The sequence below is a fragment of the Panicum virgatum genome, chromosome 1K, assembly GCF_016808335.1.
Source record: "Panicum virgatum strain AP13 chromosome 1K, P.virgatum_v5, whole genome shotgun sequence".
Taxonomy (NCBI): Eukaryota; Viridiplantae; Streptophyta; class Magnoliopsida; order Poales; family Poaceae; genus Panicum; species Panicum virgatum.
The window spans coordinates 49,474,580-49,611,171 of NC_053136.1; the positions used below are offsets into that span (position 1 = coordinate 49,474,580).

General features: G+C 48.2%; 17 protein-coding genes, 2 long non-coding RNA genes, 1 other non-coding gene and 1 pseudogene across 22 annotated transcripts in view; 11 read left to right on the plus strand and 10 right to left on the minus strand.

The window, feature by feature from the left end:
• The first annotated feature begins 10,398 nt into the window (after positions 1-10,398).
• Positions 10,399-13,608, plus strand: LOC120640337 (protein kinase G11A-like). The gene is made up of 3 exons (XM_039916179.1): positions 10,399-10,667; positions 11,486-12,423; positions 12,547-13,608. The coding sequence occupies exons 2-3, from the start codon at positions 11,615-11,617 to the stop codon at positions 13,421-13,423; spliced, it is 1,686 nt and encodes a 561-aa protein (XP_039772113.1). The 5' UTR covers positions 10,399-10,667; positions 11,486-11,614; the 3' UTR covers positions 13,424-13,608.
• Positions 13,609-14,354: 746 nt separating this feature from the next.
• On the minus strand, positions 14,355-19,521 carry LOC120640348. Its single transcript, XM_039916186.1, has 5 exons — positions 19,096-19,521; positions 16,800-16,885; positions 16,405-16,710; positions 16,196-16,279; positions 14,355-15,122 (listed from the first exon to the last, which is right to left on the minus strand). Exons 1-5 carry the CDS (start codon positions 19,504-19,506, stop codon positions 14,714-14,716), a joined length of 1,296 nt encoding a protein of 431 aa, XP_039772120.1. The 5' UTR covers positions 19,507-19,521; the 3' UTR covers positions 14,355-14,713.
• Positions 19,522-19,928: 407 nt separating this feature from the next.
• On the plus strand, positions 19,929-37,233 carry LOC120640367 (ribulose-1,5 bisphosphate carboxylase/oxygenase large subunit N-methyltransferase, chloroplastic-like). Its single transcript, XM_039916201.1, has 14 exons — positions 19,929-20,347; positions 20,441-20,499; positions 21,125-21,229; positions 33,743-33,826; positions 33,929-33,986; positions 34,429-34,482; positions 34,627-34,698; positions 34,874-34,954; positions 35,238-35,410; positions 35,925-36,027; positions 36,154-36,285; positions 36,458-36,580; positions 36,674-36,826; positions 36,901-37,233. The coding sequence occupies exons 1-13, from the start codon at positions 19,967-19,969 to the stop codon at positions 36,758-36,760; spliced, it is 1,512 nt and encodes a 503-aa protein (XP_039772135.1). The 5' UTR covers positions 19,929-19,966; the 3' UTR covers positions 36,761-36,826; positions 36,901-37,233.
• Positions 37,234-37,398: 165 nt separating this feature from the next.
• On the plus strand, positions 37,399-41,169 carry LOC120640358 (cellulose synthase-like protein E2). Its single transcript, XM_039916192.1, has 8 exons — positions 37,399-37,808; positions 38,136-38,457; positions 38,641-38,781; positions 39,099-39,230; positions 39,338-39,550; positions 39,673-39,891; positions 39,989-40,336; positions 40,425-41,169. The coding sequence occupies exons 1-8, from the start codon at positions 37,516-37,518 to the stop codon at positions 40,977-40,979; spliced, it is 2,223 nt and encodes a 740-aa protein (XP_039772126.1). The 5' UTR covers positions 37,399-37,515; the 3' UTR covers positions 40,980-41,169.
• A 1,489-nt stretch (positions 41,170-42,658) lies between these two features.
• On the minus strand, positions 42,659-43,717 carry LOC120656100 (protein STRICTOSIDINE SYNTHASE-LIKE 10-like). Its single transcript, XM_039934117.1, has one exon. It carries the CDS (start codon positions 43,715-43,717, stop codon positions 42,659-42,661), a length of 1,059 nt encoding a protein of 352 aa, XP_039790051.1.
• Positions 43,718-50,935: 7,218 nt separating this feature from the next.
• LOC120657603 (protein NOI4-like) lies at positions 50,936-52,259 on the minus strand. The gene is made up of 3 exons (XM_039935964.1): positions 52,000-52,259; positions 51,397-51,612; positions 50,936-51,306 (listed from the first exon to the last, which is right to left on the minus strand). Exons 1-3 carry the CDS (start codon positions 52,003-52,005, stop codon positions 51,262-51,264), a joined length of 267 nt encoding a protein of 88 aa, XP_039791898.1. The 5' UTR covers positions 52,006-52,259; the 3' UTR covers positions 50,936-51,261.
• Positions 52,260-54,041: 1,782 nt separating this feature from the next.
• Positions 54,042-56,258, plus strand: LOC120657608. Of its 2 annotated transcripts, none has more exons than XR_005668244.1 (3): positions 54,042-54,498; positions 55,090-55,580; positions 55,921-56,258. It is a non-coding gene; the product is annotated as an uncharacterized LOC120657608 (long non-coding RNA). The 2 variants fall into 2 exon arrangements; XR_005668246.1 differs by having other exon boundaries at positions 55,508-55,580.
• Positions 56,259-56,539: 281 nt separating this feature from the next.
• Positions 56,540-60,838, minus strand: LOC120640377. Its single transcript, XM_039916209.1, has 7 exons — positions 60,633-60,838; positions 60,413-60,535; positions 60,045-60,320; positions 59,800-59,964; positions 57,811-59,585; positions 57,602-57,701; positions 56,540-57,080 (listed from the first exon to the last, which is right to left on the minus strand). Exons 1-5 carry the CDS (start codon positions 60,765-60,767, stop codon positions 59,331-59,333), a joined length of 954 nt encoding a protein of 317 aa, XP_039772143.1. The 5' UTR covers positions 60,768-60,838; the 3' UTR covers positions 56,540-57,080; positions 57,602-57,701; positions 57,811-59,330.
• A 5,852-nt stretch (positions 60,839-66,690) lies between these two features.
• LOC120657617 lies at positions 66,691-68,166 on the plus strand (annotated as a pseudogene).
• Positions 68,167-70,703: 2,537 nt separating this feature from the next.
• LOC120657623 (stellacyanin-like) lies at positions 70,704-71,732 on the minus strand. The gene is made up of 2 exons (XM_039936002.1): positions 71,433-71,732; positions 70,704-71,320 (listed from the first exon to the last, which is right to left on the minus strand). The coding sequence occupies exons 1-2, from the start codon at positions 71,620-71,622 to the stop codon at positions 70,890-70,892; spliced, it is 621 nt and encodes a 206-aa protein (XP_039791936.1). The 5' UTR covers positions 71,623-71,732; the 3' UTR covers positions 70,704-70,889.
• A 403-nt stretch (positions 71,733-72,135) lies between these two features.
• On the plus strand, positions 72,136-75,184 carry LOC120640386 (tRNA (guanine(9)-N1)-methyltransferase-like). The gene is made up of 3 exons (XM_039916217.1): positions 72,136-72,621; positions 73,857-74,216; positions 74,593-75,184. Exons 1-3 carry the CDS (start codon positions 72,220-72,222, stop codon positions 75,010-75,012), a joined length of 1,182 nt encoding a protein of 393 aa, XP_039772151.1. The 5' UTR covers positions 72,136-72,219; the 3' UTR covers positions 75,013-75,184.
• A 2,400-nt stretch (positions 75,185-77,584) lies between these two features.
• On the minus strand, positions 77,585-78,466 carry LOC120657631 (nuclear transcription factor Y subunit B-10-like). The gene has a single exon (XM_039936012.1). The coding sequence runs from the start codon at positions 78,380-78,382 to the stop codon at positions 77,585-77,587; it is 798 nt and encodes a 265-aa protein (XP_039791946.1). The 5' UTR covers positions 78,383-78,466.
• Positions 78,467-83,101: 4,635 nt separating this feature from the next.
• LOC120656106 (nuclear transcription factor Y subunit B-1-like) lies at positions 83,102-83,976 on the minus strand. Its single transcript, XM_039934128.1, has 2 exons — positions 83,895-83,976; positions 83,102-83,790 (listed from the first exon to the last, which is right to left on the minus strand). Exons 1-2 carry the CDS (start codon positions 83,974-83,976, stop codon positions 83,186-83,188), a joined length of 687 nt encoding a protein of 228 aa, XP_039790062.1. The 3' UTR covers positions 83,102-83,185.
• Positions 83,977-92,926: 8,950 nt separating this feature from the next.
• LOC120640395 (fasciclin-like arabinogalactan protein 1) lies at positions 92,927-94,484 on the minus strand. Its single transcript, XM_039916227.1, has one exon. The coding sequence runs from the start codon at positions 94,365-94,367 to the stop codon at positions 93,159-93,161; it is 1,209 nt and encodes a 402-aa protein (XP_039772161.1). The 5' UTR covers positions 94,368-94,484; the 3' UTR covers positions 92,927-93,158.
• Positions 94,485-99,844: 5,360 nt separating this feature from the next.
• Positions 99,845-101,174, minus strand: LOC120640406 (dof zinc finger protein 4-like). Its single transcript, XM_039916237.1, has one exon. The coding sequence runs from the start codon at positions 101,031-101,033 to the stop codon at positions 100,155-100,157; it is 879 nt and encodes a 292-aa protein (XP_039772171.1). The 5' UTR covers positions 101,034-101,174; the 3' UTR covers positions 99,845-100,154.
• A 9,080-nt stretch (positions 101,175-110,254) lies between these two features.
• On the plus strand, positions 110,255-113,572 carry LOC120640416. Its single transcript, XM_039916242.1, has 6 exons — positions 110,255-110,785; positions 110,864-110,964; positions 111,921-112,018; positions 112,511-112,725; positions 112,826-112,878; positions 113,175-113,572. The coding sequence occupies exons 1-6, from the start codon at positions 110,395-110,397 to the stop codon at positions 113,235-113,237; spliced, it is 921 nt and encodes a 306-aa protein (XP_039772176.1). The 5' UTR covers positions 110,255-110,394; the 3' UTR covers positions 113,238-113,572.
• Positions 113,573-113,630: 58 nt separating this feature from the next.
• LOC120658331 lies at positions 113,631-113,758 on the minus strand. The gene has a single exon (XR_005668593.1). It is a non-coding gene; the product is annotated as a U11 spliceosomal RNA (small nuclear RNA).
• Positions 113,759-119,553: 5,795 nt separating this feature from the next.
• Positions 119,554-123,426, plus strand: LOC120640426 (rhamnogalacturonan I rhamnosyltransferase 1-like). 2 transcript variants are annotated; one of them, XM_039916252.1, is made up of 8 exons: positions 120,127-120,430; positions 121,110-121,177; positions 121,281-121,369; positions 121,490-121,655; positions 121,742-122,031; positions 122,159-122,363; positions 122,477-122,634; positions 122,824-123,067. In XM_039916252.1, exons 1-8 carry the CDS (start codon positions 120,127-120,129, stop codon positions 123,065-123,067), a joined length of 1,524 nt encoding a protein of 507 aa, XP_039772186.1. The 2 variants fall into 2 exon arrangements, with proteins under 2 accessions (XP_039772180.1, XP_039772186.1); XM_039916246.1 differs by having other exon boundaries at positions 119,554-120,430; positions 121,281-121,655; positions 122,824-123,426.
• Positions 123,427-130,799: 7,373 nt separating this feature from the next.
• LOC120640440 lies at positions 130,800-133,209 on the plus strand. Its single transcript, XM_039916260.1, has 9 exons — positions 130,800-130,874; positions 131,103-131,376; positions 131,471-131,570; positions 131,660-131,878; positions 131,967-132,087; positions 132,173-132,330; positions 132,437-132,812; positions 132,898-132,959; positions 133,048-133,209. The coding sequence occupies exons 3-9, from the start codon at positions 131,512-131,514 to the stop codon at positions 133,163-133,165; spliced, it is 1,113 nt and encodes a 370-aa protein (XP_039772194.1). The 5' UTR covers positions 130,800-130,874; positions 131,103-131,376; positions 131,471-131,511; the 3' UTR covers positions 133,166-133,209.
• A 28-nt stretch (positions 133,210-133,237) lies between these two features.
• Positions 133,238-133,711, plus strand: LOC120640443. The gene is made up of 2 exons (XR_005661792.1): positions 133,238-133,298; positions 133,388-133,711. It is a non-coding gene; the product is annotated as an uncharacterized LOC120640443 (long non-coding RNA).
• Positions 133,712-135,552: 1,841 nt separating this feature from the next.
• The window catches only part of LOC120640447 (protein TIC 20-v, chloroplastic-like), a 1,334-nt gene continuing 294 nt past the window's right edge, over positions 135,553-136,592 (plus strand). Inside the window, exon 1 of the mRNA XM_039916290.1 lies at positions 135,553-136,592. This exon is cut by the window's right edge and continues 294 nt beyond it. Within this exon, the coding sequence (XP_039772224.1) occupies positions 135,857-136,483 (627 nt within the window). The 5' untranslated portion in view covers positions 135,553-135,856 and the 3' untranslated portion in view covers positions 136,484-136,592.

Consider the following 136,592-nt stretch of genomic DNA (forward strand, 5'->3'; position numbering starts at 1 on the left):
AGCGCTCTCTTTTGCGATAAACAATTTTATACACTAATGATATTTTGATTTCTACATAACAAGACAATGTATATATTGTGAGCATGGTTATATGGGAGCACTAGTAATTTTTGGTACTTTTGTTAGGATAACTACAATCAAAGTTTCCCCTAACTAAAGTTTACCCGAAGAGTGCCCTTTTAGTGATGGATGTACATGGTAACCACCTAATCTTGCGATTCGATCGACTTTTAAAAGTTGATCGCACGGCTTACCATCTCAAAATCAGAAAACCCGGGGAGCAGAGCCTTGGCATCATGATCGACAAAGAAACGCCTCAGTTTGTCTACCTCCTCCTGCTTCAGTCCCGGCGCGGGGCCGGTTGACCACCAGCTCCCAATTTGACTTCCTATCTCCTCTCTGGCGCCTGCAGCACTATTGACGGTCACTAGCCCAGCCACTGTGCCAACCACGGCCGACGCGAACTGGTCACCGCCGCAAAATGCAGCCACAACCCCCGCAACCAGCGCCATGGGTGGGAGCTTGTTGACATGCTTGCAGCAGGTCTTGATGGCCTTGGCGCCCATGTGCCTTGTCTTGCCGGCCAGCTTCCGAATCCACCACCACTTTGCTGCCTTGCTTGCTCCTGGCGCAGTTGACTCTGCAACGGCGGCACGATCGGTTGGGTTGAATCTCCAAACAAGTGACTCAAGCCACGATCCTGCAACTCTGTCGGCCTGCTCACCAAACCGCACACGGCGTGGAAACGTCTGAAGTGGATCCACTACCATCGTGAATCCGACCTCAGCGTCAGGGACGAAGAAGCTCAGCTTGTGCCGGTCGGTCGGATCGAGAGATCTCCGGTCTCAATGAACTTAGGCCTGCGGTTGAGCACGCAGCAGGCCTGGCAAGGCTGCGATCCGCCATGGGGGGTTGGTGTGGCGGTGGTCGGCGATGGACGGGGGGGGGGGGTGGAGAGGGATGAAGAAGGGTGGCGGTGGTGAAGGGTGATTTCAATTTCAGCAAGGGAAGGCTCGGAGGGGAGGGGAAATGAGATCCGGACAGAATCTGTTGTGGATTTGGTGGTTGTCAACCTTGGATTCAACCTGCCATCGGAGCGTGCAGTTGGAGAGCTACACTGTCTGCCAAGGCCGCTGGCGTTCCTGTCGCCCACTTTGACACCGGTCGTGGGCAAGGCACTGAATCTGCGACAGACTCTACAAACCTGCAAAACCACCACGCAAGCCTGGAGCTGCAGGATGCCACGAGAAGATTGAGGCAGTACAAGCTGAGGCCGAAAGATGTCCCATAAAAGATGATGTCAATTAGCTTAAAAATGACATCATGTTGTACTGTGTATAAAACAATTTTCTCATTGAAGTATTGATTGAAGTCAGCTTTATGTCTTTAAGATACCTTGTGTAGCTGTCCAACAGCTCAAGATAGTTGTTGCAATTAACATATTTCTTGGTATAATTGTGCAAATGTTTCCTGCTGTTTGAGCTTGATGAGTTACCGGAAGCATTTGAGAAAAGACCACATGAGTGCTTGCGAACAAATTCATTATAGGTATACTGCTTGTGGTCATTCTGAATGTGCATGAATGGTACCAGCAGTACCACATAGTTATTGGCTTACTGTTTTTATCGATTTGCTTATTATCTGCCTAGACTCTGCACTTCTTAAAATTTACCATGTACCTTATTCATTCAAGTTATTGGTGGCCTAACTCACTTGCTTAGGACTGGAACGTTTTTGTTTTTAAGTTCAATGGCAGTTGTAGCACTTTGCAGATCAGGAGTTGAGAACTTGCTGCTGCTCTTTAGCTCTTATACCAAGAGGATTTAATCGGGACCCGATAGGCAAATGGTCAAAGGTATACTTCAATTAATGTTCCCCTACATCATAATAATGGCAAACCACAGAAAACTTACAACTTCCCTGCTGTTCGAAGTGCCAGTTAGGTTTAGTAGTCTATGACTCTATTTTTGCCGGCGCTGACATTACATGGTAGGCCCTTTTGATTACTCCATGTTGGAATATTTTGTTTGTACATTACATGGTATACTAAGAGTAAGTTTAGTAATAGGCGTGGAGCGGAGGAAATCTGACGTATTGAAGAGAGAATAGAGGAGAGAGACAAGAGCGAGCGGCTCCCGACACGCCCGCTCTCCGCCGGCGCAACACTCTCTGGCAATAGCTATTGGCTGAGCAATCCTCTTGCGCAGCAACCATTGGCTAAGAAGACATCACATCATTCAATGCAGATGGGGTCCACCACGCTCTCATTGCCGCTGCTGCGGGCGAAATTACTAGACTTAGTCTAATAATAACTATAATAACTAGGGGAGATGTACGTGCCACAGACACGTATTTAATTTTTCTTCCATCAAGCAATGATGTTATTTATTTTTCTTCCAAAAATAATACACATCTTTTTTTTTTCTTCAAAAAACAATGATGTCAATTATTATTCTTCTAAATAAATAATGACACAAATTATGGGTGAATGCTTGTGGAAAGGAAAGTAAAAGTATGTGCTAAAGAAAAGTAATACACGGGTATAGGAAATTGCTGGTGTAAAAAGTATTAAGATTTTGGTCGGAAACATTGACGAAATCAATCTCCCCCTCTCTTTCGTCAAACTTTTTGGACTAACAAGTGGGGCCTCCGTGAATGGTACGGTGGGCCCAATCTTGATGAGAAAGAGTTTCAATTGTTTCAACTTTTTATAGATTGATATGCTCATATCTATCTTCTGAAAGATAGATAAGCTATCCATCTCTAAAGCCCACTTTGGTTCAATTATGTGCTACAAATATGTCCAATATTTTGATAGTATTAACTCAATATTTTGTTAAACATGTTCAACATTTGACTTTTAAAATATTGAAATTATAAAAATAAAATGTTGAAATTGAAAAAATAAAATGTTAAAAATACTAAAATGAAAATGTTTGAATAGAGTTTCTTCTCCGGCAGCGGCGTGCGCGGCGGCGGCGCGCAGCAGCGGCGGCAGCGCAGCAGCAGCACGGGGCGGGCAGCAGCGGCGGCACACAGGAGCGCGGGGCGGGCAGCAGCACCAGCGCGTGGCGTGCGGCAGCTGCGCAGCGCGCGGCGTAGCGGCAGGGGCGGTGCATGGGAGGAAGGAGGAAAGAAGAGGAAAAAAATTTGGGTTGAGTAGATCTAACGCACGAAATGATTTGCAAGAATCTCAAACACTGGCAGGTGACTAGGTGAGGAAGAAAAAATGCATATGATTTCCGGTCTCACTGAGGGGCATCCTATATGTCTAACGGAAGATGGTTAAGCAAAACATCGCACGGCCCATAATGGCCCACCTGCTCTATGCTATGTTGCTAGCCCACGTGAAACTGACACCTCAGCGAGCGAGACGGCGCCGCAGCCCATGCATGAGCAGTGCAGACACAGCATAACGTAACAAAGGTGGTAAGTATGCTATCTTTTTTTTGTTTATTTTTTCTAAATATCATGTGACCTAGTATATGTGGAATATTATATTAATAGATTCAATATTTTAATATACAAGATTCAACAATCATTCGGACTTAGTTCAACAATTCCAATAAACAAATTCAACATTTTATACTGAGATGTTGAATCTGTATATAAAAAATGTTGAATGTATATATTCCAAGTGTTGAGTTTTTAAAAATTAAAAAATATATTCATATGGGGTTTCATTTTGTTGCATTAATTCTAAACAACACGATGGTTCAAACGGAATCGAAAACGGACTCACGGTTTAAGAGAAAAATGTGTTTTAAGCTAGCAAATCAATTGAACCTCCACCCGCTCAACCAACCCTGTCCTGTCACCCTAATTTTGAAGCAGTCCGCTGATCCGCTCAGCCCACAGGAATCTCAGCCACTTGTTTGTGTTCTGCACGCATCTTAAAATGGAAATTTCATAGCAAACTATCTTCCGAAAGATGTATAGGTTTCCCGTCTCAGTGGGGGTGTGCGGCACGGGCCTCCACTGAAAGCCCACATTCCTATAGAGTTGGGCCTTATTTTCCTTTAGCAGTAGAGGTCCACAAGTAACGGGCTGCCACTCAATTTCTGGCCCAGGTCCGGCCCTAGTCACACAGAAACAAGGTGCATGTTCTTTCTGACCAATTATGGCACTTGCTCCCCAGACCCCAGGAGAAGGAGCGCATTGTAGATTTGGGAAAATGATTGCCGCGCTAATTGTCCTCCAGCGCAGGCGGCGTCCATCGATTGGCAAGACTCGATTACTGGCACGCACCGCATCAAGACGGTTACAGCTTACTGTAGCCGCGATCATTGCTGATGGGTAAGACGACGACCATTTCAATGTCAGCTCGGACGAGAGGGACGTCCCCCTGCCTGCGTCTCGACGGCGACGGGCCGACGGCAACAGTGCGGGCTGGATGGGCACGCCCGCGGGCCCTGTTACGCGACGGCGCCGCCGCGAGCTTCGTCGGAACGTGCATCGCAGCAGACCACGCACACTGGAGGCCTGGACGGCTGGACCTGGAACTTGGGCTGCAGAGCCGCCCTGCTTGAGATTCTGGCCGGGACAGGAGAACAGTGGTTGGCGTGTGGCAGAGATCTTTGTTTCTCCGCGGATGCTTCCTGCAAGCGGCGCGCCATGTGCTCCGCACATGCTTCCTCTCGGCTCGGCAAAGCCGAGCAGCTTGTTCGATGGAGAATGGACAAGCCCCTGCCTGCTCTCTTCTGGACGAAATTGCAGTTTCAGGCTTGCAGCGCTGAGATCTTGAACATGGGAGGCAGGCCCTGCACGCGTGGATTATGAGATGGCATTGGCAGAACAGAAGAGCATGTGTGCGCATCTGGTCTAAGGGCCTGCTGGCCGCCGGGCTGCATCGGCATCTAGTAAGCTAGCGCAATTGTCTATGCTAATCGCCAGCCGTTTGCCTTGGATTCCAAATACCGGAGATGATTAGCATCCATGATGCGTGGCCGGTAATCTCGCCTTGACATCGAGGACGCATTCCTATTTCCTAAATACCGGTGTTCGTGGACACACGCCTTGACTTCGTGGCATGCACATAGTTTCCTTTTTTTTATAAGAAAATAAAGCGATTTGGAACGAGATGGCAGCAGCGCATACCCAAGGGCACGGTGATTTCAAGCCTGCTTGGTTTGTTACCAATTTTTACCATGCCAAAATCTAGACTTGCCAATAAAATTTGGCTATCAATTGGTCCATGTCTAGAAATTGATCATTTTGACCAAAATCATGACAAGTCAATAGAAACTTCTTAAATCTTTAAGAGAGAAGAGACTATTGGTTGGCACTAAACCAAATAAGTATCTAAATTTCTTACCAACACTTTGGCATGTTCTGATTTTGGGAAGCTAAGGCCAATCCCAGTGGAGGGTTTCATATTGATGTTTCCAAGATAGCCACATAAGCAAAAAGACGATGAAACAATGGTTGAAACTATCTCTCCCAATGCATAATTTCATGTTGTGGTTTTCTAGGGTCTATGTTGCATTTAATTTCAAGATTCATAGAGTGTTGGTATTTGTGTAGAGAGAGTTTCATCTAGATAAAACTGGTTTCTTCACTTTCTTCTTAAATTCTATGACATATCATCATATAATCCTACATGGCATGTTAATTAATGCGCATGAAACCTCTATAAAACTCCCATTGGGAGTGGCCTAATACTCTTACTCTTATCAACTGTGGAGAGGCAAGGCTAGGAGAGCTTGGTTCACCTGGAGCTGACACGTGTCCAGCCCACCGCAGGCCCTGCATTTCAGCCCACCGCAGCCAACCACCTTCGCCGCACCAACTGGGCCTGCTGCCCCGGCCCACTTTGCGCGCCTCCTGTGCTCGCTACGGTCCCTGCACTTCCCGTCCATGAAACATCGGCCATCGCCGGATCCGGCCCTGCCGTTCCCGCCTCGGCCTCGCCATTCCCGTCACCTCGGCCTCGCCCGCGCCGCTGACCGCAGGATTCGGCTTCGCCGCGAGGACGTCCCATCTTCGGCCACGCCCGCGCTGGCGTCCACGCCTGAGCCGCTGTCCGCGTGCAGCCACCTCGGCTACGCCCGCGGCCTCGGCGGCGCCCGCGCTGCCATCCCCGCTTCGACCGGTCCCGCACCACCGTCTGCATGCCGCCGCGCCGCCATCCGCGCACGGGAGAGTAGAGAGAGACGAGAGGGGGATGGAGGGGAGGGCCGCCGCACCGCCATCCGCGCGTGGGGAGTGGAGTGGAGGGAGAGACGAGAGAGGAGGGAGGGGAGGGCAGCCGCGCCGCCATCAGCGTGCGGGGAGGTGAGTGGAGGGAGAGACGGGGCGCGCGGGGAGGGGAGTGGAAGGAGAGGCAGGAGGGAAGGGAGGAGAGGGCAGCCGCGCCGCCATCCGCGCGCGGCGAGGTGAGTGGAGGAAGAGATGGGGCGCGGCGAAGCGCGCTATTGACCTAGTATATTGGTTTGGCAAAAATTAGCATCTGACCAATCAGGCTCGTCGTGAGCCCGGGACGCCACGGCGCGGCTGGCACTAGTTGGGGGTTAACCGGCGACTAGCGCTGCGATCGATGCCGGTGCACTTCACCTCGGGCTTGGGCAGAGAGAGGGGACGCGCTCGGCGCTCAGGACAGCGAGGCAGACGGGCACCCTTCATGGCGTCCCATAACTGGCGACCCCGGCCCGGCGGCCGCCGTAGCTGCCGCAATTTTTGTAATTTAGCCTTTTTCGTGAAACAATTTCACATATAGGCCCTTTTGTAACTTTTTAACAAATGAACCATGGGGATCGGCGCCGTAAACTGTGGCGTCGAGCTAACACGTCTCGGCGCCACAGATCACGGCGCCGAGGTGCCGCGCACGCACAATCACCTGGCCAACTTGACATTCGACATGGGCCTAGTCTTGGTGCCGCAGATCTTGGCGCCGAGATCCATGGCGCCGAGCTCGGCGCCTTAATTTGTGGCGCCGAGCTAGGCGCCATATATACCCCTTTCTTCCCTTCTTCCCGAGCGTCTATCATTTGTTCCCCCTTCTCGGTTTTTATCAGAACCTCCACTCGCCCAAACGAGAAATTTAACCTTGGGAAGTCCGATTAAAACCACAGATCTACAACAGCAAAGTATCTGAAGGTATCCTCTATGCCCTCTTAATTTTTGACGCATGAATTTTATTTCGAATAGGTGCATTGTTGAAATAAATGTTCGTCATTAGGGCCACTACACCAAAACGACAATGTCTTCCTCGGGATCAACCTACATTCCATGGAGCAAGCATGAAACAACCATACCTGAAGGAACTGATGTGCCAATGTGTTACTGCGGTTCGTTGTGCAAGTTAATGAAATCAGATGTTTTAGGCGATGATTACGGGATGAGGTTCTTTATGTGTGAGAACTACGAATATGATCCACCTAAGTGATACGGCAAAAACCGGGCTAAGGTAGCACGACAACATACGCTTTTTTCCTTTGTGACCTAACATTGTGTTATGATTCTAACTTTTGTTGGACATAGTCTCCTCCGCCTCTTTGTGATTTTGTGCAGTGGTTCGACACCGAGCAGTCGTAGCAGGCAAAGGACTTTGTGGAACAACAAGTAAGGTGGGCTGCGGAACGTTGGCGCCGAATGAAGCATGAGGAACAGCAAGAGGAGAAGCACAAGAAAGAGCAAGAAGATATCCGTAAGAGGATGGAGGAGGTGGATCGTAAGGCGGCGGCTGAACGTGAAGCTGACAGGGAGAGGGCCGCGGCCCCGACGCCTGGTTTCGGGGGAGGGCCGAGGCAAGGGACGGCGGGCGAGGGCCGAGGCAGGGAGGACGACTGCGGACGGCGGCGGCGTGTGCGGGGCCGAGGGCGGGGCCGGGGAGGAAGGCGCCTCGCCCCGGTGCCTGGTTCTGGGGGAGGGGCGACGACGACGGCGCCCGGCCCCGGCGCCTTGCTTCGGGGACGACGGCGCGCGACCCCGGCGGGGAGGGACGACGGCGGCGGCGACGGGGTGAGGGCTGGGGCAGGGTAAACGGCGGGCGGGCGGGCGGCGCGGTCAAATGGATTGACCGCCCCCTTTGCCCGATCGTAAAAAGGGCTCGGCGCCAAGAACGGTGGCGCCGATCTCGGCGCCAAGATCCAGGGCGCCGAGCCTAGGTGGTTGTGCGAGCGTGGCACCTTGGCGCCGCCGGCGCCGACCCCAGAGTCTATTTGTAAAAAAAATTACAAAAAAAATTTATATGTGAAATTCTTTCGCGAAAAGGAATAAATTGCAAAAATTGGGGTCGTAGCTGTAGGATGGCGACTGTTCCGCACGGCAGACGCCGGCGCCTAACCTACGAAAGTCTAGAACCCGTCAGTTTCGTGTACGCCTGCTGCACAGTATCGCAGCTATCTCGAGCCTCGTTTCGGGACGAGATGGATGGGAGATCCACCGGAGTTCACCAGCAACTCCGGGTAGAAGAGCGGTGGGTTCGCCGGCACCCCGTGGCCATGAACTCGTCGTGACGCACGTGAACAGTGAACCTGTCATCTTTGCAACCTGAGGTGATCGGTGAAAATTGGCACCTAATGACGATGCACGTACTGTATTCTTCTTCTTTTTTTTTGAATTTTGAAACGGAATGTACGTACTGTATTTGGCATCACTTTATGAGCGCAACAGATAGTAGTTTCGAATTTAAACCGCTAGTTGTACCGCTACGTCTCAGAACGGTTGGGATGGGTATAAAGGCTTGCTCGTATTTGAGCTGCCTCACTGTCCTAGACGATCTCAAAAGCATCGTACGCGTAGGATTAATTGATGAATTATACATTCGGGGGGGGGGGGGGGGGGGGGGGGGGGGGGGGGGGGGGGGGGGGGGGGGGGGGGGGGGGGGGGGGGGGGGGGGGGGGGGGGGGGGGGGGTTGGGGGGGGGGGGGGGGTAGTTCGGGACAGAATGCCATGAATTTACTTTGGTGTACAAAGTCAATGTTGTCTACTAGCTCATTGTCATTTGTGGTATACTCAAATTGTGGCCTTCTATTCTATCTTTTTTTTTTATGCCACTTTCTATTCTATCTAGAGCCAAACGAAGATTCTAATGCGTATTAGGCCTTCTGATTAGTCTAATCACAATGTAGCCGTGGGAAAACCCAATGCCTCTAGCCTCCTACAGACAAAATCGCATCATCAGTTTGGCAGCCCGAAGATTAAAAAAAAACATGCTCACTACACTGTTATTTTCTTTTCAATTTACCTAGACCCCGAAGGAGATTTACGCAGCGGCAGTGCCTAATGGCCCAGGTAGCAGCAGTAAATTTTTCCTTTTTTTTTTCTGGCACCCGATTTGGCGATTCCTTCTCGAAAAGCAAGGAAAAGTTGATGACCGCTCGCTCTAATGAAGTGACTCGAGAGAGGAGTGTTTTGTCGCATCGACTTGATTGCCGATGTGATTTCTTTACTGTAATAGGTCTTGATACAAAATTTCTCAACCATCGAATATTTTAACACATACATGGTACAAAATTTCTCATCACATAAAATATTTTAACACATGCATGAAATATTAAATGTAGATAAATAAAATAAATAATTACATAATTTATCTATAATTTGCGAGATGAATTTTTTAAGTCTAGTTAATCCATAGCGAGACAATAATTATTAAATATAAATAAAATTACTATAATATTTTACACCTAAATCTTTATGCATCTAAACAAGGCCTAAGACTGCTATTGTAAGGCCGTGTTTAGTTTCACGTGTAAAAATTTTTATGTTGGAATCTTATTAATTTGAAGTACTAAATGAAGTCTATTTACAAAACTTTTTGCACATATGAGTTGTAAATTGCGAGACGAATCAAACGACACTAATTAATCTATGATTAATCAATAATTAGCGGATGGTTACTGTAGCATTACTGTTGCAAATCATGGATTAAGTAGGCTCATTAGATTCGTCTCGCGATTTACAGCCCATCAATACAAAAAGTTTTGTAAATAGAATTCATTTAGTACTCCATGCATATATCGAAATATTATGTTTACGATGTTTATGGGGTGCGATGCGTGATGGTAAAGTTGCAACGTTCGCTGCAGGATGATTTGTAAAGGGTTAAAACGATCTTGTACAGGGTTAAAATGATTTATGAAGGTGTAGCTATTTGCTACGAGTATTCGATTGGGAGCCATTTGATTTCTGAAATCTGTTCAGGATCTCAACGCGTGTATGCTGAATTTTGACAAAAAAAGATTCTGTTGATATAGGGATGTTCATTTAATACTGTAAAATCATAGAAAAACTATAAACTAATTCCATATACTTTCTTTGCTCGGGAAGGATCAACGGAGGATTGAGGCGGCCATGTCATTTTCGAGAAATACACCTCCAGGGACCCTGAAACTGAAACCACGAGACAGGATCATTGCGCCTGCGAAATGGATTACCAAAAACGATAGAAAAAGAAGGCCAATTGACGGGCCGGGGAGCACGGAGCAGAAAGGCAGGCCATTAATACTTGACACTTCCCGTTTCCTGCCCTCTTCTCCTCCTTCCCCTCCTCCGCCATTGCTCCACAAGTACACGTTGTGCAGCCCCCCCACGCGCCAGAGCTCGGGAGGACTTGACTGAAGCGCTGGCTCGGAATCCCGTCTCCTCGGCGCCTTCTTGCTTGTTTGGTTCTTGAGAGCAGAAAGATTCAGCTTTTCAGGTGCTTCCAGGCTCTGCGCAATCTGGTGAGATTTCTGTCGCAGCACATTTTTTCGCTGTTTTTGGTTTCCCCGGCTCCTGATTTGGCTGTCTTTCGTGATGCTTTGGTCATATAGATCTGTCTTGTCTGGATTCCAGAATTATTTTGCTCGTCTTCTGCTGTCCTGCATTTCGCAGAAAGATAAGAAGGTTCTTGCTTTTGGCGGGTTATTGATTCCTTCTCCGCTCGGCTTTCTGCAGCCAGCGCAAAAATAATTAACAAATATAAATTGACATTTTTTTTGCATCATCCTTCAAATGATAAAACTGCTCGAAATGTGCCCCGATTTCAACTGGCGAGCTTTGCGAGAAACCAAAGGCATTCATTTTGGGGGCGACTTTCTCTTTTTTGAGCAGCAATGATGGCGCCTTTCGCGAGCTCTCTCTGCTGATCAAACACTTGTTTATTGCCAAAGAGGATGCTAGATCTGTAGCGTTGCATGATTGGGCTTAGTGGGGGGTTGGACTTGGACACAGTTGATGGTCATCGGAATGAGACCTCCACAGCTTTAGCTTCCCTAGCTGAACAGATGAATCCCCAAGTGCGCCGCACATTGAGCACCCAATGATGAGCGTCCATGGTGAAAGGTCGATGACGCTGAATTTGGCGGCCGTTTTCTTGATTTATTAATTACTTTAATATGTCACAATCAGGTTATTAGTTCTATGTTGTTTGGCCACTTCAGTTCTCCTGTTTCTTCGTTATTGGGGTGGGTAAATATTTGTTGTAATTTGTAAATTCAATCACTTGGCGAGACCTTGTTCATGATTGCGTCTGATCGAAGGTTTTCTTCCCCTTTTGCAGATCGTGAATGTCTGAATGAAGCCTAGTCCACCACGATGCCAAGGTTGCTTCCTGACTGACCAGATTCAAGCATTCAGCTAGTTGCAGTCTCTGGTCGTCTTGTCTGATAAACAGACGGTTGTTGCAGCAATGGCTTCCAAAGCGATGCCTCAAATTCTCCCAGAAATCTCAGGCATTCCAGAACTGAAGCACTGTTCAAAGAGCCCATCTCCTATGGAGATCCCCCAGGCAAACAATTCTTGTGCTTCAGCACCAACTGTGTCACCAGAAACAGCTAACCTGAGCAAATTGAGTGATAAACTGGAGCCGAAGGAGCAGAAACAAGACCACCACCTCAAAGAATCTGTTGTGGAGCACGGGAATATGAATGGAAGCTCCACTTCATTTCAAACATATGAAGGTAGTAATCAACCGAAGGTTAGTGCAAGTGCTAGGTTGACCGATCCATCAGAGGTTGGTGACAGAGGCAATAGTGGAAGATGCAGGCCTAGCACTAGCAGTGATGTCAGCGATGAAAGTTTATGTAGCAGCATGACTAGGAGCACGAATTCTCACAAAGCGAATGATTCACGGTGGGAGGCGATTCAGATGGTCAGAACCAGAGATGGGATCCTTGGGCTGAGTCATTTCAGGCTGCTGAAGAGGCTAGGCTGTGGTGATATTGGCAGTGTGCATCTCTCTGAATTGAATGGGACAAAGAGCTATTTCGCAATGAAGGTTATGGATAAGGCATCGCTAGCAAGCCGTAAAAAGTTGCTTCGAGCTCAAACGGAGAAGGAGATTTTGCAATGCCTGGATCACCCCTTCCTTCCTACACTTTACACTCACTTTGAGACCGACAAGTTCTCCTGCCTTGTAATGGAGTTCTGCCCTGGGGGAGACCTGCACACCCTTCGACAGAGGCAGCCTGGCAAACATTTTCCAGAGCAAGCAGTCAAGTATGTGTTACCTGTATTTTACCTTAATTGTGAAATCATCATGACCGAATAAAATTTGTAGCTTGCTGCCTTGTTCCACTATCTAAATAGGTGGTTTACTAATGAAATGTTCTGACACTGCAGATTCTACGTAGCAGAAGTTCTCCTGGCACTAGAATACTTGCACATGCTCGGGATCATATACCGTGACCTTAAGCCTGAAAATGTCCTTGTTCGGGAAGATGGGCACATCATGCTTTCGGATTTCGACCTTTCCCTTCGGTGTGCAGTCAGTCCCACACTAATTAAGTCTTCGAACCCTGACGCAGAAGCACTCAGGAAGAACAGCCAAGGCTACTGTGTTCAACCAGCTTGTGTGGAGCCCTCCTGCATAATTCAACCATCTTGTGCAGCCCCAACCACCTGCTTTGGTCCACGCTTCTTCTCCAAGTCCAAGAAATATCGTAAACCGAAAACTGAAGTTGCCACCCAGATCAACCCCTGGCCTGAGCTCATAGCAGAGCCCAGTGATGCGCGATCCATGTCATTTGTCGGAACACACGAGTACCTGGCCCCTGAGATTATCAAAGGCGAGGGCCATGGCAGCGCTGTTGACTGGTGGACCTTTGGGATATTCTTGTACGAGTTGCTGTTTGGGAAGACACCTTTCAAGGGATCCGGCAACAGGGCTACACTGTTCAATGTCATCGGCCAGCCATTGCGCTTTCCTGAATACCCAGTTGTGAGCTTCTCAGCAAGAGATTTGATTAGGGGTCTACTTGTGAAGGAGCCCCAGCAACGTTTAGCTTATAAGCGCGGTGCCACAGAGATCAAGCAGCATCCTTTCTTCGAGGGTGTGAATTGGGCACTGATTCGGTGTGCAAGCCCACCAGAGGTACCAAAGCCTGTCGAGATTGAGAGGCCATCAAAGCTGCCTTCATCACCATCCGGAGCTGCAGATGGTTCCAGTGGGGCACCCCAGAAAGGTTCTGATGGCTACTTGGAGTTTGATTTCTTCTAGCAAACATGTGGGTTTTATATATGGTTTGTGCCATTTGATGTAGGGTTTTCAGATGTTATGTTTTCAGGAAATGGTTGGTGCTGTAGATTTGCCTCAACATGCTTCTCTTCTCTGCTACCTTTTAAAGTTTACATTTGTAATTCAACAAGTTCTTATTATGCTGATCTCTGCATTGCTTTGCATAATATCATCATTTTTCATTTCTATGACCTGTTGATTCTTGAACTCAAAGTATGCTGTTCTTGCTCATGATGCCATGTCATCAGTAGCATGGACAGTAACCCTAAAGGTCATTTGGTCTGGTGATCACATTGCAACTGAACCATAGTTGTGCTTATAGCCTATAGGTGACTGACTATAGTAATCAAAAGCTTCGCAGATTATTGCCAACAGTGAAAGGCTACCGATAAGCATGTCAATCTTGATTCTTTTAGAGCAAAGAGGCAAAATCGCCCTGCCCCATTCATTAATAAGGCGGATAGGTCACAACATTTCGAACGTATAGCAGATTCCGACAGGACACAGCCGAGGGGGAAACATCCCACAGAAAACAACGCACTCTGCTGAGCCTACTTGCACTTAAAGGAAGTCAATCTTCAATCTGCACACCATATCTCTGACTGATTCAAGATTCAGCACTTGGGGGCAATCTCCTCACTCAGTAGCGTTACTATCTAGCTTATCTGAGTCTGTGTGACACTGGTTGTTCATTCTAAGAATTCAAGCCATGCACAACAAAATCACCGCACTATTAAGCACAAAGTGAATACTGAGCCGGAAAAGCTCACCCCAGAAAGGCAACAGAGCAGCAACACCACCGGGTTCACCATTGAAACATATCTCATGCACAAAAAAGTCGCAAATAGAGGAAGCTCCTGACGCCTATGCACAGTAAGAAAAGCGTTAACTCCTGCTTAAGATGAAAAAAATATGCCAATCAACCTGACAAATAGTTTTAGCAACCCATATGCTCCAGAACATCCAAAATCCAAACAAAATATAATATCAGCAGAGTGAATGTTGATACTAGGCCATCGCCTTGCTTAAGATAGACAGCAGCTAAGGCAATCGAAACTTTGGTCGCAGTGGAGTTTCACATGGAGTTTAGCAAAAGAAACAGTAGGCGCAACACCTTTTCATCACCATCTCCAAATAAGCTACTTTAAGGTTCTACCCTCGCACTACTATGCACAAGTATATTATTCTCATCGCTGACTTTTTTTGTTGATGAAACATCACTGACTGTTTTACCGCAGTAGACTTGTTTCGGGTACTTCAAGGATCTCATGTTTAGTTGAGGTTCTTGTAGATTCTGAAAGCGACAAACACCGAGGCAGCGGCTGCAACAACAGCAAGAGCAGCATAGGTGTCAGCCCTCTCCCAGGTCTCGAACCAGGTGGGCATCGGGCATGTCTTCGTGTGCCCCTTCTTGCTGCCGGTGCCGCTCTCCTTGTCATTCTCCTGCTGAGAGCCCTTCTGGTTCTGCTCAGCTGCAACGCTCTTGTCCTGTTTTTCCTTTGGTAGGTCAGTTTGGCAGCAAGTGAAGCCACCATTGCCCTGGCAGCATCCACCAGCTGCTGCAGGGTTGCAATAAGCACCATCTATTCCAGTTTCTTCAAGGGATTCTTTGGCACCATTTGTCATGTTCCTAAGCTCGAGAGCTTGCTTCTGCTGCTCCTCAGATAAACCCATCTGCCCCCTGCAAGGCACCATAGCACACACACGAACCCCAGGTCAAAGAGGGCCATTCAGCTAATTCAGCCATATAAATTGTAGGATCACTTGAAAATAGCAACTGAGGTGCAAAGCATTAATTTGGTCACCCCTATGCCTTGTGCACAAGTACAAATCTAAACCAAGAACAGAACATCTTAGGACAAATGTTTCAAGAATACTGAATACTCATCTAACACATGCGCGAATTTAGTTTCAGTGGGTTATCACACACTATAGGATTTCATACATTCATCGAAGTTGATATATCAGGAATTAGGAAATTGCTAAATTGAAATTAGAAAGCGCCATCGCTCGAAGAAGCAACTGCGAACAGATGCTGTGCAAGTGTCGTTCTTTCAGTTCTTAGACTGTTGAAATTACACGTAACATGATATTTACAGATGTAAGAAATTCAACGCGAAACTAAACTTACTACACTATTCCACACAATTGGAAATTCCAATGAAGAACAAACGAAATATCATTCTTGACCAGCTACCCTTATGAGCAGATTAACTCAGACAAAGCGTGAGCTTAGACATAGTGCAGACAAGTTCAACATTGAAATTCTTGATACGCCAAGAAGAATAATTTAGTAAGGACTTGAAATACAAATGAGATAATATAGGAAATCATCTTCCTGTCCATGAGCATGCCTGAACTTAAAATTCATTATACACGAACACAACTTCATGCATGCTAATAGTTCATTGTCTTGAACAACATTAGTTTAGTGCAAGACAAATGAATCAAATGAAGACTCCAACAATAAACATTATTATGATATATGTTCAAACTAATTTAATCATTGTTAAAAGGATCTATTAGATTATTAACAGCAATACTTTAAGACTGCAATCAAACTAGGATGCTAATCTGTAATAGTGTAGTTCCCTGGATAAAAAAAAGAATTATATAGGCTGGCAACTGACATGTTTCTAGTCATTCATGACTCTACGTCATAAGATATACAAGATGTGTAAAAACATCCCAACCATTCAAGTTCTCAACCCATGGTGTAAAGAAATGAGTACAGCAAGAGTTCAAGGTGCATACCTCCACAGGTGGTCAACAATTTCTCCTTGTCCAATATGTTTATGCAACAAGACAGGCACATCATCAGGAACAATGTAGCCGTACCTAGCATAGTAAATGTAGTAAGTATGAATTGGATTATAAGAAAGCAAGAGTATGGATCTGCAAAAGAAAAATCGCACAATGCAGAGGGAATGAGGAGTTAATGTTACGTCGGTTACAGTCCTTACCAATGGCCAGTCACTTCTCCCTTGCCATCAGACCTGAAAATGATCACATTCCCTGCATACTTGTGACCTCCCACGTGTGAGCATGCTCTGACAGCCACCTGACCATCAAGTCCCAACCCACTTATGTCTTCCTTGAACCGTTTAATCAAAGCAGGTCCACAAACACCACACCTTTTGTCCCTGCTTCCATGGCAGCAAACAAAGACATAGGACCCGTTGATAGCCTCAGGAGATCCAGGAAGCCACTCAGTATCCTTCACAAGTACTTCTTCAACAAAGTTGTCGACGTCAAAATGAGTCAGAGCTCTGCAAGCATTATGTTACAGATTGAAAAATAAGAAGCAGTTGTCTTTGAAGCCTAAGCAAGCTTATTAGTTAGAAGGCTTGCAGCTTACTTGTATCTGATCATATCTGGAAAGATCAACACATCTCCATTAGATGACTCAGTGCCATCTTCTCCTTCACAGATGGTCAATTTGGTCTGTGTCATGGTAGAATATACCAGTCATTAGCAAAAAAAAAGGGATCAATTAGCAAAAACCTATCGAATTCAATTACAACCTTTTTCTGGGATCGAACTTTTTTTAAACAAAGAACATAAGCAAGCCACGCACAGTAAGCAAAGCAATCTTCTTAGTACTGAATAATATCTCCCGAAAGTTGCAACTATTCAAGAATAACATGCTCCCAAAGGGCAATGCTAGCTCATAACAATAAGTAATACCCACTCAAGGAGCTCATATATAAGAAAAGGAATATTTGCTTATCTGGGATACAACAACAGTCAAAATCAGTTTGGTGCACTTCTCAATAACTTGGCAACTACATGAAATGTGCCTAAATCATTATATGGGGCGATACAAACTTCTACAAGTTTCTTTCATGGTTAAAACAGTTCAAATCCTACCGTTCACTTTGTATAGCGGAGCTGAAAAACACTTTCACAGTGGCAATTGATTCTGCAACATCTTAGAGAAATGAAACTTGTTTGTTACCTTCCTTCCAAACATCAGCTACGTACATCATATCATATGACAGACAGCAACACTCATAAAATAATAGCAGTAAAGTTTATAGTTAGGGCTAAAATGCTAGTCACACAAGGAGTAACATCCTAAGACATATGAGAGAGGCCCTGATGCATATAAATCGTGAAGCTTCATTTGCACGTTACAAATTCTACCAAGTACACAAAGGCAGAGAGCATAACAAATTAAATATGAATGTGAAAACAGCATTCAATCAGGAATGATAACAAATACTATATGCTACACCATTCAAATCATGGATAAAAACACATACAGTTTAGGATAGAAGAACATTTGGAATATAAACAATGCCAACGAAGGAACATGAGCATGGCTTTGAAACCAACTAATGTAAGTAATCACATAGATAGATGGCATGCGCACATGTATCATCAGACATAGAATAGAATATCGCATATGGATAGTTATCACAAGTAAATGCGGGTGTAGTGTGGTGTGGGGTTGTGTCTGTGTGTGAACCCTACAAAGAGGACAAAAAGCATATAGCATTATATAACTACCCCTAAACTTATGCATGGAAATGTATCATGGGTGCGCAACTTGCAAGCAAAATGCAAGTTACATAGAAGAGATGAACCATACGAAAAACTAAATTACAGTACCAAATTCATGGGCACTTGGGCTCTATCCGGGTAAACTTAATCAGAACATATAGAGTTAAAGAATAAAAACTAAACCAGAACAAAAATCTAGACTCAAAGAGCTCACTAGTGTTCAAGTAAATTTCTGGGCCATGTCCAAAAATGCTCAAAGCACGTTTCAGGTATCCTACAGAAACTACTGAAACACGACTCATGACAAGGATCCAGAAGGAACCATAGAATCAGCAAATAACCATACAGAGGAGTCATATAAGTTTCATGTGCAAATACATTTTAAATGTTAGGATCTGAATACCAAAACAGATACAAAACATGTAAGCACAATCCAAATTGGCAGATAGGTGTGTTAAATCAATTAATTCATGGGCAACTGTGTCAAGTGAACCAAAACCAGAACAATAAATTGAAAGCAAAATCGTCAAACTGCAACTAAATCTAGACTCGCAAAGCCCAATAGCACAAAGTGAATCCTGTGCCAAGCTCAAACCCCAAGCCACGATTCAGATACCGAACAGAATATGCATATCAATAAGAGCCAATCTTCACTAATTCCCTAGCTACAGTCTACAGACGAGGCGAAAAGAACTAAGGCCTTCTAGATGCAGACAATAAGTTGCACTTAGAACTGGCATAAAGCATCAAAATATCAACATCGCTAAGCTACATGAAGATAGATCCATCCAAATTCTATGGCTAATTCACAAACGAAAATCATAATAACAAGCAAACAACACATCCGCCAAAGCACTCATCAAATCGACCCATCAGTGAGCAAGGACTGTAAAACCCACATGAACTAGCCTTGCCGTACGCAGACAAAGTCATAAACGAAACTAATACATCACCTGATAGCTCGAGCTAGTTGAATACTTGAAAACTACGCTCAAAAATCAAAATCACCAGGTTCCAGTTCGCACTTCCAGCAAAAATCAACTACCAAAAATCCAACCAAAGACGTACCAACATCAAATCACAGTACCTAACCAGCTAAATTCAGAGCAGAACAAAAAAAATCACGCGGAGAAGAGACGGGTGCTCACGGTCTTCTTCAGGTTGGGTTTGCGGGCCTTGATTGCGGCGGCGAGGAGGCGGGGGAGGCGTTCGGACTCGGCGGCCTCGAGGTGGGACGGCCACTCCTCCGGGCCCTTGTAACAGAGGAACACGTGGCGCTCGTGGAACCCCACCGTCCCGGCCAGCTTCTCCTTCCCGACCTCCGGGCGCTGGAACCCGAACTCCGCGTCCTGATCCGGCACCGCGGCCGCGGCGGCGAGGGCCGCGTCCGTCGCGTCGGCCGCCGGCGCGGGCGCCGCGAGGGGGGCGTCGCCGGCCGTGGGGGAGGCCATGAGGAGGCGGAGCGGTAGTAGGCGGCGGCGGGTTGGTGCGCGCTGCGAGGAGAAGAGTGGTGGCAGAAATGGAAATTGCTTGGGGAGTTTGGGGAAAATGGCCAGCATCTCCTCGGGGTTTTATGGAAGCAGGAGGGGGAGGTTGTTCTTGCTCAAGGGGAAAAGTCACGGCCACGGTAGAGTCGGGACCACGACGTAGTTGTGAGCCCACTTGTCGGTGAGAGTTTCTATTTTTTGTCAAACAATTTATTAATTGCTGCCTGGGGACCCATCCACGACTCCGCGAGGGTGACGTCAACTAGAGAAGGCTTTGCTCTAGCTGGGTACACCTGTCAGTGAGTCCTAGTCTTTCTCTATTCATGTAGTAGAAGAATCTTGGCCCACAGCCCCAGTGAAGCCCACTAAGCAAAACTCTTCGAAGCCCAATACGAAAGAACCAGGAATAAAAAAAATAAAGCCCACCACGGCCCATGGGGATCAGGGCCGGCCACGCAAGCGGATAAGCCCCCGTCCGACGCCCGCACACTGACGAAGCGACCAGCGTCCACGCCCGTTCCGCGGTTTCGCCATGGCCACCTCCACCACCGCGCTCCACCCGCAATTCCGGCCACCGCTGCGCGCTCCCGCCCGTCACCGCCCGCTCCCACACTCCTCGTATTCCTCGTTCGCCCGCGCCCGCCCTCGTACTACCATCCGAGCCTCAGCAGCGTCCGCGTCCGCGCCGGCGCAGCAGGAGGCCGTCGCGGGCGTCCCGTGGGGCTGCGAGATTGAGTCCCTGGAGAGCGCGGCGTCGCTGGAGCGGTGGCTCATAGAATCGGGCCTCCCAGAGCAACGCTTGGCCATCCAGCGCGTGGATGTCGGCGAGCGCGGCCTGGTCGCGCTCAAGAACATCCGCAAGGGGGAGAAGCTGCTCTTCGTGCCGCCTTCCCTCGTCATCACTGCCGATTCGGTAGCAAAACCCTTATCCTCTCACTGCCAGTGGTTTATTTTCGTTCAAATAGTGCTGTTACAATTGGTACTCTATTGTGTTCGTGTATACTAGGAGTGGAGCCGCCCAGAGGTGGGGGAGGTGATGAAGAGGAACGCCGTGCCGGACTGGCCGCTTATTGTCAGGGCCGTACCGGCAAATTCGAGGGCCCTGTGCGAAACAATGGACTGGCCCCTAGTGGCCTAGTGCAGGATCGTGAATACCAAGTGATAGCAGCCGGCAAGCGCTATAAGCGCGATGTGCTGTGTGATAGCACAAATGTTAGAAGTCACATGTGTGACTGACAGTTAAATCATCACAAAAGGTCTAATAACTATTTTTGTGTTCCGGAATAATTTCTTTTATTGCTGGAACAATTGTTATTGCTTGAGCAACAAAATTTTTTTCCAAAAAAAGTTTGTTTTAGCAACAAAGCATTGAGGGGCCTAGTTTATTAGGCCGATTTTAGGTTCAAAATATAGAATCCTGGAGAGGTTGTGGTGCTGTGATAGGTCCACTCGAGATCACACACCTGACCCCGAGTAGCACCCATGTAAAAGGAAGTGATAAGTGATACGCCTACAATGATTTATCTTTTAGGAGCAATTTGGGCCATATTTTGCTACAAATTGAATCAATAATTAACTAAATTAAAGTATTTACATGACTATATCTAATGTATATATAATATTTTGGGGGCCCTTCAAATTCGGGGGCCCTGTGCGGTCGCACGGCTCGCACGTGCTTAGATACGGGCCTGCTTATTGCCACTTACCTCATAAGCGAAGCCAGTTTAGAGGGATCGTCGAGGTGGAGCAGCTACATAGCAGCGTTGCCAAGGCAGCCTTACTCGCTTTTGTACTGGTATGTGTTAGATATCTAGGCAATTTTCGGTATATTTTAATTCCAAAATTAAATGTATAAACTAGCAATATTTCTATGACTTTAAGGAGTAAAATAAAACATGTGAACATGTTTATACTTATTACACATATAAGCATAAACAATATAAATAACCAAAGTTTCAGGGAGTACCCTAAAGCGGGGCCGTTGCCGGAGGCATTGGCTGCGCTGTTACCAACTGGAGTAGACATCTACTCGGTTGGCCTCAGTCGAAGTAGTCGAACTAAATCGGTGCAGGAAGAAGTTCGCAGTGCAGTCCCGCGAACGGTCACCAAGATGTAGTCGACGTAGTCGTTCGGCCACCAGAATGTAGTCGACGTAGTCGTTCGGCTCGTCCACCAGGAAGTAGTCGTACAATCGGGCAAAGCCTTAGTATTTTTGAGCAGTCACGCTAAAGCGTTACCCAAAAACCTGATTGCCCGCCTATCCCGTGCAGGATCTCAAGGCGAGCAAGGTTTCGGAGGCCTGCTCACGCTAATTCTGTGCGCGCAGAAATTAGCGTTGGGGAACTCAGTTGTTGCAACTGGAGAGGGAGAAGAGAGGAGCCGAGTTGCCTCAGTGCTCTGGTGCAGGATGGATGAGGGGAATGACACTCCTTATATAGTGACTCAGGTGCTCAGGATCGTTGAACCTGGACACCATCAGAGTCATTTAGGTGATGCGGTTATGGCCATTAATTACAGATTTAATTGCACGTTTAATCGCACGATTAATTGCTGTCAACGGCAAAATAGCCATCACATCGCACCGCGCCGCACCGCACCGCACCGCACCGCACCGCACCGCACGTCACGTCCGGCCGCGCACCGCCCGTCCGGCCGGCCGGCCGCGCCGCGCCGCGCCGCGCCGCGCCTCGCCTCGGCCTCGGCCACGGCCACGGCCACGGCCCCGGCCCGGCCCGGCTCGGCGAGGCGAGCGAGCGCGCGCGTGTGTGGTTCACCGTCCTCCTCTTACCGGCTTCACAAGTGGTGTACAAGAAGTCCACCTTTTAAGTCGGTTGAGATCCTCCTCAATTCCCGGTACGGAATTAAACATTGATTCCCTAGCATTAATAGTGGGCTTTAAATTCTTTTAATGCTTTAGAATAAATGGGCCAAGCCCATTACTCCAACAATCCCCACCAAGAAATTCAAGCCACACTAGAAATACCCTCATTCTCTCATTGATATACCAGTATTCGACAGAGACTGTTAAGTTGAACTTCCATCTAGGACAAAGGCTACACTTATTCACAACTGTGCAATGGACTATGCCTTGAATTGCCAGTTTTGTGCAAACAAGTTTGACCAGAGCCCTACACTGGTACTAGGCTGCAAAAGCATCCCCGCGGTTTGGAGCTTATAAGTCATACTCCAGGCCCTTCATGAGTTTCTAGAGAATACCCAATTCTCATAGACCATGACCAGTGGTCAAACTCATATAGGTGTGTTCCTTTCAGATGTTCTGTAGGACAACATCTTTGTTTCAAGAAAACAACTCATTTGTTTAAAAGAAACCACCTGGCACACATTAAGGTATAGACCAACCTGCCATACAGATTAGAAGAGAAATGCACCTTATACACGGAATGAGCCCTTTTCACAAAGGTTCTCTTCTCACAGTCAGACTTTAGTTTGTTTCACCATCCTAATTCACGGGATCTCCGATCACATAGGACAGGTTTCCACTATAGAATGACTCACGTGGGTCTCAAGCCCAATTCCATAGATGCATTGTCTATCACATTTCGTGAAAGACCCTTTGTAAACTGATCTGCCAGATTTTTAGCCGTCTGAACATAGTCCAGGGCTATAACTCCGGAGTTTCTCAATTTTCTGACAGATTTCAACCGCCTTTTCACATGTCTAGATGACTTCATGTTATCCTTTGAACTATTCACCTTGACAATTACCGTTTGATTGTCACAGTTCATTAGGATTGCCGGTAACGGTTTTTCAACTATCGGCAAGTCCATAAGGAGCTCACGAAGCCACTCAGCCTCAACAGTGGCGGTATCTAATGCTGTGAGTTCTGCTTCCATAGTTGACCTCGTTAAGATGGTCTGCTTGCAAGACTTCCAGGAAACAGCTCCACCACCAAGTGTAAACACATATCCACTTGTGGCCTTTATCTCATCAGCATCAGAAATCCAATTTGAATCACTATACCCTTCTAGTACCCTTGGGTACCCGGTGTAGTGAATTCCATAGTTCATTGTCCCCTTCAGATAGCGCATTACTCTTTCAAGACCCTTCCAATGATCATCTCCCGGGTTTGAAACAAACCGGCTCAGTTTGCTTACAGCAAACGAGATGTCAGGTCTTGTAGCGCTCGCTAAATACATTAATGAACCAATGATCTGAGAATATCTCAGCTGATCTCGCATTATCCTTTTGTTCTTTCTAAGAATTAAACTGGCATCATATGGTGTTGAGACAGGTTTATAGTCGCTATAACCAAAGCGACTTAACACCTTCTCCACATAGTGAGACTGTGTAAGAATCACCCCACCATTGATCTCTTTTACCAGTTTTATATTAAGGATAACATCAGCTTCTCCCAGATCCTTCATCTCAAAATTTTGAGATAAAAACTCTTTGACTTCCTTAATCACATTAAGGTTAGTGCCAAAGATCAGTATGTCATCCACATACAAGCACAAAATCACTCCTTCAGCCCCCACCATAGCGATAGTACACACATCTGTCAGCTTCGTTCACAACAAAGCCGGCAGAGGTCAAAGTTCTATCAAACTTTTCATGCCACTGCTTAGGCGCTTACTTGAGACCATATAAAGATTTTAACAACTTACAAACCATTCCTTCTTGACCCTTTGATACAAACCCATCCGGCTGATCCATATAGATCTCCTCTTCTAACTCTCCATTGAGGAAAGCCGTCTTAACGTCCATCTGATGAACGAGAAGACCATAAGAGGCTGCCAAGGAAAGTAACACTCGAATTGTGGTCAATCGGGCAACTGGTGAATAAGTGCCAAAGAAATCTTCTCCTTCTTTTTGTATATAACCCTTGGCCACAAGCCTAGCCTTGTACTTTTCAATAGTACCATCTGGCCTAAGCTTTTTCTTGAACACCCACTTGCATCCAACCGGTTTACATCCATAAGGACGTTCAACGACCTCCCAGGTTCCATTAGACATAATAGAATCCATCTCACTCCTTACTGCTTCCTTCCAATAGTCAGCATCAGGAGATGAATATGCCTCTTCAATGGTTCTGGGTGTATCATCTATGAGGTATACAATGAAATCATCACCAAAAGACTTTACAGTCCTTTGTCTCTTGCTCTTTCTTGGAGCATCATTGTTATCCTCCTCAGGATTTTCTACAAGTGTATGTTCATTGTGTTCTATCGGCTCGGCAGAGCCATCATCCTTGATGAACTCTTGCCTAGATGAACTTGTTTCATCTCTCATGGGAAAAATGTTTTCAAAAAATGTAGCATCTCTGGACTCCATTATAGTACCAACATGCATGTCAGGTACTCCAGATTTCATTATTAAAAATCTATATCCAACGCTGTGAATAGCATAACCTAGAAAGATACAATCCACAGTTTTAGGTCCAAGCTTACGTTTCTTGGTTATTGGCACACTCACTTTTGCCAAACAACCCCATGTACGTAAGTATGACAGTGTTGGCCTTTTCTTCTCCCATTCCTCGAATGGAGTTATCTCTTTATTCTTTGTAGGAACACGGTTTAGGACATGACATACAGTCAATATAGCCTCACCCCACCATTCCTTGGAAAGTCCCGCTGTATCTAACATGGCGTTAACCAAATCCGTTAGAGTGCGGTTCTTTCTTTCGGCAACCCCATTTGACTGAGGTGAATAGGGAGGCGTCCTCTCATGAATAATACCATGTTCCTCGCAGAATAAAGTAAATAAATTTGAGAAATACTCGCCACCACGATCTGACCTAACTCTTTTGATCTTTCTCTCAAGTTGGTTTTCTACTTCAGCTTTATAGATTTTAAAGTAGTGTAAAGCTTCATCTTTTGACTTCAACAAATAGATGTAACAAAATCTAGTACTATCATCAATCAAAGTCATGAAATATTTTTTACCACCTTTTGTCAACACTCCATTCATTTCGCACAAATCGGAATGAATTAATTCTAAGGGTGCCAAGCTCCTTGCCTCCGCGGTCTTATGAGGCTTACGAGTTTGTTTTGATTCAACACATACATGACACTTAGAATTTTTGACAAAAGTGAACTTTGGAATTAAGCTCAAATTAGCTAAGCGCATCATACAACCAAAATTAACGTGACAAAGCCTCGAATGCCAAACATTTGTTTCATCAACGTTAATAACATTGTATGCAATTTTATTACAAACATCTGACAAAGAAAGACGGAACAAACCTCCGCTTTCATAACCTTTTCCAACAAAAGTACCAAACTTAGACAAGATACATTTATTGGACTCAAAGACTAATTTGAAACCATCTCTACACAGTAAAGAGCCGCTGACTAAATTCTTCTTGATGGTGGGGACATGCTGCACGTTCTTCAGCTGCACGGTCTTCCCCGAAGTAAACTTCAGATTTACCGTACCAACACCAAGAACACGCGCATGTGATCCGTTCCCCATCAGCAAGGAGGAAGTCCCGCCGGTCTGGTAAGAAGAGAACAAAGAAGCATCAGCACAAACATGAATATTAGCACCAGTGTCAACCCACCACTCGGGTGAACCAAAGACTGAAAGAACAGTAGGTAATAAATTACCGTACCCCGAAGTTCCTCCAGGCTCGCTAATAACCATGTTGGCGGAGTCGTTGCCCTTGCGGTTCGGACACTTTGCAGCAAAGTGATCCGTACTAGCGCACACATAGCAAGCTCCCGTCTTCTTCTTCTTCTTAAAAGTGGTTGTCTTCTTAGTCTTTGGTTGGTTCTGCGGTGGCTTTTTCTTGTTCTTATGGGAGTTGTTCTTCTGAACAAGATTGGCACTTGAAGCACCAACAACTCCTTTCCCACGTATGTCCTTTGCTCTCGCCTTCTCCTCAACATCAAGAGTCCCTATGAGTCCATCTATTGTGAACTCCTGTCTCTTATGTTTTAGAGAAGTAGCAAAGTCCCTCCAAGAAGGTGGCAGCTTAGAGATTATACCTCCAGCCACAAACTTATTGGGTAACACACATGGGGACTCTTTGCTGCAATTTTTGAGATCTTTTGCCAGAGTATGTATTTCATGAGCCTGTTCCACTACAGAACGGTCTTCGACCATCCTGTACTCAAGGAACTGCTCCATGATATACAACTCACTCCCGGCGTCAGATACTCCATATTGAGCCTCAAGAGCATCCCACAATGCTTTGCCAGTTGGCAGCCGGATATAAGAATCCACCAGGTTATCACCGAGAACACTAATGATCAAGCCTCGAAAGAGGATATCAGCCTCATCGAACGCACTCCCTTCCTCTGGAGAGAATTGTTCAGGCTTACCCTCTTTCACATGGATCACTCTCGATAGTGTTAACCACAGTATAAGCCGCTCTTGCCAACGTTTGTAATTTGAACCATCAAAAGGTGATGGTTTGATTGATGCAGCAAAGCTAGATACCGAAAGCCTATTAACACATTCAGGTTTTTGGATTGTTAGATATCTAGGCAATTTTCGGTATATTTTAATTCCAAAATTAAATGTATAAACTAGCAATATTTCTATGACTTTAAGGAGTAAAATAAAACATGTGAACATGTTTATACTTATCACACATATAAGCATAAACAATATAAATAACCAAAGTTTCAGGGAGTACCCTAAAGCGGGGCCGTTGCCGGAGGCATTGGCTGCGCTGTTACCAACTGGAGTAGACATCTACTCGGTTGGCCTCAGTCGAAGTAGTCGAACTAAATCGGTGCAGGAAGAAGTTCGCAGTGCAGTCCCGCGAACGGTCACCAAGATGTAGTCGACGTAGTCGTTCGGCCACCAGAATGTAGTCGACGTAGTCGTTCGGCTCGTCCACCAGGAAGTAGTCGTACAATCGGGCAAAGCCTTAGTATTTTTGAGCAGTCACGCTAAAGCGTTACCCAAAAACCTGATTGCCCGCCTATCCCGTGCAGGATCTCAAGGCGAGCAAGGTTTCGGAGGCCTGCTCACGCTAATTCTGTGCGCGCAGAAATTAGCGTTGGGGAACTCAGTTGTTGCAACTGGAGAGGGAGAAGAGAGGAGCCGAGTTGCCTCAGTGCTCTGGTGCAGGATGGATGAGGGGAATGGCACTCCTTATATAGTGACTCAGGTGCTCAGGATCGTTGAACCTGGACACCATCAGAGTCATTTAGGTGATGCGGTTATGGCCATTAATTACAGATTTAATTGCACGTTTAATCGCACGATTAATTGCTGTCAACGGTAAAATAGCCATCACATCGCACCGCGCCGCACCGCACCGCACCGCACCGCACCGCACCGCACCGCACCGCACCGCACCGCACGTCACGTCCGGCCGCGCACGCGCACCGCCCGTCCGGCCGGCCGGCCGCGCCGCGCCGCGCCGCGCCTCGCCTCGGCCTCGGCCACGGCCACGGCCACGGCCACGGCCCGGCCCGGCCCGGCCCGGCGCGGCGAGGCGAGCGAGCGCGCGCGTGTGTGGTTCACCGTCCTCCTCTTACCGGCTTCACAAGTGGTGTACAAGAAGTCCACCTTTTAAGTCGGTTGAGATCCTCCTCAATTCCCGGTACGGAATTAAACATTGATTCCCTAGCATTAATAGTGGGCTTTAAATTCTTTTAATGCTTTAGAATAAATGGGCCAAGCCCATTACTCCAACAATCCCCACCAAGAAATTCAAGCCACACTAGAAATACCCTCATTCTCTCATTGATATACCAGTATTCGACAGAGACTGTTAAGTTGAACTTCCATCTAGGACAAAGGCTACACTTATTCACAACTGTGCAATGGACTATGCCTTGAATTGCCAGTTTTGTGCAAACAAGTTTGACCAGAGCCCTACACTGGTACTAGGCTGCAAAAGCATCCCCGCGGTTTGGAGCTTATAAGTCATACTCCAGGCCCTTCATGAGTTTCTAGAGAATACCCAATTCTCATAGACCATGACCAGTGGTCAAACTCATATAGGTGTGTTCCTTTCAGATGTTCTGTAGGACAACATCTTTGTTTCAAGAAAACAACTCATTTGTTTAAAAGAAACCACCTGGCACACATTAAGGTATAGACCAACCTGCCATACAGATTAGAAGAGAAATGCACCTTATACACGGAATGAGCCCTTTTCACAAAGGTTCTCTTCTCACAGTCAGATTTTAGTTTGTTTCACCATCCTAATTCACGGGATCTCCGATCACATAGGACAGGTTTCCACTATAGAATGACTCACGTGGGTCTCAAGCCCAATTCCATAGATGCATTGTCTATCACATTTCGTGAAAGACCCTTTGTAAACTGATCTGCCAGATTTTTAGCCGTCTGAACATAGTCCAGGGCTATAACTCCGGAGTTTCTCAATTTTCTGACAGATTTCAACCGCCTTTTCACATGTCTAGATGACTTCATGTTATCCTTTGAACTATTCACCTTGACAATTACCGTTTGATTGTCACAGTTCATTAGGATTGCCGGTAACGGTTTTTCAACTATCGGCAAGTCCATAAGGAGCTCACGAAGCCACTCAGCCTCAACAGTGGTGGTATCTAATGCTGTGAGTTCTGCTTCCATAGTTGACCTCGTTAAGATGGTCTGCTTGCAAGACTTCCAGGAAACAGCTCCACCACCAAGTGTAAACACATATCCACTTGTGGTCTTTATCTCATCAGCATCAGAAATCCAATTTGAATCACTATACCCTTCTAGTACCCTTGGGTACCCGGTGTAGTGAATTCCATAGTTCATTGTCCCCTTCAGATAGCGCATTACTCTTTCAAGACCCTTCCAATGATCATCTCCCGGGTTTGAAACAAACCGGCTCAGTTTGCTTACAGCAAACGAGATGTCAGGTCTTGTAGCGCTCGCTAAATACATTAATGAACCAATGATCTGAGAATATCTCAGCTGATCTCGCATTATCCTTTTGTTCTTTCTAAGAATTAAACTAGCATCATATGGTGTTGAGACAGGTTTATAGTCGCTATAACCAAAGCGACTTAACACCTTCTTCACATAGTGAGACTGTGTAAGAATCACCCCACCATTGATCTCTTTTACCAGTTTTATATTAAGGATAACATCAGCTTCTCCCAGATCCTTCATCTCAAAATTTTGAGATAAAAACTCTTTGACTTCCTTAATCACATTAAGGTTAGTGCCAAAGATCAGTATGTCATCCACATACAAGCACAAAATCACTCCTTCAGCCCCCACCATAGCGATAGTACACACATCTGTCAGCTTCGTTCACAACAAAGCCGGCAGAGGTCAAAGTTCTATCAAACTTTTCATGCCACTGCTTAGGCGCTTACTTGAGACCATATAAAGATTTTAACAACTTACAAACCATTCCTTCTTGACCCTTTGATACAAACCCATCCGGCTGATCCATATAGATCTCCTCTTCTAACTCTCCATTGAGGAAAGCCGTCTTAACGTCCATCTGATGAACGAGAAGACCATAAGAGGCTGCCAAGGAAAGTAACACTCGAATTGTGGTCAATCGGGCAACTGGTGAATAAGTGCCAAAGAAATCTTCTCCTTCTTTTTGTATATAACCCTTGGCCACAAGCCTAGTCTTGTACTTTTCAATAGTACCATCTGGCCTAAGCTTTTTCTTGAACACCCACTTGCATCCAACCGGTTTACATCCATAAGGACGTTCAACGACCTCCCAGGTTCCATTAGACATAATAGAATCCATCTCACTCCTTACTGCTTCCTTCCAATAGTCAGCATCAGGAGATGAATATGCCTCTTCAATGGTTCTGGGTGTATCATCTATGAGGTATACAATGAAATCATCACCAAAAGACTTTACAGTCCTTTGTCTCTTGCTCTTTCTTGGAGCATCATTGTTATCCTCCTCAGGATTTTCTACAAGTGTATGTTCATTGTGTTCTATCGGCTCGGCAGAGCCATCATCCTTGATGAACTCTTGCCTAGATGAACTTGTTTCATCTCTCATGGGAAAAATATTTTCAAAAAATGTAGCATCTCTGGACTCCATTATAGTACCAACATGCATGTCAGGTACTCCAGATTTCATTATTAAAAATCTATATCCAACGCTGTGAATAGCATAACCTAGAAAGATACAATCCACAGTTTTAGGTCCAAGCTTACGTTTCTTGGTTATTGGCACACTCACTTTTGCCAAACAACCCCATGTACGTAAGTATGACAGTGTTGGCCTTTTCTTCTCCCATTCCTCGAATGGAGTTATCTCTTTATTCTTTGTAGGAACACGGTTTAGGACATGACATACAGTCAATATAGCCTCACCCCACCATTCCTTGGAAAGTCCCGCTGTATCTAACATGGCGTTAACCAAATCCGTTAGAGTGCGGTTCTTTCTTTCGGCAACCCCATTTGACTGAGGTGAATAGGGAGGCGTCCTCTCATGAATAATACCATGTTCCTCGCAGAATAAAGTAAATAAATTTGAGAAATACTCGCCACCACGATCTGACCTAACTCTTTTGATCTTTCTCTCAAGTTGGTTTTCTACTTCAGCTTTATAGATTTTAAAGTAGTGTAAAGCTTCATCTTTTGACTTCAACAAATAGATGTAACAAAATCTAGTACTATCATCAATCAAAGTCATGAAATATTTTTTACCACCTTTTGTCAACACTCCATTCATTTCGCACAAATCGGAATGAATTAATTCTAAGGGTGCCAAGCTCCTTGCCTCCGCGGTCTTATGAGGCTTACGAGTTTGTTTTGATTCAACACATACATGACACTTAGAATTTTTGACAAAAGTGAACTTTGGAATTAAGCTCAAATTAGCTAAGCGCATCATACAACCAAAATTAACGTGACAAAGCCTCGAATGCCAAACATTTGTTTCATCAACGTTAATAACATTGTATGCAATTTTATTACAAACATCTGACAAAGAAAGACGGAACAAACCTCCGCTTTCATAACCTTTTCCAACAAAAGTACCAAACTTAGACAAGATACATTTATTGGACTCAAAGACTAATTTGAAACCATCTCTACACAGTAAAGAGCCGCTGACTAAATTCTTCTTGATGGTGGGGACATGCTGCACGTTCTTCAGCTGCACGGTCTTCCCCGAAGTAAACTTCAGATTTACCGTACCAACACCAAGAACACGCGCATGTGATCCGTTCCCCATCAGCAAGGAGGAAGTCCCGCCGGTCTGGTAAGAAGAGAACAAAGAAACATCAGCACAAACATGAATATTAGCACCAGTGTCAACCCACCACTCGGGTGAACCAAAGACTGAAAGAACAGTAGGTAATAAATTACCGTACCCCGAAGTTCCTCCAGGCTCGCTAATAACCATGTTGGCGGAGTCGTTGCCCTTGCGGTTCGGACACTTTGCAGCAAAGTGATCCGTACTAGCGCACACATAGCAAGCTCCCGTCTTCTTCTTCTTCTTAAAAGTGGTTGTCTTCTTAGTCTTTGGTTGGTTCTGCGGTGGCTTTTTCTTGTTCTTATGGGAGTTGTTCTTCTGAACAAGATTGGCACTTGAAGCACCAACAACTCCTTTCCCACGTATGTCCTTTGCTCTCGCCTTCTCCTCAACATCAAGAGTCCCTATGAGTCCATCTATTGTGAACTCCTGTCTCTTATGTTTTAGAGAAGTAGCAAAGTCCCTCCAAGAAGGTGGCAGCTTAGAGATTATACCTCCAGCCACAAATTTATTGGGTAACACACATGGGGACTCTTTGCTGCAATTTTTGAGATCTTTTGCCAGAGTATGTATTTCATGAGCCTGTTCCACTACAGAACGGTCTTCGACCATCCTGTACTCAAGGAACTGCTCCATGATATACAACTCACTCCCGGCGTCAGATACTCCATATTGAGCCTCAAGAGCATCCCACAATGCTTTGCCAGTTGGCAGCCGGATATAAGAATCCACCAGGTTATCACCGAGAACACTAATGATCAAGCCTCGAAAGAGGATATCAGCCTCATCGAACGCACTCCCTTCCTCTGGAGAGAATTGTTCAGGCTTACCCTCTTTCACATGGATCACTCTCGATAGTGTTAACCACAGTATAAGCCGCTCTTGCCAACGTTTGTAATTTGAACCATCAAAAGGTGATGGTTTGATTGATGCAGCAAAGCTAGATACCGAAAGCCTATTAACACATTCAGGTTTTTGGATTGTTAGATATCTAGGCAATTTTCGGTATATTTTAATTCCAAAATTAAATGTATAAACTAGCAATATTTCTATGACTTTAAGGAGTAAAATAAAACATGTGAACATGTTTATACTTATCACACATATAAGCATAAACAATATAAATAACCAAAGTTTCAGGGAGTACCCTAAAGCGGGGCCGTTGCCGGAGGCATTGGCTGCGCTGTTACCAACTGGAGTAGACATCTACTCGGTTGGCCTCAGTCGAAGTAGTCGAACTAAATCGGTGCAGGAAGAAGTTCGCAGTGCAGTCCCGCGAACGGTCACCAAGATGTAGTCGACGTAGTCGTTCGGCCACCAGAATGTAGTCGACGTAGTCGTTCGGCTCGTCCACCAGGAAGTAGTCGTACAATCGGGCAAAGCCTTAGTATTTTTGAGCAGTCACGCTAAAGCGTTACCCAAAAACCTGATTGCCCGCCTATCCCGTGCAGGATCTCAAGGCGAGCAAGGTTTCGGAGGCCTGCTCACGCTAATTCTGTGCGCGCAGAAATTAGCGTTGGGGAACTCAGTTGTTGCAACTGGAGAGGGAGAAGAGAGGAGCCGAGTTGCCTCAGTGCTCTGGTGCAGGATGGATGAGGGGAATGGCACTCCTTATATAGTGACTCAGGTGCTCAGGATCGTTGAACCTGGACACCATCAGAGTCATTTAGGTGATGCGGTTATGGCCATTAATTACAAATTTAATTGCACGTTTAATCGCACGATTAATTGCTGTCAACGGCAAAATAGCCATCGCACCGCACCGCACCGCACGTCACGTCCGGCCGCGCACGCGCACCGCCCGTCCGGCCGCGCCGCGCCGCGCCGCGCCTCGCCTCGGCCTCGGCCACGGCCACGGCCCGGCCCGGCCCGGCGAGGCGAGCGAGCGCGCGCGCGTGTGTGGTTCACCGTCCTCCTCTTACCGGCTTCACAAGTGGTGTACAAGAAGTCCACCTTTTAAGTCGGTTGAGATCCTCCTCAATTCCCGGTACGGAATTAAACATTGATTCCCTAGCATTAATAGTGGGCTTTAAATTCTTTTAATGCTTTAGAATAAATGGGCCAAGCCCATTACTCCAACAGTATGTCCCAGGATTATAGTAGGCTTATTGCTGTATTGAGTGGATTGGGGAGAGTGACTATGACATAGCATTCTCAATCTTGTACAGCCTTTATGTGTTATTATTGCAGGACTCGTGCAGAGCTAGATGCATACCTGGTGGCTTCGCCAATCAGGGAATGTGCAATTCAGAGGATAACTGATGTGATTGGGACGTAAGATTGTCTACCTATACTTCTACTAATGGTACTTTAACAAATTAAGTTCCTTGGCTGTTAGAGCTCACACTGGTATTTTGCTTTGTTGGGTTTTGGCAGATACAACGACCTTCGAGACCGTATATTTTCTAAACATTCAGATTTATTCCCTGAAGAGGTCTGTTGTGCAAACATCGATATATTATTTGTTTACTCTTACGACTTTACGGGTACAAGACTGCTTAGCCAACTTCAATCCTGTGCACAGATAGATACAATTCTTCAAATCTTGAGGCTATAGTATACCGGAAGGAGGATGAAGAGCATATTAGTGTTTGGCTTTGAGTTTGAAACAAAGTCGTGTGAATGGGTCACATATTAGCAACTATATACAGTGACATAAACCAGGTTCAGAAGATTAGGTTGGGTGGTAATGTGACCTAGGATATCCCTGATTCTCAAAGGTCTCTTGGAAAATTTTGGAATATGAGCACCCCCTAGTAGCTCTGTCACTGACTATATATATTAATCTGATTACACCTTGAATGTCGATGCTAGTCTTTTTATTAATTCGTCATTTATACTTTAACCTGATCAGTATATCTCAATCTCTATTTTAGGTATATAACATAGAGACATTTCTATGGTCCTTCGGCATTCTCTTCTCGCGCCTGGTAAGGCTGGATTTATCTAATATGATTCAAACCTTGATTCACTTGTAGATTTCTAGTAGCCCTTTTCATGATGAGTACAAATTCCTTTGCTTGCAATTGCTGTCATTTCAGCTAGCCAATAATGTGCATTGGTCTATTGTGCAGGTTCGTTTGCCATCTATGGATGGAAGGGTTGCACTAGTTCCTTGGGCAGATATGCTTAACCATAGTCCTGAGGTACAATATTTTATATTTTTACAAAGAACCATCCTTAATAGTTAATAGTGCTCAGAATTAAGCAAAGAACCATCCTTAATAGTCCTCAAAATTAATAACACTTTTCTACGCGCTTGTATGTCTTCCTAACATTCAGTATTCATGACATTTACTTTTTGGTTATTAAATTTTCCAGGTGGAAACATTCTTGGACTTCGATAAGTCATCGCAAGGAATAGTTTTCACCACTGACCGTGCATATCAACCAGGTGAGCAGGTAACATTTTTTATTTATGCTTCTTAGCTCTTTTCTCAGTTATCTATCAATCAAATTAATCATCAAAAGTCTACCAGTATGGTATTGCTGTTTTCAATACTAAAGTCTGCATATTAATTTGTGGTTTGCTGAAATATAGTTACTATTAATCATGTTGGACACACATTGCTATCTAGCAATATACTGCCAACTTCTTTTTGTATATCTCAAGTCTAGCGGTAACTGGTGTTGTCCATCACATATTATCTAATAAACTGCTTGTTTTGACTCGGAACATCTTCAGGTTTTTATATCTTACGGGAAGAAATCCAGTGGTGAACTATTGCTTTCATATGGTTTTGTTCCAAAAGAGGGGACAAACCCAAATGATTCAGTTGAGTTGCTGGTGTCTCTTGATAAATCTGACAAGTGCTACAAAGAGAAACTAAAAGCACTAAAGCGAAATGGTTTGTCAGTGTAAGTTCTCATTACACTTATGGGCAAAAGTGTACCTTACCTGTTACTTCTATGTGGATCTTCACATGCTATTATCTTTTTGTCAAGACAAGAAATGCTTTGTTTTTGAACTTTAAATCCCTTGTTGTAATCTTGGTAAACGACTACTGATTGGATTAGAACATTCTTTGGCATCATTGGTTTCTTATTGTTACTTCCATATACTGAGAACAAATTATGGTAACAAAGCATGATTTCATATTGGGTGTAAAATGCATTAAATTTAAATGGAAACGAGATATTTTACCAGAATAAATAAGTTCATAATTAAGCACAGCTTTCCATAGATCTGTACATGATTCGCCATTCATGCCACATTGTTCTCTTTGGGAAAACCGAACCTACCACCAGTTCAGTATCATGCATATCGCTCTTTTCTATTTATTTGTCTGATCATCTTACTGTGTACATTTCTGATACTATCAGATTTATATACTCGGTATTGACAAAAGTGGATTTTGATCACCATTTACAGATCTGAAAGTTTCCCTTTGCGGGTTACTGGATGGCCAGTTGAGCTGATGGCTTATGCCTTCCTTGTGGTCAGTCCTCCTGACATGAGTCAACGCTTTGAGGAGGTTCGTTGCTGTTATTCTGCACTCAATGTTGAAAAAATTATCAGTAGAGCTAGAGCTAGGAGGATAGTGAAGACAGCTTGATGTTATGATTGTTGTTAAAAATGATCTCTGCCTTGTTTCTTGCAGATGGCTGTTGCTGCAGCGAATAAAAATTCAACCAAACCTGGTTTTAATTATCCTGAATTGGAAGAACAGGCTCTTCAGTTTATCCTGGACTCCTGTGAATCTAATATATCAAAGTATTCTAAGTACCTAGAGGTGACGTCCTCTTTTCATGTCATTTCTTGCAGAACACACTAGTTAACCTCATGAGATAGGAAGACCGTGTCATCCTTCTAATTTTATGATATTATTGTCCTGTGATTAAATAATTTCAGTCCATCCTGAGTATTTGTTGACAATGTCAGTAAGTGGATCCATATTATTTCAGGGTGGAAATGGCTCTCCACAAGGTTCAATAAATGCAAAGCAAGCCAACAGAACCTTACTGCTAAAACAGCTAGCAAAAGATCTGTGCATCAGTGAACGGAGAATCTTGTATCGGACACAATATGTAAGTCAGAAAAGCTTGTACTGCTGTTGCCTTTGCATGTGCTCCATGTTTCAACTCTTAACGATTTACATGCCCTCCAATTGTTTTGCATAGATATTGCGTAGAAGATTGAGGGACATGAGAGGTGGCGAACTTAGAGCTTTATCATTGTTCAATGGGCTCAGAAAGCTCTTCAAATAAATGGATCAGCTACATTTCTAGGTGGCATGGATCGTATTGGATAGTTTTGGTTTCCCTGGTAACACGGTAATTTACATATCCCTTTAACCACTTTTGGATTACTGAATACTGCGTTTTTCACTGGGCACTGCTTGGTTCAGTTTCAGGTGCTTTGATCTTGCAGCTTGAGCATCCAATGTTTGGTTACCAAATCAGATCGCAGTCTCAGCCGCAAATTTCTTATCTGGAGAAGCATCTAAATGCTATAAAGGAGCTACGGTTCAGCAAAGGATAGTTGTGAATTGTAATTGAACAGCCCATAGCTTGGCATATATGTAAGAGTAAATTCTACATGTAAGCCTGTAAGATAGATTCTACGAAAGGAGCTGGCCGGTCGTTCTGTTCTGAATTCTGATCCGTGCTATGTAGTCCCCATATCTGATGTTTATGTCAGTACAGACTGTAAATCCATGGTGATCTGCAGCTGCTGAAAATAGTTGTGCCTTCAGAAGATGGTCTGCTGTCCTTCGCGTCAGTTGACTGAGCCACAAGATGTCAAAATTTTCAGCTTAGCAGCCGCAGAGGCGGCTGAACTCCGGACTCCAGCTCCATCGTTGACCATCACCTACTCACCCACTCCAGAACTGAACTCCATCTCCGTTGACCATCCACTCCCCGTCCGTATTCCGTGATAAAAACAAGGGTGGCGCAAGCGGTGGCCATGGCCGGGAGCTGCGCAGGCTATTAGGCTATCAAAGGGAGAGCAAGCGGTGGCCATGGCCGGGAGCAGCGTGTCCAGCGGCCGGCCGCCGCTGTTCGCGTCGGAGAAACCAGCGCGGGTGGCGGCGTACGCGTACCGGCTGTTCGCGAGCACGCTCCTCGCGGGGCTTCTTCTGATATGGCTGTACAGGGCTACGCACCTGCCGCCGAGGAGCAGCAGCGCGCGGTGGTGGGCGTGGCTGGGGCTCTCCGCCGCCGAGCTCTGGTTCGGCTTCTACTGGGTGCTGACGCTGTCCGTGCGGTGGAGCCCCGTCTACCGCCGCACCTTCCCCGACCGGCTCGCCCGAAGGTACCAATCCTGGAGTACAAACTGAATCAGTGCATTTTCGGTCGCTCTAAAGTAGCCCCATGTTCTCCATTTTATCTGTTTGGAGTTGTGGAGATTGGAGACGAAGTAATAACTACATACATCCCTACTAGTATGATGCTTACCTGCTAGAATAATTGATCGCGATATTCATAGAGGCAATCAAGCTAACTGTGGTGTATGCATCCTCCTGCACTTCTGTAGAAATGCTGCATATTCGAATCTGGAAGCATTGTAGTGTTTTCCATGAGGTTGTAATTGCGTCTATGCCTATGGTGAAGTTTTCGCTAAAGCTTTGACTACAAACAGGTATAATGAGGAGGAGCTTCCTGGGGTGGACATATTTGTGTGCACAGCAGACCCAACTCTTGAGCCACCAATGCTTGTCATCTCCACTGTCCTATCTGTTATGGCTTATGACTACCCGCCAGAGAAGCTGAACATCTATTTGTCTGATGATGCCGGTTCCGCTATAACATTATATGCTCTGTACGAAGCATCTGAGTTTGCAAAGCACTGGGTTCCATTTTGCAAGAAGTACATGGTTGAGCCCAGGTCTCCAGCTGCCTACTTTGCCAAAGCAGATGGACCTCCTGATGCATGCAACCCTAAAGAGTGGTTCGCATTGAAGGTAGGAGTGAAAATTTCTTATGCACTCTGTTGTAATCTTGCTCATCTCAATCTAATTGTTATTTTGCTACCGGGCACATTAACTTTCTGCCATGGTGGCCCTCCATATATGTTCTTTGAGAATGTCAAACCAGCAAACTCGTGCTTATTATCTTTCTTTTTTTCTCATTTATATGTTTTGCAGGAGAGCCACAAAGATTTAACTAATCGAGTTAGTTCAGTTGTAAATTCAGGCAAGATCCCCGAGGCTGCAGAATGCAAAGTTGGGGGCTTCACCCAATGGAATGAGGGTACGACTTATACAGATCACCCTTCTATAGTCCAGGTAATGTTTTAGTATAAGTGATCTGAGCATACTCATACTTCTAGGAGGATATGGCATTTGACTACAAAATTTTTCTAATATGGTATCTTTAGGAAGTTCGCAATACTCATCTTGCAAAACTATATTTAACCTGTTGATTGATTTTTCAACAAGTTCTGCTGGCCACACTTCTGAAATGTTTTATTCCACTACCTAAATATTTGGGTCTAGCAAGACAAGCCTGGCATGGTTGATACAAAACACCCATTACTGAAATATTCCTTCCTGTTTTTATGTTTTTTATGGTTTATTCTGATCAAAGTGTTCTCGGTTGCTAGATTTTGATTGACAGAAACAAACGAAAGATAACTGATATCAGTGGAAATGCGTTACCAACACTTGTGTATATGGCACGTGAGAAGAGGCTTCAGGAACATCATCACTTCAAAGCTGGATCACTGAATGCTTTGGTGGGTATTTTGCCTTCTCTTTAGTATGGTCCAGGATTTTCACTTATGTCCTTTGAATCAATATTTTCTGTGTTTATATGATTCCTTAACTAAGGTTGATAGCGCAGATAAGGGTATCGTCAGTGATAAGCAACAGCCCAATCATAATGAATGTGGACTGCGATATGTACTCCAACAATTCAGGGTCTATCAGAGATGCATTATGCTTCTTCCTAAATGAAGAGCAAGGCCATGATATTGCTTTTGTTCAGTATCCTCAGAACTTCGAAAATGTGGTGCACAATGACATCTATGGCAATCCCATAAACACTGTGAATGAGGTCATTTAAAAATTCAGCATTGCATCTCTTGAAATTTCAATGGAGGATGTACCTATGTCATGAGCTGAAACATGCACCAGTAAGCCTAACCCTGCTTTTCTTTCGATTGAATTGGTCTCCAGTTGGATCATCCTTGCTTGGATGCATGGGGTGGAATGTGTTACTATGGCACAGGATGCTTCCATCGGAGAGAAGCTCTATGTGGGCGGATATGTAGTCAAGGCTACCAGAAAGACTGGACTAGGGTGATGAGGAAAACTGAAGAAATCGACGAGTTGGAAAGAATGGCCAAGTCACTTGCGACTTGCACATATGAGCATAACACCCTTTGGGGAATCGAGGTCTCTATCCCTGAACAAATACCTGGAAATTGTAGAATTGCAGAATTTTCTTCGTTTCATGTGCGTATCTTACTGAATTTGAGTTGCTGAATTGCAGAAGGGAGTCAGATACGGTTGCCCACTGGAGGATGTCATTACAGGGTTGCAAATCCAATGTCGTGGGTGGAGATCGGTGTACTACAACCCGGAAAGAAAGGGCTTCTTAGGCATGGCCCCCATCTCACTGGGACAGATTCTGGTTCAGCACAAGAGATGGACAGAAGGGTTCCTCCAGATCTCCCTCTCAAAATACAGCCCCTTTCTATTGGGTCACAGGAAGATCAGGCTGGGCCTTCAAATGGGTTACTCTGTCTGTGGGTTCTGGGCTCTGAACAGCTTCCCCACCTTATACTACGTCACCATCCCTTCACTTTGCTTCCTCAATGGCATCTCCCTTTTCCCTGAGGTACGTTAAAGTATATTTCAATGCTTATTTATATGCACTTTGCTCTAACTCTGATACAAAATTTGCATCTACAATCAACTCAACTCAGATGACCAGCCCCTGGTTTGTACCATTTGCATACATCATTATGGCTGCATACTCATGCAGCTTGGTGGAGTCATGGCAATGTGGTGACACTGCTGTAGAGTGGTGGAACGCACAAAGGATGTGGCTTTTCAGAAGAATCTCCTCATACCTCCTGGCAACCATCGACACAATCCGCAGAATGCTGGGCATCTCCGAGTCAGGGTTCGCCCTGACGGCGAAGGTGACTGATATGCAGGCCTCGGAGAGGTACAAGAAGGGGATGATGGAGTTCGGATCCTTCTCCTTGATGTTTGTGATCATTGCAACTGTCGCATTGCTCAACCTGGCATGCATGGTGTTCGGAGTGGCAAGAGTTTTGTTACATGAAGGCGCAACAGGCTTGGGGGCTTTGTTCCTGCAGGCTGTTCTTTGTGTGCTAATAGTGGCAATCAATTTCCCGGTCTATGAAGCGCTCTTCCTCCGCAAGGACAGTGGCAGATTGCCATCTTCTGTCAGTCTAGTTTCATTCTGCATTGTATTACCACTCTGTATACTGCCAACCAATATGCAGATGTGAAGTTGGTGAAATGTAACAAATATATATATGATGTTATTCCCAAGGGAAGAATTGATAAAGGCAGCTCGGTGGAGCGCCTGCCACCCGCGTTTGAGCGCTGCTCGACGCAGGGTACCCTCCCTTTTTTTTCCTTGAAAATGCTGAAACTATCTGTAAAAGCTTTTGGCTAGCAAAAAGCCATTGAAATTTATGAAAATCAGGTGGGGATGCTCTCCTCCCGTTGACCAACAAAAAAAAAACCTTCGCCTTGGACTACTGCCCCCGTCCCACTTCCACCCTAAACCTCTGATGCTCCAAGAGCAACTCAAGTAGTAGCCCCTAAACAAGGTCCTTTAAATGCTCAAAGTTTGCTCCAACTCCAGCAATAGTCCTAAATTCTAAATTGAACAGAATTGGAGAAAAAAATTGTCACCAAAGTGATAGTTTGCGAGGTGAAAAGTGTGGAGCTTGCCCTACCGAGAAGTTTAGTCTGGATTGTTATGTTGAGGATATGTTACAGCATGAGAGCGCCAGGGCGGTGCGGATGAACCGCGCGAGCGCCGCGACCTGCTTGCGCACGGCGTCGCGCCCGGCGGGGCCGGCGTGGCGGCGGCGGCGAGGCTGTCGTTTGCACGTGCCCTGGTTCGTCAGCGCGGCGCTGAGCCACGTCGTGGCCTGGCCCCGGCCGCGTCGGCCGCGCGCCCCGCGAGCGCGTCGCGGAGCTGGGCGAGGCTGATGTCGAGCAGCTCGGCGCAGTCGTGCATGCCCGACGGCGGCGAAGCCGGCGCGGACGCGGAGAGGTTGCGCGCCAGCGAGCGCGCCGCTGTGGCCATGGCCATCGCGAACTGGACGGACGCCGCGAACGGGTCCCGGGCCGACCGCGCCTCCGCCGACGTGAGCGCGGTCTCGCACGCGCTCGGGTCCGGCGTCGACCGGAAGATCAACGTTACGTTCACGCTGGACGGCGGCGCCTACGCCGACGTGGCGGCGATCCTCGAGACGGCGGCCGCTTTGCCGACCATCTATGCCGCCTCGTCTCCCTTTCCGGCAGCGACAGGCGCCACCGTCGCGAGAGCCAGCACCGTGGCCATGGCGCAGGACCATGCAACGATGGGTAGCCTTCTCTTCACCGGTCTGTCTGGCGAGCTTGCCCCACCAAACGTTTCCATGGTTCTAGCTGATCGAGGCTGAGCTACCTGTGCAGGTCTTGGCTGTTGTGTACTTCTTGAGTCGATAGCTGCAGATTACAGTGTGCAAGGAAAAGGGGTTTTATAGAGCTGGCACAGTTCCTTTTGCCGCATAATCAATGCTCGGCCAATGGGTGATTTTAGGGGGGAAACTGAAATCTGTTGAGAGACTAGCTCATCTTCATTCACGGTCCACTAAATTAAAAATCGGCATAAGCATGAACTTTTTGGATGGAAAGACATTTACGGAATTACGGTACCTCGTGGTAGTTTTAGATGAACCCTCGATCACTTTATTATACCAAATCCAAATTTTGGCATAGTATACCCAAACGTTTTCACTGAAATACAGAAGTAATCATTCAACGAGCCCAGAATAGGCTAGTACAATCTTGATGTAATGTAAAAAAAGTCAAGCTCTAGCTACAATAAAAAATCAAGCTCCTAAGACCATAGCAATATCGAAAAATAAGAAACCTAAACTAAAAACACTAGATATAAAGATTGAGATTCCTATTCGCTAACCACGCCGACATAAGGTAATTCCACCGAGCCCATATATAACTTGCCGCCTAACCTCTCCACCACCTCGGTCGGCCTTACGCTCTTGGATCCCCTCATCACCTGGATCACCTGTCCGTCAGCATTGATCCTCACAGCAAGAAGGTGGTTGTCTGGGCCAAATGACAGTTCCATCTTCTCCCGGTGAAGTGCTACCCAAAATCCACCATTGAGGTCAGCCCTCACGTTGTCAGGATAGCCCGGTAGATCGGCAAGCGGCTCCGAAGTGCCCGCCTTGGGACCCTTGATCCAATACCTCATCAACTTGCATGCTCCAGTGAGTGCTACGACAAGGTGTGTCCGATCGGCACTAATAGCGAGACCATTAGGATATGTGATACCGGATTGCAGCACAGTGACACTCTTCGTCTTCGGATCATACTTCATGAGGCGGCCCGTCGAGTCTCCAGTAGTGGTGACTCTCTCGTGCTGCGACCGCTGATAGTTCATGCTACTGTCTGTAAAGAACACCTCTCCGGTGACCTGGTCGACATCGACGCCGTTGGTGAAGCGGAGCGGCACGCCGTCGACCTCATTGGCCAGCACCGTCGCCTTGCCGCCACCCGGGCCGACACGCATCAGCCCCTTGTACGCATCGGCGATGTAGAGGTTGCCGGACTCGTAGTGGAAGCGCAGGCCCAACGGGCGGCCGCACGTGCTCTCTGTGACTTCGGCTGGCCGAGTCCTGGACGCGGTGCAGGCCTTGGCGCTGTAGCCCGGGCTATACGCGTAGGTGGACCAGCGGCGCGCCAGTCCGTTCCACTTCAAGACGCGGCCATCGGAGACGCCGCTGTAGGGGCCCACGCCGTCGCCGTCGAATGCGACGCTCTCCGGGCCGCGCAGCAGTGACCCTCGGAGCGGCAGGTGCAGGCTCCGACTGCCGTCGATAATGGAGGTTGTTCCGGGGACGGGGCGTGCGGCGGCGCACGGCTGGAGAAGCAGCGCCAGGACGGCGAGCAACGAGATCGCCACCGTCAGAATCTTCTTCCCCGTGACGTTCGCGTTCCCCATGATTGCGTCGCTTGCGTGAGCGCTGTCTCGCAGACAGGGTTCGTGCACTAACTAAGACCTTGGGTTGGTTGATGCTGAACGTTTGGCGAACGCTGGCTTTAGCTTGGCTTTGCCTTCGATGGAGAGAAGAGCAGGGTGCCTCGGCCTTTTATGGCGGCCTCGCAACTATACGTGCTTTCCGAGTCGGGTAGAGGGGTCGGTCTACCATTGGACTGGCTCGGACTTGGCGTTCCCAGGCTTTCCGATTAGGATGTGCCGACTACTGCTGGTGTTTCCGATTCAGATACGGATTAGCCGCCGCAGTGCTTTTGCATATGTACATTGGACGTCGGCCAAACGGGATCGGTGATCACCACCAACTAGCATTCAAAAAGAACTTCATAGTCTGTAGCTGGACCATTCATTACAAAGAAGTTGAATCATCCGTACTGTACCATAGGACGGATTGGCCGGCCGGCTAGGACGACACACCAGAAGGGTGAGCAACTTGTTAGAACTATGGTGATCTGTAAAGCTTAAACAGTAAAATTATTAAATAATCCACAGTAAAATAATCAATTAAGAAATAAAAAAATAATAAGAAGAACGGGATGTTTCCATCCTGTTCCACCCTGATCGGGGGTGGAACCGACCTAAGGGGACGTCGGTTCCCCGGTGGGCAACGGGCCTATAAATACAGGGGTTGAAACCCCGTTCAAGCTATCCGATCAGCTGCCCATTGCCACCACTAGGAGAGCAACCGACATACACAGAGAGAAATAAAAAACAAAGATGGGAGGTCCTAGTGACCAAGGTATGGATTCCATGGCTCCTTTTGTGGTTCCATTTGTACTAGAGATCCTAGAACTCCTAACACAACTGTGCACCAAATTACACAATTTCAGTAGATCATCATTGTTATACATCTGCAATATAACTGTGCTTCTGACTTGAAATTAAAGATTGGACGAACCCGAGTGCATTACTGAATTCAAATCAAAGGAATGAATGGAAAATGCATGTTTTCCGGATGGACTCTTTTCTCCCCTCCTGACATCCGAAAATGTTGGCCACGACGCTGACCCCTCGCAGTCGCGGCGAGCAGCAGCCTTGCGGCTGGTTTTTCCTTTGGAGACACTCAGCTCAGGTGCAGGCAGGGAACCTCTAGTTTGCTTGTCCAGTTTCAGAGCAGGTCTGGGTCTGCATAGTGATCTCTGGCTCCGTTCCCCTTTGGAGCAGTTTAGCGTGATCTTTTCCTCCCGATTCTTGTGAGTGAGGATCTAAGGATTTCTGAACTACTAGCCAAGTTGTCAGCACAGAGGTGCCAATTTGAAGCCCCCTCAAATATACTTATGGCACCATCAATGATGTCCAAAACCATGCAAGTTTCTTCCTTCTTTCTCATGGCACCATCAATTTGCTACGGTCACATTATGAATCTATGATATGACAAGCATAATTCACATAATCACAGTTGAGATTACACATTAAATTAAAACATAGAGCTAGCCGGAGCCCTCCCAAAGAGGGCCCAAGTGTACCTGCAAGAATACAAGCATCCAGTGTAAGATGAGATGAGACTTTAACTGTCACGTTTTGATTCTCACTGTTCATAAGAATAGCCAGCACTAGTTTGTCAACCATAGACAAGTCCATCAAAAGCTCACGCAGCCACTCTTCCTCAACGGTGGCTGTTTGCGTGGTTAACCTCATCAAAATGGTTTGTTTGCAAGACCTCCATGATATTGCACCACCTCTAAGGGTGAACACATACTCATGGCTTAAAGCTCATCAACACTCAAAATTCAGTTTGAATCACTACATCTCTTAAGCACAGCAAAGTGCTTGGAATAGTGAATCATATAACTCATAGTACCCACCAAATAGTGCATAACCCTTTCAAGTGCATGCCAATGATCAGAGGGTTTAGGGTTTTTTTAAAGAAAAACTAACCCACTACTCTCTTTGGCATGAATGTGCTTGATTTCATCACAGCAAAATATATGTCGAATCTTGTTGTACTAGCCAAGTACACAAGTGAACCGATAATATGAGAGTATCTGAGTTAGTTATTAGCTATCTTCTTATATTATCCTTTCTAAGTATCATGCTGGGATCATAGGGTGTTGTAGAATATGCTTGCTGTCCATATAGCCAAAGAAGCTCAAGACCTTCTCCCAATATTCTCAGAAGTTAAAGTTATGTCAAACTTCTCATGTCATTGCTTAGGTGCTTGTTTCAGGCCATACAAAAACTTCAACAACTTACACACATTGCTTTCTTGACCCTTTACCATAAATCCATCAGACTGATCCATGTAGATCTCCTATTCAACTCTCCATTTAGAAAAGTTGTCTTTACATCCATTTGATGGACGATAAGACCATATGAGTGTGACAGAACCACCTAAATTAAACCGGCTTAAGTGCGCTAACTATCATCTTAAGTATTAATCACGTCACCGCACACTTAAAACGGTGTAATCCGACAGCCTGTTGGGTTAAGGATCGAAAACACTGGAAGTCTCGCACGAAGACGAGCACAGATGATTACAAGCAGACAAAAGTTCTCAAAGTTAATTTACACTGTAGAGTTTTACAAACAATTTTACGTAAAATATCAGAGTTCAAAATGCAGCGGAAATCAAATAGAAGTTTAGTTTAGAAAAATAACGATAACTACGATGACATGAGGACGTCACATCGAGCTCACCGATGTGAATCCTGATTAACTCCAACCAGCTGCAGCTACACCTGAAACAGGGTAACAACAAACTCTGAGTATACTAATACTAAGCAAGACTTACCCGACATGGGTATACTTAGCCCATTATCCAGACATGCAAAGCTTTTTGGCTTTGGAGTTTATTCTGCTGAAAGACGATTAATAGTGAATCCTTACTTTCAATATTTTAGCTCAAGTTTAATGTACAAATATCAACTAGGTTTGCATAAACATCTAGAGCAAACATGGTATATCACATTATATTTTCTAAGAGTACACTAAACATATCTCATCACATTGCCATTCTCGTTCCACCTGTTTACTACGATGTGATAGAGGGATCAAGGCTCTCATAACCACGAGTCACGGCGAATCGATCCGATTTAACCTTGCAAGGTGGACCTAACTCACACGACACATGCAAACCACGCCGGGCCACACGCGTCAACTGTTCTCGTCATTACCACGACACCTGAACTACGCCTGCTAAAACCCAGGTGAAGGGCCCCTCACAGTGAACTCCCGGAGAACCCGGAGGCGACATCTAATCCAACACCCGCCATCATTCCACGCCCAGCATAGCAGGTCGGAATTCAAGCTATCGTTGTAAATCAGGTCTACAGCTTACCGGTTTCGACTACCTCCTACTTCCGGCATGTGGTTAGTACTGTTCAATCATTGATCAATAGTGCCAACAACGGTACGGTCCTCAATCGACACAGGCGGAGGCTTATTTTCCATCCATTTCATATCCAAAACCAAAATCATCTCCGCCCGGTCTCCATTTCTCTTTCCTCATTGATTCATTCTCAAGCCACGTTGCCATAAGTAACAAAAATCTATATCTCGCGAGTGACAGGAATCACTCGACTTCTACCGAATCTTAGTTAAGCATGGCAATACTAACGACACATGTATACTAGTATAGACTCATAGATACCTAGGGAAAAACATGCATACTAGGGTTCCATACAACTCTTACAAACGTAAATGCACAAATACTTAAATAAACATTAAATACTGAAATTAGGGGTTATGCTCCGGGGCTTGCCTGGGAGTAACACTAGCTAGTGTTAGCACTAACAAGGCCTTGGACCCTTCCAAGTTTGAGCCGGGTCTTCGGTTGCTCCAGCGGGTCCTTTTCTCTTTAGGATGCGTCCACCCAACTCCGTCTTGTGGTTCGGTTCCGTCAGCATGTGCTCCACGTCCACACGTTGTACGTCTAGCGTACCTAAATGATATGCAATGAGGCGAGTGCATGAACATAAAGAAAATAACACATTTAAATTGGCATTAAGCACATTAACACTAATTATGAAAACCAAAGTAAACATCTAATTAACTTTTAATTAGAAAAAAAACTAGATGAGAGAATATTAATCAAATTAAATCTACATTTAATTTTAAAAATAGGAACTATGACACAACGGCACTACTAAAAGATGGCTTACGCTAAAACAAGACTAACACAACAAGAACTAGCTTAAACGGAGCTAAAACGAGAAAGATATAGCTAAAACAAGGTTCCGGGGACTTGATTGTGAGAAAACAGAGCTTCCAGGGGTAGGATCTAAAGAAACTAGGGGCTAGAACATAATTAGGGTTAGATCTAGGGGCTAGACGGCGAAAGGGAGGGTCCTGGATAGTGGGTTCTATTTTCAAAAAGCTCAGGGGCTAAAACAGAAAGAAAAGGACCTTCCTGGAATTACTTTTGAGCTAGTGTGGACTGCGGGTTGATTCTAAAGAAACACAGGGTCTCTTTTGCAAAAGTGCCAGGGACGGCTCTGGTTGACTCAGTCTAGATCTGATCTAGACCGTCGGATCAAGATCCGAGGGCTGAGGCGGCTCGGCTCGGCTCGGCTCGGCTCGGGCGCGGCTGCGGCTCAGCGGGCGGTCGGCTCGACGGCTTTAGACCCGAGCGGGCGGCTCGGCGCGCGGCTCAGGGGCGGCTCCGGGCGAGCAAGCGGCGCGGGTGCGGGCGGTCAGCGGCGTGCGGCGGTGGGGTCGCCGGAGTTGCCGTGGACGGCGCTCCGAGGGCCGGTTCGGGTGGGGAAAACGCCGAGGAGGGAGAGGATAACGTGGGGAAGGCGACGGCAGGGTCGAGACGGTGAGGAGGCGGCCGGAGCATGCCCGTCGGCGGCGGGGTGCGGGCATGATGCTCCGGTGAGCAATTGCCGAGGCACGGGTGCAGGAGAGAGAGGGGAAACGAGACCGGGGGCATCCTCACCACGTTGCGGAGCTCCGGTGGTAGTTTGTCGTCGGGGAGAAGCGTCGATGAAGGAGATTGACGGTGGCAGAGCTCGGGGCGGAGCTCGGCAGAGGTTTGGTCGCGGCGGTGGCGCTCCGGCGGCTCTGAGCAGCGAGGAGGAAGTCAGCAAGCCTCACGACACCATGGGGAAGTTATTTTTGGGGTCGATTGGGGCCAAGGAGGACCGGAGGTGGGCTATCCACTGCGAGCTGGGTGGAGGAGGCGGCAATGGCAGGTGGCGGCGCCTCTAGGCGCGCAAGCAGGGGCTCGGCCCGACTCTAGGAGGAGTGGAGCAGGTGCGGGGCGAAGCGAGGTGGCCTGGGGCGCGAGGATTCGCAGCGGGGCGGCGAGGAACAGGCGGAGGGGCGCTGGCGACGAGCTCTGCTCGCGTCGGGCTCGGCGTGCGCGCGAGGAAGGAGAAAGGGGACGAGATCGAGAAGCCTCCAGAGCACGTGAACGGATAAGGCACGCGCGGAGGGCGAGGTTCGCCGGCGGTCGCGATGCGTGGTGGTCGCCGGCGCTGTGCCAGTCGCCGGTATGGGCGTCGGGGGGCGCACAGTGCAGCACAGGAGAAGAACAGTGATTGTTTTGACTGAATTTTGACTCGCGTTTGACCATCCGAATCTCAAAATTTGATATAAATACTTGAAATTTGGCCAAAATAAAAGTTTTAGAGGAAGAGAAGATCTACAACTTTGCTTTTGGGTGCAAGTTGATTTGAGGCTCGGATCAAGGAGAAAAATATGGTCGAACACGGCTAAATCGATGTTTACTATGCGAACTTGATTAACGCTAACGACGAGCTTAAGTCCATGATTAGTGGGTTAAGCACAGGGTTAGTATCGTGATTAACCCAAGGGTGTTACAATGAGGCAGCCAAAGAAAGTAGTGCTCGAATAGTAGTCAATCTAGCGATGGGTGAATAAGTATCAAAGAAATCTTCGCCTTCTTTTTGTATGTAATATATGGTCACAAGCCGGACTTTATACTTCTCAATAGTACCATCAGACCTAAGCTTCTTCTTGAACACCTATTTACAACCTACTGGTTTACAATCATAGGATCGTTCAGTAAACTCCCATGTGCCATTAGAAAAAATTGAGTCTGTCTCATTGTAGACAGTTTCTTTCTAATCATCTGCATCAAGAGCTGCATATGCCTTGGTACAAGATAGACAGTGAAATCATCATCAAAGAATTTTGCATCCCTCTGTTTCTTGCTCCTTCTAAGAGCTTCACTGTCATCCTTCTCTAGCACGTCCTCTGCTCATGCTGGTCGGGTTGTTCAGAAAACTCAACAGATGCAACAGGTTCAGAAATTGTCTCGGTAAAAAATATAGAATTGCTATGCATATCTTTCATAGGAAATATGTTCTCAAAAGAATATTGCATCATGAGATTCCGTAATAGTATGAACATGCATATTAGGTACCTCAGATTTTACCACTAAAAATGTATAAGCAATATGCTCCTCTGAGCATATCCTAGAAAGACACAATCCACTATCTTATGGCCCCAGTTTGCGTTTCTTTGGAATATATTGACTTTCGCGCTCCAAGGTCCCCATGTGCACAAATAAGAAAGTGATGGTTTTCTCCCGATCAAAATTGCATATAGAGTTTGATTTTTTATTCTTGTTTGGAGGATATGATATGAAGTCAATAAAGCCTCCCCCACCATATCTTAGACAAAATGGCTGTGTCTTACATGGAGTTAACCAAATTACTCAGCTTGTACTTTTCCCTATCCGCAATTCCATTTGATTCAGGCAAATAGGGAGGCATCTTCTAATGAATAATACTATGTTTCTCACAGAATCAATCAAATATTTTTGAAAAATACTCGCCACCACGATCAAACCTTAGACGCTTGATCTTTCTCTCAAGTTGATTTTCAACTTCGACCTTATAGATTTTAAAGTAGTTTAATTTATCGCTTCATCCTTAGTTTGAAAAGTACTCGCCATCACGATCAAACCTTAGACGCTTGATCTTTCTCTCAAGTTGATTTTTCAACTTCGACCTTATAGATTTTAAAGTAGTCTAGCGCTTCATCCTTAGTTCGCAACAGATAAACATAGCAAAATCTAGTCGCGTCATCAATCAATGTCATAAAGTATCTCTTTCCACCTTTGTCAACATACCATTCATCTCGCATATCTTCCTCTTAATGAAAAATGTGCCCTGGCACGGTCGAAAAAAAAATCATTCATCTCGCATAGATCCGAATGTATGAGTTCTAGAGGTGCAAAGTGTCTCCTCAGCCGTCTTTTGAGGCTTCCGAGGTTGCTTCGATTGCACAGCTATGGCACTTACAACCTTTGGCAATCGTGAAGTTCGTAGTTAAACACAAGCTAGAAAGCCGAGACATCAAACCAAAATTAATAGAACGCCATAAGCATTACTCATCAGAGTAATTTCTTATATGATGAAACGGCTACACATAGAGCACGTGTCACTGGCTGGCAGGACCCGAATCTGAAGAGCTCATGGGCAGCCTGCCAGCAACAGAGCTACACATAGCCATCACAGAATGACACCAAGCTGCAGCATTGCATTCCTCTTCGTTCTGCATTGCACGGCTCATTAGCTTCCTCAGGATTGTGTGGGACTGGGCGAGACGCAGCAGAACCATTTCTTCTGCCGATTGGAGAGAACACACCGCCAGGGTTATCGATCGGTGACTACCACAGGATTGCCCAAAAGAAATTACGAGATGGGCAAGCGTACCGATGCGTTGTTCCTGGAGTTGTAGGAGGTCACCTTGTCGGCCCTGGAGTCCTTCATGTCCGCCGACCTGTTGCTGATGTGGCCTCCTTGGCCTTTGGCCGGGGGGGCTTTCTTCTCATCCCTGGCTTTGCTGAAGATAACCGTGAACCCGTCGGCGGAGGCCGGGTTGTTGACGTCCCATTCGCCGAACTTGGGTAGAGTGCGGCCGGTGTCGTCCTTCACAGACATCATGCAAGCTGATCAGCACAGCTATGGATGCTCATGCGAATGTCTAATGCAATCGTCTCCTGATTAGAGCATCGAGCTCATCATTGCTTTGCTCTGAGGAGTCATTGTTCTTGTCGATCTATCGCGGTGGGGGAAATGAAAGACTAATTGTGCGTCTAAAGTTTGCAGAAATTCAGAGAGCTGATGATCATGTTCACCCCCAACGTGAACATCTGTTCCTGAGTTTCTCCGCCGTATGCATCGTTCGCCAATGGGATCGCTCATATCAAAATCCGAGAGATCAGGCATTACTGTTCCTTTTGTTTAACAGTTTGAATTCAAAGAACTAGACAGATGCCGCATTGAAAAAAAGACAGCAAGGAGACTGGCACTCACCGACATGATACCGCAGTTCCCTTCAGCCGGAGTCGCCTAGAAAATTTTGCCCTCGCTTGTGATCCGTCGCGCTAGAGTTTGTGGGGCCAAATTTTCCCCGGGATGAGAGGTGAAGGGTTGGCCACGGACAACAGGACGCGACGGATCGAGCGGAGCGCAACGGCGGAGCCTCCGGCGCGTAGTCTCATCTTATATATACCTATTCATGGCATGTTTTGCATGCAGCGGCTGCCTAAAATTAACCAGCTTTTTCAACGATTTTCCGCTCTCCTTTTTTGGTTCGTCTTCGTTTCGGCAAAAGCCAGCGGCGCTGGCGAGCTGTTCGTCCAGCCGCGCTCCGCCCTGCTGGCCAGGAGAGACGGAGAGGGCCGGGATGATGGATGGGCCGCTGGATTGGGTTGGGCTTGGGCGCCGCGCCGTTCCGCTCAGCCTTTTTTCATTTTTATATTTTAAAAAATAAAATTTCAAAAATATATTGCAAATAAGGAATTTTTCAAAAATGGCCCTGTCGCCCGTCCAGTTAGCGACAGGACCTAAATGTAAAAAAATTTATATTTAGGTCCTGACGCCTAGAGTGCATTAAACAGTAAATTTGTAAAATCGATATAAAATCGGAAAAATACAAACTCAACTGTTCTGGATTCTATGAAATAATATCTACAACTTTTGTTACATAAAGTTTTTCATTTGATCAATGTATCTAAATCAAGAAAAATAGTTCTTGTACCTAGAAAAATCTGAAATAATTCATTTGGTCTAGTTGTGCTTATCTAAAATTTACCAAACTTTTTTATAGCTCTTAGGAAATAAAATTATGGTACTGTAAAAGTTATGGCTTCTAATACTCAGTATAGCTGCATGGATAAATAACCCATTTAAACTAGATATATTGCAAGATCTAATTTAAAAACTTATTCTAGAAATGTTTTCTGGGCCTACCAATTTTGTACAAGCCTATGATCACCATATGAAACACTCTGGCCAAAGATGAAATGCATCCAAAGGATGGATCTTGAGATTTAAATAAAAATATATTAAACTGGTATTTAAAATAAAGCAAGATACATTGATCAAATGAAAAACTTTATGTAACAAAAGTTGTAGATCTTGTTTTATAGAATCCAGAACAGTTGAGTTTGTATTTTTTTTATTTTTCTACAATTTTATATCAATTTTTACAAGTTCACTGTTTAATGCGCCCTGGGCGCCAAGACCTAAATGTAATTTTTTTTATATTTATGTCCTGTCGCCAAATGGATGGGCGATAGGCACCCATTTTTGAAAATTTCCCTATTCGGCATATATTTTTAAATTTTATTTTTTAAAAATATAAAAATAAAAAAAGCGCCTCCGCTCGCGTGGGAAATGGCCCGGTGGCGAAACGGCCGGTGAGTTTGGAATTTGAAATAGCGTTCATCACCTGCTAGGCTGCTACTACATGTTCTAACAAAAAAAATGAGGTGAGGCTTGATTAGGTGGTCGCAGGAACAGTAAAGCCCTCGTCGTGGACCCTGAAAGCAAATTATTACGAAAAATAGACGTGCAGGATGTACGGCGGATTGTATATATGTGTCGCGGCATGCGCCAGATCGAGCGAGCACGCCACCCGTCGCACGCGCCGCGTGCACGGAGGCAGCGTGGGCAAGAAACGGACGCGCGCGCGCGCTCCCGGCCGTGGAAACGGACGACCCCACCTCGTTCTCGTTGCCGCTACCCGCCGTGTCCCTCTCGACGGCGGCGGCACAGCCCTCCGGCCTCGGCACGCTCGAGTTCGCCCGGACAGCGGGACAGGAGCAGACGAGGCCGAGCACTAACGCGTTGGCCACGAGCACTAGGCACTAGCGCGTGCTCCGGCAAGTGACCAAGTGGCTGACTGCGCGGCTGCTACTGAGCAATGAACAGGACCGGGAGCAAACCGTAGAGAAGATACCCGTCCATCAATCGCAAACCGCATCCCCAGTGAACCTCATGTACCCTTATATGCTTTCTATAAAAGCTGGGGAGTTTCCCTGTTCTCTAAAAAAAAATCGCAAACCGCCGCGGAGACAAAGCAAGACGGCAGCGCACAATCGTGCAAGGAATCTGCCTCCTGACAACGCCCGTCGCCGTTGCATATACTGACGCGCCACTGTCCACGAATCCCCGGTGCAGAACAAAGCCAGATAGCGAAAGCTCGGTACATGCGCGCGGAATTTCCACGGAACGCACACGGCAACCCGTTTTCCCACGACACAGACAGCCATCACGCAGCAGGAGGAGGGCTGTGGCTGCCTGGCAGGTATTGTGAACTGCATAGCATGTTTATGCATTCACATCAATTTCGGTGTCATGCCATTTACAGGGAAAATCTATCTCCAGAAAAAATGGGCCAAATCCGAATTCTGAGAGAGCTGAAGAAACGCATAGAGCAAGAGACAGGAACTATACTTCCTTTCGGGCCTTCAGAGAAGCTACCACCAACAGCTCAGAGAAGGAGGCGGCAACGACGACGATGATTGTGTATGCTTACCTTGACTGCTTTTATTTAATACAAATTACACATACCTTTTTTTTCTTGTGGGAAAAACAATATATTCTGCATGGTTCAAATTTCAATCATCAGATTGTAAGAGCATTTTGATATCACATAAATGCCAAAAATATGCTGCCTGATGAGGCAAAGAGAATTTGTGGCTGTTTCCATGCCTGTTTAATTTCTTTGCTAGTATAAGGCTCCATTGGCATTGCAATGGCTTTTGAAAAGCACCCATTTGTTTCTCGGAGTCGCATTAGTTGAAAACATATTTTATTGTGTTGCAAAAATATAATACTACTAGTATTAGTAATGATTTAGGGAACTTCTGGATTCAATTCAACAGCATAGCAATATATTCATGTACCAATTTTCAGGAGTAATGCAAACGAATGAACCATCACTTGTCTTGACCTTCCACATTTTTGTATCAACGGTAGCTGCCAATGACTTGGCTGCGCAGAAGGTGCTGAACGTCAGGTGGTAGGAGCAGGGATCACCTAAAAGTTGACATGAGGGAGCACAAAACTTCCAAACTAATCCAATTCTGATGCTTTGTCCCAATTCACGTTCTTAAGCATGAGGACAACATCCTTTGGAGGTTCAAATTGTGGTTCACCCAGCCCGCATTTGGAAGCTGTCAGAAAATCAGTGCTGCTCGTGTGGAAAAAAGGACAGGCAGGCCGCAGGGGTGCCGCCGTGCTGCGCAGGCTGCAGGCGCACGGAAGTGAGCTTGTTCTTTTACTGATAGGTAATTTGGTACCAGATGTGCTACTGATGGCACATGAATAAGTGGTAAGGATCTGATAATTCAAAGCTACTACCCCTTATTCAGAACCTCAATGCAAGTCTGGGGTTCAACATTTGTAAATATTTATTGCTGGGGTTAACATGCTTAATATTGTAACTCTGATGATGCAATGTGTAAGCATACCCAGAAATATTGATCAAGCTGATATGAATTTAATTCCTTCTCTTTTGTCTGCTTTGGGTTAGCCCTGGAAGTCGAGCCGCTGATGAGAAGAACTATTTTGACAGCCATCTCACACTATTTTATAGGATTGAGCAGGTATTTTCAACTCTTGTAACCTCATTTGTGTCCAATAAAGCGAACGTTTATTATAAATTGTATTTGCCCAAATCCTGCCATATAGAACAGTTCTTTCTAGATTACTAGTTTACTACTTTGTTCATAGATAGTTCATAGATGGGCTAAAGCAGCAGAGAAGTTACTAGTTGCATGAAAAAAAGCGCATTGAACTGTGGCTATTGATGTTAGTCTAGCATAAGTATCTTATGACAAGTTTATTATTGAATCTGAATATTTTATGTTAATGAAGGTTTTTGTTTCACTATTGTGGCAAAAATGAACTTTATCTGAGCAGTCCACACTCATTTATCTTCCACAGTTATCGCCGAGCCGATTCGTTCAACTGAAGATCAAGGACTCAAAAAGCAAGTTAGATGCCATAAAAAGGGAGATCAAGAACCTCCAAAAGACAGTGGTCACCATGTCTAAGGCGATCCAAGATCTCAAAAACCATGTCGATGCCAACATTGCCAAGATTTAGAAGCCTTACAAGTCATGCCTAGTTTAATTTAATTTCCTTATGGCTACGTTCTTGCAGTTTCCGTATACAGTTAGTTCAAAGAACATTGCTAGTAATGGTATTCAGGCAGCTAGCAGTAGAGCTTCAGGGAATGCTGGAAGATTGATTAGTTATATCATATTCGTAGTCAAAGATCATATTCATCTCATCATTTCCAGCTAAACTATGCAATTAGTTATTTTTAAAACTACATTTAATATTTCATGTGTATGTCCAAAAATTCGATGTGACAGGGAATCTTGAAATTTTTTGGGAACTAAACAGGGCCTGAACATTAGCTGCTAGCTATTTAGCTCAAGAAGCTCAGTTAGCCGCAAATGAATAAAGACGCCAGAACTTAGTGTTCTCAACCATCATCTTTCCTGTCCAACAAATCTTACAAAACGAAGCACATTTACTACAAGAAGACCAAGCATAATTCAATGAAAAATTCTGAGTTGGATATAAAATACAAAAGGTGCAACTGTAATTACCTAGTTTGCTATAAAATACAAAAGGTACAAAATTCTGAGTTTCCACGGACTGGGATGATGAAACACCCACCAGCTCCTCTGACAGTGCATTTACAGGACATCATATACACATGAAAAGACACTAAAATCTACAGTAATTGCTGAGCCGCACAGGGATGAATAGTTCAGTCTCATAGAGCCTCAAGCCCTCAACGTCTAATGGAAAATGTAGTAGTAACAGAACAAGGGGTAAGCACTAAGCAGCGACATGGTTAAAGCTTAGAGGGGGGGACAGGGGAGGTTCTGTAATCTGCACCGTTGGACTCATGGTCATTCTCGTTCAGTTTCTGCATCCTGCTGTTAGTCGGCGCGGGACCACAGTCACCGCTCCAGGCACGTCGAGTGGAAGATGTGCCTGCAGCGCAGCTAGGTGAGCTCGTCGTCCGCTACATGCTCTGTTAAGTTTCCAGCTGGTCCAAGAGACTTGCCTGGAACGGGTTCCTGGCCCTGGTTTCATATGACAAGAGGTTAGAAGCCATGCATAATCACTGACAGTTATTTTATTCTATCAAGACATGGCAAAATGTGACTGCGCTAATCTTTTCACAAAAAAATAAGGCAGGTCATCATAGAGTCCACATGTCATTATTTGGTGACCGAATATCAGCGAAAAACTTGCTTGTTGCAAAGAAAATCTGAATTATACATAGGAATACAGACGAACTGATGACAGTAAAGATATTATTTTTCACAAAAATAATCTGACTTATTTACCATCATCTGACATATGGAGTGGCATTTAATTTGCTAATCTAGAGGTAGATTCATCAAGACCACTGCTTGGTCTTTGAAAACATAGTACAAAACATAGTAGTACGAGTATCTTGGAAAGAAAAGGACATATTAAAACAAATGCCTGTCATAATGACACTAGCTGAAAAAAATTTCAACTTTCTTCACAAATGTAAACATGGTGACACATAAGAAATTTGCAGTCCAAAGACCAAAATCATTACTTTCAGACTGACCTAGACACCAAGAACACCAATCCACCATAGCAGGAGGAAAGAAAACCAAAATCCACGCCATGCTTTAAGCTATAACTTCGTGAACGGCCGAGGTTGAAATCTAGAAGAAAATTGGAAGAGCCGTCGGTTTCTTCGGTCAGCGAAACATAAAAATCCGCAGCTTTAGCTAACAAAGGGCACGAAACGTCAGGTGTCTTCTTGGGACTCACCGGCTTGAAAGAAGCCGCGGCGACGGGGCCTACAGCGAGCATGGCGCGTGCGGCGTCGGAGGCAACGGGCGGCCTGGCGAACGCCGCGGGGTCGGAGGAGAGGTCGGCGGCGAGCACGGCGCGGTCGGGGTCGGAGGAGAGGTCGGCGTCCAGGAGCTTGAAGAGGAAGGGATGGAGAGGGGGGAGGATGAGGCGGCACCGTGGGCGGAGAGCAAATGGAGCCGGACGGCGACGACGGCCTGCAGGGCGTCTCGACGTTGGTCGGCGAGGATTTGATCGAACGGAACCCTAACTTAGAGCTAGATGAATATAATCATCTTTTTTCTTTTTCTTTAAAATAAATGAAATATTCATCTAACTAGAATTGCTATGATACCCTTGATTGAAAAAAATAACTACGAAAAAGAAATCGGTATGAATTTTTAATCCTCTTAATTTTAGAGGTATTGGGAGATATTGGGAGGCGTTACGGGACTCATGGGCCCACCGATATAGACACAACTAACGCCTCCCGACGCCTCATCATTGATGCCTCCCAAAACCTTCCTTCATATGGCCCCACAACTCATAGACACATGAAATGTCTCCCAATGTCTATCCAAGCATTGTAAAATTTCTCATGTTACAATGTTGGAGTTCAGTTTTTAGCTTCTGGATTTTCTCTTCTTGGGTAGAAGACCTTTCATCTCACATTGTGACTGGAAGGAAAGATGGCTTAATGAATTGCCTTGAAAACCTTCTGTTTATGGTTACTAAGCTATCCAGTTTTCAGAATATTTGCTGGTCCAGAGTTCAGAAAGTAACCATCAGTTGGTTATTGAACTACTTGGAACAAGCAATGCCAAAAACTCAAAAAAAAAGGTACTAATTTTGTGATTGGACTAATCAAGGAAAAAATTAGAGAATACCAAATGTCATCCAAGAAAGCAAAAGACGTTCAAATCCAAGAGCAATCAAAATTTCTGACAAACTGAATAACTGGACATGCCGTTATGAGCAAGGAAATTTTGTTATACCTCTTTTTACTTTAAACTGAAGATGTCATCTCAAATTTATAAAATTATTTCTCCAGTCTAGTTTGTAGCTATGTAAAAAGTGTCAATCCGAGTGAATCAAACCCACCGGGCTAAAGAATGGTGAACTGATCATTCAAGCTTTGCGTATACTTGTCGTGTTTTTTTTTCCTGAAAACAAAAACATTGCATTGAGTACAACTTACGTATATTGTCTTTTCAAGAAAATTTCATGACTACACTGGTCTTTGTCTGGTGTTGGATGGATCAAGAAAGGAAAATTTCATGACTGGTCTTTTTAAGAAAAATGCAGGCTGAAGCTGAAGCATGTAAAATGTATATAGAATGGAATAAAATATTATTCAGTCGAGAAAAACAAAACCACCACCAAGAGTGATCAGTTAGGAGCACATACAAAAGCAGCAATAATGGAATACTGCTGCGGCACCAGGTAGACAGGAATTCCACCATTGGAAAACCCATCTTATTCTGAAAAAAATCATTCGTCTACTCTTCAGGGGAGCTCGGCACCTCAGCTGGGGTGACCGGGACTTCTTCGTCATCGCTGATCTTCCCCAGCGGCGACGAGAAGTCAAGCCGCATCCCCTGCATAACATCCTCGTAGGAGTCATCCAGATCCTGGGAGGTCAACTGGTGGTACTCCACCAGCTGCATCAGGCTCTGGTTCTCCCTCGTCAGGTTGGCGTTCTCCTGCGCCAGCCGCGACTTCTCTGCAAGTAGAGCCTCCAATTGCAGTCTCACCTGTACAAGGTTATGCAAGTGAGTTACTAGCCAAGCAAGAACAGCCACAAATGCCATCCCAAGATACTAATAAGTCGATCATAAGACGAAATGTAGCACAATACGTTCCGATTAGCCTGTCTATTTATTTGATGCTCAGATGAAGAAATTGGCAAGTGAATAAGGTCGTGTAGGAGAGAGATCAAGAACTGAATCAGCATCACTCCATCATTACCAAATCATCTTCTTCAGGGGCAGCTCCGTTGTCATATCCTTCTCTGAGTCTCTTGTTCTCTTCTTCAAGCAAACCGCACCTCTCCTGCATGAAGTGCAGCTCCGATTTGATGTTCTTGAGCTCCCTTGCAAGCGCAGTTGCTCTACTTGCCATTGAAACAGCCAGCTGCAAATTGAACATAAAGTCGAGCAACAGTCAGCCACAGCAACCACATGAGAAAAAGGAAATTCTGTAAGCCAACCTACATTTCTGGCCCGCTTCAAGTTAGTGCTCTGCGCGACCTCCGTGGAGGCCTGCACACCCCCCGTCCCCTGCTGCAGTTTGACGCCCGCGGTTTCCTCCGCATCAGAACCAGCAGCTGCTTCCTTTCCGGCGACTGGAGAATCGCCATCCAGGCCCGCGGCGTCGAACGAATTGCCACACAACCGCTTTGCCTTTGGCTCCTCTTCCTCCTCATCTACGCCGGCGCTGCGCTCGCATTCCCTCGCCTGAGAAGAGCACGTGGCCAGAGCACTCACTCCCTGGCAAGGATCACAGGGCACCATCAGATCTCTAGAAATACATCCTCGATTTCTGAAGCCAGTGAGGCTGGGTGGGCTCCGAAAGTCCGAACCTTCTGCGCGGCGGTGAGGGTGTCGGAGAGCTGCGCCAGCGACGCGGCGACGGAGTCCAGGCCACGGACGAGCATCAGCGAGTCCTCCCGGAGGCGCTTTCCCCGCTCGGACTCCACCCCGCGCTGAGCCGATCTCCAATTAAGATACTCAGCAACTCCAAATCCGATTCGATCCCAAAAAAAAAGCGAAAAAAGGGAATCGTCAGAGACAAGCAATCACCGTGGCGGCGGCGGCGGGTGGTGGTGGGAGCACGCGGTGATCCTCGAGGATGGTGTCGACGCGGGTGCGGAGGCTGTGCCAGAACCGCCGGTCGTCGGAGGCGGGGCTGGCGAGCGCCACGGTGGCGGAGTCCATGGGAATGGGGCGCGAGTAAAGTGCGGGAGGGGAGCGGGCAACGGCTACTTTTTGATTCGGTCGGGTCGGAGCCTCGAAGAGGAAGGGGAGAAGTGGGGGAGAAGAGCTTTAAATCGGGGGAGGCTTCGCAACGGTCGGATCGGATAGGAACGAGATTCAGGCGTGACTTTGCCGCATCTCCCTGCCATTCAGCTGAAGATCAACGGTTAGAGATGCCCCGTCTCATTTATGGGCCCGTAGCTTGAATTCTATCGGTTCCAACACTATAGTTTTCTTTAAAGTCAAACTGCTCCGACTTTTATTATGCTTTTAATCTTTGAAAAGGTATATAAACATATGTAGTACCTAACAAATTAATGCATTATTACCAAGACATTTTTATGATGAATATAATGGATAGAAATGTTGACTTTCTTATTCTAAACTCAGTCAAACTTAAAACAGTTTGACTTAAGACAAAGTAAAATAATTGGATATTGTTTGTGGCACTGTTTGTCCGGCCGGCAAATTTTCCGGGCATCAAGCTTCTCGAGTAAGCCAACTAATTAGAAAAGATCTAAAGCCCTCCACAGTGTGGGCCTAAAGCGATGCCTAGAGAGGAGAGAGAAAATTTAAGCATCACTCCACACACCGTGGCTAGTGGTGCTAGAGAAGTTGGAAGCGGGACATGTAGGTTCATCGGTGCCCAAAAATTAAACAAATATAAATTGACTGTAGCAACAGGAAGGAGCCAGAATCGGAGGAAGGAAAGACGTGCGGAGAAAAACAGACGCCATAATTTTTTTTATTATCAGTGGGCCTTGGCTCGTGGTAGATAGCATCGCTTAATTCTGCTCCTACACTGCAGCTCCATAGAACTATGCCTATTTTGCCTCCATGGGTCCCACAATTTGTGGGCATCGCTATCCACATTCACTGTGTTCAGCAGCCTGGAGCTGGAGTGGTATGAGAGCAAAAATACTATTACCTGGCTGGTGGCTGGAGGCTGGAACTGTAGGAATGTGAGAGGCTGGAACTGGAGGAATGTGAGAGGCTGGAGGCTGGAGCCTCCATGTCACACCCTGAATTTTTTGAATTTCAGGATGTGATTAAAATTAAAAAAATAAAACAACAATTTTCTCATAATTTTAAAATTTTCTCAACATTCATTTTTCTTCACAGAGAATTTAGTGTAAAAGAAAATAAATATTGGTTGTTTTTCAAATTAAATAATGTTGTTCTTCTGGTGATGCATTCATGTCACATGCATAGTGTTGTTGAGTGTGAAAACCTTTCAAAACGTGTTCTATCATTAAAAGTTCTTCCCGGGAATTTTCCGGATTCTTCTGGATTCTTTTCCCATTTTTCCTAGAGCAAACTCTAATTTTTAGAGGCTCTTCCAAATCTTCTCATGAGCTCAAAATATTTTATTTGAGTTCGTTAGGTCCCAATATATTTCTAGGATTTTTCCTAGAATTTTTGGGCCATTTGGAATATTTTTCGAACTTTAAATATGAATTCTAGATTTTTCTAGAATTATTTTAATTTCGAAAATAATTAATTCCGAATTTTAAATGGGCTAAGTCTATCAAAAGTACATAAATCTCTAATGGACCTCAATGGCTCATTCGTGTGTTCCCTAATGGGCTAAAGGCACGTAAAGCCCATTAGCATGGGAGGGAGTTGATGTGGGATGATGAGATTTTTCTCCCTATATATTAAACCAACTTCTTTTGGCAACTCCACATAAAAATATATACTACCCATAGGGAGGCTCCTTCTTTGGGAATCCCTAAAATAATCTTTTCCCCCGGAATCCCACCATCCTCCGCATCCGTGCATCTCCGGTGAAATCCGACACCACCCTAGTGCTCAGCTCGTCGTCCTCTTCGTCGTGGTGTCTTCTCCTCGACAAGTTCACCGCCCCAGAGTTTCGCAAGGTAGCAAGGGAGCTCTCCGACCTTTTTTTCCCCTCCCCTTCTCGCTCCTGCGCGCGCGCCCGCGCCCGCCGGCTCTGCTCCGCCGCCACTCGCCTCAGAGCTGCCTCCTACCACGTGCAAAACCCTATCCTCCGTCGCTTGCGCCGCCGTTCACCGATCGAGCGCCGCCGCCGCACTAGCCCTCCGTCGCCTCTGCGTCCCGCGCAGGCCCTGCCAACGAGTTCGCCGCGTCGCGAGCTTGCTCCTCGACCCAGCCCCGAGCCAAACCGAGCCCCGGACGGCCGATTCCGGCCTGCGCCGGCGACCCCGCCGCCGCCTAGCTCGCCGCCGCCACCAGCCCACCCCAATCCACTCCCGCCGTCCGATTTAGATCCAGCGGCCCAGATCTAATATGACCCGAGTCAACTAAACCAAATACCGGTCAACCGTGGTCATTTTTGCAAGTAAACCCCTCCGTTTTTTCAAAATCAACCCTCCGTCCATTGCAGTTCAAAACTATTTCTGTTTTAGTCCAAATCTTTACGGAAAACACCCTGAGCTTTTCCAAAATAGAACCCTCCATCCTTAGTACGTAGTTTTGCAAGCTAGCCCCTGTAATTTAGGTTTAATCTCGTTTTAGTCCTTGGTTTCTTTATAGCTAGCCCCTTTTCTTTCAAATCTATCGCAGATAAGCCCCTAGAACCTTGTTTTAGCCATATCTTCTTCGTTTCAACTCCGTTTTCATCGATTCTCGCGCTCACGTGATCCTTGCAATGTGTGCGATAGCTTTATGACCTTGTTATCCTCTGTGAGCACAGTTTTCTGTGTCTTGCAAATCTTTTCTGTTAGTCCTTAACCCTTTGGTTAATCGTGACTAATAAATTTCTGACTCATCGTTTATCCCATAGAATCGCCGTTTTAGTTCCATTTTCCGCATTTGTTGCGCTCTCGTAACCGTAGCAGTGAGCCCTATCCTTTAGTATGTTCTTTTAAAGTCTTTCTTTATTTTGGTGTATTGTTCTTAGTTGTATCTTTTGTTTCTTGCTTTGTATGTTTGCTCGTTAATTGCCTCGAGTAGAAGGATCGTAGTTTGAAGATTGAAGATCAAGTTCTCCGAGTGAGCAAAAGCTGAAGAGCAGTAAGAGTAGCTTTTCATTGGTGAAAGGCAAGTGACCCTAACCATACTTCTATCTATGCTTTATTCACAAGATGATATGATTTAATTGGAACATGGAGAACCACCCAAGAAAACCGTACAACCACAATACTACATGGCTCTGGTCTTGGCTGATTAATTAGAGACTCTAGTTTGTGACAGTCTTATCGAAAGGGCAAGAGGGGATGCATCGACGGGATATAGCTCGGTCCTCTTGGGGCAATTGGTATTGTTTAATGGTCCTTTGGCAAGGTACTACCTCATTAGGATAGTGTTATGACCGCTTTGGCTTGAAACCTTATCGGATTGTCATGGATTAGGGAATCTTTGTAAAGGCCTCGTAGCGTCCCTATGCAATCACACATCGGAAGTGTGGTATTGTGCCTAGCTAGCACATTGCGTGGTTGGGTTCAAAGTTCTTCGGAACTTTTACGCGAATTGTGGTGAAAGTGTACAACCTCTGCAGAGTTAAAACTAACCGGTTAGCCGTGCTCACGGTCAAGAGCGGCTTGGACCCTCACATGATTAATAAACTTAAAGATGGATATAAATCACATTCTGGTTATTTTTTTGTGGCCTTGCTGAGTACTAACCATAAGTGTACTCACCCTTGCTTACTGCTGCTCAGAAGGAGAAAGTTGTGGTGAAGTCTTTTGAAGATGTTGCTGAGTTCTAGGCGTACGCAACCCCCAGTCGATTGCCCGTGAAGTTTGGAGTCTGCATTTCCAGAATAAGCTGTATAACTCTGATAGTCTTTTATTTGTTGTAATTCTCTTTTACGTGATACTGTTACTGATTATTCACTTATGATGTCTCTATATGTATAAAACTTGATCCTGGCATACATATAGTTATGCATTCGGTTTTGTCCTTAAAACCGGGTGTGACACTCCAGCCGAACACGGTGATTGTGGCCGGCCTAAGAACTAAAAAGTTATGTACAGTGATGAGGTGGCCTTTTATGTAGGTGTACCTGACCGGATATGTGCTGCTATTATCTCTTAAAAATGCTTGATAATATTTCTATCCACAAAGTTTAAAATGAAATTACTTATGAGTTATGCTATGAATTCATAATCAAACTAAAATGAAATTACCTGTGAGTTATGCTATGAATTCATAATCATCGTTAAGTAGTTCTTTTTTCACTATATTGTGGCGAAGATTTCTACAGATCCTACCCCGTTGAGCTAAGAGGTAGAGCATTCAATAGAATCATAGAAAGCTTACCAAGCTAGAGCCGCAAAAATCAAAGATTCAAAAAGAAAGGTTTAAAGTAAAACATTAACAACAACGAGTAAAAAAAGGTATGGAAAATAATTTGTGGCTTTAAAAAAAGTAGACTTAATTAGCGGTTAGCATGCTAGTTTGATCAGTTTGACTCTATATGCCTCCCATGCAAAAAGACAAAGTGACACTGTTCAAAGTGGCCAAGTGGCGGCATAAAGTGATTAGAGTATGCTTGTCCAAAATATGTCATATATAAATGAATTAGACTTCTGGTGCATTCAGATCGTCGGGCTTTGTTTGTTTCTATAACGAAGAGCTAGACTGATGTAGCATCTGAATTGCTATTTTTCTCTATACAGTTCTCTCTGTTTTATTCCCGAAAACAAATTCACTTTGAAAATATATGGACATGCCATGATTTTCAGTCCTAAACTTGACCACCTAAACTAAATTACCTAGTCCAAAGACCGCTGATTTTGTTTAGGACAGGTAACGCTAGTAGCTAATCTTGCAATCCAAGGACGCCCAATCTTATCGCGAAGAATTCAGAACCGGCGCTTTTGTGCGCTGATCAAGGCATCGACGGATCAATTTTTTTAAGGTCACCGGGAGGGGAGAGAATCCCCACCTGAATTTTCATTTCATCCGGCCCTGAAGTGGCCCATCAGAATGTTTCAATACATTTTACAACAAGTTCATTTGGTGCTACATTGCGGAATTAAAAACAAAGCACCATGACAAGCTAACACTAAGGTCGCCTGGCGGCAGGCGGTACCCCCAGGTTCTGGCTTCCTCTTTTGCAGCACGTAGCACGGTGCCCAGGTGGTCATTTTGTTGCCGGAAGATGGCGTTGTTCCGTCGTTTCCAAAGTTGCCAACAGCACAACAGGAGGAAAGGTGTGGAAGTGTTTACCAGGGATATGCGCCGGCGGGAGGAGTAGATGAAGCTTCATCGGCGTCATATCCGGGGGCAGGTCGATGTTGATAGCAGCCCAGAAGGAGGCCGCAAAGCTGCACCCAAACATGATGTGCGCCGCAGTTTCCTCCACGCCATTGCAGATCTCACAAGCAGCGTCATGCAGCACGTGCCTCCGTTTCAAGTGTTCCCGGCTCTAAATTCGGTCCCGGACGAGGAGCCAGGCGAAGAACTGCACTCTTGGGGGAGCCCGATTGTGCCAAACGAAGGCAGCAAGTGGGCTTGTGGCGTTCCGCGTGGAGTGCAGCAGCCTATAAAGCGTCGAGGTGTGCAACTTGCTGTCAGGGTCGGCGAACGGGCTAGACCGCCGGTCTGGTACCTCAGACGGACTCCACCCAGCCATGATCGCGGAAACTTGAGTCAACTCCTCTTGTGCCACAGCAGTCAATTGTGCGGTGAGCACAGGGGACAGGCCGGACCGGTGAACGGTTGCCACCGTTTGATCGGTCCTCCGATCAGTTTAGAAGAAGACCAAGACGCCTTGGGTCCGATTGGGTCGCCCGCCCATGTGCGCGCGCGCCACTGTTGCCTAGTCCATCCATGTCTCCGTCGGGCAACCATGGTTGCGTCCGTGCCCGGGCAGGCGGGCACCCCGCGCGTGCTGCTCCTCTATATAAGCAGGCTAGCGCCATTGCTTGGGGAGTGGGAAGCAAGGAGCAGCGCCATGACCTCTGCTCCGAAGCTTCTTCTCCTCCTCTTCTTTTGGAGGTATCACTCTCTCGTTGCTCACGCAGGTGATGATCGCAGCTACAAGGTTCTGTCCCTTGACTCTCTGAAGCCTGACGCTGCATGCTCTGAGCGCAAAGGTACAGTACCCTGTCAGTGCACGTATCTGTGGTTTCTAATTGGTGATCGATGTTTTGTGCACGCTTGTAAATTGCAACCGTTTCCCTTTTGATTCGATTGTTTCGGCAGTTCCGTTGCCCGGCGCGGCCACGGTGCCGTTGCACCACCGGCACGGCCCATGCTCACCACCGCCCTCCAAGAAGATGCCGGCCTTGGAGGAGATGCTCCGGCGTGACCAGCTCCGAGCTGCCTACATCCAACGGAAGTACTCCGTCGCCAAGGGCGGCGCCGGCGATGTCCAGCAGTCGGGCGCCACCGTGCCGACCACGCTGGGCACGTCCCTGAACACGTTGGAGTATGTGATCACCGTAGGCATCGGCTCGCCGGCCGTGACCCAGACCATGCTCATCGACACCGGCAGCGACGTGTCGTGGGTGCAATGCAAACCGTGCTCACAGTGCCACTCCCAGGCGGACCCGCTCTTCGACCCCAGCTCGTCGAGCACCTACTCCCCGTTCTCTTGCAGCTCTGCCACCTGCGCGCAGCTCGGCCAGGAGGGGAACGGCTGCTCGCGCTCCCAGTGCCAGTACATTGTCACCTACGGCGACGGCTCGAGCACCACCGGCACCTACAGCTCCGACACGCTGGCGCTGGGCTCCAACACCGTCAGGAACTTCCAGTTCGGGTGCAGCCAGGTGCCCAGGTGGAGTCGGGCTTCAACGACCAAACCGACGGGCTCATGGGGCTCGGCGGCGGCGCGCAGTCGCTCGTGTCGCAGACGGCGGGGGCATTCGGCAGGGCCTTCTCCTACTGCCTCCCGCCGACTTCGAGCTCCTCCGGGTTCCTCACGCTCGGCGCTGGAACGTCCGGCTTCGTCAAGACGCCGATGCTCAGGAGGAGCCAGATCCGCACGTTCTACGGCGTCCGCCTCCGGGCCATCAGGGTGGGAGGGAGGCAGCTCAGCATACCCACCTCGGGCTTCTCCGCCGGGACGGTCATGGACTCCGGCACGGTCATCACGCGCTTGCCGCGGACGGCCTACGCGGCGCTGTCGTCGGCGTTCAAGGCCGGGATGAGGCAGTACCCGCCGGCGCCGCCCAGCGGCATCCTCGACACGTGCTTCGACTTCAGCGGGCAGAGCAGTGTCACGATACCCACCGTTGCGCTGGTGTTCTCCGGGGGCGTGGTCGTCAACCTCAACGCGAACGGGATCATTCTATACAACTGCCTTGCCTTTGCGGGCAACAGTGACGACGGATCCCTCGGCATCATGGGTAACGTGCAGCAGCGGACGTTCGAGGTGCTCTACGACGTCGGCGGTGGAGCTGTGGGCTTCAGGGCTGGGGCGTGCTGATGGCAAGGATTACATTACCGGTGATACAACATTTATCAGTGAGCTCCGGTAACGATAATCGATTGAAAAATCGGTGAAAAATCGCCAAAACCGATTGGTAAAGGGACCCAAATTCAAAAAATGAAAATCGATAATTTATCGTCGATAATCGATGCAAACCGAACGATTTATCGCTTCGCCTACTGAAAATGTGTTTTGTCAGTGGAAAAAATATAAAGGTTTGATAGCATTTAATTTTTTAGGTTATGTATTATATTATATTAGATAAATTACACATACATGCATAATTTTGCATATGGGATTGCCTAAGAAATAAATATATTTACATATTTTACCCATGAAATTGCATAAAAGCACATGAATTTGCACATGTATACAAACCACGAAGTGCATAGTTCATATAAATAAACGAGTGCATAGTCCATACAAACTTCATAGTTCACAGGATAACCACTCCCTCCATCATCATTGTCATCATCATCGTCATCGTCATCATCGGTGTTGCCTTCATCACCACCACCACTAGGCTCAGGTGTTGTCTCATTGCTCGCAAGCTCTTCCTCTTGAGGGCTCCTAATCATTTTTCCCTTCTTTTCTGGTGGCCCAGGTCGGAGAACTTTTGTCTTCCTCTTGCCAAGATGTGTATTACCAACATTCTCACCTGCCCATTGCTCTAAATTTTCATTGTCCTCTGCCAAAGAAGTGAACATTGGATTAGGAAGGGGAACATCACTAATATCAGAGTCCTCATCCAATGTTGGAGGGGCATTGGATCTGCCGTGCTCCATCCAATCTTGAATAGCACTTCGTTGGCGATAGAATGAAAGATCCATCATTCTACTCACAGGATCAAAGTCACTAGGCTCAACTGTGCTTCCTGCTCGCTGGATACGAAGTCGAAGGTTGTAGTTCGCAAAAACCAACTGATGCAACTTCTTGTGTCCCAACCGATTTCGCAATTTTGTGTGGATGAATGCAAAAGTACTCCAATTCCTCTCACATCCACTTGATGAGGCACATTGAGAGAGAAGCTTCATTGCAAGGCATTGAAGTGTTGGAGTATCATTACCAAACATAGACCACCAACTAGCCGGTGAAGTAGCATGATCAGTGGCCATCCTCCTAGCTAGCTCTCCAGCAAAATCTCCTCGCTTTTGCTTAAAAAACACAGCTTCCTGAAGTGCAGCAGCCGCTGTGTTTGTATCACACATCCTTTCTAAACATTTGCGAAGATTTGTCATTAAGGAATCTGTTGTCCCCATGGTATAATTCACCATCGGATTCAAAACACAAGCACCTTGCACATAAGTCCCTAGCATGACAGTGGACATCCTCCTATCTATTATCTCCATGATATGTTCAAAACGAGTCGGATTTTTCTGACTTAAGTTGGCAGCATATGTCTGACTTAAGTTAGATAAAAATATTTTTTCCCTGAGCAAACAATTGTTTCTTTCAACATGTGACAACATTCTGGAATCAAGAGAAGGTCTAGTTTTTTATAAAAATAAGTTCTCTACTTTTTATGAATTTTTTTAAATTTTTGAATTTTCCATTGAAATCTAGCGAAATTTCAGTCGGTTTACGTTTTCAGTTAGCATCGATAACGATAAATTTTACCGATAATCACGATTATCGAGCGGTTTTGTTTTCCATGGCTGATGGTCGCCGCGCACAAGGACAGCAACACAGCAATAATAACGTGAAGCAAGTCTGCAAATAACTACGTTCCTTTCAAAGTATGCGAACTACGAACCAAATGATAATTGTAATTTTCTCCTGATATATAGTTATTATAAACAAATATTAATCATACATTCTTAAGTATTTGTTCAGGGTTGTGATCAGGGTTATCTGACATCTACTTGTGACCAGGGTTGTGCCTACATCAAAGAGGCATACCAAGTTTATTAGTCGGGTTGTATCAAAGGGGGTTGGTTCGGGCTAGATGGTCCTCAAAGTCGTAGAGGCCATTGGTGAGATGTTCTTCCAGCCCATTTGTTCAGTCGGTCAGCACGAGCAGTGGTTATCACGCAGTTGAGCCGAGCTTGCCGGTGTCGTCGCCGCCGGCCTTGGATCCCCGCAGCCCGGGTGGCGGGTGCGCACCCCCCCACATTTTCCTCATCACACGAGTGCGTAGTCCGCCCCGCCGCTGAACCGATCCGCATGCTGCGTGCCAGCCCGACGGGGTCGCCAGCAGCGAGCTGGGGGAGCACGGCCGACGCCTGGGATTGCGGCGCGGCGCAACTGATCATAAGTCAAACAAGTTCGAGCACGGCCGACGGATGCGCTTGAAATCGAAATTCGAATTCCCACGAGGCCACGACACGCGCTAGTCAAGGAGAACCGAGAATAACTCATCAGCTAGCCAAAGGTGCGTGGTTGCCGGCTGCTGGTAAAACTGGAACTGACCCCGTTCAATCCGTAACTCTTTTTTACGGGAAAAACCCCGTAATTATCAATGCAAATCGACATCGCAGGTAGTTGTTGCACGGTCAAATTCAAATTTCAAATAGAGTTGATGACATTGGTGGATTGATTAACGACCATTTTTTATTGACGAAAACGAATTACACCAAGTCTACCTTTTCTCACCTAAGCAGCTGGCCAATGGCCCTTACCAATTCCTGACTGAACTGCTAGATCTCCAGAAACTAGCATTAATCCCTAAACCGATTGCACACTATCGAGTATCGATCGAGAAAGCAGACACCTAATTAAGCTCAAACCACCACGAACAGACTGACGACGCCCGCGACCGCGAGCCCGGACGACACAACGCTAAGCGCCCGCCTCGACGTCGCGCCGCTGGCCTCCAGCAGCGGGCTCGGGGCGGGAGTGGAGGCGGATCCGGAAGCGGCGACCGACGGCGCGGCGGGCCTGGGCGCGCCTCCGGCTCCGACGGTGGGCGGCATCCCCGGGGCCGCCGCCGGGACGCCGGCCGTCAGGGAGGAGGGCATCCTGACGCGCGCGATCATGCGCTGCCCCTTCTCGCAGTGGCCCGGGACGCCGCTGACGAAGTAGAAGGGGCCGAGGCCGTCGAGCGTGAACTTGGTGTCGCCGCCCGTGAACCGTCTCACCGGCGTCTCCGTGCTGCACTGCTTGTAGTCGTCGTGGCTCACCAGCAGCACCGAGTCGTTGGCGTACTTGAAATCTGCATCGCGCACCGCGGCCGGCGACGCGCCGTCGATCAGACACCCGCATTCCATCGGGAAATAAAGCAGAGAGCATCATGCGAGAACAATCATCAGGCGCGCTGCGCTTACTCAGGATGTCGCCGACTTGGAAGCGGTTCCTCTTGGCCCAGTGGTTGTACGTCTCGGTGCCGTTGGCAGACGGCACCACCCACCCGCGCTCGTCGCCGACCTTGAACACCGACGGCGGCGCCGCCGACGACACGGACGCCGCGAGGAGGGCGCAGGAGACGGCGAACACGGCGGCGCGGAGGCTGGCCATTGACGCGCGTGCAGCGGATGATGGAACGAACGCTGCGAGATCGGATCACCTCGAGAGATCGGGACGGAGATGGAGCGCTAGAGGAAGTTGAGCCGCTTTGGATTTGATGCTTCGAGCGGTGACCAGTGCGGCGGCGGCGGGGTGTTTATATAGAGGGCTCTGGAAGGGAGCGGCGCGGGCTCCGGCTCCGGCGGAAGAGGAGGGGGCGGAGTGGGGGGGCTTGCGAAATGCGCATGCGCCGCCGTTCCGTTCCGCACGTCCAGGCGTTCAGGTGCTGGCTCTATCTGCTGCTAGTAACCGTCGCCGCGCTAGGTTGACTAGTCAATCAGTCAATGGCGTACAGCACGCAGATGGGCCTGAGTATCTTTTGGGCCTCTTTGACACGGTACTATGGGCTGGGCTGGGCTGGAAACATAGCTTGGGCCATTAGATTTTCTGCCTGGCGGATGGAGACGTGCCTCTCAATGATTCGTAACCTCCAAAAGGAGACGGGTTTGCGAAAAGCCGCCAAGGCTATTTCGGTCAAGTCGGCTGTCTGGGTTGGGAACCCAAAACCCTCTCGGAACCCAGCGCCTGCTCCGGCGGCGGCGTGTTGAGATGGCTGACGAAGCGGACGTGGAGCAAGCCGCGGCGGCGGCGGCGGGGGACGGGGCGCAGCCACCTGCGCTGTCGAAGAGCGCGAGGAAGAAGCTGCCGAAGCAGGAGCGCCAGGCTGCCCGGAAGGCGGCGGAGAAGGAGCGGCGGCGCGCCGACGTGGAGAGGCGGAGGCGCGAGTGGGAGGAGGCGCTCGCCGCCGCGCCGTCGGACGAGGCGCGCGCCGAGATGGTGGCGGCGCGGCGGGAGACGCGGCGCGAGCGGGTGGGCCGCCGGGCGGAGGAGCGCGGGGCCCGCGCCGAGCGGCTCCGGCGCGCGGCCGAGGGCGCGGGACAGAAGGTGGTGCTGGACCTCGAGTTCGCGGACCTCATGCGGCCCAACGAGATCCATAGCCTCACGCAACAGGTGAGAATTGCCCTTCTCTTTATAGTTTATACTATATTTTCAATTGAAACGAAGTTACTGTTGTGTGGTTGGGACACTAGTTACGGAGTAGTCTGTATGATTTTTGGAGTGAATACCTGAGTGGTTTCTCTGAATTTTCTTTCGAAAACCAGGAATTGTCCATTTTTTTATATACGGACATTATGTCAAACATGTTTGAAAGAGCATTTAATTTTTTTTAAACAAATGGTAGTTAAGAATAACTGAACTGATGCCCTTTAGTAATTAGTATGTGTGAAGGCTGTAAAAGTAAAACGAGTACAGGCTTTAGACTTGTGATAGAAAAAGATATAACCTCATAGCAGTTATAGTATATACTGAATTTCTAGCACCAACCATGGTAGCGTTTTTAGAAGAGCGCTGACTCTGTGCGCAGTGTTCCTGCATTTCCATTAGACAGTTCCAAATTTGTTTTATTTGGGAAGTCATAGAAAACTTTGCTTGTAGTAAGTTACATAAACATGCAAAAATTCAATTTCAAATTCACCCTTGGTGTGAAAAAAAAAGATAAGTAGTCAATCCAGGATGTTCATCATGTGCTAGCAGTATCATTGTTAAATCTGCTACTGGATCATGCGAGCTCTGGGGCCTGCCATGCAAAGAATCATGACCTCCTTCACCTTGCTTTCAAATGATGCTGTAATCTAATGCACTTAGTCTCTTAAACAGTCTTTCTTGCCCCTGCTCTCCTTTCACCTGCACTTGTGCTTATCAGGAGGAAATCCTTTGTATTTGGCCTCTGATCAATATGTTTAATGGAATCAATCTGGTGGGGCCTGTCCTCACTGATGTTTCCCCTAGAAAGAAAAATCTTGATATCAGAGATGGATTTGGCATAGAATTTCTTCATATCTTATTAGTATTATGTACATGTTCTTTTATGGAAATTTTGAAACCTTCCAACTTGTTGGAATAACTCTATTCTCACGAAAGGGGGCAGCGACTTCCTAGGCTAGCAATTTCCCTTAGTTTTTACAGCATGGGCAGCTGGGTTCTGTGCCCATGTTTATTTCTTGAACTTTTTACAGCATCGCTTGTGATAGTGAATCAAAGGGCACTAGTACCTAGACCTGCATTGCATTGCATAGCATGGTAAAATATATCTGTCAAGCTCCAATGCTCCATATCTTCTGCAAGCATAAAATTTAATAATACCCTGAGAAAATATTTTACCTATTAACTGATGCTTGTTGCAGATTATGCACTGCTATGCAGTGAATGGGAGATCTGCAAACCCAGCTCACCTGTGGTTGACAGGTTGCAGTGGAGAAATGGCGACCCATCTTCAGAGAATTCCTGGGTATGATAAGTGGATCATTGAAAAAGCAGCCAAGCCTTATCTTGAAGCATTTGAAGATCATAAAGAAAACCTTGTGTATCTTACAGCGGATGCTGAGACTGTGCTTGATGATCTAAACATGTCGAAAATATACATCATTGGTGGCCTGGTTGATCGAAACAGATGGAAAGGCATAACACTGAAAAAGGCAGCTGAGCAGGGTATTCAATCTGCAAAGCTTCCTATTGGAAACTATCTAAAGATGTCAAGTTCCCAGGTGAGCACGATGTTTCTGTCGTTTCATAAATGAAAATGTTGGCTTGCGTTACTATAATCCTTATTGTATGTATCATTGTTAAAATATTCGTAACCATTTTAGTTAGGAAAAAAGTAACCCACTCGGCCACTCGTGCTCTTTTCTGATTTAATTTTCTGAAAATTCAAACTTTGAATGTGGCGCACTGAACCAGTAAGAGTTGTTTCTACTGCACAAGTTGATAGAGTAGTTTCATTGAACTGTCTAAATATCTAGTTATCTTAACTTTTACTTTATCAATGAAATAATTTTTGGCATTAGGATATCTGGTTTGAATCTGCAGCTCTGGAGAAGTTTGTACTGAGATTGTCAATCTTCTTGTGTGTCAATCACGCAGGTTCTTACAGTTAACCAAATGTTTGAGATAATGCTGAAGTTTGTGGAAACAAGGGACTGGAAGACATCATTCTTCCATGTGATCCCACAGAGGAAGCGAGGAGAAGCTCAAGCTGGAGATGACGAGGCCAAAGTAAGCTTGGACGACAATGATGATGCAGCCGAGGGAGACAGAAACGGAAACCTTTCCGAGGAAAACCTGGAAAAGGTTCTTGATGAAGAAGTGGACGATGGTGTTGTTGAAGAGCTGGAAGACGAAGAAACGGATGTGTCCAACAAGAGGCAGTGTGTTAGACATGAGGACGCGGGAGCTGGGCATCAGGGTCGCTCCGGCGCTGTAGCAGAGGCGACGCCAGCCGGGGTAGAGGCTACACCGCAGGCTGGGCAAGCCAAGGAATCAAACGACGGTGGCGAGGACTGAAGAGCAGTGAACCCCACGTTTGTCACTGTTTTGCAGACACCTTTATTTTTCGGAATTTTGAGCGTCCCTCTCTGATATCCATGTCATTTACATTAATTACCTCTTGTGTATTTGGACCTAGTAGGGTTTTAAAATTTATCCTGGATAATACAAAGGTCGGATTCCAAAAGGATCGGACTCTAGCCTTATAACCTTATGGTACAATTTTGGCCGTGTTTGGTTACTAAGGAAATTTTTCGCGCACGTTTTTCGAGAAGAGAATCTCGTATGCATGAAGTACTAAATGAAGTCTATTTGTAAAACTTTTTCAGGGACGGGTGTAACTTTTCGAGACGAATCTAATGACGATAATTAATTGATGGTTTGCTACAGTGATGCTACAGTAACCATACTCTAATCACGCGGTCAAAAGCCTCATTAGATTCGTCTCGTGATTTACACGGGAGTTGTGAAGATGGTTTTGTAATTAGATTTGATTTAATACTTTAAATTAGTAGTCAAATGTGGAAAAAAATTCCATGAAATCTAACCAAACACGAGCTAAAATTATCTGAACATCAAATTGGATTTTGAAGAGAGCACTCAGATTATGATCCAATACCACCCTATTTGGACCCTCTTGCTCCGGTCTTTTCATCTTTGCAAGGGAAGAGTACTATGTGATGTGCCGCAGCTGTTGCAGTACTGGGGATGGAATGGATGAGATGAGCTCTGGGGGATTTGACAATCAAACGTACGCAGGCACGTACGCTGGTGGCAAGCCAGCGCGCTCCTTGTACCGCGCACAGTAACAATTTCGGGTGGTGAAGGTAGTGTTCCGGCATGGCGCGGGGGCGCTGCGCCTGCCTGCATACATGGTTACAGGGGACGCAGGCCAGATATTTCGTCACGCGGGCTGTACGTGCAGCCGGGCAGCAACAAAAATAGACCTGACCTCACGCGGTCGTGCGTACAGTAGATAGAGGGAGCGAGCTCACAAAACAAGGCGAGCGGGGGTCTGCTGTTCCCGAAGCGGCAGCGAGCAGGGCATGCACTGGAGCAGGGGAAACGAAACGAAGGCCTGTTCTCAAAAAAATTTATGCAGTATCCGTACCATCGAATTTTTAAACACATGCATAAAGTATTAAATATAGTTAAAAAATTAACTAATTACACAATCTAACTGATTAGTACGAGATAAATCTTTTAAACCTAATTAGTCTACTATTGAATATTAATTGTCAAATAACAACAAAATATGCTATAGTATTAAAATCCAAACTTTTTCGCGAAATAAAACACAGTCCAAGACCTGCCGAGACATGCATGCAGGAGCTGAGCAGCCACCAGGGTACAGGCGTTTTAATTAACCCGGCAGAATTGCGCGGAAGCTGCGCGCTCGCCGGCACTTGTCGCGCGCGCCTCGCACCAGCCATGCCAGCCACTCAGCCGCAACCGCCGGCCGGCCACGCAAGCCAACCGGCCGGCTGGCCGGCGGAGCCCCCGGCCCGGCCGCCGCCACCGCTCCGCGAACACATCTGCAGCCGGCAACGGCCCGGGGCGTGGTCCGCCCACGAATACGTGCACCGGTCGATCAACCGACTAGTATGGTAGATCGAGTAGCTTGGTTCCTAGCGCGTCGTACGGATGGGTGTTGTATTTCTGCTTTCCAGGATTGGATTTGATCATCAGATAGGCTAGCTGTATATAAACGGCAACGATGGTTCGCGCGAGACAAAAAAAAATGCCTTTATGAACGGCAGAACGTTGTTAGGCATCGGCACTGAGCCATCGCCCAAACAACGAAAGGATGTGCTGCTCAAAGCCTCAAACGACACCATTGTGATGTCAGGCAATTCCGGCTAGGTGGCTTCCTTCGGTGTCGGCGGCTTCCGAGAGGGCATTTTTCTCTCTTTTCCTTCCTTTTTTTTCTTTTTATCAAAAAAGAAGTTTCCGGTCCGTGGTATTGGTTGTAGTGGCTCGTGCCGACGTCCCAATCCGAACAGGCACCGTGGTATTGGTTGTAGTGGCTCGTGCCGACGTCCCAATCCGAACAGGCAGAGGCTCGGGTCGATATCCCAACCTGACTGGCCAAAGTTGAGAGTCCTGGTTGATGTTCCGATCCAACCGATCGACTGTCTTTGAGCTTGAGTGGCGTGGTCGTGTTGATGCCCTAATCCAACTGACCAACGTGCGGCGCCTGTGGATGTCCAAATCCGATTGACCATAGTTGTAGGTGTAGTTCTGGTATACGGTTTTCGAATTCGGTTTACCTTAGATTAATTATCTACTTATTATTAATATACACCGAGCCGAAAGGTTCGGGATCTTTTAGAAAACGACACCTTTGTACGTACGCGTACTGTTACACAATGTAAACGGCAATGGCGTGAACAGGAAGATACACACGAACAGTTAAGCTGAAATCATGCAGGAAATAATATCATCGACCGTCACCCGATCATAACACTAGCTAGCTAGCAAACACTGGGCTACGAAGCAGTAGTAAGAACTAGAGATCGATGAGCCTAACACGTACGGATACAAGTTACTTCTCGCTGGACGACTGAACTGCTAATGATCGATGTAGATACTACTTGTACGACGCGAAGGGGTGCTGGTGCTCGAAGCTGCCGCCCTGCGGCGTGCGCGACGCGCTCCCGCCGCTGCTGCCGCTCCCGTCGCCGCTGCCGCCGTTGCCGGGCGCGCCGTACGCCGCCGCGGACCCGTAGTACGCGGCCATGGCGTGCTCGCCGGCGTACGCGGCCTCGTACGGGTACGGCAGGTACTGGTGGCCACCGCCGCCATGGTGCGGCATGCTGACGAACCCGTGGCCGTGGTGCGGGGCGCCCGGCGGGAGCACGGCGGGAGCCCTGTACATGGAGGCGTGCATCTGCATGTCGTGGTGGTGCTGCGCCATGGCGCCGGGCGCGCGGGACTTGAGCGCCATGCTGGGGTGGTGGTGGTCGCCGCCGCGCGCGGCGCCCGGGGTGGCGAGGCCGACGACGCCCCGCGCCTCGCCCTCGAACTCGCGGTAGCGGTGGAGGTAGACGCTGAGCGGCTCGACGTAGTCGTCGAAGCCGAGGCGGCTCATGGCCCAGAGCACGTCCTCGGCGGTGATGGTCTTGCGCTGCTCCCGCTGGCACCGCTCGTTGGCCTCCCCGGTGATGAAGCTGATGTACTCGGACACGCACTCCTGGATCGTCTCCTTGGCGTCGTCCGAGATCTTGGCGTGCGGGGGCAGCACGCGCCGCATGATGCGGATCACGTTCGCGATCGGCATCAGCCGGTCCTGCTCGCGGATCGGCGCCGCCGCCTGCTGCTGCCCGCCGCCGCCCGACCCCGAGCCGTTGGCCGCGCCGGCAGGGAGGAAGCCGCTGGCGGAGTCCATTGGCTCTCTCGCTACCTCAAGCTAGCTAGGGTTGCTCGCTCGTGAATGGCGTAGTGGCCGGGAGTGGAGGATTGCCTACTACCTGCTCGATCGCTTGCCTTCTTGGCGGTGTGTCGTTCTTGTGATGCGTGAGGATACGTTAAATAGGAGGCTACGAGGTGTTGACCAGGTGCTAGTAGTAGCTACTCGATCTAGGCGGAGTAGGAGCAGCAGCTAGCGGACGATGGCATGCATGCACCGTGGTACTGGCAGGGGCAGGCGCCTGTTCATGACAAGTGGCGGAGGATTGTGTGAAGGCACTGCTCCGTCGTCGCGTGCGTGCGTGCGAGCCTGGGCGATACGAGTTGTCACGCGCGGGAGATGGAACGTGAAAATGGATGAATCGGGTACTACTGTTGTTGCATCTTCGTACGCCATGGTCACGGTCTCGAAGATACGCACGCTTGGTCCGATGTACTTTTTTGAGAGGTCGCACGTGTCTAAATTTTCATTTCCATTCTGCTTGGTGCCGTTACGTTTTGCATTTTTTTTCATTTTCATTCTAACTAGTAACGGCTATGGTGGCGTCATTTTGAATTTTCAAAAAGTTTCAAACTCTTGAAAACGAGACGTGTCTGATGTGGATGTGGATGGGTATGCATGCATGGATCGGAATGGGCCGTTGCTGAGGATTGAAAAGGCCAGTGGCCAACCAAGCGTTTTTGCTGCTTCCCAACACACATCCAATACCTTTCAATGCTTCTTCTGACTTCCTGCTCCACCGTTTCTACCTCAGTAACACACGCGGACACGTCTATATATATACCGCAAGTAAAAAATATGTACTCCTGAGTCCTGATGATGATAGATGAATTGAACCTAGTACACGACTACACGAGCAGGGTTGATTACGTGGCAAACTTGCTTAGCAGATGCATGCATGCGTGCGCACTGTCCTCACTGGTCACTGCTCTCGTTAGATGAGGGTAGCAACGGTACACGTACATACACAAGAGCAGTTCTCAGCACCACGTACGGCGTCCTTAGCAAAAAAGGAAAATTACAAACACGTCCTTCAGTGTCGTCGTCGTCCTCCTCCTCGCGCCCGGCAGCGCCTCGCGGCGAAGCTCGTCTTCCCCAAAAGTCCCAGGCAACGGCCAACAGAATGGGCCTCCAGACCATCTAATCACGCACCATAGATGAACCAGTTAATTTTGTTTGTGTGTGTGTGTGTGTGTGTGAAACACATATATATGAGAAAGAGGTGTGCCCAATTTGCCCAAAACGGTATGTGAAACAAATACGGAATCCGGCTTTTGTCCCGATTCCTTAGAGCATTTAGTCCCGGTTTTGGAACCGGGACTACCAATCCGGGACTAAAGACTCGAATCTTTAGTCCCAGTTCCTACAACCAGGACTAAAGGGTACGTATAATGCAAAAAAAATTATACTGCGCCCATTAAGATTCGAACCAAATGGTGATTTCACTAATGATGTAATCAACTTAAATAGTAAGTTGTGAGATACTCACGTAAGAGAAGTTAAGAGGAAGACATGAGAATAATCCACACACGCGCCGTCGCCGAGCCGCACCGCCCGCGGGCGGGGTGAGGGCCTTGGCGTTGGCCTACCTAGGCCAAAGTTTTGGCAATCGGCCCAACAACCAAACCCTAGCCGCCTCCCCAACTCCCAACCACCCCTGTCCAAGTTCACCCCCCTCCCCCCCCCCCCATAAGAGGTAACGGGAAGGACAGTGATCTCGGTGTGTTCGTTCCCAAGCTTGTGCTAAGCCTCTGCATCTCCGGCGAGCAGGCCTCCGGAACTCCGTCCGACATGCGATCAAGTTTTTGGGGAGCCCGCTTCAGGTGGCGCTGCAGCTCTTCCCCGACAAACTCCACTTCTCTGACCGTCGCTGCCATGGCGCAAATAAGAAACGGAGCTCGTGGTGCTGGTGCTGGTCCCAGCAATGACACATGAAGTGGTTCTGGTGGATCTCATACCGCGAGCACCGGTAGTTGTTCCATCCAAGGGTATAAACCAAATCCTCCTCTGTTTAAACATGCTGTCATTGTCATGATATTTGTTACTTGGTTCAGTAGCAAATATGAGAATGCATATGTTAAGATGTTCATGTTAGTATATGTGTCATATCGATTTTGTGTGTGTGTGTGTGTGTGTGTGTGTGTGTGTGTGTGTGTGTGTGTGTGTGTGTGTGTGTGTGTGTGTGTGTGTGTGTGTGTGTGTGTGTGTGTGAAACACATGTGAGAAAGAGGTGTGCCCAATTTGCCCAAAACGGTGTGTGTGAAACAAATACAGGCGGTGGCTGAACGGCGCTGCCACTGCCTGCCAGCTGGTACGGCCGCCGGTTCGCCCCTGCTCAAAACGGTTTCCATGGGCACGTCGCACTCGTCTACGGCCGCAAAGGCGAGCCTACCCGTGGCCTCGGTGGCGCACCAGTTACTTGTGTTTCGCACACACCTAAGGAGATCCGTCTCACTGCACCGAGGCGTTTGGAACTCGAACACTCGCCGAGCAGCGACACGAGGCACGGCAAGGCACCACTTAAAAGTGAATGGAGGGAAGGACGACGTGGGCTCGAGGCTGTGAAAGCTCGCCGGCTCACTTGACGATTGCAAGGATTGCAGAAGAGCATTGAGCCCGTTGTCATCGTCATCAAGGGAAATGAGCTAGGGCTGCAGCTCATCAATGCACGTGGCGTCGTCCATGGGCTCCTCCTTTATCTGAAACCGAGGTGCTACTAGCTACCTGATGTTTTTTGATATCGAGATGTATGCGTATGTGAAATCTGTGTGAAAAAGGAGGCATCATGCACACAAACGCAGGCATGTGGTGTTAGATTAGGCAATTTCAGGCACATTTTAACTCCAAAAGTGTGTTTGACACTGCGCCTAAACCCAGGCCTATGTGCACGAAGCACTTTCTGGCTTTGATCGCTGTGTGACCCACGCGGGCGGGGCTGCACCGGCTTGGAGGCACACAAACGCACATGTACACACACGCATGAGGAGGCGGTTTTCACGGGGAGGAGCCATGCATGAGCTCAACTGTATGACTAGCGGCAGTGGCGCAGGCGGGCCACGCTAATTTACGGTTAACCGTACGAGAGGCGTCCGTACGGTCGATTTTTCGACAACATTTTTTTTTCGTTTTTAGAAACGTTTTTGTCGTTTTCTGAGAAAAATAAATTCAGACATTTTTTATGAGTCAAAAAAAATTCAAGTGAAAATTTGGTGGGTAGAAAAAATTTCAAGAAACAAATTGGTGAGATAAAAAAAATTTACAAGAAAAATTTTGACAGAGAGAAATTTATCAAATGGAAGAAACAGAAAATGTACATCCAAATAAAAAAAACTCGGCTAATATTTTTTTAAAAAAATTTGTATGAAAAGACCAAAAAAACTAGATCTGGGCGTACGACTGGTGAAGGGAGATAGCACGGCAGAGAGGGTCAGCGACGACGCGGAGCGGCGGGAGGCCTGCCCGGTGGTGACTGTTTGCGCAGAGGCGGCGAGATGTGGGCCTCCTCTTCTTGCTCAGCGACCGCGGAGGAGGCACGGGCGCGGGCAAAGGATCCGGGCCCAATAGGGCGGATCCGGCCCCGGTGCGGCTGGAAGAGGCGAGGCGGAGAGAGCCGGCGACCGGATCATCGCGAGGCAGAGGAGCTCCCGTTGGCGGCGGCGGCGGCGGACTGTAGCCATCGTCACGGGCTGTAATTTGACAGAGAGAAATTTTTTTATGAGGCGCCATGGCTCGAGAGAAGGAAGGGAATGGAGAGAGAGAGCGAGAGGAAGGGGAAGGGAATGGAGGGGGCGCGCCGCTGGAAAAAGATGGGGGAGGAGTCACGTGGTGTGTGGACCCCGTCACATGGGATCGACCGTGACTTTAGGTGTGAGCGGTCACCCGGAAATTCATCATCGCGGGCGCGGGCGCGTAAGAGGGGAGCATGGGGGTTGATAGAGATCAGTTGAAGACTTGAAGCATTAGATGTAAGGCACAAGTAATGAATTGCAGTACGTAATTTGGCCAACGCGGATATATGCGTATGGGTCTATATATGGGAAGAAAGAAAGGTTCACAATCTTCAGAAATGTGGGCTCATGGCTATCATTATTAGGGCCTCACTAGTTAGAACGTGTGCTAGGAGCATGAGCATGGGCCTGGTTGTCGTGTGGGCTTTGTCGTGTGCATATCGGTCTTTGCCGTATGCTTTGGTCTCTGTCTCTCGTAGTGATGTTAGCTCTAGCTTTTTCACATTTCATTTTGAGAAAAAAAACAAAACCATTTTCAGATAATATTTTCTCTGAATTTTTCAAGATAACTTTTTCCTGAAATTTTTTATAAAGCTTTTAAGGATACTTTCTCAAAGGAATTTTTCTAGGAGAATTTTTCAGAAGATTTATAGAAAGTAATTTTCAGGAAAGCTTTAAATACATTTTCCGTGACCGTCCATGAAAAAGTTGGCATACCCGGAGATAGGGTCCAGACATCCGGTGTAAATATGTTGAGATGAAGGTGGGTGATTCGTAAGATTTTATTTTCTCGCTAGATAATTAGATTTTCAATTACTCGAACCAAATAACCAGGAAAGGGAAATCCTTAACCGAACCTACAAAGTTTTTTAAAAAACTGCATCGTGCTTTATGACTTTTCTTTTTCTCATTATTTCAGGCTCGCAACCTTTTCAAACAGTAGAAACTACCGAGCGTTGGAAAACGACTTTATAACTTTTATCTTCAGTGATGATCAGGACAACATATGGTGACGGCTCAGTCATTTATCTACCCTCGTTACTGCCTTATATTATTACTGGACAGCCATACATGCAACAGATCCAACTCTCACATGTATCCAGTGTAACCATGGTCGTGGCTCCCCTCGCCATCGTGGTTCTCCATTCGGGGGAGGCACCATGGAGCTCGGGTGCTGCATCTCCTCATCAGAAAAGCATGGCACGCCGGGGGCCGTCACGGGCGCCGCCGCAGCTGTAGCAGTGACGACGGCAGGAGCGCGCGTCACGAACCCGCCGTAGCCGGCAGCGATGTGGTGGTGCTCGCGGTAGCGGCGGATGTACGTGCTCATGGGCTCGACGTAGTCGTCGAGCCCGAGCGTCTGGGACGCGCGGGTGAAGTCCTCGGGCGAGACGATGCGGCGGTGCTGCTCCCTGGCCTGCTCGGACGCCTCGCCGGCGACGAAGCCGACGAACTCGACGGCGCAGTCGTGGGTGAGGTGCTTGGCGCCCGCGGAGACCTTGACGCCCTTGGGGATCACCTGCCGCATGAGGCGCACGAGGTTGGCCATCGGCAGCCCGGCGGCGGCCGCGCTCGCACTGCCTCCCTCCCCGCCCGGCGAGGCGCGGTCAGCCGGCGCGACCTTCGCCTTCCCGGCGTCACGGACGCCCTGCTTCGCACCTGGACCGAAAAAAATTGTTCGACACAGCACAAGAAAAAAAGTTGTTAGTTTCAGCGCTGTTTTTTTGCAGCCATCAAGAACAAAAGCTCTAGCACTTGCATACCGCCGCGCTTTGCCTTGCGGCCCATCCTCTCGATGATCTTGTGCAACTTTGTGATGACTGGAGAGCGAAGTGCCTTGTCCATGGGATCATATGTATGCTCCCGTTTTATAGTGGCCGTGCCGACTTCAGTTTCTGCTACGGGATAGGGGCTGCTGCTGCTGCTGCTTGGTCAGTTGGCCACGCCACGCGCAGGCGCGGACGCGAGTACGAAGCCACACGTCGGAAGGTGGCGCCGTGTCGCGGGGGCCCAGATTGCAGGCTTGCAGCGTCCCCAAGAGGCCAAGGCCCGGCCCGGTTCTGGCCCTGGCCGCGAGGCCTGCGTCCGAGCGGAGGGCACCGCTTGCTTTACGTAGTGCCGCCGCATCTCGCCCGCCGCCCGCCGCTGTACCTGTACGGCTGCAGTCCGGGCAGACGTCGGGCGCGCTCGGCTTGCTCGCGTCGCGTGCGTCCGTTTGGCGCGGCGCAGCCCACGGAGAGCTGCCGTACCGTACAATACTAGCCGAAACATCTGGTCGCGTTCGGATCTGAGCTAGCTCCCTTTTTCCTAACAGTGCTACTAGTCTCTAGACTTAATCTGAAAAAAAATAGTGACCTAAACAAGTAGAATGCCCATACTATTAGCACGCAGAAAAAAAATAACTTGCATGCTATTTCCGTGTTTTTTCAATAAAAGTTTAATATTAAATCTACAGCTAAATGGCCCCGAGTATTAAAATTCTCTGGAGTAGGATATCTTCCAAGTATTTTAAAGACATCTGAGGAAATTCTTTGAAGTGTCAAATAATGCCGAAAGGTATCATATCTTGCAAGCAAGATAGCGTTCTCACCAAAGCGGTATTAATGTGAGATAACTCAGGGAAAATTGAAGGGAGCAGAATTTTCATCTGCTACTAACAATCATTTGGAACAAAAAAAAAACACATTTGAAATACTTAATGGGCTTATCCATCTTCGTATGATGGATTATTCTATTCTTTTGGGCCCATCCATATTCCATAGTTCAAAGGGCCAACAAAAAGGCCAGCTATCACATAAATTGGGCCAGCCACGAGCCGAGTTGCATGGCCACCATCCAAAGCCAGCCGTACGTGACCGGAATCACCCACTGTTGGCATCAAAACTGCACGAGATGCCCAGTCAATTAGCACCAGGCCACCAGCTCAATGAACCCGGATACAAGTAAACATGGTAGCCTTAGATCGGATAGAAAGCCGCTGTAGCAGCAGCAAGCTAAAGCTAAAGCCGCTGGCTGTGCATCACGGGTCCCTTTAGTACGTACCCAACCTTCCAAAAAAAAAAACCCACCCCAGTAACATGGCCAATTGGTCACCTCACCTGCACAGCCCAGCTCATCTTGCAGAAACCCCGCTTTGCTGGTCCTCGGCTTTGTCTTTACCACTAGCACTTGAACAGGACCGACCACACCACTTCTTTCATCGACAGAGAGTACGTGCGCTGCCTACCGTGCAGTACTCTGCAGCTCTTTCATCAATTTTTTACAGGATCGTAAACCGTATTAGGTCATGTTTAGTTCTCACCCCATAAACCCCGTAAAAAAAACGTCACATCGAATGTTTCGATACATGCATGGAGTACTAAATGAAGTCTATTTATAAAATTTTTTGCATAGATGGGCTGTAAATCGCGAGACGAATCTAATGAGCCTACTTAATTCATGATTTGCAACAGTGATGCTATAGTAACCATCCGCTAATTATTAATTAATTAGCATCATTAGATTCGTCTCGCGATTTACAACCCATCTGTGCAAAAAATTTTGTAAATAGACTTCATTTAGTACTTCAAATTAGCAAGATTTCATCCCAAATTTTTTTTACAAAACATCTAAACACGGCCTTAGTCAAGCAAAACGTGATCGCTTGGGGGCGGGGACTCTCTGCATCGCAGTTGCAGTCTTGCAGATCTGCGTGCTCAGCCTGGCTGCAAAAGCAGGAAAATCTCGGCCAGTCTTGCAGATCTGCGTGCTCAGCCTGGCTGCAAAAGCAGGAAAATCTCGGCCGCTCTTTGCCTTTCGAGTTTCATGTTTCAACAACTACTTCACGTCAGATTTTGGGTCCGGCCAGCTTAGTATGAGAAAAAGCAAGCGAAATTGCACAAAGAAAAGACCGTGGAGCCTCGGCGTGATTTTTTAGACAAAAGGGAGTTCCCGCTTCATTTCCAGGAAACAAAGCTTGAAGGTTCAACTGTTACATAACAGAAAGCGTATTTTGAAGCGCGCCCGCTAAATACAATTACAATTCAGAAACAGGAGGAAATGGATAATCAAGCAGCGAAGTGGAAGTAGTAGTAGCAGTCAACCGGACCTCAGACTCTATCCTCACTGCAGCCACGAAGAAATCCTCCCCATGTGATGCTTCCAAACTTGACATGTTCTCCGTCGAATTCTTGTGTGAACCAGGAAGGCATAGGGGCGCCTCCAGCTTGATTTGCAGCGTGAACAGAGCTTGGTCCAGGGTGGCCAAGTCTCCATCCACAAACAGCACCCGCCAATTCTTCATTGTGTTGATTAACCTTCTTAACAGCAGCTTTCCCCCTCCAACTCTTGCCCTGAAAACACATTTCGTTACTAAACTTCCATAAGCACCACATCAATGCGGCCGCAAAACTGTTCATAACTTTGTATTTTTTATTACAAACCCACCAACGGGCTGTAGATTCATAATCAACTCCTAGAGAGATCAAAAAAGTATCTAAAAGATAGGACCATAAGACTTTTGCTACGCAGCAATCAAAAAATAAATGGTTCACCGTTTCTAGTTCAGTGCAGAACAGGCAAGTTTTGTCTTCAATATGTTTTCTCTTGGCTAGGTTCATTCTAGTCACAGTTTTGTTGTTTGAGAGAAGCCAAAGAAAGGTATGGATAGGGGAGGGACACAAATATTCCAGATGCTAGGCGTAAAGACTGGTTGAACGCCTCGAAAACTAATAGTTTTATAAATAGCCTGAACCGAGAAGCTACTGCTTCCATCAAAAGCCCAGATGATGGCACCACAGTCATCAGTAAAGGAAATGGATTCTGCTATGGACAGTAATTCCATCCAGAGCTGCATCAACCTAGGAGAAAATTTTCTCCTAAAGGAGATTTTTAAGGTTTCACCATCCCAAAGCTCGGCTATAGTCTTATTTTTCTGGTCTACTAGGACGTACAGATCCCAGAATTGAATGGTTAAACTGCAAGTGCCAAACCAATGGTCCTCCCAGAATCTAATAGATTTACCATCACCAACTTTCCACTTTGCTCCTAGTTGAGCTGCTTTGCTTGCCCAAAGAACACCTTTCCAAAAAGGTGAGGCACCAATATCTGGACAGCAAAAGATGTTGGGAGCTTTGGTTTTGTACTTACAGTTAATTATTTTCTTCCAAATCACATTGTCACTAAGCTGGTATCTATTTATCCAGGAGGCAAGGAGAGACATATTTAGACAGCTAAGGTCTGTTATTCCCCAACCTCCAAACTCTTTTTTTTTTGCCAAGTTTTTAAAATTAGAGAGATGGTATTTATGATTACCCTCGTGGTCATTCCAGAGAAAGTTTGTCATCTGGGAATTAATATTCTCAATGGCCCATTTGGGAAGCTTAATCACAGAAAGAAGATAAATGGGGGTGCTGGCTAAACAGGATTTGAGTAAGACCAGTTTACCAGCACTAGAAAGTAGTTTACCTTTCCAGCCAGTAATTCTTTTGATTAGCTTATCAACTACCGGTTGAATATCTTCCATTCTCAGATTTGTAAAATGCAGAGGAACACCTAGATATTTAATAGGGAAATTGCCAATGTTACAACAGAAAAGTCTTGCTAGGGCCAAGTTCTCTTCTTGCTCTAAGCCTAAGGTGAGTAGGTCACTCTTATTATAGTTGATTTTCATGCCAGAGAGGTTTTCAAAGCAGGCCAGCAGCCATTTAAAATGGCAAGCCTGAATTTGATCATGCCGTAGAAAAAGCAAGGTATCATCTGCATATTGCAAACTAACAATACCCCCTTCACACACATTTGGTAGGAGAACACTAATTATCCCATGTCTAGCAGCTCTAATGAGCATTTTAGTGAAGACATCAACTACTAAGTTGAAGAGGAGAGGAGAGAGGGGATCTCCTTGTCTTAAGCCTTTGCCAGTAGGAAAGTAAGGTCCATTTTCCTCATTGAGTCTGACACAGACTGGCCCTCCTTGAGTCAGCTTAAGGATCCAAGAGATCCACTTGTGACTAAAACCTCTAGTCAGAAGGACTTCTTCAAGAAAGTTCCAATTAACTCTATCGTAAGCTTTCTCGTAATCAAGCTTCAGAATTATACCTGGTTGTTTTTTTCCTAGCAATTTCATGAATAATTTCATGAGTTGCTACTACACTCTCCAAAATATATCTGCCTTTTATAAAAGCAGTCTGATTAGGGGAAATTAATCTATCAATTATCTTGATTAACCTATTGTTCAGGGCTTTGCTAAAGATTTTGAAACTGCAATTGATCAGAGCTATAGGTCTGAACTTCTTCATTTCAGTAGCATTTTCCTCTTTTGGAATAAGAGTAAGGATGACATAGTTGAGTCTAGCAATGTCTAATTCATTCGCATTGAAGGCATCAACCAAAGCCTTGAAATCTAACTTGATTAGGTCCCAAAATCTCTGATAAAAGAGGAAAGGGAAACCGTCTGGGCCTGGTGCCCCGTCAGCGTAGGAGCCGAAAATGGCTGATTTAATTTCCTCTTCAGTGAGGGGGGCATCAAGCATTTCATTCTCCGCTATTGATATCATCTCATCAGGTTCCCAAAAGGAATCCTCAAGATGGATGTCAAGTTTCTATTCATACCCAAAGAGCTTTTTGTAGAAGTTAGTGGCTATCTCCAGCATGCCTTTGTTTTCCACGCATTCTCCCTCTGGGCTAAGAAGGGCATTAATGTTCTTCTTTCTATTTCTCTGATTTGCTAAAGTTTGGAAGTAAGCGGTATTTCTATCTCCCTCCTTGATAAATCTATCTCTTCTTTGTTTAGCCTTAGTTTCTTCCATCTGCCAAATATGTTCTAGTTCACATTTGACCTCCTGCTGTCTTGCTCTCTCACCATCATCTAGGTTGTTTTCTTCAGAGAAAACATCCAGAACATCAAACTCCTCAAGGAGAGTCTGTTTTTCTTCATTAACTCAGAATTGAGGTTTAAGGACCAACTCTTCAGCTTCTGTAACACCCCAGTGTTAATCTTGGTGCTAATATCATGCTTAATCACTAATTAAGGCATAAGCAATGTCATTAGAGCTAATCAAGTTGCATAGTAACCATCAACTTAGCTGAGTTCGACTACATTTTTCTCCTAAATCCAAACTCCGAATCAAATTTCGCCCAATATCAAAGTTGTAGATCTCCTTTACCTCTACAACTTCTATTTTGGCCAAATTTCAAGTGCTAATATGAAATTTGGGGATTTGGACGGTCAAAATCAGCTCAAAATCGTTGACTGTGGTCACTGTGCTTCCCCTGTTTCATTGAGTGGCGGTATACAGCGCTGGCGACGCCACGCGTCACCGCACCGACGTCCGCACCGCCGCTTAAGCCCTCTACGACGTTGCACTGGCCAACTCCGTTTTGGCTTCGTCGTTCTCCTTAGTCGCACCGCAAGCGGAGCCAAGCAAACCCTAGCGCCGCCGCTCACCGCACCGGCTATCCCGTCGCCGTCTCGCTGTCGTTCATCGCACCTCGACCCTCCAAAACCCTGATCCCTCTCACCCCGCACCTCCACCGCCCCATCCCGAGCCGATTTTTGCCGTTCCCCGGCCGGAATCACGCCCGCCGCCGCTGACCACCCCTGTTCCTCTGCTGGAACGCCGCCCCGCCCCTCGATCCCCGTCCTCCGGCCCTTTTTTGCCTGAATCAAGCACGTGGTGAGCTTCCCCGCTCCCTCTTCTTCCTTCCCACTCCTTTTCCCGCTCGATTCCGGCGCTCCCATCGCTGGAATACCGCCGCACCGCTGCGCCAGCCCCGCCTCCGCCGCTGCGCCGTCGCGGGCTGCCCCTGCGCTAGCCCCCGCAGCGCGGCCGAGTGCCCCTGCTTCGCCGGCTCGCCCTGGCCGTGGGGCTGCCTTGCCTCGCCGCCGGCCGGCTACCGCCGGTGGGGAACGCCGCCGCCGCCGCGTGCCTGGCCACGCGCCGGCCGTGGCGCGCGAGCAGAGCCCGGGCTGGACTGGGCCTCTCACTGACCAGTGGGGCCCAGCCATCAGCCCAGTTTAGGGTTTTTCTTTTATTGTTTATATGGCTGAAAACTTTGAAAATTTGTAGAAAAATGTAGAAAAATGCAAACTCAATTTTGTTAGCTTCGTTAGGTCCAGAACTTCAGAGGAAAATTAACCATTCTTGTGAGCTGTCAGTTTTGCTTGTGCTATAATTTGCTTTGTGTTTAATCTTAATTAAATTGTTCATGTTGTTCTGTTACTCTAAAAATCATGAAATTTATGCAGTAGCCTAATCTTTGCATGTGTAATCCTCTGTAAAATTTCCATGTGCAGAAGCTTTATGCATGCTTGTAAAACTTAATTGCTCCATTAATCTTGCTAGGGGCAACTTAAATACTTTCCGTTTGCAATAATTGTTAATAAATTTTTCTGACTTGTTATATCAATATATTACCATGCTGGTACAATTTTTGTTGCTAGATCATATATGCAAGTTAGGTTTTTGCTTTTAATTTGCTCCTAGCTAGGCCTTTTTCTTTTATAATTGTTGTTAATTAATTCTTCCATGCATGTATAGTCTCAACAAAACAAACTCCTGTTTAAATCATTTTAAATTTGTAGGACCAGATTGATGCTCGTTTTAGATACTTTGCCTTGGTTTACTTAATAGTAAATTTTAAGTCCATAGTTTATGTTTCCCTTGTGCTCTAGATGTGCGATTAGTCATCCTAAGTACATTTAATAGCTTTGCTTTAAAGGAAACACTTCAGGCTAAATTGAATTTAGTTCTGAACCGCCCTCTAGCACCCACCTTTTCCAGTATAGTTTAATTATTGTAGAGATCTAATAAATTCTTGTCGGTCTTATATGTGCCTCACTTTTTGCATTGCATCGCACGACATCGCATCATGAGCACTTATGCAATTCATCATCGCACTGTTATTTAAACTCTTGCATGGCATCTTTTTCTATGTGTAGACACCACATACGAAGTAGTCTACGAGTTGGTTGCCGAGCCGACCCAGGAGCAGCAAGTCGGGGAATCACAAGCCGAAGAAGTCGTCGAGCCAGTTCCTGCAGAAGTCGCTAACTCAGCTGACTTGCAAGGCAAGCCCCGGAGCATAACCCTTACTTTAAATTTATAAAGTGTTATTAAATTATGTACTTGTGCATTAAGTTTCTAGGAGTTGTATGGAACCCTAGATGCATAATCCCAAGATTACTCCAGTGTGTCTACTAGTATGTGCAGGATGATAGCACTGCTACGCGTAAATAAGATTCGGTAGAAGACGGGTGATTTCCTGTCACCCGCGAGATATAGGGTTGTTATTTCAGAAGGTTATGGGAAAAGAATATTGTATGTTTGAAAGTGGAGACCGGGTGGAGGAAATTTGGACATGATTATGGAATAAAGGAAAAACCGAGACTCCACCTGTGTCGATTGAGGACCGTACTGTTATTGGCACTATTGATCGAGGATTGAACAGTACTAACCACATGCCGGGAGTAGGAGGTAGTCGAAACCGGTAAGCTAATTACCTAAATTGGGTCGAACTCTAATTCTCGACCTGCGGTGCTGGGTAGGGATGACGGATGGTGAAGTCGTCCACGGGTTCATCGGGTGTTCGCACGTGCGGGGCTCATCATCCGGGTGCTGGCGGGCTTGATTCAGGCTTCGGGGTAATCGTGGGAACAGTTGCTCGGTGTGACTCGACGGGGTCGCACTTGGCGTGTGAGTTAGGTCCACCTTGCAAAGTTAAATCGGATCGATTCGTCGTGACTCGCGGATATGAGAACCTTGATCTCTCTATCACATCGTAGTAAAGAAGTGGAATAAGACTGGAATGGAAATGTTGAGTTGTATGTTACTAAAAGGTAATATGATCAACCATGTATGCTCTAGAGAATTAGGCGAACCTAGTTGTAGCTGTCAAATCAATTGGAGCTAAAATATTGAAAGTAAGGATTCAGTATTAGTAGCTTTTCCGCAAAACAACTCCAGAGCCAAAGAGTTTTGCATGTCTAGATAATGGGCTAAGTATACCCATAGATGGGTAAGTCTTGCTGAGTATTAGAGTACTCAGGGTTTTGGTTGTACCCCTTCTGAGCAGGCTGTGTTCCGGAAGACTTCGAGGAGATCTGCGCGTCTTGGATTGGTCAGCCTCTTCCTCCGGGTTGGACTATCGAGTGGGTCTCGTCTTCTCCGTGAAGTACGGGCGGATTGGCCTCACATCAGTGGGCAAGATGTGAATCTCGTCTTTTGTCGTCGATGGCAGTTATCGTATTGTATTTTGGGTCTCTATTTTAAACTCTGTTTTACTTCCGCTGTGTTTGAACTCTGATGTTTGAAATGTAACCCTGGATTGTAAAACCTTATTGTAATTTATTTCGGATGCTTATGTTAAATTCTGTTGTAAATTAATTTGAACTCTGCTTTTGCTTGTAATCACCTGTGCTCGTCTTTTGGCGAGAGTTCCCGTGTAACCGATCCTAGTTATAGCAGGCAGTCTGGGTGCACTGGTTGAGTGCAGAAGCTGTGGTTTAAGCTTAAGTTGTTAATTATTGCATTTAATTAGTATTATTTGGACTGTTCTGTGACAGCTTCCTTCTTAGAGATCTTAGCTTAAATTGCCATCTCTCAAGAGGATCTGTGTGATGGCAGGGGGGACTCCCAGCATTTCTTAACTACATCGAGGAAACCCTCTTGTTCTAGCCACTATTTTTCAAAACGAAAAAGGAAAGGTTTCTTTTTTCCTGGTTAGTGCCGAAATTAACAAGGAGAGGAACATGGTCACTGCCAAATCTAGATGCCCCCTTAACATTAATCAAGGGGTATTGGGCCTTAGCGTGATTTTCTATCTTGCATGTTCGTGTTCAGTCTTAGTGTGAGAAAAAGCAAGCAAAATTGCAAATTCCAAACCAGACATCTGCAAGAGATAACTTCTGCTGACCATTGATCACTTAACTGAAAAAGGATAACAAACAGGCCCCAATGAAACTAACACAGAGTCCACGAAAACTCAGGCAGAGAGATGGTTCACAGTTCACGCACACACAGCCTAGCAGTAACAATCCATCAGGCGATCACTCAGCCAGACGCAAATGCTGCCAGCAGAGTAGTGAACACGAGCGCCGAAGCGACCCATCCGCGCCGTGGCCAGCCCGGGGCCGAGCTGCTCGTCTGCCGGCCATCTCCGCCATCCTTTCTTCCCGAACGCCCATCGGACTCGGACGGGCCGAGATCCGGTGGCGACGACGCGTTCGCCGTGAAGCTGAACGGCACCAGGACCGCGTCGATCATGTACACGGCGACGGGGTCCGCGTCCGCGAGCGTGCGGGTGACCCTTGCCGCTTTGTGCGTCGCGGACACCAGGGTCGCCTTGCCGCCGACGCTGTGCACCGCGAAGCCGACCGTGGCGCCGGCGTCGTCCGAGGCCAGCGTGGTCAGGTCGCCGTGGCTCGTCCTGAGCGCCTGCGGGGAGTAGTGCCCCAGCGCGGCGTGGTACAGCACCACCGCGAGCCGGGCGTCGGCGCCGAGCTCCTTGAACGCCGGCTCGAACGCCTCCACCGCCTTGTCCGCCGGGCAGAAGAACGTGAGGCCGTCGCGGGTGTGCTTGTCGAACGCCGCGGACGCGCCGGCCGTGGCGGCGATGAGGCCGGCGAAGCGCCCGCACCCGTTCTTGGACATGACATCCGAGAAGTCGAGCCTGCTTGCTGACTCGGGCGACGACGAGGGCGCCTCGGCCGCCGGGGACGACATCACGCCGCTCACCTGCAGCACCGATATGTTGTACGGCGCCTCGTGCACGGACTTGACGTAGAACACGGCGGCGCCCTGCGCGTCGCCGGCGTCCTGGGGCGCGAAGGCCACGCGCCCGCCCCGGCGGTCGGCGATCTCCACCATGCCGGCGCTCCCGGGCGCGTCGCCCGAGGCCTGGAACAGGGTGGACACGTCCGCGGAGCCGCCGGGGAGGCCGTGCAGCTTGGCGTCGTCGTAGTAGTCGACGAGGACGTGGAGGGAGAGCACGTGCCGCAGCGTCCCGCGCGGGAGGCCGCGCGCCTTGAGCGGCGCCATGTTCGCGTCGTCCACGGCGAGGACCGTGATCGTGTTCCGGCCGTTGATGTCGTCCGCGAGCCCGGTCGCCGTGAGCTCGCGGCTGAACTCGGCGAGGTCGCGGTGCCCGGCGAGGATGGCGGTGATGTTGTGCGCGGCACGGCACGCCGGCGCGGAAGTGGCCACCAGGGCGACTGCGGCGACCAAGAGGGCGAGGACGGAGCCGCCGCCGACGAGCGGCATTGTGTGGGAGGGTTTTGGTTTCTCTGAGGAGAGCAGGCAATGTTGACGGGACGAGAAGCGTTTCGTAGAGGGGCGAGTTGCCCGTGGTTTTATGGGAGCGAAGTGGCTGCGAAATGGACGCGACGGCGTCGCGTTGTCTTGTGTTCGGTATGGTTGAGGGCAGCGAATTCGTGCTTGTTGAGCATTACAATAGTGTAATCCAAGTATCAGAAAAAAAAATAGTGCAGTGAGCGTTCAAAACTTTCATCCTGGAAAAGCTGGATGAAAAGCTGAACACTGCTGCACTCGTAAGAATGGTGGTGCAGATTAGCCACGAAAGCTTACAGTAGAAGCAGGTTCTTTCGGTTTGGGTTTGGAACAGTGAAATGACTCAGCCCACTCGAAACCTCATCGAGCCCATTCCTGGCTCTTCTCCCTTGCTGCTGCTATTCACCATCCTGTACATAATCGTGAGATTTTCCTTAAAAAAAGGGGAACAAACTTGCTTATTGACCCCCTGGAGTCATTCATTGAAGGTCCAATCTTTGTTAGACGGCTTCAGAGAGATAAGGGAAAAAAATGGTCATACGCTTCAACAGATCCAAAGACGAGGCTTCATAACTTTTTCCCTGAATTGGGCTAGACCACTCGCGATAGACGAGCACCGAAGGTGTTCCATGTCCGTGCAACCGTGTACTCCGACTAAAGCAGCGTTTCTACCCGCTCCCTTTCGCCCACACGGCACATGCCTAGGCGAATGCGCATCGTCGCCTCCACTCCTCTCAGCCCAGCGTCTCGGGGAGCCTGTCCGTCCTCGCCGGCGGCATCGCTTTACCCATGCCGGTAATGGTTCGCCTGGACAGAGGCATGTGCCGCTGCGCGGCCGGTGGAGGGAAAGGCGAGACGCGAACGCGAGCGGCGGATCGGCGGCCACATGGCTGGTGGTCTCGCGCCGCCCCTCCCCCTGAACTGTGCAGAGATCGCACGTTGCGCCCGGGGAAGAAATGGCAAGCTTGCAGGAGGCGCGCCCCGTAGCAATGCCCGGGGGTTTTGGCCGATGATCGCAAGGGTTTCCGGGTTGAGAGGCGAGCAGGTCACGAGTGAGGCCGGGGCCGGCTCTCGAGCGCTGTCCGGTGCCACCCGAAATTGCTGCTGCTCCCAAGATGGCAAGGTGAATGCCGCCGGAGGGAAGGGGGCCGTTGCCCCACGGGCCGGCTCTATAATTTCAAGGGCCCTTGGGCAAGCAAAATGATAAAAGCCCGTTGAATTAATTTTTAGTATTAAAATTATAGTATATTGTATGAATTCTAAAAATATTTTGTAATATATGTATAGCTCATAAAATATAACAATAGTGTAACAAAAAATAAAAACAATAACCACTATAATTTACCTCAAATAAAAAATATAATGCTTACTTTGGTCGCGTGCATGTCTGTTGTTCTCGTCCTTGCCGTTGCCGGTCGCCTGGCGTGAGCGTGTTGGCAGGGTGCCAGAGTTGTGGTGACGGCAGGAAACAAAAATGAAACCTCGAAACATGCCCGCGCTCCACCGATGCTTAGGTTACAAGCTCGCAGACTTCCCTACGGCTGTACGTCAGGCCTCAAACTTTAGCCTAGATAATCTAAGGGCCAGACCGTAAAAGAGTCAACCTCTTATCATATTCAATTTTGAACCAAAAATATATATGAATCAAGTTGAATTGTGAAGAAAACATTAGAGTCATGATCCGTTACTACCCCTAACTTATGGTCTCATGAGCTGATTTATGATGATTATTATGCCAAATAAAAAGTTATATATTCTAGTTACATTAATTACCTATATGATTTTGGGCCCTCTAGCACCGTGGGCCCCCGGCGGTCGCACCTCCTGCCCCTCCCCTAGAGCCGGCCCTCCACCGGTGCCTCGGTGTTTCCGGTATGCTTCGCAGTTCACACACTGCCCTGCAGGGTGCATACCGGGAAAGAAGCCATTGCTCCATCGCTTTGCAATGGGGCTCACCGCCTCATTGTAGTTGTTTGGCACATGGCAGCTCGCAGCAAAACCTGTATGTGCTAGCAGGTGCAATTGTGCAAAGGAACGCTTGTTAGGGGAAAAAAAAACAGAGACAGAGAAAGAAGCAAGGGTGAGATACCTACAACATTAAATTAATCTCAGCTAACTGGTGAACAATCACCAAACGGGGCCTTAGGTAGCTCATGGGCAGCAGAGTTACAGACTCTGTTGGCTACTGAAATGCCGATTATACACGGCCGGAATCATGCATCCGTCGGTGATGATGCACCCTCTCTCCTCTGTATTGCTTAGACCACACGCTGCGCATCTGATTCAATGACAATGAAACCAATACCCAGACAGTGGAATTGCGACACTTCGACATTGAATGGGTTGCTTGGCAGCTAACAGCAAAACCTGGAACTGGAACAGTGCATCGTGATATACATCCTTCTATTTTATTTTATTTTTTGGATCTCGGAAAGCATGAGACCCAATAAAATCTTGGTCCACCGAATTCAAACTGGGCTTCTGTATTGTAAGTGGGCTGAATTTGAATAAATAGGCAACTCCCCTCTCGATCTAGCCGAAGCCCAGACTGGAAACATTTTTGGACCCACTGTCAACAGGCCACTCCTCGATCTACCCAAAGCCCAGACTGGAAATGTATCTGTACCCAATGTTCATGACAGCAATAAGCAAAAACATTACTGGGCTGCCGCTGGTTTGAAGGAAGATATGACGCGCGCCGGGAAACGGCCTCCGACTCCGACTCTAGAGAGGCATTGACACTGCTTTTATTTCTTCCCTTTTCTTTTCCAAAACACATACACATAATTTTTTTAGAAAAAAAGGACGCACATGCTTTGAAAAAAATACAGCGGGGGCCAGTTAAGATCATAAACACGATGCAGAGGCAGTAGAAGCTAGCAGCATCCCACAAGAGCCCCGGAGACTTCCATATCCATGGAGCCTGTTCGTCCTGCGAGGCTGCGAGCATGAAAGCATGGGCGGCACTGCAGCCTGCACCGCAGGGGAGTTATGGGAGCCCAGCCGATGGATCCACACTTCCACAGTCACCGACTATTACTGCCGCCCGGGAAGAGGCAGAGCGCGCAGGGTTTTCCAGGGATCAATAGTAACTTTCGAACCCCTGTCGGCTGCTTCCAGCAATCTCCTTCTGTTCCCCTGCTGCCATCCTGCTGCGCCGCAGTGAATGCCACTGGGCATCTGTGTTGCTTGCCTGCTGATGTGATGTGCTCCGTGCCAGCGGCTGCGCAGGCATAAATTCCATGCGGGGATAACGTGTCTGCAGGCCGTAGCATTGTTCTCCCAGGGGCCAGGGCCGCACAAGCGAATTCCTGCTCCGCTGTATTCTGAACTCTGAATGCGCCCTCATTGCATAGCGGCAGCGCGCCTGGTTGGTGCAGAGCGAGCATCAATTGAAACGCCAGAGTTGTTATGGTTCCCGGAAAATAGTCTTGAGAATTCAGGGCACTTTCTTTCATGCAAACCATCAAACTTGAAAGGAGAAGGATCAGAAAAACCGTAATTCCCTGAAGAAGATTTCAATCAGTCAGCGTAAGGCTGACGGCTTCCTTCCTCACCCTCGACCACGTCTCCATAATCGCAACCGCTTCTCTAACGGCGGCACGGGGCGTCTCAATAAACTTGTGACAGCGAACCAAGCAGCGCAAGACACACCCCTAGAGTCAAATTTCCTGACGAACCCGAGGCGGAGCAGTCGCCGGAAAGATTTCGTCCCTGACGCGACCGGCGACCGACAGCGACGGCGATCGCGCAGGCCGTGGCGCCCACCGCACCAGTCCTACCGCACAGTCACGCCGGCCGGGGGCAGCAGTTTCCTGGCGCCGGCGCATCCTCTGTGCCTCTCAGCGTGGGTCACGCAGGCAACAGCGACGGAGCCTAGCAGCGGCGGTGGATGACGCGAGAGTTCCTGTGCTGCCATGGACGCCCGCGCCGCGCTGAGTGCGCTCCCTCTCCCCAGCTCCCCCTCGGATAAGCTCTGGCCGGGGCAGCTGCTCGTTTTCGCTTGTCCATCTCGTAGGCCCGTGTAGCCTCTCGGACAAGGAAATCTCGCATATCTTTAGCGCAAAGCAATCATCGCCGCCGAATGCCCCGAGTAGGGCCGGGGAAATCGGCATCAGTCAATCTGAAACGACGCCCCGCGCAAATCCGGCGTCGTGTTCGGTTATTAGATTACACATCGTGTCTGTGCCCTTCAATCAGAGAGGCGAACAAGATAGCTAACCCCGAGCAGCTGAATCTTCTCGCGAATACGATGCACTGCACGGGGAGTTGGAGATGGAAGAAGCGGCTGGAGGATTGGGTAAGGGCAGGTATGCGACAAATCGATTTGCCTGTGCTGTGATGCAACCGACGCCGGACAGGCTAGGGGTAGGCTAGGCGCCTAGGCGGGCAGGGCGCGGCCGGTGGCCTGGCCGCCGCCCGCGGCGGTCGTGGTGCGTTCGGTACGCTGGTTAGATGCGGCATCCTTGTGCCAAGGGGTGACGCAGCCCGTCGGTAGGGCCCAGCGCCCCGGTCGATGTGCGTCTTCAGGCCGCCGGGCGCTATCTGCCAGCTTCCTGGACGGCCACGATTCCGGTTTCAGTTGCCCGTCCACATCGCGGCCCCGTGAGCTCGATGCAATTTTCTTCGGTGGGAGCGCAATGACTTGGTCGTCAACCCAACCGAACCGCATGGCCCAATGGCGGTGCAGAGCATCAGTACTCGCCGGTCAATTTACGGCGACTCCTGTGGTGCGGTTGCGATACGTCGGTGCCCACGCCGCCGACCCTAAAATCGGTTCAGAAAAACGGCGTCGTCGCGTGCGATCGCCACGCGCGCGCCTCGCCGTCGCCGCCGCGGCAACCGACCAGGCCCGGACGGCCGGGGACGGCGGCGCACCGGCTGGACACCGGGGTTCCGCCGCGACCGCCTCGATCCAACTCCATTATTAGCAGTGCGCGGGCGACGCACGGGGCGGCGCGACGAAGGGCCAGGCCCGATGGCGTGGCCGCGCACGCGACGCGACATGGCGCGGCGCGGCGTTCGGCGGCGCACGGGACGGGACGGGACGGGACGGGAGCACGTAGTACGTAATAATGCCAGGAGCGAGGAGGCCATGCCGGGCCAACGGGGAGGCGTATCGGGGTGCAGAGAAGCAAATGAACGTAACGGGGGCGGCCAGCTAGCAAGTGGCATCGCCGTCAGCACGAACTCCCCGGAGAGCGAGAGGCGTGTACGCCCCCCCCCCCCCCCCCCCCCCCGGGAAATTAACAAAGCAACCGCTAACCACAAGGACGCGCGCACCACTGGTCGATCATCCTCTCCCTTCCCTGGCCTCCGCTGCTGGTAGACAGGCCATCGGCTGCTTTGACCGTTCTTCCTCCGGCACTTGGTCTTGCCGAAACATGCATGCATTCATTATTCATCCACGACAACTTATAGTACTAGTAGTATGGTTTAACGTTTAAGAGTGAGAAAAAAAGAAATTAATATTGCGATTAACTCCATTGCAGCGACAATGATCCACTCTGGCAGTGAAGACACGACACACGCAGAGGTTAGCTTTCTTACACGCGGCCTGTGCAGCCAAATCAAGGAGGACGAGGAGGAAGAAGGAAGTTACAGCGAGAGAGGGAGAGAGGCAGTGGAGCATGGAGATGGGGATGGCCGGATGGGGTAGTAGACGCAGCTCGTGGATGGCCGTCGTCGTTAGGAAGGAAGCAATTCACCACGGCTTAATCTAGGGGATCGCGATGGGTAATAACTAGCTAGACCGGCAAGCTAGGGTAAGTACATGGACGGGTCCTGGACGTCCGTCCAGCAGCTCCCGGCGCTCCAGTACGCCGCCGCCGATGCGTCACCGAGGTCGAACATCCCGGACGCGTCCAGGGACGCGAACGGGGCCATGTCGGCGGAGGCCGAGGAGGGCGCCTCCGACGGCGCCGCCTGTCCCGCGAGCTGCAGCGCAGAGGCGGCGGCCGATGATTCCTCCTTGGGCTGCGCCGCGAAGGCGAACACCGGGAGCGGCGGCGTCGGGGGCGGCGCGAAGAGGGACGCCAGCGCCGCGGCCTGGTCGGCGAATATCGGCGCCGGCGGGGCCACGTCGACCGTCGAGAAGGGGTTCGTGTGGTGGCTCGTGAGGGAGGCGACGTTGTTGGACGACGGCGTGGCGGGCGTGGTCGGGGCCGGGGCCGGGACCGGCGTCGCGGCGGCCGTGGGGCTGGCGCTGCCGCTGCCGCTGTTGGAGCGCGGCGAGGACGCCGATGCGCGGCGCGGGTTCTTGGCGTCCGCGGCCGACGTGGGGGTGGACGGCCCCGACGAGGCGGACGACGAAGACGACGACGACGACGAGCGCTTGGCCTTGCGGCAGCCGCCGCCGACGGGGACGTTGCGAAGGACGCCGCCCTTGGTCCAGTACCGGCGGCAGCTCTTGCAGAAGTGGCGCGGCTGCGACAGGTTGTAGTTGTTGTAGTAGCAGAACTTGGTGTTGGTGGACTCGCACCGCGGGCACTTGACCGCCTCGGCCGCCGCGGCCGCCGGAGACACCCCGCCGCACCGCGCCCCGGGGCCCTGCTGCGCCTGCGCGCGCCGCAGGTCCGCCGCCGCGGCCCCGCCGAACAGCCGCCCCGCCAGGCCCGGGATGGACTGGAACTCCTGCATGCTGCTGGCGGCGAGTGGTGTTGTGTTGGTCTCTGCGCTGCGACGACGTGCTAGTGCTAGGATATCCGCCCGGGGTGTGTGTTTGCCGAGGACGCGGGAGCGCGGCAAGAGCTCCACCCGCTCGGCATCGCCTCTGCATCACACACGGGTAGCGGGTAAATATCTACCCTTCACCCTCGTCCTGTCTGCCGTCCTGCCGCACCACGTTACGAAATTGCCCCTGAATTTATTTATGACCAAATTAACCCCACTGTTGCTCACTGAATATCAAGCTCTCCTGCATGCATTGATCAGCTACGGTATGATGAAGATGCCACTGGATTAGTGCTGGGATCATTAGTAGCATCGTGCGTGCTGATTTTCCATTAGGTTATTCGTCTCCTAATCTGCATTCCTTGATCCGGGGCAGAGTATTTTGTGATCTGCAAAAGCACAATGTGCGCGCGGCGACTTTCGGGGGATGAGGCCACGAGGGCTTGCAGGTATTGGTTCGACACGCTGGCCGGAAGGGGCAAGGGCGCGGCGTGGACGAAGCAGCGCCTCTCGTTTCCGGTTGACGTTCCGGGGGCTTTCTTTCGAGATGGGCACGTCGAACCAACCGCTTGGCCTTCCGTTTCGGCACGCCGGCTGTCACCGTACGCAGGCAGGACATTCTTAACGAACGAATCTGAATCGACCTGCCCGGGAGATCGCTGTGCCACCCACGGCATGCTGCTGCATGCGTCTGTAGCCTCATGGGTACTGCGTCGATCGGCGTCCCGAGCTGATCCCTGTCGAGGCGAGTTACCCAACCGGTGAGGCACCGGCAGGCCGCGCGCGGCGGGGATCAGATCAGGCGTCTTCTTGTTGCAGGCGGCGGCAAGATGTATGGGCTGTGGCGAGATCGATGTTGTCCGCAGGGCGCAGCAACAAGAAGAGCAAGCGCTGTCCGTGGCCCAATGGTCCGCCGAACAGTCGTTGCCCGAGACCGAGTCGCCGTGTAGGTGTAGCACCCCGCGCTCCGGAAGCGATCGAGGCGACCGCGACGAGGGCGCGGGCGGGCCGCGGTCACCCGCCCAGTAAAGGCATCCACACCCGCCGGTTGGGTGAGTCGTTGCATCCAGCACGTCGCGCTCCGCCGGCTGGGCTGGCGCCCACGCACGCGGCCGTGGTGATGCCCTGGGCAGGATGGGACTCGGCGCGCCTTGCCCGGATTAGTAATTGCGGCGTTGCCGAGTCGAGAGCCACCCATCACGCTCGCACGCCGTGGAGACGGGTGCGCTAGCTAGCTTGCCGCGCGCGAGTTCCGCGCGCGTCACGGCCGGCTTGGCTTGCTCGGATTGGCCACCGGTGCCATGGCGTGCTCTCCGACAAGTTGCGGAGGAGAAGGGTGTGCGCCCGGGCCGTGGGTTTGTGGGAGCCACGGCGTCGAGTGCAAGCGCCGTGCGCTGCGGTGTCCATCCGCGCACGGCGCAAGTACGCCCCCGCCCGTCGCGTCGCGCCTTCAAGGCGGTGGCGGCAGACGGGTGCGATCGTTTTCACCCGCCTAACCCCAGCCGTGGCCAGTGCGGCTCCTACCCTGACCCGTCGCCGTGCCCGTGCCGCGCGCGGGCTAACGTACACCGTCGCACGCTCGAACGCTAGGGGCAGATCAGGGTACGTCGTGCGGCCTTGTCTAGGGACGCGTACCTGTACTTTCTTTAATTTTGCCCTGCATGGCATTCGCACCTGATCGATGTGTGCGTCTCAGCGTACGTGCGTACGCTCATCTGGCAGGTTACCGATCGAAACAAGTGTCCAGTGCTTTCTCTTTCAGCCAAAATTCGCTCGAATCAGCCAAGCGTCAGAATTCTAGTTCCCCAGGTTGGGTTTACCGTATCCAGAGGTACAGCTGGGAATTAGGCAGTGCTATTACTGGGCAGGCTACCGCGTGATATTTTTGCACTATCCAAAGCATCACATGACATGTAAAATTTTAGACCATTCCGGCACGAGCACGAGAACCGTGACCGTGTCTAAAATCTTGGCACGATGGACGGTATAGCACGGCCCATATTTTGCATCGTGCTCGGACTAGCATAGCACAAAAATAACACATTGGCCCGCCTGTAGCCCGTTCTTCTACTATTAAAGTTTTATTATCTTTTAACAATACACCGTACTCTTAAATTTACTTTGGATCTCCACTATAGAGTGTGTAATATTTTTAATGAAATAGTGTACTAATGAAAAATAAAATTAATAAAGTAATTTTCTCAATTTTATCTCTTCTCATTTTTTAGAAGAAAAAAATCTCCACGTTGGTAGTATATCAACGCATAGACATAGTGGGTTAGTCGTGAGTCGTGACCATCTTTTCTTGTAACGACAAGTACACAAGCTGTGTATCTGGAGGATCGTGCTTTGACTAGCCCGGCCTGAAGGCGTGGCGCGAGCCGTGCTTGGACATTGTAACAAATTTTATCGTGCCAACAAAGCAGGCCACGATGTGCCGAAAGGTGTCTAGAAGTCGATAAACCCGACACGGCATGAGGTATGATAGGGCCGGGCCGGCACGGCCCAAGTCCCACTTCTGGAGTCTGGACCAGAGGCGTCGTGTGGGCGTCTGGCGGCGAGTGAAAATTACTGCAGACTCGCAGCTCCGTCTGCCGGGCCCATGGCCAGCACGGACGAACAGGCGTACAGAGATTTGCAGGACTGTCCGGTCGGGTCAGGCGGGTCCTAATGCTATCCACGCTCCATCTCCCCTAAATTTCAACTCTAAAAAGAATATTCCTGTCTAGTCAGCAAGATTCTTTCTCCTACGCCAACTTCACCCGCATTCCATCAACTCTATATTTTAACTCTATACCCCACAACCACATATTATATTCATCCCACCACAACCACCACCCAACCGCCCCTTCCCTCTTCTCCGTCCGGGGCCCGCAGCGGCACAGTGATTGGGGTGGACGCCGTACCACTCTGCAGATGGAGGGGATCGGCTGCTCCCCCACGGTGGAGGTGACGATGGAGTCATGGGCTGTAGGCGATTTCCACTCTAAAAACAACTCTACCTGTATAGCGGGTCGGTGGAGCCATGGGGTGCGAATGGTAACCGTCCACCACTGGAGGAGCAGCCTTCTCTTTTTCTCTGCCCCGGTGCACGGCCGCGCTCGGCGTTCGTGCCGCTAGCTCATGCTGCGCCGCCGCACGCCGGGCCATCGGCGTACGGGCTTCCGCCACGCTGCAGTGCACTATTTGTCGTCCTCGCGGCGCAAAGGCCGAAGCGACTGCAGCGCCACAGTGCGCCGGCACGTCCCCTCGCCGTGGCCCCGCGCCCATGACATGGGCCTGCAGGAGCAGGAGGAGACTGCACCGCACTTGCCTTTGCTTGATCGTACGTGCAAACTGCGTGCGCGTACTGCCCTGGCCTCCAGTATGCGCCGGGCCAGGGGTGGCCACGCCATCGACCGGCCGGCCGGGGACCCACCCGCGCGCGGCAGCGGACGTACTCCAGCTCCCGCGGCCCCGCCTCGCGTCTTCTATTAGCCAGTGTTTAGATGTTTTGCAAAAAAAAATTTACGATAGAATCTTGCGAATTTGAAATACTAAATGAAGTCTATTTATAAAACTTTTTACACAGATAAGTTGTGTCGGTACCCCAGAACTGGGGTACCCCCTCTTGCTGTGTCTAGGCAAGAGCCTTGTGGTTATCCTTGACTACATCCAAACAGTCAGACCCCCGTGGAGTCCCAGACCCCCCATGGGGTCCCGGACCCCTGTATAGTAACCGGACCCCCCACTGAGGGAAGGTATTGACACCCCGCCTCGTGGAGGTCCGGAGCTGCCACGTGTCTGCAAGCGCAGACACGTATGTAAGGCCGCTTGGTCTTCATACTAAGGTTCACCTACCACTACATTCATTGCGGTAGGTGAACGTCCGCATTGATATAGCAGAAGCTGAGATGATTCTTTGGCCAGGGGACACTATTGATCGCGTATTACCAAGACGTGTGGTGGAGCCGCTGGTGCCGCCCACACCGCACCTGGCAGTCTGCCATGATAGATGGACACGACGGCTCGGTTTCATCCATTATGACGCCTACATAATAGCCTCAACAGGCCACGCCGCAAGTTACGTTCCCCCAACAGGCACCTTGCTGACGGGACAAGAGAAGACCCCCTGAGTCAGAGGGGCAGCAGGGTATGGAAGCATATCGGAGAAAAAATTCACAACTACTGTAGCCATTTAAATACTCTGCGTAGTATGCTACACAGTCACGTTGGGCCCGCTTGTCGGGGCCTCAACGACCAATGTATCCGCACCCCTTGATCTATAAAAGGGGGGCGCCCGTTAGAGGAAGGCTCAAGTCCAAAGGGAGACTTGGGGGCAGAGGATAAACTCATTCATTCCTAGTGCAATACACCACACAGTGGATGTAGGGTATTACGCTCCGGCGGTCCGAACCACTCTAAATCCGTGTGTTCTTGCGTTCTTGCCCCGGAAGCTAGATCGGCCTAATAGCTTAGCACTTCCCCGAGTACTCCCCCTCGGGGAAAAGGCGGGTGCGTTCCGCCACCCGGCTGTGGGTACCCCAAAAAGCCCACGACAAGTTGTAAATCGCGAGATGAATCTAATGATGTTAATTAATCCATAGTTAATTAATAATTAGCGGATGGTTACTGTAGCATCACTGTTGCAAAATCATTGATTAAGTAGACTCATTAGATTTGTCTCGCGATTTACAGCCCATCTATGCAAAAAAATTTATAAATAGACTTCATTTAGTACTCTACATATATCAAAACATTTGATGTGATGTTTTTTTTGTGTTTATGGGATTTATGGAGTGTGAACTAAACAAGACCTAACTTCTAGCGTACAGTACCAGCACCATCCGATACTGATGGCCATGGTCATCATGCCCGGCCCGCCCACCGCGCCGGACAGTGCCACGCGACGCGGCAGCAACTTGGCAGACAAGGATGCCGATGAGGCGACGGATTAGGCAGTGGCTTTGCGTCCGCTGATTGGTTTACGGGTGGTTAGCATGTAGCTTTGGGTGGGAGTCCGGCGGCCGGCGCGTGATCGAGCAGCGGCAGGGACGACGGTGACCCCGGGCGCCCCGTGCCCGGTGGTCGACGGGTCCCGGTCGCGTTTACTCCTACGATCCGAGCTTCGACGTCTCATGTTGGGCTCCGATCTGACTTAACGTCATGGGCCGGAGCAGGGCTACGTGCCCTACGATCGAGATCGGATGGACGGTCGATGCAACGGGCCGGTCTTCTATCTGATCTAGGAAACATTATCGAAACGCAGACCGGAATGCAGTGTTTGCATTGTTTGGTCAAATTGAACAGCTAGCTAGCAACTACGTACCAGTACCACCACCACCGGCCGGTACCTGTCCATCGATCGCCCTGTCGTGGCAGCAGACGGATCATCGGGCCATGGATTCAGCGCTGTTTAAGCAACGAGTCCAGGCTATAGATGAGTAGAGGAAGTAGGCTTAATGGCTGCTGGGTGAAACTGTGATCGGGCCTGCCTGACGGACGGCCGGTAGATGAACCAGCCAAGCAACGCCGCCCACGCCTAACAGGCTACGCCCTAGAGAGATGGACGACGGAACAAGGGGCTGAGGAAGTCGCGGCGCCACACAGTACGTTTACCTATTTCTTCTGACGAATATGTATGTGCCGACTTGAATCGGTCTAGCCCCAAGTCGCTGCTCTAGCTAGACACAGTACCACCGATCGGAGGGCGATCGGTGCAGCCACTGCACGTCACGGTGTGGCTGCCGGCCTGACCTGACTCGAGAGAGAAAGAGATAAGAGGTCCCGGACGCCGCGCGCGGCGCGCTCTGGCGTACGGCATGGGCTTCCCGCTGGCATCGCGAGCGAGAGCAACGTACAGCGAGGGGTATAGACGGGTAGCTAGGGCGAGCCGCGAGCGGGACAGCATGACAGGAAGGAGACAGCAGCCGCGGCAGGGCGCGGCGGGGCAACCCCACACCCTAGCCGTTGCTTTCGGCGATCCCCCCGACATGGATCGGCGCTGTGGCCTGCGGGATAGACGAAAGCGACGCCGCGCCACGCCACGCCACGGCGCGACTACAGGGGCGCGCCCGTCCCCTCCCGACTGTGCACTGCACGCGCGAGCACGTACGGCGGTCGCAGCACGCACAGTTCTTCTTCCTCCCCCTTTTCATGTGCTCTCGGTTAATCGATCGGTCCCGTTATTAACTACTGGCCTGCGTTGATTAATTAGCAGAAGCTAGCTAGCAGGTGACGGTTCAGCTCTGCCTCTGCCTCCCTGCACGAGGCGGCGCACGGCGGTCGGAGGGGAGAGCGACGGCGGCGGCGGTGCTCAGATTCCGAACGGCAGCGCGCGCCGCGCCGCCCCATGGGCCGCCGGAGCTGTCCCCCGCCTAACGAGCTCCCCGTTTCGGGTACGCCTTAATACTTGGCTCCTGACGCGGATATATGACGGTGTTCCCGCCCCGCCCCGCCCCGCCCGCCCGGTCCCTCTCGCGCCACCCGGCCTGGTTGGATGCCCAAAGATACCTGCCCATTTAAACTCGCCATTGACTGGCTCTCTCTCTCTCTCTCTCTCTCTCTCTCTCGCACACACAGACACACACTTCGTTCTCACTCGCTGCACGTCCACTCTTGTCCCTACGCGCCACCCGTAGTCGTCGCCCAGCTATATACTGTGTGTCGATCAGCCACCGTGCTGGCATGAACCATGAACGGCGGAGCCGGAGGTCACAGGCGGCCGGTGAGGTCCCGAGGATCGTGACGGCGCGCGGCGAGGAGATAAGGAAGACGAAGGCCTTTAGGGATCCCATGGCTGCTCATGCATGCATGTGGCCACCACATCTACCAAACCTAGCGCAGTAGCGGAGTGCCCGCTTCGATCTCTCTCGCGCGCGGCCTGATGAAAGCCACCCCTGTGGGCCTGCGTGTGTACATGCCAACCGGGAGGGCCGTGCTGGAGGGGATCGGAGCAGGGGGGGGGGGGGGGGGTTCAGGACTTGTATCACGCCCGTGGCGACAGGGCAGTGGTTACTGACAGGCGGCCCGCAGACTGGATTGGACGGTGACGAGGATTAGCAGTAGCAGACTGAGACGAGCTAATTAGGAGGCTCTGCGTTGCGGCTGTGTGCGAGCCACCGGGCGGGCACATCCCTGGCGCCAAGGGATTTTTGTCCTCCCCTCCGCTCCGCCGAGCGAGTCCACGTCGCCAGCGGAGGCAAGCGCGTAGACGCGTAGGGCATATCCACCTGCTCCTAGAATTCTAGAGTCAATGCAAGGCGACGGCGAGAGGTGGGGATGAACTGACAAGTGCCGGGCGATCGAGATGACCGGCGCTTGGACGCTTCCGGCCGGCGACCCTAGCTACTAGCTAGAGCTAGTGAGTGGCGGGCGGTAGGCGCCGCCTCCTCTCGTCGTCAGGCTAGGGAGCCGAGATCCTCAAGATCTCGCCGGCCGTGGCCTGAAGCCGGGACAGTGCCTGGCCGGCCGGCCGGCCGGCCGACCCGGCGAGTGGACGCGCGCACCAGGCGACGGACAATTGGACGAGGAGTTCGTCGGAATCCAATCCTGACGCGAAGACACAGCCTGCAACGCTTGGTTGCAGAGCGCAGAGCAGGCGTGAGCATGGATTTCGCCCTTGTTGAGTTGCGCTGATGTCTGATTCCCGGAGCATCGGAAGCGGAATTCGTGGGCGCATGTGTAGGCTTCTGTCGAAACAAATTCCGGTGCTGACTGCTGACCAGTGACCTCATCTTCGGCGCTCTCGGTGATGAATCGGAGAAAGCTTCTGAATGCGGCCAATCTGAAAAGTCACGCGCATGCTTCGATATTATGTATATCCGGGGGAAGAAAAAAAATGCTTGAATAGAACAAAGCAACTTGTAATATGGTGACCTGCTGTCCTATCCGGCTTGCACTCACGCATAAATACGATCAGCCCGCCTAGACAGTCCACACAGGCGGCCCGTAAAATGCACGGGAGGGCCCATTTTACGCACGGCCCAATATTGCGAGCGACTGATTTGATTTGGCCGTGTCTATTTTTTTGGGTCGCCATCGCCATCGCACTACGCAGCCACAATAAAGGGCCATGATACCGACGGACAAAAAAGAGCTAACTCATACAGCTTACAACCCGAAATCATTTTGCACCCCGGCACCCCCCTTCCCCTTGTCCTCGCCAGGTACCCGATGGGTGCGCCGTGCAAAGACTCTGCACATTCCGATTTGGCATCTCTCTCTCTCTCTCTCGACCAACTGTATGTCTGTATCGCTCTCGTCTGCATATCCTCAGAGCATTATTTCTTTTTAGAAAAAAAGAGCAAACAACATTTTGAATGGTATTCCCTTCAGTCCAAATTATAAGACATCGTCAAAGCAATATCAAATTTCATCAAGATTATAGAGAGAAATATAAAGATTTATTATATCGAATTGATGTACAATGAAAATATAACTAATAAAGAATCTAATGATATTTAGTTTATATAATAAATATTATTATTCTATTATATAAATTTGGTCAAATATAAAAAAATTGACTCTCCAAAATTATTGAAATGTCTTATAATTTTGAACGGAGGGAGTAGCAGCTACAAGGATCAGAGGATCAGATGATGTTGTATCTTTCCATCTTCTGAATGGTGAAGTCAACTGGGCCCATTTGGCACAGCTTACTACAGCTTCAGCTTCACTACTGTAGCGACTCTGTAGCTGACTGTATCGAAGCCAGGTGAAGTCTCCAAAACCTGGCTTCACCGTCCCACGTTGAGTGTAGGTGAAGCTGAGTGGCAAAGCTTCGATGAACAGGACCGCAACACAGTGCAGCACAGTTCCATACAAGTTCCATACAGTACTAGTGAAGCTGAAGCTCCTTTCGATGAAGCTGTGCCAAACGGGCCCGGCTGCCTTCCAAACCAATGCACCTTGAACCAGTCAACTGAGGGCACGGCACTCATCCTACCTGTTCGTGCACGCGGGAATTGATGGAATCGCTTCGGCCTCAACCCACCCAAATTTTATTCAAACCGTTGGCTGTCGCGTCAAAACCGTGATGAAGCAGCCATCCATCCCTCGTCAGTCGGCATCATTCTCTTGCACGAACACCACGTTTCATGATTTGGTTCGAGCTGATTTTTTTTCTTTTGATTTTCACCAATTATCCCAACAAATAAGGGTGGTTTTGCAAAAAAATACCCTCTCTATCTTTCCATTTGTGAAGCAATCAATATCCCTCGACTAAATAGCGCTAAAACACTTCCCCCCTCCCGTCGCACACCGACGTCAACGGGGACGTGTCACCGGCGGCGGTGAGAAGACCCCAGCCAGAACCCGTCTAGATTTTGCTTCCCTCCCTCCGGCCGCAATGGATCTCTGGACGAGGGCGCGGGCGTTCGCCGGCGAGGCGGCGAAGCGGTCGCAGGAGCTGTCCGCGGAGGCGGCCAAGCGCTCCTCGGCGCTGGTCTCGGAGACGGCGAAGAAGTCCAAGGAGATCTTCTCCGAGACCGCCTCCAAGTCCCTGGAGATCGCCGCGGAGGCCACCAAGCAGGCCGACCTCCTCGCCGGCCAGATCAAGCACCTCGCCTCCGACCTCCCCGTGCCCTCGATCCCGCCCATCCCCGCGATCCCGCCAATCCCCTCCGGCGCCGCGCCGGAGCCCGACGCTGCGGAGCTCGAGCGGTACGGGATCACCGACGACCTCCGCGAGTTCGTCAAGGGCATGACCATAAGCACTTTCCGCGACTTCCCCCTGCAAGGTGCGGCGTTTTCCATTGGGTGGGTTTACAGAATTCGAGGCTTTGAAGCATCTGATCGGGGTTTTTTTGGTCCTGCAGATGAGCCGGAGATGTCAGATGTGCCCACAGTGTCGAATGTGCGTCAGGATCTGAACGAGTGGCAGGCCAAGCACGCCACACTAGTCCTCTCCGCGGTCAAGGTTTTGTCATCATCAACTTATTTTCATTCACTAAACAATGCTTGATGCATTTGTTTCCTTGGGGATTTTGTATGTGCTGGGGTTGATAGGTTAGTGATCAATCCAAGTATGAAAGGGTAATACGGTATAATATTTGCTAGTATGATTAGGTGTGCTTATATTGACTATAAGATCATAAATGTTGTTGAATGCTGTGCTTATGGCATTCGGACGTATGGAGTAACCAAACTGCACGTCATTTGTGACAGTAAAACATTGACACATCATTGTGATGCTTATTTGAATATTGATTTGGAATCGAGGTAAATGGCATATAGGGTATTTATATTCCCCCCTTTGGATGAAGGAATGAAGTTGAACATAATTGGGTATGTTGGCAAACAAAAGTTGGTAACATGATAATATGTAAAATTGGGATCTGCATATACTCTATACATACATTTACATATTTGTGGTAAACTGCCAAGAGATAAAATGCTAGTAACCATGAAATTAGGATCTTCAATAGTGAAGACTGAAGACATAAAAATGTGTAGGCTCATCCAAAGGTTGTTTGTGTAGATCTTTGTGGAATTTAGATCTATCTTCCCAGAGCATCAGCTTACAATTATGGTTGTGCTTAGAATCTGCAGGGAGTTGTAACTTGGGAGAAACTGTGTTAAGTAACTTGGTGTTAAACATGTGCTGCCTAAAATTTTGGCAGCTACCATTTTCATACTGAATTGAGCTGGCTTCTTAATTCTTATCTAGTAAGATGTCCTAGGATTCTTTTTGGCCACCAGTCTCATACTCTCATTAGTACAACTTGACCTCTGCTCTGAACTTGCTTGCTGTTAATATGCTTCCTGTGTATGGGTTGCTTTTTGGTGTCAACTTGTAATTCAGATCAGCAAAGATCTCCACTCTCTGACCACCTAATGTTATATTTCTACTAATTAGTTCCATCTTAAGTTCAGGAAATATCAAAGTTCAGATATGAGCTATGTCCAAGATACATGAAAGAACGCAAATTCTGGCGGGTGTATTTTTTGCTAGTAAACATCTACACAACCCCGTAAGTTTTCTTCTCTCCCCTTGTCAGCAACTGCTGTGTAATCTTCATATGTGTTTACTGTTTTTTTTTCCAAACCTGTGCATGATGCACTATCTTTAATAGACTGGTGAGTACTTTTCCTAATTTATATGAACTGAATGGGCTTATTTACAGGAGTTATGTTCCCTTTTTATGAACTCTTGCACATTGAAATCATGTACTAGATGCTGGATGATTTTGTTGTTTACTCTTCATGCCACACTTGTCCAAGGATTTATGGAATTTTATTTGGATTGATCTAGTCATGACTTTTATTTGTGACATTAAAATAGATGATGACCACATCAGTAGCAGAAATTATTGTTTATGGCATAATCTACAGTTTTCGGTTCTGCTGCTCTAGTTTTGAGTTTGATCATTTAGTTGTCTAGTTGTGCCTTTGCATTTATTATCACATTTGAACTCTTCTGCACATTAACGTTTTTACTGACTTTATTAATGTAATCTGATCAGCTTTGAGAATAAATATTTTGAGGAGCTGAAAGTGAAAGCAGAGGAAGAGAAAAAGGATTCCCAGAAGGAAGCATCCCAGTCCCAGGCCTCACAAGCTACAACTCCAGAACAGAAAGACACAAAAGCCCCAAGCAAAACATCTACGTCAACGAATCCAGAACATGATCTGGATGTATTTCTGCTGGGAGATCTGGGCAGTGATGATGAGGGCCCTGGTATACTATTCACTTATCTGGACCTCATACAGCTCATGAGTTTCTATATTCTTCTCCATTTCTTGCAGATGACAGTTTTTGTTTGATTGATCGCTTTCAGATGTTGGTGATGATGGGCTAGATGATGACTTTGATAAGATTGATGCTACTTCAGTAAGTACACATGTTCCCTTAGGAATGCAATTGCTGTATCCACTAGGTGTAACCATGATTTAGTTGCATACAGCATTTGACTATACCATCTAGAATGTGTAGAGGTGGAGTGTGTGATGTGTTGTTATTGCTAGTGCTGTCAATATGGAGCATCGTTGTCATTCCATGGAATGTGTACACGTTCCTTGACATGCTATTGTGGACGACTTTGCTTGACACACATAGAAAAGTGAGATAACTGGTTCTGTTTGCTGTCATTTTGTTTGTGCTGACAACAATGCTGCTCACTTCTGCAGGGATTGGAAAGTGACGACGATGACAAAAACCCAGCAGCAGGAAAGGCAGAAGATGCGAAGTAGTTGCCGGAGATTAGTTGGGTGGTCCGCGATGGTTTCACGATTCGAGAGATGATGATGATAGCAAACTTTTAGAATTCCAAATGATATTGTACATTAGTTGGTCGCACGCCATCTGTTCATTTGTTATCTCCCAATGAAGTAATGTCATCATATTGCAACTTTCCATTTTGTGTGACTCTTCTTTTCTTGTCAATGTGATGGGCATAGGTTGATATTCTTTGTAGCCTGGTGAATTGAATTTTAGCCCGTTGTGTCTTCTCGCGTCGGAAACAGTAGGGTCTGAAGCACTTCCAATCTGATACAGATGCTTTAAAAATGCATACCCTATCTTTTCAGCGAAATTGAAACCCTCTGTAACGAATTTCTTTCGTACAGATTATTCAGTTTTTGCACTGGAGGGTCGGCCAAAGCGAGCCAACCCTATTGTTTTCCACAAATTATGCCGGCCATATGTCTTGATAGCCATACAGCACCCATCAATCGAGGATGGATGTGGCATACATAGCCAACCGGCCCTTTTTGATTTCTCCCGTGCCATCCCACTCCTATTTCAACGCACCACTCGCCTCGGCTCCTCCTCGCCTCCCCGATGTGGGATTATTCCAAGCTGCTCCTGGAGATGCCGGCTGCGAGACCGCGAGCTCTGGCCTTTGGGCCTCGTACTCTTCTTGGTGGTGGTGCAGCACGTGCAGGAAAGAAAGCGGTTTTTTCTTTTTTATATTTAAAAAAAAATTAAAATTTCAAAAATATATGTCGGTTTTGGAAAATTTCAAAAATATACCCCGGTCGCCCTATGGGGGCGACAGGGCTCAAATGTAATTTTTTTTTTCTTCAAATTTGCAACGAAGTCCCTGGAGAAAAAAAAAGAGGGGGGCCTGTCGCCCCCCCCCAACAGGCGACAGGCCCCTGTCGCCCATCCCAGGGGCGACAGGCCCCTGTCGCCCGTTGGGGGGGCGACAGGGTCCTGTGTTTCAGCCTGGCCAACAAAGCCTATTGAATTTCATAAAATTCCTCCAGCGTCCGAAGATTTATTGTGATATATTTGCAGAAGGATTTGGAAATCGAGTTCGAATTATCATGAAATTTACGGAAGGTGTCGGATGTCAATTTTGGTGGGCGATGCGGCCTCTAAAGGATGACACTAGAGAAACTACTTTTCATGTGATTTCGAACTATAAACTTTTTTTGTCAGCGCGGATATCTGGTAGATGCCGTGTTGTCACATCTTTTTGAAATGTTGGAAGAGCACTGCTATTAGGTTGTCGTCTTTTGTCACGTATGTCTAGGCAAACAATGCGACATTTGGGGAATCTGTGATCGCCGTGCTGAGCTTTTTAGCAGCAGACCCTGATGTATTTCTTAGTTCTTAATTCTTATCGTTATATTAATGTGTGTTTTTTAGTATTCTAGTGACATGAAAAGCTCCGAAAATATTAAGGAAAAGTTCAAAGATTTCATAGACTCCCGGCTACAACTGCAAATTAATGGTAAAGGCTACAACACACAGAGTTAAGCTCTTAACTTAAAACATAAACAACTAATTGCAGTGGCATGTGCACGCGACAAGATAATTTCTTATTGCATCTAAACCTACCATGCCTTATGGAATGTAAAATGCCGGGATTACATGGTACTACTCTACTGAGTGCACCTAGGATATTTGCCCTTCCTAATTGCTTCGGGCCCGGCTTCCTTCGCACGGCGTGCCCTCTCTCGCTTTCTCTCCCTGTCAGCTTCACGTTCGGCCGCCGCCTTACGATCCACCTCATCCATCCTCTTGCGGATCTCTTCTTGCTCTTTGTTGCGCTTCTCCTCTTGCTGCTCCTCGTGCTTCATTCGGCGCCAACGTTCTGCAGCCCATCTTGCTTTTTGTTCCACAATGTCCTTTGCCTGCTGCGACTGCACGGTGTCGAACCACTGCATAAAATCACAAAGAGGCGGAGGAGACTTTGTCCAACACAAGTTAGAATCATAATTCAATGTTAGGTCATATAGAAAAAATAGCGTATGTTATCCTGCTACCTTGGCCCGGTCTTTGCCATATCGCTTAGGTGGATCATATTCGTAGTTCTCACACATAAAGAATCTCATGCCGTAGTCATCTCCTAAAACCTCAGATTGCATGAACTTGCATAACGAACCGCAGAAGCACATTGGCACATTAATTCCTTTGGGTACGGTGGCTTTACACTTGCTCCACGGAATGTAGGTTGATCCTGACGAAGACATTGGCGCTATAGTGTGGTGCGCCAAATAACAAACCATAATTTAAGCAATGCACATATCGTATACCAAATCGATGCGTGAAAATATAGGTACTGTTATAATTCTATTGTCTTATACTGCAATATCAATAAGGTACTATCATAATTCTATTCTAATGTATAATTATTTTATTTGAAAAAGTCTGTAATAGTACTCAAATTGTAATACTAAACCAGTGTTCTAAAGCATCAAATCTAATTCAGCTAATCTGCTAATTAAATTAAATTGTTATACAATATCAACGAATTTATACGAAAGTTACCGGTAGATCACAAGTGCGGAATTCGGCAGAGCTTCGCCGCTTCCCTTCTTCTCACCCCTCTCTTTTTTCTGGATTTTTTTGGATTTTTTGAGGTCAAATGAGAGGAGGGAATGAGGGGGCCTTATATGGGAGGCTGACCCGGTCGCCCGTGGGGGGGGGGGCGACAGGCCCCCCTGTCGCCCGCAGGAGGGGCGACCGGCCCCCCTGGCGGGCCCACTGGCCTGTCGCCCCTGGGGTGGGCGACAGGGGCCTGTCGCCCGTTGGGGGGGCGACAGGCCCCCTTTTTTTTCTCCAGGGACTTCGTTGCAAATTTGAAGAAAAAAAAATTACATTTGAGCCCTGTCGCCCCCATAGGGCGACCGGGGTATATTTTTGAAATTTTCCAAAACCGACATATATTTTTGAAATTTTAATTTTTTTTAAATATAAAAAAGAAAAAACCGCGGAAAGAAAAGAGAAGAACCAGCACATGACACGGCCCACGGCCCACAATCCGCTTCGTCAATCAGCAGTTCAGCACTCCAACGACCATCCATCATGATCATTATCTTTCCTTTTTATAGTATATCAAGTTTTCCCTATTCATTCACTTTGTCTTGTTTAACTCCTCTCTCACGTTCGCTGGGCTCGGATGCGGACAGCTCGTGAGCCACTGACATGGAAATGGAAGGAGAGGTCCCACCCAGGCTGGTCGCCTGGCCTGGCCTGGCCTGGCTTTGTTTGCTTCTTGCGTTGTCATTTTTTTCAGTGGACCAGCCTCAGCGCAACTGCGCTGCAGTCTTTGGCTTCTTGCAGCTGAACTCGGCTGAAGGCCTGCTACGATGTGCTGCTCGGTCCTTTGAAGTTGAAGCTTACTCTGCAGATTTTCCAGCATGATCCAGGCAAAAGCGATCGTAATTTTAATTCGGAAAGGGTCGACCGATACAGGCCGTCCCAGCTTGGCAGATGTACTTGTATGCTTGCAGCTCTGGTGAATCTGTGATCTGTCTGCTGCCTTTCTCCTTAAAGCTCGGTCCTCTGACTCCTCTGAGCTAGGCAATCAGCCAAGAAATAAAATTGCTATACCGTCCAATCAATCCTTTATCCCTTTTACATGCATGGACAGCATGATACATCCACGTCAGGCCAGTGGCGGAGGCTTGGTCAAAATTGATCTATGGCCCAATTAGACTGATGAAACAAAAAAACTTCAGTATGGCACTTGTTCTAATGCTTTTTTTTAAAGAAAATTTGTTCTAATGCCTTTGCCTAAAAGGGTAAAATCTCCACCAAATAACTCAGCCCAAAGTTGAGCACTCCTAGCAAAATCCTAGGTATGGCGGTGCGTCAGGCGGATCACTACACATGTGACTCTGATCCCATTAGGATCGTTGAGCTAAATTTAGTACTAGTACTTGATAAAGTTTAGCTAACCTAACTAAAATATTTATGTAAAACTTTAGAACATGCTTGCAAGAATTAAACTAGATAAATGAAAAAAATCTCATTAGCATCCTTTAGCTCTTTTCTTCTAGCTAAAGTTTAGGTATATTTTTAAGATTTTGCTAATGTTTAGCACACCTATTAGCACTTATATTTGGATAAACTAGTGATAAAGTTTAACAACTTTATGTATTAGCACTTGATCAAACGGAGCTTGTGACTCCTCTAATTATACATCTATAACTAACTAAAAAAGAGATTGACTGTTTCTGAACGAAGGCACGTGAGCTGAGCTCTAGTGAGTGACTGGTAAGGTCAGTCTCAGTGGGAATGTCATCACAGTTATCTAGACTGGAATATTAAGAACTGTATCAGTGGAGTGTTATGGTGATGACACTCCTCTCACATTTCATGAGACTTCTCTCTTCTCTCTCCTCATACTATTAGTACATGTTAGTAAATTTTAATGTTTATAATACTCTTATGATATTTCCATTGAGATTGGCCTAACTAATCCACACCTCTCACTCCCGGCTACAGTCCTCCCGTCTCCTGTCCGGTGGGCCAGTGCGCGATCTAACGGTGTCCGCGCCTCAGGCACGGGTGCGGTTGTATGTCACTTAAGGCGATGCATCTCCCACCATCACCTGAAGATCCGGTTGTATATGTGGTGGGCCGCATTTCAGCCCAATAAATATGACCGTTTGCGTGTAAAGAGAGAAAAGACATATGTATGCATGCAGATAAGATAAAACAATGACATCATCCATTTGCAAACATAGTTGAAACAAGAAAAATCCATAAGTTTCAGAGGGAATATCCAAATTAAATTCTGATTGCAGCATCATATTTCTTGCGTCAAGATCTTTAAAACAAGACCACACTTGACTATATTTGAAGAATTTTATTTTTTAAATATTTTTTTGATAAAGCTGGAACGTATAGACTACAGCGAACAAATATATATCTCTTTGCGAACAAAATATTAAACCTGACGAACAAATAATAGTACACTACGGAACATTGAACAAAAAAATTAGGGATGCATGTGTCAGATAAATAACAAAGAGATTATGTGCATGCATATAAAAAAGACAACAAAGATGACATCATCTATATGCATGTAAATTTTAAACTAATAAAAATTATTACTGTTAAACCATATATCTAAATTAAATTTAGATTGCACCATTATATTTCTTGTTATAAATTTGAATTGTACCATTATCATTTTATGACAAGATTTTCATAACTAAATAAATAATTTCGGGTTCCGAGAATGAATAATTATTTTTACAAAAAAAAATTAAATATAGCAAACACTCAATAACGTACAAAGAACAAAATATAATACATCACGAATATTTAATTGTATAGGATAGATATGAAAAATGAATATCACGAATAAGTGAGTTAACATCACGGAATAATTTAATCTACAAAGCGAACAAATTAGTCAACATCACAGAACAATTTAATCTCCAAAACGAACAATTTAATTTTATTGACGGAAGAAGTCAATGTAAAATTCAACGAAGAAAACTGAAAACAAAAATAGGAAAAGAAGAAAGAAGAAAAATATGTTAAAACGAACAAATGAAATGAGTTATAAAATAGAGAAAACATCTACTTAGAAATAGAAGAAAAATAAGCAAATAAAAGGAAAAAGAAAATAAAAAAATAAAGTAAGACTAAAAAGATTTGTACAATAGATAAAAGAGAAAGTGTGTGACGGAAGGGGAAAATGGATGGGAGAAACCAAACTATTACTGGATGGAAAAAAAAGTGCAGAAAAAATAAAACGAGAAACAACAAAACTACATATTTTCTTCTTGCATGTAACGTGTGATGGCATTCCGCTTCACATCAACTAGCAGCATGTAGTAGAGAGACAGCCTAACTTCATGTGTGCGTAGCACATCAATTAGTAGCATGTAGCAGAGAGATGTGGGACTCTGAGTTAGCACCTTAGGCCACGAGAAAAAAAGAGAAAAATGCACGGCAACCAGTGCAAATAGTCGAATTTGTCAAATGATACACGCAGATTTCTTCACGCGATGGCTTATCCTTTTGTAGCGGGCGTGATATATAGCCTCCGCCCTCAGGCACACCGCTCACGTGGGATCACCCCTGCACGCGGCGCTCCGCTCCCCGACCCGGCCGTGTTAACTCTCCGCTCCCGCACCGCTTCCCACCATCCCGACAGTCCCATCCGCCACGTCTCGCGATCCCTGCCGTCCACGTGTATCCACCCACCTCGTGTACACCTCCCCGGTGCCGCCTACCACGACCCCCTCGGGTTAATCGGACACGTCCGCGGGGTTATCAACCGCGCCACCGACGCTGGGCCTCCCAAAATAACTTCACTTCCCCACGCGAATCGCTCCGCCTCCTCATTGCCTCCACGCGCCCTGCTTCCGAGGCGCGGATCCACTCGCTCCCCAGCCGGCGCGCCGCGGCCGCCATCTCCGCCACCGGCTCGCGGGCTGCTGCCCCCGGCGCGGCGCGAGCGGCAGGCGGCGGCGTCGTTTGGTGCCGCGTCGGGGTCCCCCCCGCAGCCCGAGATTCGGCTGCGAAAGGAAGGTGATAAGGCGGGGCGCCCGAGAATTGGCAGTAACTGCTGGGTTGCCGCTGGCGGGCGCTCAATCCCGCGTCGGGCTGGGGATTCCTACTGATTTCTTGCCGATTCGGGGCGCGCGAGGTCGCGTCTATATAGCTCGCATTGGCGGCGCGCGGGGGTGGCGTCTCGGCCTCCGCCTCCGCCTCAGAGAGTGGGAGAAGCTCTGCTGCCAGCGGCCAGCGCGGCGCTGGTGGTGCATTGAGTGGAGGCGAGGCGATCCCCATCCGCTCGTGTTCCCGGTGGATTATTGACGTGCGCGGGTGAAGATGCCTCGTGGGGCGGAGTCCCTTTGAATTGATCGCGCGGGGGGGCCTCGCTTGATGGTCTGCAAGGCGGCGATGGGGATCAAGGCGGCCGCGAAGCTCCGGTGCCCGCCTTCGGTGGCCGCCGCGGCGCGGTCGCGCCTGACGCCGTGGATGCTGCGCGCCACCACGACGGTGCTGCTCTGGACCTGCGTCGTGCAGCTCACCACCGTGGGGAACACCTGGGGGCCCCGCGTGCTCAAGGGGTGGCCGTCGTGCCGGACGGCGCGGGAGGCGGCCGCTGCCGCCGCGGCCGCCACCACGCGGCTGGCGATGCCGGAGCCCGTCGTGGTCGTGGAGAAGGCCGCGCTGCCGCCCAAAAGTGAGTGCTAACGCTCTGCTCTGCTTCTCGCTGGATTGCATACACCAAATGTAGACCAACCGAAAATGCGTTTTATGATCATCATTTTTTATTTAGATTTTTCGCATCAGTGACAGCCACTCATTTGGTTGAATACGGTAACCGAGGGATCATGCAGTAATACCTTTTACTACAAAATGGGTAGCAGGCTTCAAGTTTACAGTTGAAGGGTTTTTTTACATGATTTCCAGCTGTTGCTCGAAGTCCTGAGATGGTAATATGTTAATCATTTCAGGACAGGTGGGAAAGTAACGTGTACTGATCTTTTGTAGCTTGTACAAATAACTTATGGCCTATAATTTTCCTTTTCGGTACCAATAATGCTGCATTTCATTACTCGATTTTGTTTTCACTATGGTGTTGGGTGACGACAGACTTAATTTTGCACCTTTAAGAGTATTGTACATTTTTACTAGTTGATAGATTTTCGTGCATATCTTTCAATTTAGCAAAAAAAAAAACAGAGCATTGTTGTTAGTATAAATTGATCTGAATATATGATTACTAAGGCCTGTGAGCCTCGAATCTATCACAATGTTGGCAGTATTAACTGCAGGATAACCTTTCTTCATGTGCATCAGAGCATGTCATTTAGTTCCTTGTTTATCCTAAATATTTGTTTTGTCCATTTTTCTGTCAGGAATTTACAGAAACAATGGTTATTTGATGGTTTCATGCAATGGCGGGCTTAACCAAATGCGAGCCGCTGTAAGGGATTTTAAGACTCCCCATATAGTCATTTGCTAAAGAAAAAAACAATGTTTTCTAGTATCTAATATGAAGCATCCTTGCCTTTGCCCTGATGAATCAGATATGCGATATGGTTGTAATTGCAAGATATTTGAATGTGACTTTAATAGTCCCTGAGTTGGATAAGACATCGTTCTGGAATGACCCGAGGTTTGTTTACTTTTCGCAAATTTTCCTTTCCCCCATTTTCTTTCTTGAACCATTAGTGGATTTTATACTATTATTGAAATGCAATATAGTTATGCAGACCTCGTTTTCTCCTTGTTTCAGCGAATTTCAAGATATATTCGATACTGAACATTTTATAACATCTCTTAGAGATGAGGTTCGTATACTTAGAGAATTGCCACCCAGAGTAAAGAGAAGAGTGGAATTAGGGAAATTTCACTCGATGCCTCCTATCAGTTGGTCGGATATCTCTTACTACCATAAGCAGGTCAGATATGTCTGATGTTTAGCTCATTACTCCATACCGCACTGAATGTTGCTATTTGATGATGATCATTTCTTCATCCTGTGCAGATTCTTCCTTTGATTCAGAAGTACAAGGTCCTCCATCTGAATAGAACTGATGCTAGGTTGGCAAATAATGGTCTGCCTCTGGAGATCCAGAGATTGCGTTGCAGGGTGAATTATGCTGCACTGAAATTTACGCCCCAAATTGAAGAGTTAGGAAAGAGAGTAATTAGAATACTCCGTCAAAATGGCCCCTTCTTAGTTCTTCATTTACGATATGAGATGGACATGCTTGCTTTCTCTGGCTGTACTAAAGGCTGCACCCCTAAAGAAGCTGAGGAGCTTACAAGAATGAGGTACGATTCTTCTGCTTACCATTTATTCCTGCCTCTTGGTTCACGTCACTTATGATGTAGAGTATTTGTATTAAGTAAATCACGTTTTGTCCTCCGCATACTGACAGTGAAGTTACTCAAACTTCAGGTATGCTTACCCATGGTGGAAAGAGAAAGTAATAAACTCTTTTGTGAAAAGAAAAGACGGTCTTTGCCCTTTGACCCCAGAGGAGATTGCTCTTGTCCTTAGAGCATTGGGCATTGACCAAAACATGCAAATATATATCGCAGCTGGTGAGATATATGGTGGAAAGCACAGAATGGCTTCTCTTACCTCGGCTTACCCTAACGTGGTATGGACTAAATGACTAAATTCACCTATAACACCACTGCTGTACTGTGCTGTAATCAACCAACATGTCTCCATTTTTTTGCTGATGGCTGTTGTTCTGACAATGATGTGCAGGTTCGGAAGGAGACAATTCTGAAACCTTCTGATCTCATGTTCTTTCAGAACCATTCATCACAAATGGCAGCACTGGACTACTTGGTATCACTGGAAAGTCACATTTTTGTTCCAACATATGATGGCAACATGGCTAAAGTCATCGAGGGCCACCGCAGGTATCTATTATCTCAACTTAATCCATATCATATTGAAGGACCAACATATTAGAGTTGATCAATGCCAGTCCTTTCTAAATTTTTACGCTAAAGATTTGCACTCTATTTTTCATCAAGGAAGTTCTGCATCAGAAGTATTTCATCTCTTATAGAAAAACAGTAACATGTAAGTGTTGTTTTCTTATACAGGTACATGGGCTTCAAGAAAACAATCTTGTTGGATCGAAAACTTATAGTTGAGCTGGTAGATCAGTATACTAGTGGATCTTTGCGGTGGGATGAGTTCTCTTCATTGATCAAGGCTGTCCATGCCAACCGTATGGGATCAGCTGCCACCAGGACAGTGATCCCGGACAGACCCAAAGAAGAGGACTACTTCTATGCCAACCCTCAAGAATGCCTGCGAGATCCCAATCTGCTTCGAACATCGTGATCTTTTCAGCACTCCTCTTGCCATTCTTTCTGTAACTTGGCGTGGCTGAGCTTAAGATGATCCATCAATCCTCGGAGAGCCCGTCCGATGGAGAGCTAGCATGCTGTTGGTTGCAGTTCATAACCATGGAAGGTCTGCGGCAACGGTTGGTTTAGAAACTAGAAAGGGTGATTGATACTTGAATGTAGATGGTACATAGATGATAGGCATACTACTGGCACGGCGAGGCAAGTCTCTTGATTACACCAGCAAATGCAAAGCTGACGTTCATGTTTAGATGTTGTAATTTCCATAAGAATGATCTTTGTAAGGGACGTTGTTCGAAAGAGAAAAGAATTGATGTTTTTTTACCCCCAAAAGAAGTTAATTGATATCACTATTGTATTATCCAAATGTTGGTTCAACAATTGGATAACAAAACAGGGCATATGCCTCCTGAATCTGTTAACGTTTCTAAGATCATCTCCACCCAAAAAAATTCTTCTCCACTAATTTTGCCCCAACCAGGATGTTCTCTAGCTTGGGAAAAAAATCTGTCAGTAAACACTGTTGAAATTTCACGGTTGCCGAGCAGATCCGCTTGCTAGCGTGCGCCTTGTTTTCAGCGATGATTAGGATAGGATTAGCCTTGATCGGCGAGCAGTTCTGGGAGAGTGGGAGGCTAATTGGGCGTACAGTGCCACGGCGTTGTCTTATCGAAGGACGCCGTCAGCACTCAGCAGTGGCGAGTATCCAGAGTTCCAGACCCCTGCGTCGCTGCCCAGATCCGTCCTGGGGTTGCTAGATTAGTCGTTTCGATGAGACGCAACGTCATTTTGGGCTCCGCAAAGACCCAGAGCGCGCGGCCTGGCTGTGAATCTCTCCACTGTAGGAGTAACTTCGAACTCAGAATAAGGTGATCGATGCGTGGTGTGTACGTCGCGCACCTTGCTCGTCAACGCGCGCCTCCTCCGATCCCTAGATGCATCGAGGCGCTGCGCTTCATCAAATGGGACTATCGGAGGGAGTACATTCGGTAGCTCGCGAGTTCGCGCGCCTTGTTTTCAGTGAGGACTGACCTTAACGCACGCAAGAGCAGTCTTGGGATCGGGTACGCTACCAGTGGCCTGGTAGTCGCGTCAGAGCGTGGTGCTGGATTGCAGTTGCAGTGCTCAATGCAGAAACGGCACCCCTGGGCTCTTGTGCCGCCGTTGCTGCCGCCAACACAGACGCGCAGGTGCGCCCGTGTTACCGGCGGATGCAGTACTGTGTTGGTAAAGCAATCAAAAGTTCAGAAAACATCTCTGCTTCGGTAGCTCTGTTCAGCGTAACTTGATAATCTGACCATGCTCGGCCTCCCGTTCCCGTCTACTAGTAGGCCATTAACGAAACTGAGAAAGGTAACTGAAGCACTCACGCACCGAGTAAAACGATATGTGCAATTAGATTTGCAATTTACCTTTAAAACTTAAGTTGAAAATTGCAAAACTTGGAGAACGTGGATGCCTAACTTGGCTCTCCACGTTTGCTTGTTTATATACTAGAACGGAAAATCTGAGCGTAGACTAGAGAAGGTGACGGAACGTCAGCCCGGTCCGATGATGAACAAACAAGGAGCCAAGGAGGGACTTTTGGAGGACTGAAAAGTATCTGAAAATGTTGGTAGGAGTTTCGCAGGCCGGTCCGGAAGCTGCAGAGTGCATTTTCAGTAATCGAGGGGTTCAACTCATATCGTTTCCACCTCCAAGCACACGCTGCTTGCTGTGGGCCGTGGCCATGGATTTTTGTCACCACCCGATTTGGTTCGTGCAAGCTCTGTTTCTTGTTTCTCTGTTGGTGTCTCACTGACTCGGTGCAAGTTCATCGTAGCACGCAGCGGCGCTCCGGCGAGCCACCGCGTGCGACAGTTTTTGCCCGCAGGATCAGGCCAGGGCGCACCGAGCTAGACGTCATGCCAGCCGGCCTGGCGTCGCGGTAACGGAACAGGAACCTGCTCGCCCAAAGCGCGCACCGGCGCGGGGACGAGGCACGGTGCTGCTGGTCTGGTCGGTGCTTGAAGCACCCGCCATTGTTGAATGGTCGATCGTGTTCGTCCAGCACCAGCAGAGGAGGCACCACGCGCGCGGCGGTGCGCGGACGCCGGGTTCCCGTCTGGATCTGGTCACCCAGCGCCACGGTGTCCGGCGCCGCGCCGCGCTTGCTGGGATGCGAGCGGCCTTCTCGCCTCCTCGAGGAGAACGCGGCGGCGTTCCACGAGCTCAGGGATGGAAGCCCTGTCCCGATCCCTTGCATCGAGCCACCTGCTGGGCGTCAGGAGAGCGCCGGCGCCGGCACCTTGTCGCCGGCCGGCGTGGTTGGTCCGCGGCCTGCTGAACCGCCCCCGGTCAACAAAGGGTAAATCCCGTCGGAGGAAGCAAGCAGGGGCGCCGCCGGGAAGGAGGAGTATGTTGAGGGAACCGCTTCCAGGGACGCGGCGGCGCTCCGGCGAGCCACGGCGTGCGGTGGGCGGGGCGTCCTGGGCTCCTGTCAAAGAACCGAGGGTGGACGGTAGCTGTAACAACGTCCGGGGGTGGACGGTATTTCAAATACCGTCCACCCCGGGCCCTCGGTAGCGGTCGGATCTTGCACGTGCGGTCCAGATCTTGCGTGGACTGAGCGGCCAGTCAGGGACTCGGTCGTCCTCCTCGTCAACCTCGCGTCAGGCTGGCGCGCGCTGAAACGGCGCCGCGCCAAGGTGGAGGCCGCCGGCGCCGGACGACGAGAGCACGATTTCTGCGCGCGCGGCGGCGTAGCTCGGGCTCGGAGCCCTCGGAGGGAATCGAGGACCCATCTTGGGATGGGCGAAAGCGTCCGCCGTGGGGAGGAGGGCTCCACCTCAAGGACCGCAACATGCCGCGCGCGGAGACGGCGAAGCTGGGGCGCTTGGTCGCCGTACCGCGGGCCCGAGCTGTTCGGCGGTGGCGGTGGCGGTGGAGAACGTCGCCGCGTGGTTTCTCTGGGGAATGGGGACTGCTACCTCGCGCCGGACATGGCCTGAGATCGGGATGCTGTCCGGTCTGCCAGCAAGCAAGCTAAGCATCGCCGTCCGAGACGGGCAGGCAGGCAGCTGCTACGCCACCGCTGGCCGGCTGTTCCCTCTCCCCTGGCTAAGCTGCTTCATCTCTACATCCAATGGCCCAATGCAATGGCAGGGAGATTTAGAGAGAAAAGGAGTTGTACATGAGTAGGACTCAGTGTTTGAATCTATACAAGAGATATTGCCGACTACAACTAAATCAACCGATTTCTAGTCTGAACCAATTCCTCTACATGTTCTAGATTACATGTATTATGGAATATATCAGTAATTCTAACAAAAAATAATTTGATCGACCTCCAGATTGCCTCCTGCACTGAGGGAAGTATAAGCAAGGGACGGTCCGGACATTGTACGCTAGCAGCAGCCATTGTGCTGTGCACACACCTTGGCGGCAGCGGCAGCAGTTAGCCTGCCTAGGACTCATCCTCGTCAACGAAGTCCATGGCGTCGTCATCGTTGGACATGAATGTGGTGGAGATAGATGTGGGGTTATGGGCCGCATTGTATGTACTGCAAAGTTTCATGGTCCAATCATCCAATGGATTCTGCACAGCGAGAGCTAGGAGAAGTCTTCACGGGGGCTGTCGGCGGCCGCCCTCTCGCTGCGCAGCACGGCCACACCGGCAATGCCGGAGCGGCGTCGCTGTTCCACACAACAAACTACGGCGAGATCGTTCTTTCTCTGCCCTTCAAATCAACGCAGAAGTCCACGGCCGGATCGCGTGGGCGTTCTCCCGTAGCGGTGAGCGCCGACGGTGTGCGATGGGCGGCCGCCAGCCGGCCGGGCGAGCCCGCACAGGAGCTGGAGGACGCGCGGAAGCGGTGAGCGCCCGCGGTAGAGGTCTGCACGGCGTGGCTGCCAGTCATCGATGGCGACGGGCAGCCCGAGCTCAGTCATCGATACCGTCCACACACGGCGGAGCAACTTGTCATCACGCGTGCCTCGCCGCCAGCGCCTCCATGGGAGCCCGTGGACCAGGCGCACGCGCGGGCCGGCAGCCGTGGAAGTTCACGCGGACGAACGCCGACGATGTCTGATGGGGTGGACTGCACAGCGACGCGGGCGGCGAGCCGCACCGGCGGCGTGCTATGCCCATGGGCGCGGCGTGCGTGTACATCCAATTAGCCGGGGTGGGTAAGGAGAAAGATATAGCGTCGGGGCCTCCATCATTTTCTCCGAAGCTGCCATAGCTCGCCGTGGAAGCCAGGACGGCGTGGCCACCGTCGGTGGCGACGGGCGGCCCGAGCTCAACTGCTCAAGGGTGGGTCGTCGTTTGAAATACCGTCCATGGGTGGACGGTAAATGAAATACCGTCCACCCTCTGGGGTCTGTCAACCGTCAGATTTGACCTGGACGGCCGCGATCAACGCCGCAAGCCAGGGAGACCCTTTCCTCTCTCTGGGCGCTCGACCACCGTTCCCAGCTCCGGCGTCCACGATTCTTCGCGTCGAGCTCCGGCGAGGTGAGCGGAGGCACCGCCCAGGAAGGCAGCAGCCGCAGGCATGCGAGGCTTCGTGCCTCCTGCCCTGCGCGCCTTGATTGCCTGCGAGGTAGCGAGGCCCTGCCGCCTTCCTCGCGCGCTCGGCCGCTTGCCGCTCCGCGGCTCCGCCTGGCCTGACTCGCCGAGACGCCGACCAGCAGAGCAACAAGGAAGAGCCGAAGAGGTCCGTGGAGAGACGTGGGCGTGGCTCCGAGATCATAGCGGCGGGGTGGGCCATCGCCAATCCTCGACGACCACCTGCTCGTGCGCGGCGCGGCCACGCGCGGCGTCGCGGCACACGGCGGATCAACCTGTCATCACGTGCTTCGCCGCCAGCGCCTCCACGGGAGCCCGTGGACTAGGCGCAGGAGTGGGCCGGCAGTCGTGGACGTTCGCGCGGACGAACGCCGACGAGGTCTGATAGGGCGGAGTGCACAGCGAGGCGGGCAGCGAGCCGCACCGGCGTGGGCACGGCGTACGTGGACATCCGATTAGCCGGGGTGGGTGAGGAGAAAGCTACACGGCGTCATGGCCTCCATATTCTGCTCCGAAGCTGCGATAGCCCGTCGTGGAAGCCAGGACGGCGTGGTCACCGTCGGTGGAGACGGGCGGCCCGAGCTCAAGGGGTCGTCGTCGTTTGAATTGCCGTCCAGGGGTGGACGGTAAATGAAATACCGTCCACCCTCTGGAGTCTGTTAACCGTCAGATTTGACCTGGACGGCCGCGATCAAAGCCGCAAGCCAGGGAGACCCTTTTCCTCTCTCTGGGCGCTCGACCACAGTTCCCAGCTCCGGCGTCCACGATTCTTCGCGTCGAGCTCCGGCGAGGTGAGCGGAGGCACCGCCCAGGAAGGCAGCAGCCGCAGGCATGCGAGGCTTCCTTCCCTCTTGCCTGCGCGCCGCGCCCTCCATTGCCGGCGTCAGCCGCCGGCGAGCAACCGCAGGCATGTGAGGCTTCCTCCCCTCTTCCCTACGCGCCGCGCCCTCCATTGTCGGACGGCATGTCGCGCGGTGCTCCCGCTTAGTTCCCGGCGACTACCCTGTCAGATTGTCAGTTTCACGCAAGATTCATCTCAAGCTAACAGTGTCATATCAGAGTTTTTCATGATGGCATTTCTGAATCTCATCCCACCTCGGCATCAAACGTCTGGGATTTATGCACGGCAAGCTAAAGCTGGATAACCAAGTGAACCAGGTAGTCGCAATTGCAAAGCGATTTCTGAGGAGCCAATGTAGGCGAAGCTGGATGGGGGCTCCTATATAACTTCTGGAAGATAAATAAGCGATCTATCTATAAAGTTCACTAACGAATAATAAAAACCCAACAACAATGGAGCAACATGAGCACCGCTAACTAGGTCAGAACTATGAACTTTTCCTTTTACATTGTTGCACTGAGATTTTAGTTACTTCGTGACAAATCACATTTGAGATTTCACTGCATTACTAATTCGTTATTTTTGCTAGAGATAGTGCATGCAGCATGCATCCAATGTGAAATAATAGATTCAACATTTGCAAAAGTTAAGTTCAACATTTCAAATAAACTACTTCAACATTTATGCAATAATGTTGAAATGGTATAACTAAAATGTTGAAATAGTACACCTAATTTGTTGAGTTTTTTAAAATATAAATAATATATGCAAATTGGATCTCATTTTGTTATATTAATTATGAACAACGTCTATGTTCAAACAGAATTTAAATTGGGTATATGGTTTGAAAGTTATGGTCATTTGAATATTTTGTTAACAAAGTAACACGCACCCCGATGCAAGTCAGGTGCAAGTCTGGTAGGGCCGTGCGGAGCTCCGGGCCGTGCAGTTATGTCTCTTTTTTTCCGGATTCCTAATCCGCCTCCGTTTATCACCGTTAGATGTATATTACGCACAAATTTTAAAGTGGAAGTTTGATAGCTTTCCCGCCTTTCCGGAAGATGTATAGGATTAGCCAAGCTGGATCGGCGTGTGCTACTGCTAGCGGACAAGGCCCAGCCCAGGCGCCCAGCCACAACGATGCTGCGGCAAACATAACTAAATAATAATAAACTCTAATTTTTGCATCAAGTTCATAGAGTGTGAACCTTAATCCGCCTAAAATGAAAATAAATTGTTATTGTGGCCTGTGATGATTCGGAATTTTAGGCACTTTTCCTTTTGGTGCCAGAGTATACAGAAGAGACTATAAAGTAGATTTGTTTTCAAATCCATTTAAACTTTTATGTGGCCTAGAACTATAATAAGATCCACTATACCATTAAGGTACTCTCTCATTATTTAAGTATTGATTTATTTCACGTTTTGTTTGCTATGCTTGGTTTGATATTTATAGATTTGAAACATTGTAGCATTTTTTTTCGGTATTGAAATGGCTTCAAATGAAAATATGATGAGCTATAAAGTTGTAGACCTCTCAGAGAGCTACATTCTTCATATAAATTTTATCTTTATATGAGTCCATATGATGAAGTTATATTTTTTTTTGAAAGCAGCCCACCGTGTACAAAAATGGATCACCGTTGACCATACCAAGTGGTAAGACATGCTTAAATTGCTATAAGTTTGGGCAAGAAGTCAGTTTGCGTTCTTGTAATGGAGAGATGACTTTTTGTTAAACTTTTATAAGGTAGATGTAATTATGAAAAATCTATAAAAAATCGGTAACTGAAAAATGGGACCCTTTTCCCTCAGAGGCTCATACAACTCGGCTTCCCTTATGGCCCATTAACAATCTCAATCTTTGCCTAACAAAATCATCGCGATGAGCAGAGCCACGATCAGGCTTGGCCCTAAATGGGATGCGGTCCAGCTTAGGATCTCGCAGGCCGCACTTAACATCACATCATCACATAAAAAGAAAGCCCATTGGGGACTCCCTCCCGGGCTCGCGCCCATCCGGCCCATGTGATACCCGCCTCGTCCCCAGATTTCTATCCATCTTCCGGAAGAAATTTACTTATCTATCTTCCACTTTATAATTCGCATGCAATCAGTTGCCCGAACGAGACGGGCTGAGCCTGAGCGGCTGGCCCATCAACAGGAGCACCTGGGAGCACGCTGGAGGCTAGTCTGGATAGGGTGGCAGGCTATTGCTAGTGGATGGATCGTTTGATTTTCTAAAGTTCAAACGTGATTTCCTCTCAAATGGTGCATCCAACAAAGAACCCAACAATAAACCCAACAATATGGTGCAGACTATGGGAATATAGAGGAAAGAACGATGAAGATCAGATCAAGCATCTAGATATGGTGCTTATTGATGAAAAGGTACATTGCTCTGCTGTTAGTCTATCAGACAATAAACCCAACATCTATTATATTATGTACATCAATTCAACAGAAAACTCATCCAGCAGGTAGAACTTCAAATATACTTCATTCCTACTGTACTCACGTCACACCATTCTTACAGTTAAATTAGAGGATCTCCACCACTTATACTTTACCTACTATCAATAAATTCCTACTTCTTCATTAACACACATACATTGACAGGGTGATTCCATATATGCTGAAGTACCTGATGATATTCTCTCGAAGTTTCAACCTATTCTGCATGAGGGACAAATTATCTCCATAAGAAGAATAACAGTAGACAGAGCAAAGGCAATATATAGAGCTGTTGACAATCCCTTGATGATCAGGCTAAATCAGTACACATAAATTGCAGAACCAAAAGACCCAGCACCTGATTTCCCAAAATATACATTCTCATTGACACCAATATCGGAGTTAAATCAATACATTGGGAACCAAGGCGCATTCCTAGGTACGTACAAAGAACAAAAAACATAATATCGTTTTGAGCTACCTAAATCTGGCATCATGTTTTTATTTAATAAGGCAATGCCCATTCCTTGCAGATGTCATAGGAAAGATCACAACTGTTTCAAATGCGGCAACAATGGAGACAAGTTCAGGCACTATTAAGCTGAGAAGGATAATCCATTTGGTTGATCACAGGTATACTACAACATCTATATTTGCATATTATTCGTTTCCTCCCGTACTTAATTAATGCTTCTTTTTTCCTTTCAAATAACTATACGCAGTGAAAACATGATCGAACTATCATTATTTGGACCAAGAGCACAGGAATTTGACGGGGACACAGTGTATGAAGTTGGACGAAAGTCTCATGTGATAGCAATATTTGTTGGAACTTCTATGAAGCAGTACAAGGGGTCACCTCCTTTCTTAAGTGGAACAGCTGCATGCAGATGGTATGTCAATGAAAATGATGTCACTGAAATAAGAGATTTCTACAAACGGTAAGGCATTATACTAATCACAAAATCTATCATACACACTTCTTATATGTTACAGCTACTGACTGATAACTCTTCAAAATTCGTACAGTTTACCAATCCAAGCAGAACCAGTTAAAAAACTGCATCTCAAAAACCATGAAGAAATCCAGAGACAAATTGAAACAAAGAGTTTGTTAGAGTTAAGAGAAATCAATCCATTTGATCATGCGGTACACAAACACAACTAAACTATTTGGTCAATATTTACATTACATATGTTTGCCTACTCTCCTATTTAAAAATTGGCATTTACAGGGCTTCAAGTTTGAGTGCACTGCAGTAATAATTCAAGTAGCCCAGAACCAATATTGGTGCTATCCAGCCTGCACAGCTTGTGGCTCAAGATCAATTTTTGATGGAGGAAAATATCATTGTTCCAAGGACGGTTGCACAGGCACAAGTATTGAGCATAGGTATGATATATATTCTCTAACCAACAGTGGACTCAGTTTGTTTGCGTACAAATCAATTAATTAAATTCTATGCACCTCCCACGAACTATTTCATTCTCCTTTACAGATACAAAGTTTGTCTTATAGCAAGCGATACAACATGGCAGCTCCGATTCATGCTATTCCAAGATCGAGCAATGCAGCTGATTGGTAAATTTGCAGAAAAGTTGCTTACTACGTATAGAAAAAGCGACACTCCACTAGAAATTTCAGCACTTGTTGGTCAGAAATTCACTTTTATTGTTCGAGTACTCCCGGAGAAGAAACTTATTGCTCATGATCCAATGTTTGAAGTATTGAATATAAAGAAAATCTTTGGAAAGCAGTTTCAGATCCCAAATGTTCAAATAGAGAGAAAACCAGCATCTTCTACCACCGCAACTTCTGAGGAACACAACCTTCCACCTCTGGTACCTATTTGTCCCAAGCCATGGGAAAACAAGGTCAATTTTCTCATATCTACTTATATATTTACCAACTGAATGTACTACAGTACTAATGCTACATATTTTCTTATCTCTTTTGTAGTCAACATCTTCTAGCAGTCAGCAGATTTACAATATCGATGACAGCCAAATTCAACTGACTGGGTATTACCCTACCAAATTAATATATCATTCACTAATTTCACCTAATGTATTAACAAACTCATCAAATGACCATGAAAATTTTCTACAGAATATTACAAGACAAGACAGCAAGAAAAACACTGGATATGAAGAACGAAGAACAGGTACTTCAAATAGAGCTCAACAGCTGCATTCAACTAACTCAAAACTCATGCTCTTCCTCTTGATTTATATAGCTCAACCCTTTCATCTTAGTATTTACCGTACAATCTTTTCATACAACTTCAAGACACACATGAAAAGGAACATCTCAGTCAAAAGCCAAAATGGCACATTCATAGATCAGAACCAGTTACAAAGGTACTAATTTCTCAAACTTACTGCAATTCTTTCAATTCCTTTTCATTAACAAAAAATTAATTGTCCATTAATTTGTCTTCTGTTCACAGGACCAGGAGACATCTTTGTCAACCTCTTTTGGATATGTATCTACGTACCTATATCACCTACAATCTTAGCTTAATCTAGGTGTTTTAGTAAATGCACCGTATTTTGTTGTACATATGGTGATGGTCACAAGACAAATACTGATTAGTTCAGAGAAATAGCTCTGATGTTCAGCAAGCCCAAAACTTCTGCTATTTGCAACTACGCAAACCAAAGATACAGCAAAAGTCTGTAATATTTTGGTGTATCATATATGCCATAACAAAAATAATTGTGTGTCTGCCACGAAGCCTGACTCCAAGTGCTAAATAATTAAGCTTTTTTCATACAGCTTCCACATACTTCTCTCTATTGCACTCCCCACGTTGCCCATGCTTCTACGTATCACAGAAATGATGACAAAAAACTAGGAGTTCCACTGCACTGGCCTACAGGTTGTGGCGCGCTATCTTCCACTTTATAATTCGCATGCAATCAGTTGCCCGAACGAGACGGGCTGAGCCTGAGCGGCTGGCCCATCAACAGGAGCACCTGGGAGCACGCTGGAGGCTAGTCTGGATAGGGTGGCAGGCTATTGCTAGTGGATGGATCGTTTGATTTTCTAAAGTTCAAACGTGATTTCCTCTCAAATGGTGCATCCAATTTTAATTTTATTTGAACCACTGCATTCTTCAGAATTATTCTAATAAAATGAGGTCCACTATGGTCATATTTTTTTCTATTTTTATTGTTTTAAAATGTCAACATTTTTAAATATATTGGTTCAATATTTTAGATATACTATTGCAACATTGCCATATAAATGTTGAACTAGTTGATTCAAAAAGTTGAATCAGATTTGAAGAAATGTTGAATACAGTGTCTCAAAATGTTGAACATAATAGATCAACATAACTCATTTTTTTGCAGGTAGTCCAACATAACTCATGTTAAGTAAATTATAAGGACATATAATGAGAAGGAAAAAATTACCATAAGTTCATGACATGTGTTGATGGGCTCATGGTCGCACTGTACAAATTTATTAGCTCCAGTAGGACCATCTGCTGTCTCTGCTAGTGCGTTGTTCTCCATTGGCCATTAGGGCCTTAGCACTTCGCTAGTAAGCAGCAACATATAACAAATCAGGCATGCCTGTTTTTGTTCTGTGGAGGTTCGTGGGCTGCTATGGGCCTATCAGATATATTAGCTGGACTGCTACTGGATCTAAGATGGATAGCCTATCTATCTATCTACCATAAATTATCTAGACGTCTCTTCTCGTCTCTTCTCTAGCTACTGTTGAGAACAGGTGACTGGGAGGCGAATCGCAGCCGGCGCCGATTTCTTCTGTTCCCTTTCCACTCCGGTGGCCGGATCGGCGCCGGAGAGGATGGGGAACGGGGTGTGAGGCTGCCGTTGTATATATTCCTATTTAGTATAGGTAGCTGGAGTTCTCGTAGTGCTCGCAAGACGGAGGCAGGGCTGCAGTGGTCGAATAAGATCCGTCGGCATCCTCTTCGTCTCGCTGGTGAGTCGTACAAGGCTAGTGACGGGCCGGTGTGGTGTGTGCCCCGTGGATCTGGAGCTTCAGATTCTTGTGGGTATTTTGGTGCCTCCTTTGTCTTTGTCGGTGTTGGTCTTTCCGACGATGACCTTTGGAGGTTAGCTTCTCCCTTCCTTGTCTCCGTCGCCGCTGCACAGAGATCTGGAAGGTACGTGTACCAACTCGATGAGCTATCAGGTTGGGTTTTCGATCCCACTTTTTTTGGTGGTTCTGCTCCCCTTCTGGGTTTGTCACCGTCTGGTGACTTGGGGAATCTGATCCTTGAGGCGTCTGATTCCTTGATGTCCGACGATGAGATGGCCGACGGCCATCGCTTCTAGCCGGGTGGTTCAGCGTACATAGAGCACGTCGAAGTCAGCGTGCAGCACAAGACGGCAAAAAAAACCTGTTCTTCGCCGGAGAGGTGGTCGGCTTCAAGCAGTGTGCTCCGGCTGCCGGCGGTGAGGAAGACCGGGAGGAGTTTACAAGGACCGAGTTGTAATCTTTTTTTCTTTGAAGGGTGTTTTTGTAAAATTTGGGCTGTAACCCCAAACAGTTTTATGTGAAATATAAATCCGGTTTCTCAAAAAAAATCTATCTACCAGAACATAGATAGGAGCTCCCGCCTCGTCCCGTCGTCCGTCCTCCCCTCCCCACGACTCCACGGCACGTCAGCAGCCGCACCGCCAACAAACCAACCAATCCTCTCCGTCTCCCATTCGGCCACATCCCCGGAACTCCACAAAAATCTCCACTCCCACCCGCGCGGAGGAGGCAGCAGCCGCCGGCGCCCGCGCGGCGCCACTGCCCCCACCCAAACTCCTCGCCTCGCCTCGCCTCGACCGCCCCCGCGCCGCGCCCCCCAAAAATCTCCACCCCCTACCCGCGCCGAGCAGCGGAAACAAGCCACACCCGCCGCCGCCCATCCCGAAACGCGCGGGCCCCCATGGCATCCGCCGTTTCGCTCCTCCTCCTCTCGTCCCCGCGCCCGCTCCGCGGCGCCGGCCTCCTCCGCGTCCCCCGCCGCGGCGCCCTCCTGCCGCTACCGGGCCCCGCCCAGGCGGCCCCGCCGCCGCGCGCCTCCAACAACAACGACAACAGCGGGGCCGTGGAGGCGCCGGACCGCCTCGTCGCCGCGGTCGCCTACCTCTACCCGTTCCTCGACGGCGCGCACCACGGCCGCTTCCTGCTCGCCCAGTTCCCCGTCTTCAGCGCGCTGCTCCGCCCGCTGGCCCCCGCGGCGCGCCTCTTCCACTCCTCGCCGCTCACGCCCTTCCTCCTCTTCCTCACGCTCTACTTCGCCGTCGTGCGGAACCAGCAGGCCTTCTCCCGCTTCGTCCGCTTCAACGCCATGCAGGCCGTCGCGCTCGACGTGCTGCTCATCTTCCCGGACCTGCTCGCGCAGTCCTTCGCGCCGTCCGGCGGGGTCGGCTTCGAGATCTTCCAGAGCATGGAGAGCACGGTGTTCCTCTTCCTGCTCGTATGCTTGCTGTACGGCGGGGGCGCCTGCCTGCTCGGCAAGACGCCACGGTTGCCCATCGTCGCTGATGCGGCAGAGCGCCAGGTGATGTGACTACACGGTTCCCTTGAATCATGCTGGTGGAAAGGGAAAGGGGGATCTGTGATTCACAGTAGCATCTCGATTTCTCAACGATTCACCGGTGCTTGCTGTAAATCACAAG

Excerpts from the sequence above, each read along its gene's own strand:
- LOC120640337 (XM_039916179.1), top strand. The coding sequence starts at position 11,615 with ATGGCTTCCAAAGCGATGCCTCAAATTCTCCCAGAAATCTCAGGCATT. Across the intron at positions 12,424-12,546 it reads TTTCCAGAGCAAGCAGTCAA|ATTCTACGTAGCAGAAGTTC; the intron begins GTATGTGTTACC and ends CTGACACTGCAG.
- LOC120640348 (XM_039916186.1), bottom strand. The coding sequence starts at position 19,506 with ATGCTGGCCATTTTCCCCAAACTCCCCAAGCAATTTCCATTTCTGCCA. Across the intron at positions 16,711-16,799 it reads CCAGATATGATCAGATACAA|AGCTCTGACTCATTTTGACG; the intron begins GTAAGCTGCAAG and ends TAATGCTTGCAG. Across the intron at positions 16,280-16,404 it reads GGAGAAGTGACTGGCCATTG|GTACGGCTACATTGTTCCTG; the intron begins GTAAGGACTGTA and ends TTACTATGCTAG.
- LOC120640367 (XM_039916201.1), top strand. The coding sequence starts at position 19,967 with ATGGCCACCTCCACCACCGCGCTCCACCCGCAATTCCGGCCACCGCTG. Across the intron at positions 20,500-21,124 it reads AACGCCGTGCCGGACTGGCC|GCTTATTGCCACTTACCTCA; the intron begins GCTTATTGTCAG and ends AGATACGGGCCT. Across the intron at positions 34,955-35,237 it reads CATATCAACCAGGTGAGCAG|GTTTTTATATCTTACGGGAA; the intron begins GTAACATTTTTT and ends GAACATCTTCAG.
- LOC120640358 (XM_039916192.1), top strand. The coding sequence starts at position 37,516 with ATGGCCGGGAGCAGCGTGTCCAGCGGCCGGCCGCCGCTGTTCGCGTCG. Across the intron at positions 37,809-38,135 it reads CCCGACCGGCTCGCCCGAAG|GTATAATGAGGAGGAGCTTC; the intron begins GTACCAATCCTG and ends GACTACAAACAG. Across the intron at positions 38,782-39,098 it reads ATCACCCTTCTATAGTCCAG|ATTTTGATTGACAGAAACAA; the intron begins GTAATGTTTTAG and ends CTCGGTTGCTAG.
- LOC120656100 (XM_039934117.1), bottom strand. The coding sequence starts at position 43,717 with ATGGGGAACGCGAACGTCACGGGGAAGAAGATTCTGACGGTGGCGATC.
- LOC120657603 (XM_039935964.1), bottom strand. Across the intron at positions 51,307-51,396 it reads ACTCCAGGAACAACGCATCG|AAGAAATGGTTCTGCTGCGT; the intron begins GTACGCTTGCCC and ends TCCAATCGGCAG.
- LOC120640377 (XM_039916209.1), bottom strand. The coding sequence starts at position 60,767 with ATGGACTCCGCCACCGTGGCGCTCGCCAGCCCCGCCTCCGACGACCGG. Across the intron at positions 60,536-60,632 it reads CACCCGCCGCCGCCGCCACG|CGCGGGGTGGAGTCCGAGCG; the intron begins GTGATTGCTTGT and ends AGATCGGCTCAG. Across the intron at positions 59,965-60,044 it reads ACTTGAAGCGGGCCAGAAAT|CTGGCTGTTTCAATGGCAAG; the intron begins GTAGGTTGGCTT and ends TTCAATTTGCAG.
- LOC120657623 (XM_039936002.1), bottom strand. The coding sequence starts at position 71,622 with ATGGCCAGCCTCCGCGCCGCCGTGTTCGCCGTCTCCTGCGCCCTCCTC. Across the intron at positions 71,321-71,432 it reads CCAAGTCGGCGACATCCTGA|ATTTCAAGTACGCCAACGAC; the intron begins GTAAGCGCAGCG and ends TGCGCGATGCAG.
- LOC120640386 (XM_039916217.1), top strand. The coding sequence starts at position 72,220 with ATGGCTGACGAAGCGGACGTGGAGCAAGCCGCGGCGGCGGCGGCGGGG. Across the intron at positions 72,622-73,856 it reads TCCATAGCCTCACGCAACAG|ATTATGCACTGCTATGCAGT; the intron begins GTGAGAATTGCC and ends TGCTTGTTGCAG. Across the intron at positions 74,217-74,592 it reads TAAAGATGTCAAGTTCCCAG|GTTCTTACAGTTAACCAAAT; the intron begins GTGAGCACGATG and ends TCAATCACGCAG.
- LOC120657631 (XM_039936012.1), bottom strand. The coding sequence starts at position 78,382 with ATGGACTCCGCCAGCGGCTTCCTCCCTGCCGGCGCGGCCAACGGCTCG.
- LOC120656106 (XM_039934128.1), bottom strand. The coding sequence starts at position 83,976 with ATGGACAAGGCACTTCGCTCTCCAGTCATCACAAAGTTGCACAAGATC. Across the intron at positions 83,791-83,894 it reads CCGCAAGGCAAAGCGCGGCG|GTGCGAAGCAGGGCGTCCGT; the intron begins GTATGCAAGTGC and ends TTTTCGGTCCAG.
- LOC120640395 (XM_039916227.1), bottom strand. The coding sequence starts at position 94,367 with ATGCCGCTCGTCGGCGGCGGCTCCGTCCTCGCCCTCTTGGTCGCCGCA.
- LOC120640406 (XM_039916237.1), bottom strand. The coding sequence starts at position 101,033 with ATGCAGGAGTTCCAGTCCATCCCGGGCCTGGCGGGGCGGCTGTTCGGC.
- LOC120640416 (XM_039916242.1), top strand. The coding sequence starts at position 110,395 with ATGGATCTCTGGACGAGGGCGCGGGCGTTCGCCGGCGAGGCGGCGAAG. Across the intron at positions 110,786-110,863 it reads CCGCGACTTCCCCCTGCAAG|ATGAGCCGGAGATGTCAGAT; the intron begins GTGCGGCGTTTT and ends TTGGTCCTGCAG. Across the intron at positions 112,879-113,174 it reads ATAAGATTGATGCTACTTCA|GGATTGGAAAGTGACGACGA; the intron begins GTAAGTACACAT and ends TCACTTCTGCAG.
- LOC120640426 (XM_039916246.1), top strand. The coding sequence starts at position 120,127 with ATGGTCTGCAAGGCGGCGATGGGGATCAAGGCGGCCGCGAAGCTCCGG. Across the intron at positions 121,178-121,280 it reads TTAACCAAATGCGAGCCGCT|ATATGCGATATGGTTGTAAT; the intron begins GTAAGGGATTTT and ends CTGATGAATCAG. Across the intron at positions 122,635-122,823 it reads GTCATCGAGGGCCACCGCAG|GTACATGGGCTTCAAGAAAA; the intron begins GTATCTATTATC and ends TTTCTTATACAG.
- LOC120640440 (XM_039916260.1), top strand. The coding sequence starts at position 131,512 with ATGGAGACAAGTTCAGGCACTATTAAGCTGAGAAGGATAATCCATTTG. Across the intron at positions 131,571-131,659 it reads ATCCATTTGGTTGATCACAG|TGAAAACATGATCGAACTAT; the intron begins GTATACTACAAC and ends AACTATACGCAG. Across the intron at positions 131,879-131,966 it reads ATAAGAGATTTCTACAAACG|TTTACCAATCCAAGCAGAAC; the intron begins GTAAGGCATTAT and ends AAATTCGTACAG.